This window comes from Budorcas taxicolor, chromosome X, assembly GCF_023091745.1.
Source record: "Budorcas taxicolor isolate Tak-1 chromosome X, Takin1.1, whole genome shotgun sequence".
Taxonomy (NCBI): Eukaryota; Metazoa; Chordata; class Mammalia; order Artiodactyla; family Bovidae; genus Budorcas; species Budorcas taxicolor.
In genome coordinates, this window is record NC_068935.1 from 73,474,738 (window position 1) to 73,618,916 (window position 144,179).

The 144,179-nt window shown below is 38.7% G+C and overlaps 1 protein-coding gene across 1 annotated transcript; it reads left to right on the forward strand.

Moving 5' to 3' along the window:
* The first annotated feature begins 45,001 nt into the window (after window positions 1-45,001).
* CYSLTR1 (cysteinyl leukotriene receptor 1) lies at window positions 45,002-112,415 on the forward strand. The gene is made up of 2 exons (XM_052663679.1): window positions 45,002-45,077; window positions 111,369-112,415. The coding sequence occupies exon 2, from the start codon at window positions 111,396-111,398 to the stop codon at window positions 112,413-112,415; it is 1,020 nt and encodes a 339-aa protein (XP_052519639.1). The 5' UTR covers window positions 45,002-45,077; window positions 111,369-111,395.
* The last annotated feature ends 31,764 nt before the right edge of the window (window positions 112,416-144,179 follow it).

Here is a 144,179-nt window from a genome sequence, read left to right on the forward strand (position 1 = left end):
TGTATGGGTGGCTTGTCAAGGTTTCCTGGTTAGGGAAGCTTGTGCCTGTGTTCTGGTGGGTGGAGCTGGATTTCTTCTCTCTGGAGTGCAATGAAATGTCCAGTAATGAGTTATGAGATGACAGTGGGTTTGGAGTGACTTTGGGCAGCCTGTATTTTGAAGCTCAGGAGTGTGTTCCTGTGTTGCTGGAGAATTTGTGTGGTATGTCTTGCTCTGGAACTTGTTGGCCCTTGGGTGGTGCTTGGTTTCAGTGTAAGTATAGAGGCATTTCATGAGCTTCTGTTGATTAATGTTTCCTGGAGTCAGGAGTTCTCTGGTGTTCTCAGGATTTGGACTTAAGCCTCCTGCTTTTGGTTTTCAGTCTTATTTTTACATTAGTTTCAAGAATTCTCCATCTCTACAGCACCGTTGATAAAACATCTAGGTTAAAGATGAAAAGTTTCTCCACACTGAGGGACACCCAGAGAGGTTCATAAAATTGCATGGAGAAGAGAAGAGGGAGGAGGGAGATAAAGGTGACCCAAATGAGATGAGGTGGAATCAAAAGAGGAGAGAGCAAGCTAGCCAGTAATCACTTCCTTATTTGTGCTCCATGGTCTGGACCGCTCAGAGATGTTCATGGAGTTATACAGAGAAGAGAAGAGGGAGGAAGGAGACAGAGGTGGCCAGGAGGATAAAGCGAGGAATCAAAAGGAGAGAGACAGATCCAGCCAGTAATCAGTTCCATAAGTGTTCTCCACCATCTGGAATGCACAAAGAGAGTCACAGACTTGGGTAGAGAAGAGAAGGGGGAGGGAGGAGATAGAGGCGACCTGGTGGAGAAAAAGGAGAGTTCAAAGGGGGAGAGAGCAGTCAACCCAGTAATCTCGCTCCCAAATAAAAATGGATACTAAACATTGGGTTCTTAAAGGTACAAAATTGATAACAAATACCAAAAAGCAATGATTAAAAATCAAGAGTAGAGGTTGGATTTTCAAAAATAAAATATTAAAGAAAAAAAGTCAGAAAAATTATAATGTGTATATATATATATGAAGCTTGATTTTAAAAATAGGGTCTCTCTTTTTTTTGCAAAGTAATTGTAGGTTATAAAAATGAAAATTAAAGGAGTAATAGAGGACATAAAAATTTTAAAAATTAAAGAATGATAGTAAAAAAAATATCTAGGACTTTCTTTGGTGTTGTTTTGGGCAGTGTGGGTCAGTTCATTTTCAGATAGTTCCTTGATCTGGCTTATATTTCTCAAGATCTATAGGCCCCTTCCTATGTAGTCGGTACTAACTACAGGGTTTTAATCTATTGCACCTATCGCTTCCAAGGCAGTTCCCTCTGTTTTAGCTTCTTCTATTTGCTGGTCTCTTCAGTGTCTAATTTCTGCCCTGACACGAGGGGGCGGTGGTGGACACATTTTTAGGCTCACTTGTTCAGTCGTTCTGTGGGGAGGGAGTTCAGTTCAGTTCGGTCACCCAGTCGTGACCGACTCTTTGCGACCCCATGAATCGCAGCACACCAGGCCTTCATGTCCATCACCAACTCCTGGAGTTCACTCAGACTCACGTCCATTGAGTTAGTGATGCCATCCAGCCATCTCATCCTCTGTCATCCCCTTCTCCTCCTGCTCCCAATCCCTCCCAGCATCAGAGTCTTTTCCAATGAGTCAACCCTTCGTAAGAGGTGGCCAGAGTACTGGAGTTTCAGCTTTAGCATCATTCCTTCCAAAGAAATCCCAGGGCTGATCTCTTTCAGAATGAACTGGTTGGATTTCCTTGCAGTCCAAGGGACTCTCAAGAGTCTTCTCCAGCACCACAGTTCAAAAGCATCAATTCTTCGGTGCTCAGCCTTCTTCACAGTCCAACTCTCACATCCATACATGACTACTGGAAAAACCATAGCCTTGACTAGACGGACCTTAGTTGGCAAAGTAATGTCTCTGCTTTTGAATATGCTATCTAGGTTGGTCATAAATTTTCTTCCAAGGAGTAAGGGTTTTTTAATTTCATGGCTGCAATCACCATCTGCAGTGATTTTGGAGCCCAAAAAATTAAGTCTTACACTGTTTCCACTGTTTCCCCATCTATTTCCCATGAAGTGATGGGACAGGATGCCATGATCTTCATTTTCTGAATGTTGAGCTTCAAGCCAACTTTTTCACTCTCCTCTTTCATCTTCATCAAGAGGCTTTTTAGTTCCTCTTCACTTTCTGCCATAAGGGTGTTGTCATCTGCATATCTGAGGTTATTGATATTTCTCCCAGCAATCTTGATTCCAGCTTGTGCTTCTTCCAGCCCAGAGTTTCTCATGATGTACTCTGCATAGAAGTTAAATAAGCAGGGTGACAATATACAGCCTTGACGTACTCCTTTTCCTATTTGGAACCAGTCTGTTGTTCCATGTCCAGTTCTAACTGGTCCTTCCTGACTGCATACAGATTTCTCAAGAGGCAGGTCAGGTGGTCTGGTATTCCCATCTCTTTCAGAATTTTCCATAGTTTATTGTGATCCACACAGGCAAAGGCTTTGGCATAGTCAATAAAGCAGAAATAGATTTTTTCTGGAACTCTCTTGCTCTTTCCATGATCCACCAGATGTTGGCAATTTGATCTCTGGTTCCTCTGCCTTTTCTAAAACCAGCTTGAACATCAGGAAGTTCATGGTTCACATATTGCTGAGGCCTGGCTTGGAGAATTTTAACCATTACTTTACTAGCATGTGAGATGAGTGCAATTGTGTGGTAGTTTGAGCATTCTTTCGCATTGCTTTTCTTTGGGATTAGAATGAAAACTGACCTTTTCCAGTCCTGTGGCCACTGGTGAGTTTTCCAAATTTGCTGGCATATTGAGTGCAGCACTTTTACAGCATCATCTTTCAGGAATTGAAATAGCTCCACTGGAATTCCATCACCTCCACTAGCTTTGTTCATAGTGATGCTTTTAAGGTCCACTTGACTTCACATTCCAGGATGTCTGGCTCTCGATGAGTGATCACACCATCGTGATTATCTGGGTCATGAAGATGTTTTTGTACAGTTCTTCTGTGTATTCTTGCCACGCCTTCTTAATATCTTTTGCTTCTGTTAGGTCCAGACCATTTCTGTCCTTTATCGAGCCCATCTTTGCATGAAATGTTCCCTTGGTATCTCTAATTTTCTGGAAGAGATCTCTAGTCTTTCCCATTCTGTTGTTTGCCTCTATTTCTTTGCATTGATCACTGAAGTAGGCTTTCTTATCTATTCTTGTTATTCTTTGGAACTCTGCATTCAGATGCTTATATCTTTCCTTTTCTCCTATGCTTTTCACCTCTCTTCTTTTCACAGCTATTTGTAAGGCCTCTCTAGACAGCTATTTTGCTTTCTTGCATTTCTTTTCCATGGGGATGGTCTTGATCCCTGTCTCCTGTACAGTGTCACGAACCTCATTCCATAGTTCATCAGGCACTCTATCTATCACATCTAGGCCCTTAAATCTATTTCTCACTTCCACTGTATAAGGGATTTGATTTAGGTCATACCTGAATGGTCCAGCGGTTTTCCCTACTTTCTTCAATTTAAGTCTGAATTTGGCGATAAGGAGTTCATGCTCTGAGCCACAGTCAGCTCCTGGTCTTGTTTTTGTTGACTGTATAGAGCTTCTCCATCTTTGGCTGCAAAGAATATAATCAATCTGATTTCAGTGTTGACCATCTGGTGATGTCCATGTGTAGAGACTTCTCTTGTGTTGTTGGAAGAGGGTGTTTGCTATGACCAGTGCATTTTCTTGGCAAAACTCTATTAGTCTTTGCCCTGCTTCATTCCACATTCCAAGGCCAAATTTGCCTGTTACTCCAGGTGTTTCTTGACTTCCTACTTTTGCTTTCCAGTCCCCTATAATGAAAAAGACATCTTTTTGGGTGTTAGTTCTAAAAGGTCTTGTAGGTCTTCATAGAACCGTTCAACTTCAGCTTCTTCAGTGTTACTGGTTGGGGCATAGACTTGGATAACTGTGATATTGAATGGTTTGCCTTGGAGACGAACAGAGATCATTCTGTCGTTTTTGAGAGTGCATCCAAGTACTGCATTTTGTTGACCATAATGGCTACTCCATTTCTTCTGAGGGATTCCTGCCCGCAGTAGTAGATATGATGGTGGGGAGGGAGGGATACTGCAAACAAATAACACTGGCATGTGCTCACAGTGTCTCAGACACACTGGCTTTGCCCCTGCTCATGGCACGTGTACTTTCCCTGTCCACACTGCTTAGGCTCTAGGTTGCTCCGCCGGAAACTGTCTGAGGCTGGCCCTGTGTTTTATGCACTTCCCAGGTCTAAGCAGCTCACGTTCAGGTACTCAGGTAGTCCTCAGAGGTGCAGACTAGGTTGGGCCTGCATTTTATCCCCTTCCCAGGTCTGAACAGCTCAGGTGATCAGGTGTTTGGTGAGCATGGTCATTGCAACTTATCACCTCCCCCATCCCTGCCGCTCAGTTTTCTGAGTGTACAACCGGCGCACCTTCTCAGGCAGATGTTGACCATCCAGAATCCCAAGAAGTTTTAGTTAGCAACAAAGCCTGCTTCCAGTTTGGTAGATAATGCCTCTCTGGGACTGTGATTGCCCCCTTCCAGCTCCGGCTGCCTGTCACTGGATGGGGGTGGTCTGCAGCCAACTAGCTCTGCTCAATTCTTTGTTCTGTGAGCGGGCCTGGCGGTGTCCTAGGTTAGGGCTTTTTGTGTGGTAGCTATCCCACAGTCTGGTTTGCTAGCCCTAATTAATTCCCTCAGATTGCCCTTGGGGCGTTCAGCCCTGGTCCTTACTCTAAGCAATGCAGCCCGCACCTCCCTGCCCAACCCCCGCTTCCCAGTGCGGATGCAGGCATCTGCACTGCTTCTCCCCTGGGGGAGTTACTGTTGGGCACGTAATCTGTGGGGTTTATTTATTTAGTTTTCCTCCTGGTTATGTTGTCATCTGTGGTTCCAAGGCTTGCCACAGACTCGGCAGTGCGACTGTTTCCTGGTGTTTGGAAACCTCTCTTTTTAAGACTCCCTTCCCAGGACGGAGCTCAGTCCCTACCTCTTTTGTCTCTCTTTTTATCTTTTATATTTTTTCCTACCACCTTTTGAAGACAATGGGCTGCTTTTCTGGGTGCCTGTTGTCCTCTGCCAGCATTCAGAAGTTGTTTTGTGGAATTTACTCAGTGTTTAAATGTTCTTTTGATGAATTTGTGGGGGATAAAGTGGTCTCCATGTCCTATTCCTCTGCCATCTTAGGACTGCCTCCTAAAATTATGATATCTTATTTTAAACTGATACCAACTGAACTTTGATAGCATACCTAAATCTTACTTTTACTTCTCCTTCCCCTCACTTTTTAGGTTATTGATGTTACAGTTTGCACATTTCTTTTACTGTGTACCCAATAACAAATAATTGTGGCTACAGTTGTGTTTAATAAATTTGTTCTTTGATTTTTAAAATAGAATTTTTAGTGAATTACACATCACCATTACCATATTGTAGAATCTAACTTTGATTATATATCTATCATTACCAGTGAGTTTTAAGCAACTTCTATTTTTGCTGTTCACTAATATCCTTTTATTTCAACTCAAAAAACTCCCTATATTTCTTGTTATAAGACAGATATAAGACAGGGCACGAACACCCTTAGCTTCTGTTTGTTTAAGAAATTTTTTATCCCTGCTTCATTTCTGAAGAATAGCTTTGCCAAGTATAGAATTCTTAGTTGACAGGGATTTTTTTTTCTTTAAACACTTTGAATACTTTATCCCACTCTCTCCTGAAAAGTTTTTATTAAGAAATACATCTCTAGTATTTTGGGAGTTCCACTGAATGTAACTTCTCTGTTTTCTCTTACTGCTTTCAAAATTCTCTTTTTCTCTGATTTTCTTTAATAAATTATACTATGAAGTTGTGTAGTCTTATGCAAGTTCAACTTATTTGGGGTCCTTTGGGCCTCAAGGATCTGGATCTCCTCTTCTTTCCCCAGGTTTGGGAAATTTTCATACATTACTGGTTTAAATATACTTTCTATCCCTTTCTCTTTCTGTCCTCCTTCTGGACTACCCATAAAAAAAGGTATTTCTTTTGATTGTGTTCCATAAGTCCTATAGGTTGTCTTTTTTTCTCTAGGCTGTCTTCATTCTTTTTCTTTTTTCATTTTGTTCCTCTGACTGGATGATTTCAAATGTCCTGTGTTCTAGGTAACTGATTGTTCTGCATAAGTGTCTACTGTTGAAGCTCTCTGTTGAATTACTTAGCTAAGTCATTTTGTTTTTTAGCTCTAGGATTTTTTAATCTCTATTTCTTTGTTAAAATTCTTGGTTTGTTCCTGCATTGTTTTCTTAATTTTATTTGTTTATCTGTGTGTTCTTGTAGTTCACTAAACATCTTTAAGGGGACTATTCTGATTACTTTGTCTGATAGTTCAAAGATCTTCATGTCTTTAGGGTCAGTTTTTGGAACTTTGTTTCCTTTGGTGGTGCCATGTTAACCTGATGTTTTATGAACTTTGATTCCTTATATTGGTATCTGCACATATGAGTAAATGTTATTCTTTTCCAGACTTTCCAGGTTTGCTTTGGCAGAAACAGCTCTTCACCAGTCATCTCAATTTGGGCTCCTGCATGCATCTGCTTGTAACATCTTTGGGTAGGAGGGGCTTGATATCAGGGTCTGCTTTGGGATGAGACCACTGCCTGAGCTCTGAAGTTAGGGAGAGGCCATTGGCTTAGAACAGTTAGATAGGACTGTTGGCTTGGTTCTGTGCCTAAGTGAAGCTGTAGTTTGGTTCCATAGTTGTCTGTGTTTTCTGATCAGGCTTCTTAGGTGATTGTGGCTGGGTACTATACTCAGCAGTAGATGAGGTTATGAATTATTTGCCCTGCCCAAGTAGAGCAGGTGGGCTAGCTCCTAGCAAGATCCCAGAAGTTCCAGGGTGCAGCCCCAGGAGCTACACTCAGCATTGGGTGGGCTATGAATTTTTGCACTGCCTGGGCAGAACTGGCTCCCTCCCCCCCACACACACACAATACTCTGCTTGTGATCTTGACTCAAGCCTATCTATACCCTAAGTTCCTTGACTGAACAGAGTCACTGGCTTTGCTCTGTGGACAGTTTGCTCTATCTGCTATATTCTCCATCCTGAGCATGTTGCAGCTTCCAGATGTCCCAGGCAGGCTTTCTGGGGGCGGGGGGGGGGGGGGGGTGGGGGTGCGGCTTGGAGCTACACTCAGCAATGGGCAGGGCTATGGCTCAGCTGTCCTGCTGGATGAGTGGGGAGGTAGACTAATCTACAGGACTAGCAAGGCTCTTCATTTCAGGACTAAAATCAAGCAGAACTATGGCTTTCAAACTTTCCTGACCAGAACTGTGCCACTGCCATGGCTCTGCAGATAAACAAAACCACTGGTTGGGACTCTTACTTGAGAGCTGAAAGCAGGAATTCAATAATGCTAGGATCCCAGTGCTGGTTGTTGCAAGCTCCTATCCCTTTCATCACAATCATATTTCCAGTGGGCAAACCTTGTAGATTTTCCCACAATCTCCATGAGGCAAAACTGGTGTGGAGACTCCCAAGAAGCTACACACAGTGCTGGGAGAGATCTTTGTCCACCCTGGACTCTCTTTCCACTGGAGGAGCTATGGACTCAAAGCAGACTGGTATGGTGCTGTGCTGATCTTGGGGAGAACAAGGCTGTCAATGTGTAGCTGTTCTTCCTACTCCTCTAATGTATTCTGTCTTGGTCTCTGTGATACAGAAAAATGATTCACCCTCACCCCCATATTATAGGATTTTCTCAGTAGTGTCTTATCAATAAATAGTTGTTAGTTGTTTTTCTTGTGAAGGGAAGTAAAGCTGGGAACAATCTATATTTATATCTTGGTGACATCATTCTCCAGTAAAAATCTAGCTAGAGAAAGTTTTCAATGTACCTTGCATATTCCCCCTAAACCCAAAGAAAAGTGGGGAGTTTGTTTCCCCTTATTTCAAACTACGTTAGGGAGGCTTCAGTGGAATAATTTGGAAAATTTATATGTATCCCATTGAATGGGGGGGGGTGCCCAAAGATAGGCATCTGTCCCTTGCCTAGGAAACATAAAGATAGGAATTTGTGGAGTCTTGAGTTTCATCCTTTAGATAGCAGAAATGCTTCACAGAATGGCTTAAACTTATAGAATTTAGCAGATAAAGGTTCATCCTTGTTTCCTGAAGACCAAAACTGATATCAGGGAATGGATTTGGACTTGAGTTTTCTTTAACTCAAAGAAAGGTCTGCTTAGAATAGCAAGGTTACCAGAGTAGAGAAAAAAACTGCTAGCAACCATAGGACTAAAAGCAACATTATAAGTGGCCAAACAAAGGAAGAACTGTATGTATCAAGAGACCAGTAGATGAGACAGACAATGATGAATAACTGCTCAAGAATATTCAAAATTTGAAATCTGCTCCATCACAAGCATAACATAATATCTACAACTGTATCAGTCAAGTAAGGCCCTCTTCTCTTTATCTCTTCCCTCTACTTCATACACACACTCCACCACAAACTGCAACCCTGAAGAAGGTAGATGCAGCTTAGAGAGTATAACAGAAGGAATAGAAGCACAGAAAACAGTAGTACAGGAAAATTAAGAGGCTGGCTGTGCCTCTCCAAGTACCATTTGGAATAGATCCATATTGGAGACAGGGAGAAGCTTTAAATTTTGTGAGAGTTTAGAGCTGAGTGGTTATTGTACTAAATTTAACATTTAGGGACTGAATAACAATAAAGATGTAAGAGTATATCACATCCATCTAAGATTTCATCAAGGAGCAAAAGCTATTCCACAGAAAGGGTTTAATGAATAGTGAAAATGAATAAAATTGCTTTCTCCTTAATGCATATTTAACACAGCTCTTTAATTATACTGATTATACCATTATTTTTATAATAATTTTTATTATTAAGTAAAACAAAACTAGAAAGCTATATACCAAATTGTTAATCACAATTATTTTTGTATGATAATTCTACAAGTGATTTTTGTGTTCTTCTTTTCACTTGGTGGTACATGTAAATTTTTCTATATTATTTCTTATGTAACAAAAAAACAATGTTATTTTAAAGTCATTAAAAATGTTATAGAATAACTTTTTATGCCTTATAGTATCTATTTTATCTTTTGTTGCCTTTTTTGTCTCCAGCTTTCTTTTAAGTCTTTTTAGACTCCTAATTTATCTCCAGACTATGTTCATAACCATTTTGTTCTCAAAGATCTAAAAGTTATTTAGAAGTTTAAATTTTACACATTTACCTAAGTATATGTATTTTATAATCATAAATAGTTATAAAACTATTTAACTGTTGTGAATGATTCAAGAAAACAACTCATAGTTACATAAAATTTTGGACAATCTCACTGTTATAATGTGACCAAAAGAAACTTTCTTCTGCATCTAAGCTGGTTCATAAAACAGAATTGAGCCATTCTTTATCCTTCTTATAAGCCTTTTTTCAGGCATATTTTTCTGGGCAAATGACCTTTGATTAAGTGTTAAACTATATTGTCTAGAGTATTCTATACTCACTATATATTAAACATTTTGGTAGCTTTGTTCACTTAAGCTACACATTGAGAATCTGCTCTGTGCCAAACACTGAATGGGGCAATGAGGATACAAAAATGAAGCCGTAGCTCTTGCCCTGAAGTTCACAACTACTGAGGAAGAAAGACAAAAATATTAGCAATTTAAAACCCATGTGATAAATGTTGTAACAAATAATGCAAAGATTTATTTGCCATGTCATGTGATTTTACTACATTTTAGTTGGAAAGGTAGATGTGTGGATATAAATTGTAGATGAACACAGATATGGCAACCAAAATGGAGAGGAGGCATTGAGAACCATTAAGGAGGTGAGCTCTTTCCAGATGAGCTAATTATTGAATATAAGCCCACCAGAACAATCCCACAGACTGATATAGGCAAGGAACCACTGGCCTAATGAAAGGATACTATCTTTGGAGTCAACCTCCCCAGAGTTAAAATCAACTGTTCTCAAGCCAGATAGTGTAGCAATCATCAAAAATCATAAGTGGGTAAACACTAAACATTGAGAAGATTAGAAGAGAAATGGGACACAGTATGTAGCCGAGATGAGTGTAATTGGATTCCACTGGCATAAAAAACCAAAAGTGATTTCAGACTCTCAAAAATAAATACTCTACTCTACATTTATCTCATTAGTGAGCAACACTTATAAGTGCTAAAACTGTCTCATCATTTTTCTACGAAAGTAGCAGGGTTGTCTTCAGCCTTTTCGTGGGACTGCTAGCTCAGGAGATGTATAATATGTGAAAGTGCTGGTACTCAGGTCACCCTCTTGAGCCTATGTTCATGATTGTTAAAGAAATAAGATTTTTTTTCATTTATAGGTGGTCTAATAATGTTATCCTTTTACTGTACATCTAGTATGCATTAGAGTATGGCTTTTCTCAGAATATTCAACAGTTGGGTTGTATAGTAATAACACTGGTAGAATTTTAAATATTCCAGTGGTGTGTGTTAAGTAGCTTCAGTCATGTATGACTCTTTGCGACCCCATAGCCCTCCAAGACACCTCTGCCCATGGGATTCTCCAGGCAAGAATACTTGAATGGGTTGTCGTGCCCGCCTCCAAGATCTTCCTGACCCAGGGATAGAACCCATATCTCTTACATCTTCTGCATTGGCGGGTGGGTTCTTTACCATTAGCAGCATCACCTGGAAAGTGGAAGAATCCTACTTCATGCCTGACAGATATGTCGCTGAAACCTGTAATGGGAAATTCAATTCAGTAATCTTAAGGCAGCCAACTCCACTACTGGACATTTGTTGTTCTTTCTCAGTCACTCAATCATGTCTGACTCTTTGCAACCATGGACTGAAGCAGCTCAGGCTTCCCTGTCCTTCACTGTCTCCCAGAGTTTGCTCAAACTCATGTCCATTGAGTCAGTGATGCCATCTAATCATTTCATCCTCTGTTTCCCCATTCTCCCCATTCTCCCCATGCCCTCAGTCATTCCCAGCATCAAGGTATTTTCCAAAGACTCGACCGTCTGCATTAGGTGGCCAAAGTATTGGAGCTTTGGCTTCAACATCAGTCCTTCCAATAAATATTCAGGGTTGATTTCCTTTAGGATTGACTGGTTTGATGTCCTTCCTGTCCAAGGAACTCTCAAGATTCATCTCCAGCAAGAAAGTTTGAAAACATCAATTCTTCAGTACTCATCTTTCTTTATGGTCCAACTATCATATCCATATATGACTACTGGAAAAAACACAGCTTTGGCTATATGGGCCTTTGTCGGCAAAGTGATGTCTCTGCATTTTAATATGCTGTCTAGGTTTGTGATAGCTTTTCTTCCATGGAACAAGTATCTTTTAATTTCATGGTTGTGGTGACCATCTGTAGTGCTTTGGGAGCCAAAGAAAATAAAGTCTGTTACCATATCCACTTTATCCCCATCTATTTGCCATGAAGTGATGGCACCAGATGACATAAGCTTCATTTTATGAATGTTGAGTTTTAAGCCAGCTTTTTCACTCCTGCCTTTCACCTTCATCAAGAAGCACTTTTATATATACAGGTGGCTAACAAACACATGAAAAAACTCTCAACATTGTTCATTATTAGAAAAATGCAAATCAAAACTACAGTATGATACCACCTCACAACAGTCAGAATGGTCATCATTAAAATGTCTACAAACAATAAATGCTGGAGAGGATGCGGAGAAAAGGAGAACCCTCTTGCATTACTGGTGAGAATGTAAATTTATACACCTACTATGGAAAATAGTATTCTTTTAAAAAATAATGGGAATAAAACCACCATATGACACAGCAATCTCACTCTTAGGCATACACCCTAGGGAAACCAAAACTGAAAAAAAACTCATGTACCCCAATGTTAATGTTAATAGCTCTGATAGACAGAGTGCCTGAAAAACTATGGGCAGAGGTGACATTGTAGAGGAGGTGGTGATCAAAATCATCCCAAGAAAAAGAAATGCAAAAAGGCAAAATGGCTGCCTAAGGAGGCCTTACAAATAGCTGAGAAAAGAAGAGAAACAAAAGGCAAAGGAGAAAAGGAAAGAAATGCCTGTATGAATGCAGAGTTCCAGAGAAGAGTAAGGAAAGATAAGAAAGGCTTCCTAAGTGAACAATGTGAAGAGATAGATAAAAACAGTAGAATAGGAAAGACTAGAGATCTCTTCGAGAAAATTAGAGATACCAAGGGAACATTTCATGCAAAAATGGGCACAATAAAGGACAGGACTGGGATGTACCTAACAAAAGCAGAAGATATTAAGAAGAAGTGGCAAGAATACACAGAACTATACAAAAAAGATCTTAACGACCCAGATAATCACGATGGTGTGATCATTCACCTAGAGCCAGACATCCTGGAGTGTGAAGTCAAGTGGGCCTGAGGAAGCATAACTACAAACAAAGCTATTGGAAGTGATGGTATTGCAGCTGAGCTATTTCAAATCCTAAAAGATGATGCTGTAAAAGTGCTGCACTCAATATGCCAGCAAATTTGGAAAACTCAGCAGTGGCCACAGGACTGGAAAAGATCAGTTTTCATTCCAGTCTCAAAGAAGAGCAATGCCAAAGAATGTTCAAACTACTGCACAATTGCACTCATTTCACATGCTAGCAAAGTAATGCTCAAAATTCTCTAAGCCAGGCTTCAACAGTATGTGAACCAAGAACCTCCAGGTGTACAGGCTGTATTTAGAAAAGGCAGAGGAAACAGATCAAATTGCCAGCATCCTTTGGATCATAGAAAAAGCAAGAGAACGACAGAAAAATATCTACTTCTGCTTCATTGACTGTGCTAAAACCTTTGATTGTATGGATCACAATAAACTGTGGAAAATTCTTCAAAAGATGGGAATATCAGACTACCTTATCTGCCTCCTGAGAAATCTGTATGCATATCAAAAAGCAATAGTTAAAACCAGACTGGAACATTGGACTGGTTCAAAATTGGGAGAAGAGTACATCAAGGCTGTATATTGTCACCCTGCTTATTTAACTTATATGCAGAGTACATCATGAGAAATGCCGGGCTGGATGAACCACAAGCTGGCATCAAGATTGCTGGGAAAAATATCAATAACCTCAGATATGCAGATGACACCACCCTTATGGCAGAAAGTGAAGAGGAACTAAAAAGCCTCTTGATGAAAGTGAAAGAGGAGAGTGAAAAAGCTGGCTTAAAACTCAACATTCAAAAAGCAAGGATCACGGCATCCAGTCCCATCACCTCATGACAAATAGATGGGGAAACAATGGAAATAGTGGTGGACTTTATTTTTGTGGGCTCCAAAATCACTGCAGATGGCGACTGTAGCCATGAAATAAAAAGACCCTTGCTCCTTGAAAGAAAAGCTATGACCAACCTAGACAGCATATTAAAAAGCAGAGACATTGTGGACAAAGGTCTGTCTAGTCAAACCTATGGTTTTTCCAGGAGCCATGTATGGATGTGAGAGTTTGACCATAGGGAATGCTGATGCTTTTGAACTGTGGTGTTGGAGAAGACTCTTGAACGTCCCTTGGACTGCAAAGAAATCAAATCAGTCAATCCTAAAGGAAATCAGTCCTGAATATTCATTGGAAGGACTGGCTGCTGAAGCTGAAACTCCAATACTTTGGCTACCTGATATGAAAAGCTGACTTACTTAGAAAAGACCCTAATGCTGGAAAAGATTGAAGGCGGGAGGATTAGGACATGACAGAGGATGAGATGGTTGGATGGTATCACTGACTCAATGGACATGAATTTGAGTAATCAAATTCATCTCTAGGAGATGGTGAAGGAGAGGGACGCCTGGTGTCCTGCAGTTCATGGGGTGCAAACTGTTGGACACGACTGAGTGACTGAACAACAACAACCTCAATGTTCATTGCAGCACTATTTACAATAGCTAGAACACGGAAGCAACCTAGATGTCCATTGACAGATGAATGGATAAAGAAGCTGTGGTACATATATCAATGGAATATTACTCAAACATTAAAATGAATACATTTGAGTCAATTCTAATGAGATGGACAAACTCGGAGCCTGTTTTACAGAGTGAAGTCATGGCAAAACCAATACAGTATTGCAAAGTAAAATAAAGTAAAAATAAAAATTTTAAAAAAAGTCATAAAGAGAAATACAAATATCATATACTAACACATATATATGGAAACTAGAAAGAAGGTACCAATGAATTTATTTGCAGGGCAACAATGGAGAAACAGACATAAAGAACAGACCTATGGTCATCAGGGGAGAGGAGAAGAGAGAGGGTAAAGATGCATGTAGAGAGTGACAAGAAATTTACAATATCATATGTAAAATAGATAGCCAATGGGAATTTTGTGTATGACTAAGGGAACTCAAACAAGGGCTCTGTGACAATCTAGAAGGGTGGGACGGGGAGGTAGATGGGAAGGAGGTTCGGGAGGTAAGGAACATGGGTGTACCTATGAATGATTCGTGTTGATGTCTGACAGAAAACAACAAAATTATGTAAAGCAATTGTCCTTCAATTAAAAAATAAATTTTAAAAAAAGAAGCTCTTTTGTTCCTTTTTGCTTTCTGCCATTAGGGTGGTGTCATCAGCATATCTGACGTTATTGATATTTCTCCCGGCAATCTTGATTCCAGCTTGTCCTTCATCCAGCCTCACATTTTGCATGATGTACTCTGCATGTAAGTTAAATAATCAGGGTGACAATATACAGTCTTGTATTCCTTTCCCAATTTGGAACCAGTCCATTGTTTCATGTCCAGTTCTAACTGTGAAGTTCTAACTGTTGCTTCTTGACTTGCATACAGTTTTTGTAGGAGGCAGGCAAGGTGTTCTGGTATTCTCATCTCTTTAAAAAATTCCCAGTTTGTTGTGATCCACATAGTCAGAGGCTTTAGTGTATTTAATGAAGCAGAAGTAATGTTTTTCTGGAATTCCCTTGTTTTTTCTATGATCCAACGGATGTTGGCAATTTCATCTCTGTTTCCTCTGCCTTTTCCAAATCCAGCCTGTACATCTGGAATTTATCAGTTCATGTACTATTGAAGTTTAGCTTGAAGGATTTTGAGAGCTACCATGCTATCATGTGAAGTGAGCACAATTTTCCAGTAGCTTGAACATTCTTTGGCATTGCCCTCCTTTGAGATTAGAATAAAAACTGAGATTTTCCAGTCCTGTGGCCACTGCTGAGTTTTCCAAATTTGCTGGCATGTTGAGTGCAGCACTTTCACAGCATCATCTTTTTAAGATTTGAAAGAGCTCAGCTAGAATTCCATCATCTCCATTAGCTTTATTCATAGTAATGCTTCCTCAGTTCCATTTAACTTCACACTCCAGGATGTCTGGCTCTAGGTGATTTATCACACTGTCATGGTTATCTGGGTCATTAATACCTATTTTGTACAGTTCTTCTGTGTATTCTTGCCACGTCTTCTTAATATCTTCTGCTTCTGTTATGTCCAAACCATTTTTCCCTTTATTGTGCCCATCTTCACATAGGATATGATTTGTTTATGATAGAATTTACAAGGAATCTGGTGGGTGGGGAAAACTCTAGAACTAGTAAGTGAGTTCTGCATGCTAAAGGATATAGGGTCAACACACACAAGTCAACTGAATTTTCCTGTACTAAAAATTAACTTATGAAAATCACATTTTAAAACACAATCTCATTTATAATAATTTTAAACAAAATTATATACCTAGCTGTGAATCTAAAATCACTTGCACAAGATCTATATGCTAAAAGTTACAAAATACTGATTAAGTGGATAAATAGGATCTAAATAAATGGAGGTACATGTCATGTTCATGGACTGGAAGTCTCAACATAGCAAAAAATGTCAGTTCTCGCAAGATTAACCTACAAGTTTAGTGAAATCCCAATCAAAATCCCAGAAAGATTTTTTTGCAGATAAACATGTATTATTCTGTATAATCATAAAGGATTTGATTTAGGTCAGACCAGAAATTGAAAGATGCTTACTCCTTGGAAGAAAAGTTATGACCAACCTAGATAGCATATTCAAAAGCAGAGACATTACTTTGCCAACAAAGGTCCATCTAGTCAATGCCACGGTTTTTCCAGTGGTCATGTATGCTTGTGAGAGTTGGACTGTGAAGAAGGCTGAGCACCGAAGAATTGATGCTTTTGAACTGTGGTGTTGGAGAAGACTCTTGAGGGTCCCTTGGACTGCAAGGAGATCCAACCAGTCCATTCTGAAGGAGATCAGCCCTGGGATTTCTTTGGAGGGAATGATGCTGAAGCTGAAACGCCACCTCATGTGAAGAGCTGACTCATTGGAAAAGATTCTGATGCTGGGAGGTATTGGGGACAGGAGGAGAAGGGGACGACAGGATGAGATGGCTGGATGACATCACTGACTCGATGGATGTGAGTCTGAGTGAACTCCGGGAGTTGGTGATGGACAAGGAGGCCTGGTGTGCTGCAATTCATGGGGTCGCAAAGAGTTGGACACGACTGAGCAACTGAATTGACTGAACTGACTAAATGGTCTAGTGGTTTTCCCCACTTTCTTCAATTTAAGTCTGAATTTAGCAATAAGGATTTCGTGATCTGAGCCACAGTTAGCTCCCAGTTTTGTTTTTGCTGACTGTATAGAGCTTCTCCATTTTTCTGCAGAGAATATAATCAATCTGATTTCAATGATGACCATTTGGTGATGTCCTTGTGTAGAGTCTTCTTGTGTGTTGTTGGAAGACCGTGTTTCCTATGATCAGTGTGTTCTCTTAGCAAAACTTTGTTAGCCTTTGCCTTGCTTCATTTTGTACTCCCCGGCCAAATTTACCTGCTACTCCAGGTATCTTTTGACTTCCTACTTTTGCATCCCATTCCCCTATAAGTAAAAGGACATCTTTTGGGGGAGTTAGTTCTAGAAGGTCTTATAGGTCTTCAGAGAACGTTCAACTTCAGCTTCTTCAGCATTACTGGTCGGGGCATAGACTTGGATTACTGTGATATTGAATGGTTTCCCTTGGAAATGAACAGAGATCATTCTGATGCTTTTGAGATTGCGGCCAAGTACCACATTTCAGACTCTTTTGTTGACTGTGATGGCTACTCCATCCTTTTTAAGGGATTCTTGCCCGCATTGGCAGATATAATGGTCATCTGAGTTAAATTCACCCATTCCAGTCCACTTTAGTTTGCTGATTCCTGGAATGCTGATGTTTACTCTCGCCATCTCCTGTTTGACCATTTCCAATTTGCCTTAAAAGCAGAGACATGACTTTGCCAACAAAGGTCCATCTAGTCAAGGCTATGGTTATTCCAGTGGTCAGGTATGGATGCGAGAGTTGGACTGTGAAGAAAGCTGAGCACCGAAGAACTGATGCTTTTGAACTGTGGTGTTGGAGAAGACTCTTGAGAGTCCTTTGGACTCCAAGTAGAGCCAACCAGTCCATTCTAAAGGAGATCAGTCCTGGGTGTTCTTTGAAAGGAATGATGCTAAAGCTGAAACTCCAATACTTTGGCTACCTGATGTGAAGAACTGACTCATTGAAAAGACCCTGATGCTGGGAAAAATTGAAGGCAGGAAGAGAAGGGGATGACAAAGGATGAGACAGTTGCATGGCATCACTGACTCGAAGGACAAGAGTTTGAGCAAGATCTGGGAGTTGGTGATGGACAGGGAAACCTGGTGTGCTGCAGTCCATGAGGTCACAAAGAGTTGGACACGACTGAGTGGCTGAACTTAACTGACATATATATGTTTACACTACACTTGATAAAGGGTTGAGAGAGAACAACAAAAAAAGAGACAGAGAAATTGGAAAACATAAAATACATGAAATAGGAGCACTGAATACGAAACAGAAAAAGTGAAACAAACTATATAAAAGATCATCATATAGTCCAGTTCTTTTTAAAAGAGGCTGCTTTTTTTTTTTTTTTCACTTTACAAAATTGTATTGGTTTTGCCATACATCAACATGAATCCACCACGGGTGTACATGTGTTCCCTATCCTGAACCCCCCTCCCACCTCCCTCCCCATACCACCCCTCTGGGTCATCAGTGCACCAGCCCCAGCATCCTGTATCCTGCATTGAACGTAGACTGGCGATTCATTTCTTATATGATATTATACATGCTTCAATGCCATTCTCCCAAAACATCCCACCCTCTCCCTCTCCCACAGAGTCCAAAATACTGTTCTATACATCTGTGTCTCTTTTTCTGTCTCGCATACAGGGTTATTGTTACCATATTTCTAAATTCCATACATATGCGTTAGTATGCTGTATTGGTGTTTTTCTTTCTGGCTTACTTCACTCTGTATAATCGGCTCCAGTTTCATCCACCTCATTAGAACTGATACAACTGCCTTATGACCCAGCAATCCCACTGCTGGGCATATACTCTGAGGAAACCAGAATTGAAAGAGACACGTGTACCCCAATGTTCATCGCAGCACTGTTTATAATAGCCAGGACATGGAAGCAACCTAGATGTCCATCAGCAGATGAATGGATAAGAAAGCTGTGGTACATATACACAATGGAGTATTACTCAGCCATTAAAAAGAAAACATTTGAATCAGTTCTAATGAAGTGGCTGCTTTTTAAACGTGGCTGCTGTTATTACAATAACACCTGGAACTCTGGAGAAAAAAACAATCCTGGACATTTGTATATTTAAAAAAAAATTCCAAGACAACTCTAATGTGCATCTGGATTTTTAAAAGTGATTACAGGATTACAAGATGGCGAAGGAGTAGATAGACATGGAGTACATCTCTCTTCACAGATATGTCAGGAATACACCTCAAGACACAGAAGATCTTGCAAAACACCATCTGAGAGCAAGCAGGGATACCTGATCACTGGAAAAAATATATATATAGAACCATGAAAAACTCACTAGGGCAAAGAAAGGAGGGAAAAAAGAAGAGAATAAATAGGATTGGATCTGCACCTAGGGGTGAGAGAACTGAAGCAGGGGTCAAATCCCCACATCAGGGCAACTGTTTGGGACAGAGGTGAAGCATTTGAGGCTGTTGGAGAGTGAAGCAGCTGGTCTGTGACAGTCTGAATGGAATGAAAATGACACAAACAATCCTTGCCACAGCCATATCTACCCCAGACAGGGACTCAAGTCCCCTAGAAAAGACAGGGGTTGGAAGCTGGAGAGTAGGGATTGAAGAGCAGTCCCAGGGTGAGGTCTTCTGTTGATTGCCAGAAGACAGCCTGAGGGGACATGAGGGAGCTGAGCACAGTGGGAAATGCTTGTGAAGGAAAGGTAGGCATACATAGAAACAGGATGATACTGCTGAGTCAGACATAGGGGGTGGAACCATCTCTATAGCCTCTCTCTCCCCACATATCAGCATGGAACAGCTGAAATACCCCAGAGAGGGTGGCCCTTTAAGCCCCTGAAGCACTTAGTAACAGAAAAGGATCCCAACCCGGGGGCTCTGTAAGTGCCTAAATGGGGCAAGAAACAGAGAAGGACCAACCAAAGAGGTCCTCTGATCACCAGCTACCAGAGGCTAGGAAAAGAATCTAATAGGAGCATAACTCCTGAGGCTGAAGCAGTTGGTGTCCCTGCACACTTGACACCCCGAGGGTTCCCACGATTCAAGGAGCTATGCCATCTCCATGCTCAGTCCTCACTGGGGCAGAGCTGCCAGAAGCTAGAAAAAACCCTAATGGTGCCATACTTCCTGTCACAATAGCCGCTGGCACCCTTGCAAATCTGGCATTACCAGGATCCCTGTGATCAAAGCTCCTGTGCCACCCCCACACTTGATCCCCCTGGGACAGAGCAGCCAGCGGCTAGAAAAAAACCTAAGAGCACCACATTTCCTGCCGTCTCTAGCCACCGCTCCCCTGAGTACCTAGTACTGCCAGGGTCCCAGTGATGCAAGCAGCTGCAACACCTCCACACACAGTCCTCCCTGGGGCAGATTCAAGTCTTCCAGGGCAGCCTCAGGAGCAAACTCCTGTGGAAGACTCACATGCAGAGGTGAAGATAAAACCACAATTGGAACCCAGGGGCAGTGTGGCTAAGGAATAGAACCCAAAACCTTCCCACCAGTGGTAAAGGCTGAAGATTAAATCCACATGATCAACTAGGCAGACTTTGTGTCTATGGAATATACAGAAAGACAATGAGCGTTCCTTCGAAAACAAAATGCTGGCAGATGTGGTCACTGGAGGCAAGAACACACAGGAGTAGGACCAGATTAGACTCTGAGCTGCTCCCACAAAGGTCCAGAGACCAGCCCAGTATTGGAGGGCATCCTAGGAAGGCAAGGTGAACTGTAACTCACAATGAAGGAAAGGATGCTGACAGATGAGATCCAAGAAAGATATTTATTATTATTCTGATATTTTATCTTATTCAGTAGTTACTTATGGATTTTTCTTTTTTCCCCCTCTGTTGCTGTAGTTGTTGATTTTACTAGTACTGTTAGGTTTGTTTACATGTTGAGAATTTTTTTAATTACACTTTTTATTTTCTTTAAATACTTCTGCCCCTATGTTGGCCTTTTGCAATTTTGAGGAATTTTTCCCTTTTTTTTCCTGTTTTTTAATTTTAAAAAATTAATATAAATTTATTTATTTTAATTGGAGGCTAATTACTTTACAATATTGTGTTGGTTTTGCCATACATCAACATGAATCTGCCACAGATGTACACGTGATCCTATCCTGAACCCTCCTCCTACCTCCCTCCCCATACCATCCCTCTGGGTCATCACAGTGCACCAGCCCAGAGCATCCTTTATCATGCCTCAAACCTGGACTGGTGATTCGTTTCATATATGATATTGTACATATTTCAATGCCATTCTCCCAAATCATCCCACCCTCGCCCTCTCCCACAGAGTCCAAAAGACTGTTCTATACGTCTGTGTCTCTTTTGCTGTCTTGCATACAGGGCAAAAATAATTATTATTATTTTATACATATATTCTTTTGTTTGCTTTCTTATTCTTTTCCTGTTGTAGTTATTATTAAATATATATAAATCTTCTTTATCTACCCCTATTCAACTTTGCTTTTCTATTCTTTCTTTTCTTCCTTTTCTCTCTTTCTTTCACAGTGTTTATAGGTCTGTTTTTCTTTCATTGCTTTATTCCCAAGTTGGCACATTGCTTTGGTTTTATTTTCCTGTGTATAATTTAGTTAGTTTCGTTTTTAACTGGTTGATATCATTTTTGCTTTCCTGTGCTTGCCAGGTCAATCTCTTTTATTTTCTTTTCTTTTGGACTGGTTTTGTTTTGTTTATGTGTGTGTGTATATTACATTATTTTTGTTAGTATTTGCCTGGTTTTGTATTTGCCATTTGTCTGTGGTTTACTTTTGTTTCTAGCTTTAGTGTGTTTGTTTTAATCCCCTTTAATGCCATAACAAACCAGCTGTGCGATCTCAACTCCTTGGCCAGAGATACGGCCCGGAGCCTATGGAGTAGGAGCACTGACAAGAATCTAGACTGCCAGAAAACTCCTAACCCCAGGGAGTTTTAATTAGTGAGAACTCTCACAAAGGCCTCCACCTGTGTACAAGACCCAGCATCACCCAACTGCTGGCAGGACCCAGTGCAGGACGCCTCACTCAAACAACAAAGAAGACAAAAACACAAACCTAATCATCAGCAAGCAGGTGATGCCTCATATAGCCCTGGTCATCAGAGAACAATTCACACCCTACAGAAGCCTATATAAACTACTAGACCAACCTTACCCACCAAGGGCAGCAACCAAAAGGAAGAAGGAATTCAACCTCAAAATCTGAGAAAAGGAGATCTCAAACACAATAATTTTTTTTTAATAAAAAGGCAGAGAAATATTGCACAAATGAAGGAACAAACTAGGAACACACAAGACCAAACAAAGAAGAGATGGGCAAACTACCTGGAAAAAGAATTCAAAATAATGATAGTAAAGATGTTCCAAAACCTCAAAAATAGAATAAAGAAAATGTAAGAAGCCATCAACACAATCAACATAATTATGAAATACCTAAAAGAAATGAATAAACAGAGATGAATAACACAATTACAGATTTAAAATATTATAGAAGGAAGCAATAATAGATTAACTGAAGCAGAAGAATAGATAAGTGAGCTGGAAGATAGAATGGTGGAAATAGCTGTTAGGCAGCAGAATAAAGGAAAAATAATGAAAAGAATTGAGGATAGTCTAAGACACTTGGACAATATAAATGCAACAACATTTGAGTTATAGGGGTCACAGGGGAAGAAGAGAAAAAGAAAGTCACTGAGAAAATTTTTGAAGAGATTATAGTTGAAAACTCCCTCAGCATGGTAAATGAAATAGTTGATCAAGTCCAAGAAGCATAAAGAGTCCCATACGATAAACCCAAGGGGAAGCACATCAAGACACATACTAATCAAGCTAACAGAGATTAAACACAAAGAAAGAACATTAAAAGCAGAAAGGGAAAAGCAATAAGTAACATACAAGGGAAAATCCAGACAATTAACAGCTGATACTTCAGCAGAAACGCTGCAGTTCAGAAAGGAATGTAAGGGTATATTTAAAGTACTGAAAGAAAAATATCTACAACCAAGATTACTCTATCTGGCAAGTATCTCATTCAAAATTGATGGAAATCAATTTTGAAATCAAAAGCTTTACAGACAAGCAAAAGTTAAAAGAATTTAGCACCACCAAACCAGCTTTACAGAAAATATTAAAGGGACTTATATAGGCAATAAACACAACAGAAAGGAAAGATCTACAGAAACAAACCCAAAATAATTGAGAAATGCCAATAGGAACATACATATCAATTACTTTAAATGTAAATGGGTTAGATGATTCAACCAAAAGACACAGACTGGCTGAATACATACAAAAACAAGACCCATGGATATGATGTCTACTTCAGACCTAGAAACACATACAGACAGAAAGTAAAAAGATGGGGAAAAGATATTCCATGCAAATGGAAACCAAAAGAAAGCTGGAGTGGCAATTCTCATTTCAGAAAAAATAGACTTTAAAATAAAATCTATAACAAGAGATAAAGAAAGACACTACATAATGAACAAGGGATCAGTCAAAGAAAAAGACATAATAATTTTAATATTTATGCACCCTGCATGAGAGCACCTCAGTATACAAGGCAAATACTAACAGACATAGGGGAAATTGACAGCAACATAATAGTAGGGGACTTTAACACCCCATTCAAACTAATGGACAGTACATCAAAACAGGAAATAAATAAGGAAACACAAAGCTTAAATAAAACATTAGACCAAATAGATCTAATTGATATCTATAGAACTTTCCACCCAAATGCAGAATACACTTTCTTCTCAAGTGCACATGGAACATTCTCCAGGACAGGCCACATCTTGGGTCACAAATAAAATCTCAGTAAATTCAAAAAAAAATCATATCAAGCATCTTTTCTAACCACAATGTTAAGAGACTAGATATCAATTACAGGGGGGAAAAAACTGTAAGAAACACAAACACATGGAGATTAAACAATGCATTTTAAAATAACAAACAGGTTACTGAAAAATCAAAATAGAAATTAAAAAATTCCTAGAAACCAGTGACAATGAAAGCATGACAACAAAAACCTCTGGGATGCAGCAAAGATAGTTCTAAGAGGGAAGTTTATAGCAATACAATCCTACCTCAAGAAACAAGAAAAACATCAAATAGACAATTTAACTTTACACCTAAACCAACTGGAAAAAAAAAGAACAAAAAAACCCAAAGTTAGTAGAAGGGAAGAAATCATAAAGATTGGAACAGAAATAAATGAAAAAGAAACAAAGGAAACAATTCTAAAGATTAACAAAACTATAAACTGGTTTTTGAGAAGATAAACAAAATTGACAAAACATTAACCATACTCATGAAAAAAATGGGAGAAAAATCAACAAAATTAGAAATGAAAAAAGAGAGGTTACAGAAGACATGCAGAAATACAAAGAATAATTAGAAATTATTGTGAGCAACTATATGCCAATAAAACAGAGAACCTGGAAGAAAAGGACAGACTTGCATAAAATTTCACTCTTCCATGACTGAACCAGTAAAAAATAGAAATTATGAACAAGTTGATTAAAAGCACCTAAATCAAAACTGTGATGAAAAATCTCCCTAAAATCAAAAGCCCAGGCCAGGTGGCTTCAAAGGTGAGTTCTATCAAACATTTAGAAAAGAGCTATTTCCAATCCTTCTAAAATTCTTCCAAAAAGTTGCAGAGGAAGGAACACTTCCAAACTCATTCTACAAGGATAACATCACCCTAATATCAAAACCAAAGACAACAAACAAAAAAGAAAATTACAGGCCAATATCACTGATTAACATAGATGCAAAAATCCTCAATAAAATTCTAGCAAACAGAATACAATACATTTTAATAGTTGTACACCATGACCAAGTCAGGTTTATCCCAGGGATGCAAGGATTCTTCAATATATGCAAATCAATTAATGTGATATACCATATTACAAAATGAAAGATAAAAACCATAAGGTAATCTCAATAGATTCAGAAAAAGCTTTTGAAAAAATGCAGCATGCATTTATGATGAAACCTCTTCAAACAATGGGCATAGAAGAAAGCTAACTTAAAATAATAAAAGCCATATAGGATAAACCCACAGCAAACATTATTCTCAATGGTGAAATACTGAAAGCATTCCCTCTAAGATCAGGAAAAAAAGCAAGGGTGCCCACTCCCACCACTATTATTCAACATAGTTTTGGAAGTCTTAGCTATAGCAATCAGAGAAGAAAAAGAAATAAAAGGAATCCAAATTGGTAAAGAAGTAATACTCTCACTGTGTGCAGACAAGATGATACTATACATAGAAAATCTAAAGATACCATCAAAAATTATTAGAGCTAATCAATAAATATAGCAAAGTGACAGGATACAAAATCAATCCACAGAAATCACTTGGATCCCTATACCTAATACTGAAATATCAGAAATATAAATTGGGGGATCAATCCCATTTACCATTGCAACAAAAAGAATAAAATACCTAGGAATAAACCTACCTAAGGAGACAAAAGAGCTGTATACAGAAAGCTATAAGACACTAATGAAAGAAATAAAAAATGACATAAACACATGGAGAGATATTCCATGTTCCTGGGCTGGAAGAATCAATACTGTGAAAATGACTATCCTACCAAAAATGATCTACAGATTCAATGCAATCCCTATCAAATAACAAATGGCATTTTTCATAGAACTAGAACCAAAAAAAAAAAATCACGATTCATATGGAAACAGTAAAGATCCTGAATAACCAAAGCAATTTTGAGAAAGAATGGAGCTGGAGGAATCAACCTTTCTGACTTCAGACTATGCTACAAAGCTATAATCATCAAGATGGTGTGGTACTGGCACAAAAACAGAAATATAGGTCAAGGGAACAAGATAGAAAGCCCAGAGATAAACCCACACTCCTATGGATACCTTATTATTGATAAAGGAGGCAAGAATACACAATGGGGCAAACATAGCCTCTTCTATAAGTGGTCCTGAGGAAAGGGACAGCTATATGTAAAAGAATGAAATTAGAATATTTCCTAACACCATACACAAAGATAAATTCAAAATGGATTAAAAATCTAATGTAAGATCCAAAACTATAAAATGCGTAAAGGAAAACACAGGTAGAACACTCTATGACTTAAATCACAGCAAGATCCTCTAATATCCACCTCCTACACTTCATGGCAAATAGATGGGGAAACAGTGGCTGACTTTATTTTGGGGGGCTCCCAAATCACAGCAGATGGTGACTGCAGCCATGAAATTAAAAGCTTACTCCTTGGAAGGAAAGTTATGACCAACATAGACAGCATATTCAAAAGCAGAGACATTACTTTGCCAACAAAGGTCCGTCTAGTCAAGGCTATGGTTTTTCCGGTGGTCATGTATGGATGTGAGAGTTGGACTATAAAGAAAGCTGAGCTCAGAAGAATTGATGCTTTTGAACTGTGGTGCTGAAGAAGACTCTTTAGAGTCCCTTGGACTGCAAGGAGATCCAACCAGTCCATCCTAAGGGAAATTATTCCTGGGTGTTCATTGGAAGGACTGATGTTGAAGCTGAAACTCCAGTATTTTGGCCACCTCATGCGAAGAGCTGACTCATTTGAAAAGACCCTGATGTTGGGAAAGATTGAAGGCAGGAGGAGAAGGGGATGACAGAGGATGAGATGGTTAGATGGCATCACCAACTCAATGAACATGAGTTTGTGTGACCTCTGGGAGTTGGTGATGGACAGGGAGGCCTGGTGTGCTGTGATTCATGGGGTTGCAAACAGTCGGACACGACTGAGCAACTGAACTGAACCGAACTGAGAGTAATGGAAATAAAAACAAAAATAAACAAGTGGGACCTAATTAAACTTAAAAGCTTTTGCACAGCAAAGGAAACTATATTCAAGATGAAAAGACAACCCTCAGAATGGGAAAAAATAACAGCAAATGAAACAACTGACAAAGGATGAATTTCAAAAATATAGAAGCAGCTCACACAAGTCAATACCAGAAAATTTGTCCAAAGAAGACATACAGATGGCTAATAAACACATAAAAAGTTGCTCAACATCACTCATTATTAGAGAAATGCAAATTAAAACTACAATGATTCTGATTGCAAATTAAAACTCACACAGATAAGAATGACCATCATTTAAAAGTCTACAAACAATAAATGCTGGACACTGTATGACAAGAGGGAACATTCTTGCACTGATGGTGGGAATGCAATTTGACACAGTCACTGTGGAGAACAGTATGGAGGCTCCTTAAAAAGCTAGGAATAAAACCACCATACGACACAACAATCACACTCAAAGATATATACCTTGAGGAAACCAAAACTGAAAAAGACATACGTATCCCAATGTTCATTGCAGCTCTGTTTACAATATCTAGGTCATGGAAGCCACCTAAATGTCCATCGACAGATGAATGGATAAAGAAGCTGTGGTATGTATATACAATGCAATATTACTCAGTCATAAAAAGGAAAGAAGTTGAGTCTGGCCTAATGAATTGGATGAACATAAAGCCTATTATATAGAGTGAAGTAAGTCATAAAGAGAAAAACAATTATTATATAGTAATTCATATATATGGAAACTAGAAAGATGGTACTGACGAACCTATTTGCAGAGCAACAGTGGAGGCACAGACATTGAGAACAGACTTCTGGACACAGCTGGGGTGGGGGGAGGAAGTAGAGGGTGATGTATGGAGAGAGTAACATGGAAACATACATTACTATATGTAAAATAGATAGCCAATGGGAATTTGCTGTGTGATTCAGAGAATTCAAATTGGGGCTCATTAACATCCTAGTGGGGTGGAATGGGGTGAGAGGTGGGATGGATGTTCAAGTGGTAAACATAGGTAAACGTATGTTCATGTTGATGTTTGGTAGAAACCAACACAATACAGTAAAGCAATTATCCTTCACTTAAACATAAATAAATCTTAAAAATGATGACAGGTTTTTGTATTAAATGGTAGTTTTAGTGATATAGAGCTCTATTGTTTTCTGTTGACCTATCATGATACAATGGTATTAAAATGAATACTAGTTGCATAATCATAACAGTAAAACATGTTTATCATTTTTTGCAATTAATAGCCAAACCAAAAGAAAAAGAAAAGAAAATTACAGCTGCAAGTCATAATGGAAATGAGATTAACTTAACAGTATAAAATAATTACATACAATTTGGGAGGTTAAGTAGAATGATGTGGTAAGTGAAAGTAGATACATGCACATCTTTTCATCCACACAGCCATTCTATGTCTTGTGGTTGGTGCATTTAATCCATTTCCATTTTAGATCAGAAACAGTAATTCAGGAAACCATCCCATTTACCATATCAACAAAATGAATAAAATGCCCAGGAATAAGTCTACCTAAGAAGATGACTGACAAACACATGAAAAAATACTCAACATCATTCATTGTTAGAGAAATTCAAATCAAAAATACACTGGAGGCTGGGATAGAGGCTCAAGAGGAAGGGGGATATATATAAAATTATGGCTGATTCACATTGTTGTACTGCAGAAGCCAACAAAACATTGTAAAGCAATTTTCCACCAATTAAAAAGTAAATAAAAAAACTACAATGAGGTATTACCTCTCACAAATCAGAATGGCCATCATCAAAAAATCTACAAACAATAAATGCTGGAGAGGATGTGAAGAAAAAGGAACCCTCCTGCACTGTTGGTAGGAATGTAAATTGATACAGCCACCGTGGAGAACAGAATGGAGATTCCTTGAAAAACTAGGAATAAAACTACAATATGACCCGGCAATCCCACTACTGAGCATATTCCCTGAGAAAAACCACAATTCAAAAAGACACATGTACTCCAATATTCATTGCAGTGTTATTTACAATAGCCAGGACAAGGAAGCAACCTAGATGTCCATCGACAGATGAATGGACAACGAAGATGTGATGCATATATACAATTCAATATTATTCAGCCATAAAAAGGATCAAATTTGAGTCAGTTGTAATGAGGTGGATGAACCTAGAGCCTGTTATATAGAGCAAAGTAGGTCAGAAAGAGAAAAACAAATATTGTATGCTGCTGCTGCTGCTGCTGCTGCTGCTGCTGCTGCTGCTGCTGCTGCTGCTGCTGCTGCTGCTAGGTCACATCAGTCGTGTCCGACTCTGTGTGATGCCATAGACGGCAGCCCACCAGGCTCCCCCGTCCCTGGGATTCTCCAGGCAAGAACACTGGGGTGGGTTGCCATTACCTTCTCCAATGCATGAAAGTGAAAAGTGAAAGTGAAGTCGCTCAGTCGTGTCCAACTCTTACCGACCCCATGGACTGTAGCCTACCAGGTCCTCCATCCATGGCATTCTTTAGGCAAGAGTACTGGAGTGGGGTGCCATTGCCTTCTCTGCAAATGTTGTATATTAACACATAACTATGGAATCTAGAAAAATAGTACTGATGAACATATTTGCGGGAAAGTAATGGAGATGCAGATGTAGAGAACAAACGTGGATGCAGCAGAGGAAGGAGAGGGTAGGACAATTGAGAAAGTACCATTGACATATATACACTATTACAAAATAGATAGCTAGTGGAAAGCTGTTATATAACATAGGAATCTCAGCCTGGGGCTCTGTGAAGACCTAGAAGGGTGGAGTGGGAAGGTGGAAGGAGGCTCAAGAGGGAGAGAATGTATATATATATATATATATATATATATATATATATATATATATATATACACATATATATATATATGACTGATTCACCTTTTGTACAGCAGAAACCAATACAACACTATAATGAATTATCTTTCAATTAAAAAATAAACGTTAAAAATCATGTATAGATGTGAGTTGGACCATAAAGAAGGCTGAACACTGAAGAATTGATGCTTTCAAAATGTGATGTTGGAGCAAACTCTTGAGAATCCCTTGGACAGCAAGGAGATCAAACCAGTCAATCCTAAAGGAAATCAACCCTGAATGTTCATCAGAAGGACTGATGCAAAGCTGAAGTTCCAATTATTTGGCCACCTGATGCGAAGAGCTGACTCACTGGAAAAGACCCTGATGCTGAGAAAGATTAAGGGCAGGAGGAGAAGGGGACAACGGAGAATGAGATTGTTGGATGGCATCACCAAGTCAATGGACATGAGTTTGGGCAAATTCTGGGAGATGGTGAAGGACAGGGAAGCCTGGTATGCTACAGTCAATGGGGTCACAAAGAGTTGGACACAACTTAGCGACTAAACAACAACTGCTACCTGGATTTCTGGAATACCAAAGTACTGACAATGTCACTCAGGAAAGACAACCTGATCTCTTGGATGCATTTCTCTCCCCATGGAGAGGAAAAATGGCACAGTTACCCACTTTAAGTCACACTGAAGCCTGGGATATAAACCTTTATTACAGAGCTATTTTGAGCTTCCTAGGTGGCTCAGTGTGTAAAGAATCCAACTGCAATGCAGGAGATAGGCGAGTTCGAGCCCTGGGTTCAGAATATACCCTGGAGGAGGCCGTGGCAATCCACTCCAGTATTCTTGCTTGAAGAATCCCAAGGACAGAGGAGCCTGGACATCTACAGTTCATAAGATTGCAAAGAGTGGGATGTGACTAACTCATGCACAGAGGTATTTTAGTCCTTTATGAGTTTTTGCTATTTTAGCATTTACCTAAGGATAAATATTTTAAAATAAAGAAATAATCATCTTACTATTTTGTCCATTAAAAATGTACATGTGTAAATTAAGAATTCAGAACTTAAAAAGAAGCATGTTGGCAACAAATCAACACATGTATACAAGCAATTTCTTCAGTATTTCCAGATCTCATTGAACTTTATTTTGTCTGTTCCTAGTGAAAATATGTCCCAGGTATATTATTCAACTACTGTAATGTTTGCATTCCTATAACAGGCAGGAAGTTTCATTTGATAAACATTTCCATGTAGGGATAATTATAATCCATATCTGTTTGTTATCAAAGAATGAAAAGTAAGAAAAATTACTCTAATGAGCACAGAAGACATTGTTAGTAAGTAATATGACAATTTCAGCAAGGTACTAATGTTTATCAAATGTTCATTGAGTACATAACAAAACATATCCTTAATTAGTTGAGACTGGAGTTAGTAAGGTTTATATATTTCTTGGTTTGAAATTCTGTACTTTTAAAAAAGCATTTTCTGTTATTAACAAAATAAATCCTAATAAGTCAAAAAAAATCTACCTAAGAAACAAAAGACCTATATTCAAAAACTATAAGATGCTTATGAAAGTAATCAAAGATGACACAAACAGATGAAAAGATATACCATGTAGTTGAGTTGGAAGACTCAATATTGCCAAATGAATATACTATACTACTTGAAAAAATGATTTACATATTCAATGCAGTCCCTATCAAATCACCAATAACATTTTTCAATTTGTATAGAAACACAAAAGACCCCAAATAACCAAAGCAATCCTGAGAGAGAAAAATGAAGCTGGAGGAATCAGGCTCCCCGACTTTAAACTATATTACAAAGCTACAATAATCAAAACAATATGTTACTGGCACAACAAACAGAAATATAGATAAATTGAATAGGACAAAACCCTAGAGATAAACCCATGCACCTATGGTCAATTAATATATGACAAATAAGCCAAGAATATATTATACAATGGAAAAAAGACAGTTACTTCAATAAGTGGTGCTGGGAAAATTGGACAGCTACGTGTAAAAGAATATAATTAAAACATTCTCTAACACCATGCACCAAAATAAACTCAAAATGTATTTTAAGGACCTAAATGTAAAACTGAATACTCTAAAACTTCTAAAGGAAAACATAAGCAGGACACTTTTTAATATAAATGGCAGCAATATCTTTTTGGATCTGTCTCCTAAAACAATGGAAATAAAACAAAAATAAACAAATGGAACCTAATTAGACTTAAAATATTTTGCACAGCAAAGGAAACCATAAATAAAACAAAAAGACAGCCTTCAGATGAAAGAAAATATTTGTGGATCAAGCCACCAACAAGGGATTAAAATCCAAAATATACAAACAGTTCAAGTACATATATATATAAAACAATACAATTGAAGAACAGGCATAAGATCTAAATAAGACATACAGATAATGAACAGACACTTGAAAAGATGTTCAACATTGCTAATTATTAATGAAATGCAAATCAATACTACAATGTGGTATCATTTCACCCCAGTCAGAATGACCATCATCAAAAAGTCCATTAAATAATAAATGCTGGAGAGGATGTAGAGAAAAAGGAACCTTCCTACACTGTTGGTGGGAATGTAAATTGATAAAGCCACTATGGAGAACAGTGTGGAGGTTCCTTAGAAAACTAAAAATAGAATTATCATATAATACTGCAATCCCACTTCTTGGTATATATTTGGAGAAAGCTTCAATTCAAATAGATGTATGCCATCTGTATCTCTTCTTTGGAGAAATGTCTGTTTAGTTCTTTGGCCCACTTTTTCATTGCATCATTTATTTTTCTGGAATTGAGCTGCACGACCTGCTTGTATATTTTTGAAATTAGTTCTTTGTCAGTTGCGTCAGTTGCTTCAGTTGCTATTATTTTCTCCCATTCTGAAGGCTGTCTTCTCACCTTGCTTATAGTTTCCTTTGTTGTGCAAAAGCTTTTAATTTTAATTAGGTCCCATTTGTTTAGTTTGCTTTTATTTCCAATATTCTGGGAGGTGGTCATAGAGGATCCTGCTGTGATTTATGTCCAAGAGTGTTTTGCCTATGTTCTCCTCTAGGAGTTTTATAGTTTCTGGTCTTAAGTTTAGATCTTTAATCCATTTCGAGTTTATTTTTGTGTGTGGTGTTAGAAAGGGATCTAGTTTCATTCTTTTCCAAGTGGTTGACCAGTTTTCCCAGCACCACTTGTTAAAGAGATTGTCTTTTCTCCATTGTATATTCTTGCCTCCTTTGTCAAAGATAAGGTGTCCATAGGTGTGTGGATTTATCTCTGGGCTTTCTATTTTGCTCCATTTATCTACATTTCTGTCTTTGTGCCAGTACCATATTGTCTTCATGACTGTGGCTTTGTAGTAGAGGCTGAAGTCAGGCAGGTTGATTCCTCCAGTTCTATTCTTCTTTCTCAAGATTGCTTTGGCTATTCGAGGTTTTTGGATTTCCGTACAAATTGTGAAATTATCTGTTCTAGCTCTGTAAAAAATACCGTTGGTAGTTTGATAGGGATTGTATTGAATCTATAGATTGCTTTGGGGAGTATACTCGTTTTCACTATATTGATTCTTTTGATCTATGAACATGGTATATTTCTCCATCTATTAGTGTCCTCTTTGATTTCTTTCACCAGAGTTTTATAGTTTTCTATATATAGGTCTTTAGGTTCTTTAGGTATATATATTCCTAAGTATTTTATTATTTTCGTTGCAATGGAGAATGGAATTGTTTCCTTAATTTCTCTTTCTAGTTTCTCATTATTAGTGTATAGAATTGCAAGGGATTTCTGTGTGTTGTTTTTTATATCCTGCCACTTTATTATATTCATTGATTAGCTCTAGTAATTTTCTGGTGGAGTCTCTAGGGTTTTCTATGTAGAGGATCATGTCATCTGCAAACAGTGAGACTTTTACTTCTTCTTTTTCAATTTGGATTCCTTTTATTTCTTTTTCTGCTGTGATTGCTGTGGCCAAAACTTCCAAAACTATGTTGAATTGTAGTGGTGAAAGTGGGCACCTTTGTCTTGTTCCTGACTTTAGGGGAAATGCTTTCAATTTTTCACCATTGAGGATAATGTTTGTTGTGGGTTTGTCATATCTAGCTTTTATTATGTTGAGGTATGTTCCTTCTATTCCTGCTTTCTGGAGGGTTTTTTATCATAAATGGATGTTGAACTTTGTCAAAGGCTTTCTCTGCATCTATTGAGATGATCATATGGCTTTTATTTTTCAATTTGCTGATGTGGTGTATTACATTGATTGATTTATGGATATTGAGGAATCCTTGCATCCCTGGGATAAAGCCCACTCAGTCATGGTGTATGATCTTTTTAATGTGTTGTTGGATTTTGATTGCTAAAATTTTGTTAACGATTTTTTCATCTATGTTCATCAGTGATATTGGCCTGTAGTTTTCCTTTTTTGTGGCATCTTTGTCAGGTTTTGGTATTATGGTGATGGTGGCCTCATAAAATGAGTTTGGAAGTTTACCTTCCTCTGAAATTTTCTGGAAGATTTTGAGTAGGATAGGTGTTAGCTCCCCTCTAAATTTTTGGTAGAATTCAGCTGTGAAGCCGTCTGAACCTGGGCTTTTGTTTGCTGGAAGGTTTCTGATTACAGTTTCAATTTCTGTGCTTGTGATAGGTCTGTTAAGATTTTCTATTTCTTCCTGGTTCAGTTTTGGAAAGTTGTACTTTTCTAAGAATTTGTGCATTTTTTCCAAGTTGTCCATTTTATTGGCATGTAATTGCTGATAGTAGTCTTTTATGATCCTTTGTATTTCTGTGTAGTCTGTTGTGATCTCTCCAATTTCATTTCTAATTTTGTTGATTTGATTTTTCTCCCTTTGTTTCTTCTTTTTTTTTTTAATGGTCTGACGAGTCTGGCTAATGGTTTGTCAATTTTATTTATCTTTTCAAAGAACCAGCTTTTGGCTTTGTTGATTTTTGCTATGGTCTCGTGTTTATTTTGCATTTATTTCTGCCTTAAATTTTAAGATTTCTTTCCTTCTACTAACCCTGGGGTTCTTCATTTCTTCCTTTTCTAGTTGCTTTAGGTGTAGAGTTAGATTATTTATCTGACTTTTTTATTGTAAAACAAATAAATAAATTTAAAAAAAATAAAAGAAAACAAACTTATGGTTACCAAAGGAGAAAAAAGAGTGAGGGATAGATTGGGAATTTAGGATTAACTGATACAGATTACTATGTATAAAATAGATAACCAACAAGAATCTACTGTATAGCACAGGGAACTACACTCAATATTTTGTAATAAATCATAATGGAGAAGAATATGAGTGTGTGTGTGTGTGTGTGTGTGTATAATTGTATCACTCTGCTGTACACCAGCAACTAACATAAAATTGTAAATCCACTGTACTGCAATAAAGTTGTTTTGAATTTTTTATTTTAAAAAAAGAATTTCTTTAGAAATAATGACTATGGAATTGGTATAGGGATAGAAACATAAATTAATGGAACAGAATAGATAATCTAGAAATAGACTGATATAAATATTCCCAACTATATTTGACAAAGATGGAAAAGCAATTCAGTGGAGGAAGGCCTCTTCAACAATGGTGCTAGAACAATTGGACATCAATATATTAAAAAGTTAATCTCCACCAAAGTCTCACCCTTTGTACAAAACTTAACTCTGAATGGATTACAGACTTAAATGTAAAACATACCTATGGCTGATTCGTGTTAATGCTTGGCTGAAACCAATACAATACTATAAAGCAATTATCCTTTAATCAAAAATAGATAATTTTTTTAAAAACTGTAAAATTTTCAGAAAAACTAATAGGAAATTATCTTTAGAATCTTGGGCAGAGCAAAGAGTTTTAACATCAAAAGCATGATCCATAAAGAGAAAAACAGACAAATTTAACCTCATTAAATTAAGAACTTTTGCTTTACAAAAAGAAAAAAACCTATTAAGAGGTTGAAAATGCAAGCTATAGATTCAGACAAAATTCTTTCAGAAGACATATCTGACAGTGGAATAGTGTAAAGAATATATTAAGGAGTCTCCAAAAGCAAAAAAAAAAAAAAAAAATTAAACATAATTAGAAAATGAGCAAAAGGCATGAACAGACACTTCACTGAAGAATATAGACAAATGGTAAATATATTTTAAGATATTCAATTTATTAGTTCTTAGAGAAATGCAGATTTAAATAATGAAATATCTTTATGCACTATTAGAATGGATTTTTTTTAAGTGACACCAATGCTGTGAGGTTGCAAGAAACATCATTCATGCATTGGTTTTGGAAAATAAAATTGTTCAGCCACTCTGGAAAGCAATTTGTCACTTTCTTACTAAGCTAAACATGCAACTGCCATTCAGTCAAACAATTGGACTCTTAGGCATTTTCCCCAGAAGTAAAAATTTTTGTACTCACAGAAGCCCATGCAGAAGTATTCATAGAAGCTTTGTTCATAAGAACAAATAACTGGACACAACCAAAATGTCCTCCAATAAGCATACAATTAAACAAACTGTGGCATATGCATATCATGGAATACTACATAGCAATAAAAAATGATCAACCTATTGATACACCGAAAAACTTAAGATGAAGTTCCAGAGAACTATGTTGAGTGCTAAAAAGCCAATCCTACATAAAAGGGTAACATGAATCTTTGCTGTGATGGAAATTTTCTGTATTTGATTATATCAGTGTCAGTCTCCTGATTGTGATATTGTGCTATAGTTGTTTTTTTGTTTGTTTGTTTGTTTTTTTAAGAAGCTACCATTGGGGGAAATGGGGCAAAAAGTGCACAACATCTCTCTGTTATTTCTTAGAACTGCATGTGAATATCCAGTAATCACAGCATAATATTTTAATTTAAAAAATTTAGCACCATGTTCCGCACCAACTTGTTCTGCATGACTGGCAAGTGAATAGGCTTTCTTTCCAGGCCATCACCATTTGTGACAGGTCTGGGTGCCAGACCCTGTCTTGGTACACAGTGGGAGCATGTTGAGTGACATGAGGGGCAGGAGGATAGACTATCTGATGCCAGTCTAAGCTCTGTAGCACTGCCATGTCATTCCTCCTGAGTAGGATTCTGACTCAGAAGCATTTAACTATAATTCCACAAATAGTAGCTTCACCCCCATTGGCTCCTCAGCCAATTAACATAAACAGTTTTTTAAGTTGTTTTTTCCTTTTCTTTAATTTCTTTTGTGAGTGTGTGTTTCTACCTCATCTTTTTTACAAACCCTGTTGAGGGCTGACTTTTTAAAATCACAACAAAGAAACTGCTCTGTAAATGATCTATAAGCAGATTGCCTGTGAAGAGAGAGAATATGTTTAATATTATAGAAATAAATTCATAATATATTGCTAAGTAAAAATCACAAGTTGATAAGCAATATGTATAGTGTAGGCTGCACTCGCCTTCTGTGATGGCCCACACTCTGTCTGTGGAGTGTGCTTCTCTCTGAATCTGAATAAATTAACTTCTTACCTATCACTTTGTCTCTCACTGAATTCCTTCTGTGATGAGACATCTAGAACCTGAACTTCATTAGGTCCTGAAATCAGATAACATGGGTTTTAGCTGGGTTTGAGTCCCAGCCATGTGGGTTCAAGTCCCAAGCAGAGTTTTGGCTGGGTTTGAGTCCCAAGCAAGGTTTTGGCTGGGTTTGAGTCCCAGGTAATTTGGAACCAGTCTGTTGTTCCATGTCTGGTTCTAACTGTTGCTTCTTGACCTGCATACAGATTTCTCAGGAGGCAGGTAAGATGGTCTGGTATTCCCATCTCCTGAAGAATTTTCCACAGTTTATTGTGATCTGCACAGTCAAAGGCTTTGGCGTAATCAATAAAGCAGGAGTAGGTGTTTCTCTGGAGAAGGCAATGGCAACCCACTCCAGTACTCTTGCCTGGAAAATCCCATGGACAGAGGAGTCTGGTAGGCTGCAGTCCATGGGGTCGCTGAGTTGGACATGACTGAGCTACTTCACTTTCACTTTTCACTTTCATGCATTGGAGAAGGAAATAGCAACTCACTCCAGTGTTCTTGCCTGGAGAATCCCAGGGACGGCGGAGCCTGGTGGGCTGCCGTCTATGGGGTCGCACAGAGTTGGACACGACTGACACGACTTAGCAGCAGCAGTATGTATAGTGTAATCCTATTTTGATGAATATATCTATATATAGATAGATAAATAAAAAGCAAAAAAAAGCTATACACATAAATATTAAGAGTGAGTTACTTTAAGATGATGGGATCATGTATGATTTTTTAATTGATTTTATTTCTGCTTAGTGATATTTATACTTTTATATAACTAAAATAAAATGAATTCATTTCAGAAAAAAAGAACAATTTAAATTTATTTACACTGAAATGTTAGAGATTTCGCAGATCTACTTTCCTTCAAGAAGTTGGAACTCAGTCAGCATAAGAAGATATCTGGACCACACAAGAGATAAAATAGAGAAAAGAGAGCTCCAGGAAGGGCTGACTCCTAATTTATTCCCTAATTTATTTATTCCCTAATTTTCCTCAGGGCTGACCCAGCTAGACTGAGAAGTTTAGAGTTAATTTCATGTGTTTCACATGGTAGATAAGCTATGCCCTCAAGAAGACACACAGCATGTAAGAGAGATTTCAAGATTTCTAGCTTCTTTTCTTCTTTGTTTAAAATGTTCATCTGACTGGTTCTCTTGACTATGTATTAAGTACAACATGACTTTCTGAAACTCTTAAAGTCTTAAAGGAGGCAACAGTTGTGCAACGTGGGGGTGCTTATTTATATATAATACTATCAGCACTTCCTCCTTAAAACAGGAAGGAAAAGAAGGACTGACAGTTGTAAACCCAAAATTAGTGAAATGAGGAGGCCTCTTTTTCTCAGGAACAAAAAGACAGACCATTACACTTACCATTTTGAGTGCTCCTGATCATTGCTTGTTTGTTCATTTGTTTAAATGATATTGGACTCAAGACAGCCTGGATATGGAATAGTCAAGAGATTCAAGAATATGTCTCATTTAGAAATCAAGTGGACATTAGAACTATTTCAGTGGAGGGAGGGTACCAATAATATTTTAATGCAGAAAAGAAAGTTCAACATTACCTAACAAGTGCATTTCACAAGCAATACTAAGTTAATAACAAAAAATAATCTCAGAATTTTATAATGCATTCCAATTTTCAAAGTGCTTTAACAGACTTCATTTTATCAACAGTGAGAAACTGAAAAACTATAGCTCTGACTCTATCTTAAGAGATGTGATAAAAGCTATTGGTTTGAGTGCCTGAACACCAGATAAACCTTTACTCTTCATCCTAAAAGTGTATTTTCCTGCTGTAAGGAAAGTGTTCAACCAACCAGTAACTTCACATATGTCCCCTTCCCACAACTTTGTCCACTATTTTTCTCTATGTGTAAGAAATAAATTAAATGCAACTCTAAAATGCCAAGGGCAATCTATAAACTGACAAGTAAAATTGAGGTTGATCCATAAAAGTATGTTCCAAATTAAAAATCATGAAATTAAACTAAACACTTTGTTCCATAGCCATATATACTCCACTTTAAGGATTCAACTTAGCCCTGTGACACAGGAAAAAAATCTATTTTGTTATTTTTTAGCCAAGGTCAAAACCTCAACAAGCTAATCTAAGCACCAACTATCCAGTGGTGAGAGGCCTCTGGATAGAACAGGAAAGAACATATTTAATAGGAGACAAATCAATGTCAAGTAAAGAACTTCTGATCATTTGAAAGCAAAAGTAAAAAGAAAAATCATCTAAAATGCAAATTGGAAAGTCTGTGAAAATGTTATTTAAAAAAAAAAAAACAAGATTCTATTTTAAATTCTGATTTTTGCCCAATATTGCCTGAGAATTCACTTATACAAACCACCAAACCAGCAAAGCTAAGATATGGAAAAGTTTTTAATGCTCCAAACCAGAAACCATTCTTTGAAACAGTGTTACATTCCTGGCTGGTAACTTTTTAAATAACTCTGAGTCAGTAAAACCATAATGTTAACAAAAATAAATCTATATGTATTAGAAGCATAATTTGTGCCAGGCACTATTGCACTTAAGTCCCATAATAACTGCATAAGGTAGTGTAATTATTGGCCCCATATTACAGACCAGGAGTCTAAGGATCCAAAAGTTTGGATAACTTGCCTAAGATCACAATTAGTAAATGGTGGAACCAAAATTCAGCCCAGATCTGTCCACCTCCAGAGTTTATATTATTAAACCCTAGTGCATACAACCTCTCAGAATGTAGTTTCTTCCACTACCTTCTACTCCCTCAGGAAGGGGGTACTGAAAGGAAAAATGAAAAAAGAAAGTAATTGAAAATGTGCTTTATTTGCTTCAAAATGTTTGTCCAAGTCTAGTCTTGCTTATATTTTTTGAAAGGGAAGTTATCTTGGTAAGAGAGGTGAAGCTAGTTAAGAGCTAGACCCCAAAATCAAATATTTGAGTCAATTTCCCTTCTTGGCTTAGACAGCTGTTTGGTCCCTGTGAGATAAAGGAAACACGCCAAACACAGCTTCTGAGTACATCCCCGGGGGATTTTCCCCAATACTAGGAAATAATTAAGAGGTTGTTTATATAGCTATTTACAGTTCACAAGCATTTTCACATGTGTTAGCTCATTCTGATTCCCAGTAAAGTGACAGAGTGGTGGTTATTAACCCTTTACCATTATTAATTACAAATGGGAAAAACTGAAGCTCAGAAAATTCAAGTGACTTGCTCCCTCTCAGGTCACACCAAAAGTGATGAAGCCCCAATAAACCCAGGCCATGGAATTCCATTTTCAAGTTAAACTAATGTTTTCCCTTCAGTGGCTAAAGCAGTTTTACAAATAGCACTTTATTAGCCCATACACACAGTAAACACATACAAATACTCCTGAGAAATGAAGCAATTTAGCAGCAGCAGCAGCAGCTCCAGATATAAAAATAAGCCTTTGCCCTTTCATGGCTCTCCTTTTCTGTGACTTTTAAATGCTGTGAAATAATCAGAGCTGATATTATCATCACTTTTCTAATAAGAACACTTAGACTCCCCATTTATAGTGGGTGACCTCTCATATAAAAGCCAGTTCTTGAGCAACTTCTTAATTTAGAGACATCGAATAGACGATATTCACTCAAATATACTTAAAGGTGTTTCAGGCTAGGCTAGCAAGTTTGGTGTAGCAGGAGCTTTGAGAATCTACAGACTTCTTGCTGCTGCTGCTGCTAAGTCGCGTCAGTCTGTCTGACCCCATAGATGGCAGCCCACCAGGCTCCCCCGTCCCTGGGATTCTCCAGGCAAGAACACTGGAGTGGGTTGCCATTTCCTTCTCCAATGCATGAAAGTGAAAAGTGAAAGTGAAGTCGCTCAGTCGTGTCTGACTCTTAGCGACCCCATGGACTGCAGCCTACCAGACTCCTCTGTCCATGGGATTTCCCAGGTAAGAGTACTGGAGTGGGGTGCCATTGCCTTCTCCAGCGGACTTCTTAGACACTCCTAAAATAATTCTTAGTACACCAGTCTCTACACTGATGCTGAAGTTGAAACTCAGGTATTTTAGTCATCTTATGTGAACAGCTGACTCATTAGAAAAGTCCCTGATGCTGGGACAGATTGCGGGCAGAAAAAAAAGAGGGCGTCAGAGAATGACATGGTTGCATGGCATCACCAAAGCAATGGACATGAAATTGAGCAAACTTCAGGAGATGATGAGGGACAGGGAAGCCTGGCTTGCTACACTCCATGGGGTCACAAAGAGTTGGACACCACTGGGCAACTGAACAACAACAAACAACAACAACACTAGTCTCTAGTTACAGCAACGCTTTCACCAGGAATTTACAGTACAATGATTACTCAGAAAGTTTTCTTTCATTTTCTTAGAAAAAACTAAACTTGACCCACTTTTCAGTAGTTGCACAATCCGTTCAATTAACAGAAGGCCTAGTTCTCACTAAAAGTCTTTGTCTAATTCTTCCATTACTGATCTTCTTTAGAAGTAAAGTCTGAGGTAGGGGCAAATCCAACCAGCCCCAGTTCCTAGGTTTGCAGGTTATATACCAGGTTCCCTGATCACATGCACACAGCAGACTGTCTCTCACATCAGTTGCCAAAATGACTCACCAATACAGCCCATTTTCCTACTCACACCCATCTACAGCTGGACTCAGGGGCAAATACTAAGTAGGAAAAAATAAACTTGGAGTTTATCATCATTACTACAACTTTCATTTGTATAACTTTTGTTTTCCTTTTCATAGCACCTTTCTATATAGTCTCTTTTTTGGTCCTGTCAGGGAGAAAGGCAGGAACTCTACAAATCCATGCAAATGACCTTTCTCATCCATGCTAACCAGATGGCATCCTCCTCAAACTTGAAAGCCCATACATGAAGTTACACACACTAGTGTGCCTCAACTATGCCCGTAGACCCACGCTGAAATATAAATAAATACAAAGGAAGTGGAAATAAATCTACTTACTCTTGATTAGGCATCTAGAAACTTGGCTTCTTTCCCAACTTTGGCACTTACTTATATGACCTTGTACTGATGATATGCTTTACTCCAAACTAAGTATTAATTTTAAAATCTATTCTAAATCTGTGTAGTTCAAAGCAGTAGCCACTGTCTATATGTTGGCTATTGAGCATCTGAAATGTGGCTAGTGTAATTGAAGGACAGAATTTTCTATTTAACTTAATATAATTTAATGTATTTACAGTTAAGTTTAAATAAGCACATAGGGGCTTCCCTAGTGGCTCAGATGGTAGAGCGTCTGTCTGCAATGCAGGAGACCTGGGTTCAATCCCTGGGTCGGGAAGATCCCCTGGAGAAGGAAATGGCAGCCCACTTCAGTATTCTTGCCTGGAAAATCCCATGGACTGCAGAGCCTGGTAGGTTACCGTCCATGGGGTCGCAAAGAGTCGGACACGACTGAACGACTTCACTTTCACTGTCACAAGCACATAGTACTAGTGACTATGGCATTGGGCAGCACAGAATAATGTAGGGATTTGGGGCTTAAATAATCTGTACCAGCTCTCCTTAAGTGGTCTATACCATTCTGTCCTACAGGGCTTATTCAAACTTATTCAAAATTTTCATTTATTGTGTTGTGGCCTCACCAGAAATGACAACTCAAAATTGATTTATATCATGAGGTAAGCCCTGGGGCAGAAATAGGGAGAGTGATGAGAGTCATATTTCCACAACTAGATTGATACTTTTCATTGTCTCTGATTTTCTCTAAGCTGGAACTAAAGCATGAATCATTGTATCCAAGGTTCTTTGAGTGAATGTATATGTGTGTATAGAACTGGGCTGTAAGTATAGTAACACTCTTTATCTACCTTTTCAAAGTGTTGTGAGTATTAATTGTGGAACAGTTTCAGTTCTGAAAGAAAATAAGTGATATTTCTTTATTTTGTGGTAAAATAAACATCTTTAGAAAATCTCTTTCTCTTATGGCCTCAGTTACCTTATCTATAATATGAGAGAGTTGAACTAGATTTATTTAACAAACCAAACAAGGCAATCAGCTAACATCTAGGAACACAATGATTAACCAGATGTGTCATACCCTCAGGAACTCAATTTTTGAAGAAGTCTAAACAAAATGATTTTTCAAGCCCTTTTCAGCTCTATGAGTAAGCTATGAATCCTGCAGCACAAAGTTAATATATGAATGCTGTCTTACTGAAAATCTTATAACCTTCTCCCCAAGTTTTACCCCATTAAGACAGAGTCCCCATCCAACTGCACATTATTCACCTTCTTCCTCACCATTCCCTTCTTGGTCCTCTCCACCTCAATAAAAAATTAAGAACTGGAAGAGTCTGGGGAAAATGAGAAAGAATAGAGAGATGACAGCAAAGAGATATCGGTGTGATACTTCATCATTTCCTAAAATAATAGAAAATGTAAGGACAAGTATGTAATGAAGACAGAGAGGATGGAAAAGAAACGATAGAGAGATGAGGAAAGGAGATTAAGAATCTGCTGTCAATTATAACAAACATGGCATAAATTGATATAGCTAAACAAGGCAAAAATACAATTGGGGATCAGTGGAGCACTGCTTTTTCCATCCCAGAGGCAGAGAAACAGCTAAGGACAGACAACTGGGGGAGTACACAGAGGCACAAACAGGGCATCCCATCTCTGCCACAGTTATTGTGATGTCCTCTTGAAAGATTTTGCCTCTTTCTTTTTCCTTCCTTACCTGGTATGTACTACGCTTCCATCATAGTTGAAAATGGCTGTAACAGTCCATATCGGAGGCAAAGTGGTAACTTATCCTCTGTCTCTCTTACAGACTTTCCCCTAGATCTCTGGCGATCCAAACTCAGTTGAAGAAATTCTATTTCTAATATCATTTCAGTTAGTAAAACTTTCCAGGAAAGGATTAGAGTCTTATCTTGAATACAAATGTTATCTCCTTCTTTAATTTGGTTGAATGACTTTTCACCCCAACTAATACCACAACCAAGAATAGTATGAAAGGAGATTAATATTTAAGAAACCTTAGAGCCCTGACCCCAGGTTGGCTATGAGATAATTCTGGTACCTACAGATGCAAAGTTCAGGCCTTTGTTCCTACAGCAGGTAGCAGGCCAGAGGGCTGTTACTAGTTTCCTGATTTACTGAGTACACAAATTCATTATTAGTTATAGGGCTATGTTTACAAAGTGTTAATATGAACATATTTATGCCATCCCCAGATGAAATATCTTAATATAACTCAATACAATTGAAGTAACCAACTCACATTAGGGTATTATTATCCATTTGGTTCATAACATCAAGGTGCTGCCCCGAGTTCCAGTCAACACATAACAGACTGCTATATCCCTTTATCCAGAAACAGACAGAGCATCCCAAAGCTCCAATATCCCAGAGCCTAGCCAAAGACAAATTCCTAGCCAAAGACAAATTCCTTCTAAATTCCTAAAACAGGCCCGCAGACAGAAAAGCCAGTCATTCCAGACCACTCTTAGTCTAAGAGAAAGAAAAAAAAATCATTTTTAATTCAAGAGAAGTAATGTATTGCTGTGGGGATTTTGAGAAACCAAATTCAACCTAAGACATTTATTTTTCAGGGGATAAGTCACCAGAAAGGAGAAGGATTCTTAGACTGTAGATAGAGCCGTAATTGTCAGTGAGAAAGCGATGTGAAATTTATCTTGCCTAAGATCAGGTTTCACATGTTGACAGTTATATTAGCATATACTGGTATATATTTCTCCACCTACAAATAGTCTAACCACTCCCCCAAATCATAAATCAGAGAGAACTAAACTGGACAGATCTCAGAACAGTTGTGTGATTTCCTGAGGATTCCGTTGCTGGAGCTAGGGATAAAAGTTCATTTATACACACAACAACCTGCAAGTCCAGTTTCTGTTCTTCTCTCCTTCTGCCTTCCCCTTCCCCCACTTTGAACCAGAGTAGCCAAATCGAGGCGTGCTTTAAACAACTTGAGGACTGATTTGAAAGAGGAAGAAGAATTTGTATACATTGGCTAGCATATGTGCCCTGCCCTCCTCTCCTCTTGAAAACAGCAACAACTCATCATTTCAAAGAAGTTTGCCTAAAAGAGCAGGCACACTGTGAATGGTGTTTACTTTCAGGACTTCCAGGGTGTTCATATTTACTGTACAGCTGACCAACAATGATTAGCTTTCCAAGGGACGGATAGATTGGATTTACTGAAGACCTGGAGCTTGCTTCTGAGAGTGAATGAAAAAGACCCTAAATTGTCAACCTTGAAGTTAACAGGTAAGCAGTTTCAATGTTTTTTTCAGTGCTAGAACCAGGCATTCTGTGGATGGTAGATTTTAGCAAATTCCCAGGAGTTTGAGGATAAATAATTTGCCTTGTCTGCTTTAAATTGGGCTGCTAGTATGATTCTCTCTGCTTTATTTATTGGACGGAGATTCAATAATCTAATCGGTCAGTCAACAAGTATTGCTTAGCATTTCTGTTAGGCGTTCAATGCGGCAAAATACAGAGGGAACACTCCCTAAGCCTCCAGCACCTTGGCAATCAAGTGAAAAAAGTAAGGGATATTTTTTAATCTTTTATTAAGGGTTCAGTAGAGTTTCTCTAAACTGTAGTAGCAGTTTTATTTGACATACAAACAAAATATACAGTGACGGCTGAAGGTAAACCCAGTAGTGAAGACTGATTTGGTATCTTCACAAGGTAGTTTCATATTCATTATCCTACTTGAATCTATCAATATTCTGCAATTTAAACAGGTAAGTGTTATTATTTCTGTTTTGCAAAAAAAATAAATTCAAAGGGGTTAAGAAATTTTCTGGAAACTTGCCACACAACTAGAATTCACAAGTTCTGACTAGAAACTGAAAATAGAAAGCTCTCACAATTATAAATGAATATAAGGAAATTAGATGATTTAGTACCTTGGACATATCTGACTTATACCAGGTTTAAACAGGCCTACCACTTCATATATTTTAATCAAAATCTTTGGCCAGGAGCATCCTTCTACTTAGAAGCAAAGAGTTGTTTTCAAAAGTAAACAAATGGGTTGGTGGATTCCATCTATAGCTAAAAAACAAAAACAAAAAATAACTTGAATTCAGTGGTTCTGCCTTCCAATCCTCTGATTATTTTGAAATCTAGAAAAAGGATTTTTCAGGCTATTATTTTTAAAAAATGTAACTAAAGAGTTGAGATTGCAGTGCATTTCAAATATGTTGGTGAAATTTGTTTCAAGGTAATTTTAAATTTATAATCTCTACTACAACAAGATCAAGTTTATGGTATCTATTTAAATTATTCAGAAAACTTTCTGTTGTTGTTTTATTATTAATTGTTCAATCAGAACTAAAAGCAGTCTGTGTTTACACTGTAAGTAAACAACCTAAAGTACTATATTTACATCTATCCCCTTAATAAAAACTGTTTCCCAGGTCCCCATGATATTTAAATGATTATACTAGTGAGTCCCTTCCTGCAAATGAAATAAATCAGCCCATGAACCCAAATAGAATGGTGAAGTGAAGAGAAGTGAGTCATCTCCAACTCTTTGTGATCCCATGGACTATAGAGTTCATGGAGTTCTCTAGGCCAGAATACTAGAGTGGGTAGCCTTTCCCTTTTCCAGGGGATCTTTCCAACCCAGGGATCAAACCCAGGTCTCGCACATTGGTAAAGAAACCCAGGCAGATTCTTTACCAGCTGAGCCACAAGGGAAGCAATAGAATGGTAGGTTAAAGGAAGTTTGCAGGTTGAGTCCAGTGCGAAGTCAGCATTTAGGTGAATTTCCCATACATCAACATGAATCAGCCACAGATATATATGTGTCCCCCACATCCTGAACCCTTCTCCCACATCCTTCCCCACCCTATCCCTCTGGGTTGTCCCAGAGCACCGGCTTTGGGTGCCCTGCTTCATGCATCGAATTTGCACTGGTCATCTATTTTACATGTGGCAGTGTACATGTTTCAGTGCTATTCTCTCAAACCATCCCACCTTCACCTTCTGCCACTGAGTCCAAAAGTCTCTTCTTTACATCTGTGTCCCCTTTGCTGCCCTGCATGTAGGATCGTTGGTGCCGTCTTCCTAAATTCCATATATCTCCCCACCAACATGGTAATTCCCCGAGAGGCAGGAACTACGTCTAACTTTACTTTGTGGTACATGTTATATTGAGCTCGATTGAAGATTGTTTAACTGAATTACAAGAGATTTGAGCTATTTTAATAAGAACATAAAAGTAACAAAATAGATTAGAATAGCAGTCCATGCAGAGCTATTTAATAGAACGATAGGTTAAAGAAAGTTTGCAGGTTGAGTCCAGTGCAAATTCAGCATTTAGGTGTCTTTCTAGCCCAGAATTATCAGTTTCACTTTCTACTATCTTTTCTTTCCTATCTTTAGTCAAGCTTTTTATTTTTTAGGAACTATTTATCTGGGATAAAAGCAAAAATCTCCCATAGTCCTGAAAATTATAAATTTTCCTTTGCAGTACTACTTATTAACAATAAGAGATTAAAGGAACAGCATTGATCCTTAAGATATGTATCAAACCTTGTGGATTTGATGCCATGAAGCGTATCTATCATAATCTCCCAAGTAACACAGATAGCTCTGCATGGACTGCTATTCTGATCTATTTTGTTACTTTTATGTTCTTATTAAAATAGCTCAAATCTCTTGTAATTCAGTTAAACAATCTTCAATCGAGCTCAATATAACATGTACCACAAAGTAAAGTTAGACGTAGTTCCTGCCTCTCGGGGAATTACCATGTTGGTGGGGAGATATATGGAATTTAGGAAGACGGCACCAACGATCCTACATGCAGGGCAGCAAAGGAGACACAGATGTAAAGAAAGAGACTTTTGGACTCAGTGGCAGAAGGTGAAGGTGGGATGGTTTGAGAGAATAGCACTGAAACATGTACACTGCCACATGTAAAATAGATGACCAGTGCAAATTCAATGCATGAAGCAGGGCACCCAAAGCCGGTGCTCTGGGACAACCCAGAGGGATAGGGTGGGGAAGGAGGTGGGAGAACGGTTCAGGATGTGGGGGACACATATATACCTGTGGCTGATTCATGTTGATGTATGGCAAAAATCATCACAATATTATAAAGTAGTTATCCTCCAATTAAAATAAATTAATTAATCTTTTTATAAAGAATGACAAAACATAAAAATATGAGATGGTAAACCAGTGTTATGTTTTTAATGGCAAAGGCATTTAGAAAAAAAAATGGGCTGGGATGAATGGAGAAGGTGTCACAGCAAAGATAAAATGAGATAGGTCTAAAAAAATATCTAGAATATGGAACCATGCTGAACAAACTTTCTCTGCACATAGTAAGTGGTAAATATACATTGTTTAAATTAAATTCTAGTCACAGAAATAATGTGAGAAGCATACTGTGTCATGACTGAGTTTGACACCTACAAGGTACACTGAGGAGCCTGATTTGGGATTGTGTTGAGGTAACACAAAATAAATCTGGATAGAAATTTAAGGCCAACTTATTAGACATTGAATTCCAGGCACTTTTTAATGTGAAATCATATTAGCAAACTTTGAATAAGTGAAGATATGATAAAAATATTTTTAGTAGACAAATCTGTCAGATTTTCACATGCCTGAGTACATTTATAGAAAACTGGAGATGAAGAAACCACTTAAAAAGAGTAGCAGTTCTCACCAAGAGTGTAATAAGGTTCCCTTTTCTCCACACCCTCTTTTGATGGCAGCCATTCTGACTGGTGTGAGATGGTACCTCATTGTGGTTTTGATTTCCTCTTCTCTGATAGAGTGATGTTGAGCATCTTTTCATGTGTTTGTTAGCCATCTGTATGTCTTCTTTGGAGAAATGTCTGTTTAGTTCTTTGGCCCACTTTTTGATTGGGTGGTTTATTTTTTTGGTATTGAGCTGCATAAATTGCTTGTATATTTTGGAGATTAATTCTTTGTCAGTTGTATCATTTGCTATTATTTTCTCCCATTCTGAGGACTGCCTTTTCACCTTGCTTATAGTTTCCTTCATAGAGACTCCTTAAAAAACCTGGAAATAGAACTGCCATACGACCCAGAAATACCACTGCTGTGCATATGCACTGAGGAAACCAGAACTGAAAGAGACACATGTACCCCAATGTTCATAGCAGCACTGTTTACAATAGCCAGGACATGGAAGCAACCTAGATGTCCATCAGCAGGTGAATGGATAAGGAAGTTCTGGTACATATACATAATGGAATATTACTCAGCTATAAAAAAAAATGTATTTGAGTCAGTACTAAAGAGGTGGATGAAACTTGAGCCTATTATACTGAGTGAAGTAAGTCAGAAAGAGAAACACCAATACTGCATATTAATGCATATATATGGAATTTAGAAAGACAATAACGACGACCTTATATGCAAGACAGAAAAAGAGACACGGACATAAAAGACAAACTTTTTGGATTCTGTGGGAGAAGGTGAGAGTGGGATGATTTGAGAGAATAGCATTGAAACATGTATATTACCATAAGTAAGCAGATGACTGGTGCAAGTTCACTTCATGAAGCAGGGCACTCAAAGCTGTGCTCTAGGACAACCCAAAAGGATGGATTAGAGAGGGATATGGGAGGGGGGATTCAGGATGGTGGGACACATGTGCACCTATGGCTGATTCATGTCAACGTATGGCAAAACCACCACAATATTGTAAAGTAATTAGCCTCCAATTAAAATAAATTAATTAATTTTTTTTAAAAGAGAGAAAAGAATAGCAGTTAACGAGGCTCTTCCACTGCCATTTGGTGGTAGTGGAAATGGAATGAAGAGTAACTTAAGAGTAATCGATGAAAGTTGGTGAGTGACTAGATATAGGCAGCATAGGAAAGAAATGTCAGAGCTGTCTCTGAAATTTTGAAACTATGGGATCTGAGCACTGATGTTACTACTGTTTATATAAATACGTAATTTGAGGGTGAAGTGTTTTGACCAACTGGGTTTGAGGAGATGGCAAAAATTCAAAGCAATGTCCAATGAATAGTTGGAAATAATGTCCCCGAACATGAAAGTAGGGTAAGAGGTGGAGGCAAAAATTAAGTCTGGGGAGTGTAACAGCCAAAATCGTAAAAATTACTCAGCTTAGAAGAGTCAAATATAAGACATGACCAAAGACTGAAATTCATGCAATACTTACACTTTCAGTCAAGAGGAAGAAGACAGTCTTGAAAAATAAGAACCATGGAAATATAATTCCTCTCAAAGGGCTCAGTGGTCAAGTATCTGCCTACAATGAGGGAGACCTGGGTTCGATACCTGGCTTAAGAAGATCCCCTGGAGATGGGAAAGGTTATCCACTCCAGTATTCTGGCCTAGCAAATTCATTGGACTGTATAATTCATGGGGTTGCAAAGAGTCAGACACAACTGAGCAAATTTCACTTCACTTCAAAGGATTTTTTAAAAGTCTTGAGGAAAAGTATCAGATAATTTATTCTTTTAAATGTCCCCTGACCACCAGTAACTAGCACAGTACCTCATATACACTGTGAGTACTTATTAAATACAAAGTTATTTTAACATAGGCTAGCATGATTCTTTTCTTCAAACTGTATTCCAGTTTGAACTTTGTCATAAATGGTGCCACCTAACAGTGGCTGCTCTAAACTACCTCGCTGAATGAATTTAAATGGGAATGAAATTGAGCCAGGATAACTGAGAGTTCATCCTAGCCTTGGCTTCTAATAAGTTGTCTATTCTCTAACAAGTTCCTGAACATCAGTATTTCTTAATATCTTCATGTATTGAATGTGGTAATGAACAAATGGAGATATTTTTTCAGATCCTTTAAAATGGTAAATATGAAAGCAACTTGAAAACACAAACCACTTTCTGAAAGAGTTTTAAGTCTACTCCAGGGGAATAAAATACATAACAAAATTGAATGCCTGTTGAGGCAGCAAGCCCAGTTACTTTCAGCTCCCAACATTACATTGTAGACAAGGGCATCATTCTATGCATCAGCAATCTCTCCAACTCTAAGGACCTGTCAATAGGATCCAATCCTTTCATTACCACTAACTCTACAATACTTGTACAAGCCTCAACGTGAATTCTGAAAAGATTAAAAGATTTTAACTTTTTATTATGTATTGTGGTATAGCTGATTAACAATGTTGTGATAGTTTCAGGTGAACAGTGAAGGGAATCAGCCATACATATACTTGTATCCATTCTCCCCCAAACTCCCCTCCCATCCAGGTTGCCACATAACATTCTGCAAAGTTCCATGTGCTGTATACAGTAGGTCCCTGTTGGTTATCCATTTTAAATATAGCAGTGTGTACATGCCCATCCCAAACTCCTTAATTATCCCTTCCCTCCATCTTTTACCTCAGCAAACATAAGCTTCTACTTAAAGTTTGTGAGTCTGCTTCGGTTTTGTAAATAAGTTCATGTGTATCATTTATTTTTAGATTCCACATATAAGGGATATCATATAATATTTCTCCTTCTCTCTCTGACTTACTTCACTCAGTATAACACTCTCTAGGTCCATTCATGTTGCTGCAAATGGCATTATTTCATTATTTTCAATGGCTGAGTAATATTCCATTGTATATATGAACCACATCTTCTTTATCTCTGTCAATGTAATTTTAGGTTGTTTCCATGTCTTGTTTAGAGTTGCAATGAACATTGAAATTCATGTATCCGTTCAGACCATGTTTTTCTCTGGATATATGCCCATGAGTGAGATTGCAGGGTCATATGGTAGATCTCATATGAGACAAGATGACAGTGTAGAAGGGTGTGTGTTCATCTTCTCCTGTGAGAACTCCAAAATTGCAACTTGCTGCTGAACAATCATCAAAAGGAGAATGTTGGATCCCACCAAAAAAAAGATACCCCATGTCCAAAGGCAAAGGAGAAGCCCCAACAAGACTGTAGGAGGGGCGAAATCATGTTTTCAATCAAATTGCAAACCTGCCAGAGACACTTGGAGGGTCAAACAAAACCTTGTGCACACCAGGACCCAGAGGCCCCAGAGAGACGGAACCAAGTCTGCCTTTGACTGTTTGAGTGTCTCCTGTCGGGGCATGGGTCAACAGTGGCCTGCCACAGAGACAGAGGCTCTGGCTGCAGCAGACCCAGAACATGCTGCATGTAGCATAAGCCCTCTTAGAGGAGGTCATGATTAGCCCCATCATAGAGCCACGGAGCAGACAATCCACAAACTGCAGAATAATTATACCAGAGAAATTATCACACCACACTGTTAAGAAAGTTCTAGGACCCATAACAGATTTCCCAACCTAGGGATCCAGCAAAAGGACTGAGAACCCCCAGGGAATTTGACTTTGCAGGCCAGTGGGATTTGATTAGAGAACTTCCACAGAAATGGGGAAACAGACACTTCGAAGGCACAAACAGAACCTTGTGTGCACCAGGACCCAGGAGAAAGTAGCAATGTCCCCACAAGAAACTGAACCAGACTTGCTGTGAGTGTCCAGGAATCTCCAGTGGAACCATGGGTTGACAGTGGCCTTCTGTAGAGTCAGGGGCACTGAATACAACAGTGTGGGCATAAGTCCTTTTAAAGGAGGTCTCCATTACTGCCATTATCCCTACCATAGTTTGGCCTCAGGCCAAACAACAGTGAGGGAACACAGCCCTGCCCATCAACAGAAAGTTGGATTAAAGATTTACTGAGCATGCTCCTGCCCATCAGAACAAGACCCAGATTCCCCCACAGCCATTCTCTCTCATCAGGAAACTTCCATAAGCATCTATTCTTATCCATCAGAGGGCAGACAGAATGAAAACAGAAAACTAAACAAACTGACCACATGGATCACAGCCTTGTATCTCAATAAAACTATGAGCTATGCCAGGGCTACCCAAGATGGGTGGGTCATGCTGGAAAATTTGGACAAAATGTGATCCACTGGAGAAGGGAATGGCAAACCACTTCAGTATTGTTGCCTTGACAACCCCATAAACAGTATGAAACTGCAAAAAGATAGGGCACTGAAAGATGAACTCCCCAGGTCTGTAGATGCTCAATATGCTACAGGAGAAGAGTGGATAAATAACTCCAGAAAGAATGACAAGGCAGAACCAAAGTGAAGACAATGCCCAGTTGTGGATATGACTGGTGACAGAAGTAAAGTCCAACGCTGTAAAGAACAATATTGCATAGGAACCTGGAATGTTAGGTCCATGAATCAAGGTAAATTGGAAGTGGTCAAACAGGAGACAGCAAGAGTGAACATCGAGTGAACATTTTAGGAACCAGTGAACTAAAATGGACCAGAATGGGCCAATTTAATTCAGATGACCATTATATCTACTACTGTGGGCAAGAATCCCTTAGAAGAGATGAAGTAGCCATCACAGTCAACATGAGAGTCTGAAATGCAGTACTTGGGTGCAATCTCAAAAATGACAGAATGATCCCTGTTCATTTGCAAGGCAAACCACTCAATATCACAGTAATCCAAGTCTATGCCCCCACCACTAATGCCAAAGAAGTTGAAATTGAACAGTTCTGTGATGACCTACAAGGTCTTGTAGAACTAACACCAAAAAAAGATATCATTTTCATCATAGGGGACTGGAATGCAAAAGCAGGAAGTCAGGAGATACCTGGAGTAACACGCAAGATTGACTTTGTAGTACAAAGTGAAGCAGAGCAAAGGCGAACAGAGTTTTGTCAAGAGAACACACTGGTCATACCAAACATGCTCTTCCAACAACACAAGACAATTCTACACATGGACATCACCAGATAGTCAATACCAAAATCAGATTGATGATATTATTTGTAGTCAAAGATGGAGAAGCTATAAACAGTCAGAGAAAACAAGACTGGGAGCTGACTATGGTTCAGATCATGAACCGTTATTGCCAAATTCAGACTTAAATTGAAGAAAGTAGAGAAAACCACTGGACCATTCAGGTATGGCCTAAATCTAATTCCTTACGATTATACAGTGGAAGAGACAAATAGATTCAAAGGATGAGATCTGATAGACAGTGCTTGAAGAACTATGGATGGAGGTTTGTGACATTGTACAAGAAGTGGTGACCAATACCATACCCAAGAAAAATAAATGCAAACAGGCAAAATGGTTGTCTGAGGAGTCCTTACAAATAGCTGAGAAAAGAAGAGAAGCAAAAGGCAAGGAGAAAAGGAAAGATATTCCCTTCTGAATGCAGAGTTCCAAAGAACAGCAAGGAGAGACAAGATAGCTTTCCTAAGTGATTAATGCAAAGATATAGGAGAAAACAATAAAATGGGAAAGACTAGAAATCTTTTCAAGAAAACTAGAGATACCAAGGGAACATTTCATGCAAAGATGGGCAAAATAAAGGACAGAAACAGGATGAACCTAACAGAAGAAGATATTAAGAAGAGGTGGCAAGAATACACAGAAGAACTATTCATAACAGATCATCATGACCCAGATAACCATGATGGTGTAGTTAGACTAGAGCCAGAAATCCTGGAATGCGAAGTCAAGTGAGCCTTAGGAAGCATCACTACAAACAAATCTAGTGGAGGTGATGGAATTACAGTTGAGCTATTTCAAATCCTAAAAGATTATGCTGTGAAAGTGTTGCACTCAATATGCCTGCAAGTTTGGAAAACTCAGCAGTGGCCACAGGACTGGAAAAGATCAGTTTTCATTCCAATCCCAAAGAAGGACAATACCAAAGAATGTTCAAACTACTGCACAATTGCACTTATCTCACACTCTAGTAAAGTAATCCTCAAAATTCTCCAAGTGAGGCTTCAACAGTACATAAACCAAGAACTTCCAGATGTTCAGGCTGATTTAGAAAAGCCAGAGGAACCAGAGATCAAATTGCCAACATCCACTGGTTCATCGAAAAAGCAAGAGAGCTTCAGAAAAAAAATCTAATTCTATTTTATTGACTACGCCAAACCCTTTCACTGTGTGGATCAAAACAAACTGTGGAAAATTCTTAAAGAGATGAGAATATCAGACCACCTTACCTGCCTCCTGAGAAATCTGTATGCAGGTCAAGAAGCAACAGTTAGAACTGGACATGGAACAGACTGGTTCCAAATTAGGAAAGGAGTACATCAAGGCTGTATATTGTCACCCTGCTTATTTAACTTATATGCAGAGTACATCATGAGAAACGCTGGGCTGGAAGAAGCACAAGCTGGAATCAAGATTGCCAGGAGAAATATCGATAACCTTCAATATGCAGATGACACCACCCTTATGGCAGAAAGCAAAGAGGAACTAAAGAGTCTCTTGATGAAAGTGAAAGAAAAGAGTGAAGAAGCTGGCTTAAAATTCAACATTCAAAAAACTAAGATCATGGCAGCAGTCCCACCACTTCATGGCAACTAGATGGGGAAGCAATGAAACAGTGACAGACTTTATTTTCATGGTCTCCAAAATCACTGCAGATGGTGACTGCAGCCATGAAATTAAAAGACACTTGCTCCTTGGAAAAAAAGCTATGACCAACCTAGACAGCATATTAAAAAGCAGAGACATTAATTTGCTGACAAGTTCCATTTAGTCAAAATATTGGTTTTTCCACTACTCATGTATGAATGTGAGTTTGACCATAAAGTAAGCTGAGCACCAAATAATTGATGCTTTTGAACTGTGGTGTTGGGGAAGACTTTTGAGAGTCCCTTGGAACTGAAAGATCAAACCAGTCAATCCTGAAGTAAATCAGTCCTGATGAAAGGACTGATGCTGAAGCTGAAGCTCCAATACTTTGGCCACCTGATGTGAAGAACTGACTCCTTGGAAAAGACCCTGCGGCTGGGAAAAATTGAAGACGGGGGACGAGATGTCAGAGGATGAGATGGTTGAATGGCATCACCGACTCGACGGAGATGAGTTTGAGCAAGCTCTGTGAGTTAGTATGGCCAGGGAAGCCTGGTAGGACTACAATCTATGGGGTCATAAAGAGTCGGACAGGACTGAGCGACTGAACTGAACTGATGGCAGATCTATTTTTAGCTTTATAAGGATTTGCCATACTGTTTTCCATAGTGGCTGTACCAACTTACATTCCCACCAACAGTGCAGGAGGGTTCCTTTCTCTCCACACCCTCTGCAGCTTTTATTGTTTGTGGATTTTTTGATGATAGCCATTCTGGTTGGTGTCAACCAACGTTCACTGTAGTTCTGAATTGCATTTCTCTAAAAACTAGCAATGCCAAACATCTTTTCTTGTGTTTTTTGATCACCTGTATGTATTCTTTGGGGAAATGTCTATTTAGGTCTTCTGCCCCACTCCAATACTCTTGCCTGGGAAATCCCATAGATGGAGGAGCCTGGTAGCCTGCAGTCCATGGGGTCACGAAGAGTCAGAAACGACTGAGCAACTTCACATTCATTTTCACTTTCATGCATTGGAGAAGGAAATGGCAACCCATTCCAATGTTCTTGCCTGGAGAATCCCAGGGACAGGGGAGCCTGGTGCACTGCCATCTATTGGGTCGCACAGAGTTGGACACGACTGAAGCAACTTAGCAGCAGCAGCAGCAGCAGCCCAATTTTTTATTGGATTGTTTGTTTTGATGCTTATAGGCATCACGAGCTATTTGTAGATTTTGGAGACTAATCCTTTATCAGCCACATCATTTGCAAATATTTACTTCCATCTATGGGCTGTCTTTTCAATTTATTTGTTGTTTCCATACTGTGCTAAAGCTTTGACATTTAAGTAGATATCATCTGTTTATTTCTGTTTTTACATCCATTATTCTAGGAGGTGGATTGAACAAGATACCACTACAATTTATGTCAGAGAGTGTTCTGCCTACGTTTTCCTCTAAGAATTTTTTATTGCCTGGTCTCACATCTCACATTTAGGTCTTTAATCCATTTTGAGCTTATTTTTGTGTATTGAGTCAAAGAACTATCCAACTTCACTATATATATATATATATATATATATATATATATATATATATATATATATATATAGCTGTCCAGTTTTCCCAGCACCATTTGTTAAAGAGACTATCTTTCCAAAATTTTGTAGTCTTGCCTTCTCTGTCATAGATTAATTGGCCATAAGTGTGTGGGCGTATTTATGGGTTTTCTGTCCTGATTCATTGATCTATATTTCTATTTTTGCACCAGTACCATACTGTTCTGATGCAGAAGTAATTGTGATTTTGGATAGTGAATTTTAAATCATTATAACTAGGCTCAAACACATCTTTAGTAATCAATTACAATCAACACATTTTTGATAACAAGAAATGTTTGTTTATCCCTGTAGTATAAAAATCTGTGCTTCAGGAATTGACAAACTCTTGGAAAGCATTTTCTGTCTCCTGCTAGTTCTGAAGGTGTATTCCATGAAAAAAAGTTGTCAAAATGGTTGAAGAAGTGGTAGTGGTTTGGCAAGAGGTCAGGTGAATATGGTCGATGAGGCAAAACTTTGTAGCCCAATTCATTCAACTTTTGAAGAGTTGGTTGTGCAACATGTAGTTGAGCATTGTCATGGAGAAGAATCGGGCCCTTTCTGTTAACCAATGCCAACTGAAGACACTGCAGTTTTTGCTGTATCTTACCAATTTGCTGAGCATACTTCTCAGGTGTAATGGTTTTTCTGGGATTCAGAAAGCTGTAGTGGGTCAGACTGGCAGCATACCACCAAACAGTGACCATGACCTTTTTTGGTGCAAGTTTGACTTTGGAAGGGGCTTCCCTGGTGGCTCAGATGATAAAGAATATGCCTGCAATGCAGGATACCTGGATTCTATCCCTGGGTTGGGAAGATCCCCTGGAGAAGGAAATGGCTACCTACTCCAGTATTCTTCCCTGGGGAATTCCATGGATAGAGGAGCCTAGCAACTAACACTTTCACTACTTTTCGCTTAGCTTTGGGAAGTGCTTTGGAGCTTCTTCTCGATCCAACCACTGAGCTGGTTGTCGCCAATTGTATAAAATCCACTTTTCATCACATGTCACAATTTGATCAAGAAATGGCTCCTCGTTGCATAAGAGAAGACGAAACTTAATAATGAAGATTTTTTTTTTAATTTTCAGTCAGTTCATGAGGCATCCACTTATTGAGCTTTTTCACGTTTCCAATTTGCTTCAAATGCCAAGTAACCATAGAATGGTCAATGTTGAATTCTTCAGCAACATAGTGTATAGTTGTAAGAGGATCAGCTTCAGTGACTGCTTTCAGTTGGTCATTGTCAACTTCCAATAGCCGTCCACTAAGCTTCTCATCTTCAAGGATCTCATCTTCTTTGCAAAGCTTCTTTAACAACCACTGCACTATATGCTCATTAGCAGTTCCTGGGCCAAATGCGTTGTTGATGTTCCGAGCTGTTTCCACTGCTTACGACCCATTTTGAACCGGAATAAGAGAATCACTCAAATTTGATTATTGTCTAACTTCATTTCCATAGTCTAAAATAAAGATAAAATAAGCAGCAGGTAATGTCATTAGCAAAAAAAAAAAAAAAAAAGTAAATTTAGAAGTGCACATTAAAATGATGTATAACATAGCCACATTTATTTAAGAATGTATTTCAATATCAAACAGCAAACTTCAACAATACAAAAACCGCAATTACTTTTTCACCAACCTATATAGTGTAGTCTAAAGTCAAGGAGCCTGATTTCTCCAGTTCTGTTTTTCCTTCTCAAAATTGCTCCAGCTAATGATGATCTTTTGTGTCTCCATGCAATTTTAGATTTTTTGTTCTAGTTCTGTGATAAATTCCATTGGTATTTTGATAGGGATTGCATTGAATCTGTAGATTGCCTTGGGTAGTGTAGTCATTTTGACAGTATTGATTCTTCCAATCCACAAACATCGTATATCTTCCCATCGGTTTATATCTTCTTCAATTTCTTTCATTAGCATCTTACAGTTTTAAGAGTACAGGTCTTTTGTATCTTTAGTTATGTTTATTCCCAGATATCTTATTGTTTTTAATGTGATGGTAAATGGAATTGTTTCTTGAATTTCTTTTTCTGATCTTTCATTGTTAGTGCATAGAGATGCAATAGATTTCTGTGTATTAATTTTGTAACCTGCAGCTTAATCAAGTTCATTGATGAGTTCTAGTAATTTTCTGGTAGCATCTTTAGGATCTTTCATCTAAAGTATCATGTTATCTGCAAACAGTGACAGTTTTATTTCTTCTTTTCCAATATGGATTCCCTTTACTTTTTTTTTCTTCTCTGATTGTTATAACCTATGACTTCCAAAACTATGTTAAACAAAAGTGGCAAGAGTGGACATCCTTGTCTTGTCCCTGATCTTAGAGGGAATGTTTTCAGATTTTCATCATTGAGTATGATGCTAGCTGCAAGTTTATCTTATATGGCCTTTATTATTTTGAGGTGTTTTCCCTATATGCCCACTTTCTTGAGAGTTTTGTTTTGTTTGTTTGTTTTATCATAAACAGGTGCTGAATTTTGTCAAAAGCTTTTTCTGCATCTGCATAAAAATCTGCATAAAAATCATCATATGATTTTTATTCTTCAGTTTGTTGATGTGGTGTATCACATTGATTGATGTATAGATATTGAAAAATCCTTCCATCCCTAGGATGAATCCCACTTGATCATTGTGTATGATCTTTTTAATGTATTGTTGGATATGGATTGCTAAGTATTTTGTTGAGGATTTTTGCATCTCTATGTTCATCAGTGATATTGGACTGTAATTTTCTTCATTTGTGATATCTTTGTCTGGTTTTGGTATCAGGGTGATGGTAGCCTCATAAAATGAGTTAAGAAGTTTTGTTTTTTTTTTTCCTCTGCAATTTTTGGAACAGATTCAACAGGATAGATGTTAACTCTTCTCTAAATGTTTCATAAAATTTGCCTATGACACTGTCAGGTCTCAGACTTTCATTTGTTGGGAGGTTTTCAATCACACTTTCAATTTCAGTGCTTATGGTTTATCTGTTAATATTTTCTATTTCTTCTTGGTTCAGTCTTGTACCTTTCTAAGAATTTGTCCACTTTTCCAGATTGTCCTTTTTTTGGTCTACAGTTGCTCATAGTATTGGTAATATGATCTTGGTATTTCTGTAGTGTCAGTTGCAACTTCTTTTTCATTTCTGATTTTATTGATTTGAGTCCTCTCCCTTTTTCTCTTGATGAGTCTAGCTAAAGGTTTATGTATTTTGTTTATCTTTTCAAAGAACCAGCTTTCAGTTTCATTTATCTTTGCAGTTTTTTTCTTTGCCTCTATTTCATTTGTTTCTGCTCGGATCTTTATGACTTCTCTCCTGATAACTTTAGGTTTTGTTCTTTTTTCTCTAGTCTTTTAGGTATAAGGTTAGGTTGTTTGTTTGAGTTTTTCTTTTTTGTTACTTGAGGAAAGATTGTAGTGCTATAAACTTCCCTCTCAGAACTGCTTTTGCTGCATCCCATAGGTTTTGGATTTGCGCTTTCATTTTCATTTGTCAGTGGGGTTTTTTTTTTTTTTAACTTCCTCTTTGATTTCTTCAGTGATCCATTGGTTGTTTAGTAGCTTAGTGTTTAGCCACCACATTTGTGTTTTTATGGGGTTTTTTTCTTGTAGTTTATTTCTAAACTCATAGCATTGTGATCAGAGAAGATGCTTGATATGATTTCAATTTTATTAAATTTATCAAGGCTAGTTTTGTGGCCCAGCATGTGGTCAATCCTAGATAATGTTTTGCGGGCACTTGAAAGGAGTGTGTAGTCTGCTGCTTTTGGATGGAATGCTCTATAAATATCAGTTAAGTCCAAGCCATCTGAAGTGTCATTTAAGGCCAATGTTTCCTTATTAATTTTCTGTTGAAAGGATTGAAATATTTAAGAGTAGTATTTAAGAAGTATTTCTGTGAAAATGCTATTTACCTTTTCCCTACATATTACTTCCATTAAGTCCATTGATTCCTAGGATCAAATGCTGAGAATCAAAATAATTTTTTACACTGATTTCTGAATGTAACAAAATATTCTACTACTCTGTTATCAAGCCATTTGTCCAAACACAGACTTAGTTATAATATAAATGATGTTCCAGAAAATATAAGTAGGTATAGTGCATGTATCTCTCCCTAAAATACAAAGACCTAAAGTCATTTTTATCCCTCATACCAATGATATTTATGTTTCAGGCTACATGGTTACCAAGCATGGTATGATTTGTGAGCCAGTGAGAAACAGCTTCCCCTGTTCAATCAGGTGTGAGAAAATTCCTGGAAGTTAAATTCCTATTAATCAATCCTATAAAAGAGATTCTTGAATCAGATTGTCAATTTGTTTATTTGTATTAAGAAATACAACTGTCAATAAGTCTGGTATACTCATAGCTGGTAATGGCAAATCTTCATTCTTATAGAAAAAGCAACAAAGGAAGCCAATTAACCTGATTAGATAAATCCAGACATCTTAGGTCAATTAATTCGTGTTACAATACTGGTGCTAAAACACGGTCAACTGACAATTACTTTTGCCTTTGACTGAGAATTCTTCATGGGTTGGTAGGGAAGACCACCGTTTAAACATAAGTTGTGCACCACAAAACTCTTCTATCCCACTTCTTCTTTCCAGCCCATCTTTTCTTTGTGCCCTGCAAGCTTTTCTTCTTTATTTAGGGGGTAGTACATATGAGACAGGAGCTTCCTAGGTGGTAAAGAACCCACCTGTCAATGCAGGTTAGATGTAACAGATGCAGGTTTGATCCCTGGATAGGGAAGACCCCCTGGAGGGGGGAATGGCTACCCATTCCAATATTCTTGCCTGGAGTATACCATAGACAGAGGAGTCCAGCAGGCTGCAGTCCATGGGGTCGCACAGAGTCAGATACGACTGAAGCAACTTAGCACGCACATGCACACATTTGAGAGAAAGGAGAAATAAAAATCTTTACATGTTTGGAAAATATAGGTTAAGGAGGGGCGCTGGTAGAAATAGGGGAAATGAGGCAAAAAGAAGAGTAAACATAAACCCTTTAGCACTTAAATACAGAGTTGGTTTTCCTTTTGAAGAATAAAATGCCATTATCTTATTTAGAGTGTTTGTGGAATCATATCCCAGACATTTGAGCTCCTACTTAAGTGTCATTAATGAAAGAGGAAAGGGGACTGAGATCTAGACTTAGAGTCCTCTGGCACATCAGGCTTTCACTTACTTTTCATCAATCTCTTTCCTCTAAAAAGGAATGGAAAATCCAGTTTGGAATCACATTTTGAGATGACTGACATATAAAAGTTGTCAAGATTTCTCATCTATTTCAGATTAATAGCCTTTATTTTTACATAGGGCTGTCTGTGTTCTCATGGGTTCTACATGATAAGTGGAATTAAGTTAGCAGTAACAATACTCAAACACCTCTGACACATCTTGTTTACTTATTCCAAAGTTTCTAAGAAGTTCAGACCTTACAAGATATTAAAAGCTTCTTTTCATTCTGAATTGGTTTACCCAGTTCAGGTAAACATTTGGTTTATGATATTGAATTCTTGTTTGTGACAAAGTCCTTCCATAAAAAGCAATCTCTTAAAGAACAATTATCTTGCTTCCAAAATCCAGGCATCTAAAATACCAAGAAGTTAAAGGCAGGCCTTGGAGCCAGGTCTGAGGAATGACCTCAGAACTTAGGAGGATTTCAAATTGCTAGTAATTAGGTAGGGACTCATAAAGGTATCCCTGAAAGGTCAGCCCTCTAGTTAGTGCTTTACAAAAAGTTCAAAAGTATGTAAGCTGTCTGTAACATATTTTGACCATCTAGACTAAGAGTAGAACTATCTTCCCACTGTCCTCTCTCACACACACTCGTGCACTCCTCAAGATTTCTATTGCCATTTTGTGACTCATATTTCCTCTGAGGTCCGCTCTTAAGCATTGCTTCATTCTGATTATACAAGATAAAATATTTGTATCATGGTACTATGCTTCCCTGGTGGCTCAGTTGGTAAAGCATCTGCCTGCAATGCAGGAGACCTGGGTTCGATCCCCTGGAGAAAGAAATGGCAACCCGCTCCAGTACTCTTGCCTGGAAATTTTCATGGACAGAGGAGCCTGGTAGGCTACAGTCCATGGGGTTGCAAAGAGTTGGACACGACTGAGTGACTTCACTATGCAAGAGGACACATAGTGACATTAACTTTGAATGCCATAGTGTGACTTCCATTTGGGCTTGACAGTGTCCTGTGTTTGGAACCCAACTGTTTGACAATAGAGTGACCTGATTTGATAAGTGTGATGATCTCTTCTTAAGAATGAATTAACTACTGGAGAAGAGAGGTCATAGAACTGTCAGCAATGTAGTATCAATTCCTCCTGTAATTTTTAATACTAGTGAGAATGCTACTAAGCATATCCCTGAAATGTCAAGGAAAATACTACTTATTGTAACAATAAGGTGACAGTAATGATGGGGGAGAGGTCTTTCTACTTTCCTCCTCAAGATCTTTTACTATCATGGAGGAAAGCCACTAGGATCATTAGTACAATCTTGGTCATTTATAGATTAAAACTCCATGGGGGGTGTGTAGCTTTGGTCCAGTTAAGCAATAACCAGTCATTTAATAAACATTTTTCTATGTGCAAAATGTTGTAGTAGGTTAGGCTTTGGGTTCATAGAGCTTAGGGGAAAAAAAGGCTGGACTTTCTCCTGCTCTTGGGGAGTTCACAATCTACCTAGGGAGACAAGTTTCCCACACACTAAAAGATACAATACAAAGCAATAGAATACTGGTTGTCATAGTATTGGTACAGACAATAAACACAATGCAAGTTCAAAAAGGAGAAACTTGAGTGTAGGATGCAACAGTCAAAGTAGGTGTCAGGAAGTGAAACCTGAACTAAGTCTCATGTGAGTAGGAAAGAAAATCATCAAAATTTACATTCTTATAGTGTTTTACAGTTTACAAAACACTCAAATTTGTTGATCCTATTATTCATTCATGTATTATTTCAACAAACACCTTCTATATCAAAAGATGAATAAAACATTGTCCTGATAATTAACTTGTTGGAGGGAATCCCTGCACAATGTAGACATATATCAGATCATCACATTGTACACTTTAAATATGTAATTTTATTTGTCAAATATACCTCAATAAAGTTGAAGGGGAAGCATTGTCCTTCACCTTCCTGAGTTCAGCTTTAAAATGATGAATAGCACAACTAAATTTTTTCATTTGTCAATAATAGGATACATGGAGAATAGGGAAAACAGTATTGGGTAGCTGGCCAAATAAAAGCATGGACCATTGAGCTGTACCTTCATGCAAACTAAGTTTCCTGCATTTTTTCACTACTCAGCAGAAGTCGAGGAAGTATCTGTCTTAGAAGCCGAGCCCTGAGTCCCCCCACTTCCCCTTCTGCTTTCGCCTCATCAACCCACCCCTGCTGGCAGTCTTCCAACATATGCAGACAATCCGGTGCATGCTAACTTTTACTAGAAAGGTAAAGAAAGTCTTGGGGAGGCAGTCGACTAAATAGAATCATAAGACTACATCCAAATGCTGATTTAATCTTTCAGTCTCTCTTGTTGACTGAATTATGTGTTACCCAGAACTTATGGTCAGACACAGCTTTGGATCTTTGGATTCTCAACAATCTCTGTCCTCAGCCACTTTGAACTCTCCTACAGCCCCATCACACCACTTTAGCTGTGTGTGTTTTTTTTTTTTTAAACTCTGCCTTCTATTTCTTCCCAAATGTGTGGATACAACTGTGCTACCACTTTTCCTTTCTCCTCTACTGATTCATACACGTGTGCATGGATGTGGGATGGGGAGAGGGAGGGTGGATGAGTCGTGATACCCTACACTCTGATTTTCCAAGTTTCTTTTTAAAAAACTGTATCATTCTAGAAGAGTACACATTTTACTTCCACTTTACACCATTATCTAGATTCCTGCACAATAGCACCACACTAAAAACATGCTCCCCCCAGGACACTCACCCTGGAGAGTCAAATTACTAAAAATCTCCTGAACCACACAGTTACTCTTCAAAAGCTGCTCAACTAGGAGAGGAAGAAAGAAAAAATGGATAAAACAGACTCATGGCCATTAAGCGGCTTACTGTCTAAGTGGGTATGACAGACACGTAAGCAAAAAGAGTAATTAAATCACTGTAATAAATGAAATAATAAAGCCATGAGCAAAGGAGCATTTGTAGAGAATGACCACTTATTTTGCTCCTTAACTATAAGTAGAAATTTGCCAAGTTCAGCTCTTTGACTATGTAAAGGGTAAAAGCCGCATAGTTCAAGTATCCTCAAGTAGCCCAGACATAATGCTATCAGGATTCTGAACTACATTGGTGGAAGAAAGAGGGTCAGAGGATACTGCAGAGTAAGAATTAACAGAACTCATAATTTACATATGAGGGTTGGTTGGGGTCAAATATGACTACCAGATTCTGCGCTTGAGTGACTGAAAGACTATTAGGTCAACGGGACAAAAACAGAAAAGTTAGTTGTAGAATTTGACTTGGGAAGGAAGATGATATTTGTCTTTAAACATGTCAAAACTGAAGAAAACGTATGAAGTCCAAGAAGAATAACATAATAGGTAGACTAAAATGAGAGACTAAAGTTCAGGTTTGTGGCTGAGACGGAAATTTGAATCATCTATTAATATATAAGTGATCTTTTAGAGCCACGTAAATTGGTAGATTCTCCAAAGGAAAGAGAGAAGCACAGAACAAAGAACCAAAATTTGTGTTTCACAGATCTTGGCTACACCGATAGCCACAATTGGCTATCTGAAAACTCTGTCACTGTTGAAGTGAGACAGAAAGAAAGAGTGGCTATTGGGGCAGCACTGTGGTAGCAAAACTAGGCTGGTGGTTGCAATGCCTGGGTTCTACTCCCAGCCTTGTCCCTAGCTATGTGCTGTTGAGCAAGTCATCAGTCCACTGAAACAGGATATCTCATTGTTACTATACCAGTTCTCCTTGTTGTTGTTTAGTCACTAAGTCTGACTGTTTGTAACCCCGTGGACTGTAGCCCACCAGGTTCCTCTGTCCATAGAATTTACCAGGCAAGAATACTGGAGTGGGTTGCTATTTCCTACTGTAGGGGATCTTCCCCACCCAGGCATCAAACCCGCATCTCGAACCCACGTCTCCTGCATTAGCAGGTGGATTCCTTACCACTGAGCCACCAAGGAAGCCCTATGCTGCTGCTGCTACTGCCGCTGCTAAGTCACTTCAGTCGTGTCTGACTCTGTGCGACCCCATAGACAGTAGCCCGCCAGGCCCCACCGTCCCTGGGATTCTCCAGGCAAGAACACTGGAGTGGGTTGCCATTTCCTCCTCCAATGCATGAAAGTGAAAAGTGAAAGTGAAGTCGCTCAGTCGTGTCCGACTCTTAGCGACCCCATGGACTGCAGCCTACCAGGCTCCTCCATCCATGGGATTTTCCAGGCAAGAGTACTGGAGTAGATTGCCATTGCCTTTTCCGAGGAAGCCCTATACCAGTCCTTAAATCTCAGTTAAATCTTTGCACCCCTTGGTCCCTCCCTTTTTTCCTAATCTGTTAAATTTCTTCATTGTTTCACTTTTAACTACTCTTTTTGTAGCACTTTCAACTTTCTTATCCCATTGTCCTTCCACAGCACTTGCTCTATGATCCCAACTTTATATCAATTTAAGCATTTGCATGTTTTTTCTCTTACACCCAGGTTTTTCAACACTCCTAAAACAAATGGCACAATTTTGCAGCCGGGTCCACTAAAAATTCATACTCTCCAACCTCAACTGGGCCTTCAATTTCTTCTTGGTCATATTTCCCTCCCAATCCCCAGAATGACCATTCAAACCTTCACCAATTTTCAGAAGACCTGAACCCAAGTTTAGCCCTCTTTTTCTCAACAGACAGCATTGTTTCTTATTTCACCAAGAAAGTTAAGCCTCTCCGGGATAAGCAATCTCTGTCTTTGTTTTTCCACTTCCACTTTCCCTTGCTGTTGCTATTTTAGTTGCTAGGCTGTGTTCAACTCTTTGTAACCCCATAGACTGTAACCCACCAGGCTCCTCTGTCCATGGAATTCTCCAGGCAAGAGCACTGGAGTGGGTCCACCTCCAGGGGATCTTCCAACCCAGGGGTTGAACCCGCATCTCCTGCTTGGCAAATGGATTCTTTACCACTGAGCCACCTGAGACTCCCTCCACTTTCCATTACCTGTTAGTACTTTTTTCTTCCTCTGCACATTCTAGTAATTTTCCATTCCCTAAAGGATAAACTTTAATTCTCTAAAACAGTATACTAGACCATTGTGATCTAGTTTCTGCATTTTTTTGCCAACCTATTTTCTTATGTTTAAACTCAAGTGCAAACATACACAGATACACACATCTAAATAGGCACATCTGCACACATATACAACCTTCATCTTATATTTCATCCCTATCATACTGCTAGCTATTCCCTAAACATGCCATGCTATTTCACATCTCCAAATCTTTGCTCATTCTACCTTCTGTGCTGTACTGTGCTTAGTCACTCAATTGTGTCCAACTTTTTGTGACCCCATGGACTGTAGCCCTCCAGGGTCCTCTGTCCATGGGGATTCTCCAGGTAAGAATACTGGTCTGGGTTGCCATACCCTCCTCCAGGGGATCTTCCCAACTTATGGATCAAACCCAGGTCTCCCTCACTGCAGGTGAATTCTTTACCATCTGAGCCACCAGGGAAGCCCAAGAATACTGAAATGGGTAGCCTTTCCCTTCTCTGGGGGATATTCCTGACTCAGGAATTGAACCAGAGTCTCCTGAATTGCAGGCAGATCTTTACCAGCTGAGCTACCAGGGAAACCCATTCTACCTTCTACCCCTGCCTAGAATAGTCTTCTCCACCTATCATACCCTTCTATCCTTTGTAAAGCCTTTACTAACATGCAAACCCTTTGTGTTCTTTATATACTTCTATTGCAGCAATTGTAATTGTGCAGTAAATGAATTTGTTAACATATCTATGTCTTATTCTAGTACACTGTAAGCCTTCATGGGCAGGCAGGGTCTGTGTCTTATTTTCCAAAGTATCTAACACAGAATTGACACATAGTAAGTAGCTAATACATCCTTTTTAATATAATAAACATATCACAGTAGTACAGAAGATTAGGAAAATTTCTATAGAGGGAGTGATTTAAGAGATGGTCTTAAAAGTGGTCAGAATTGTATCAAATAACAATGAAGGAAAAGAACATTTCAGATGGCAAAATCGCCTGAGCAAAGAGACTAAGTAATGGATGGAGCTATTCATAAGACCACAGTTATATTATATATATAGTACACCATGTAAAATGACTCTATAAAGTTAAGGTAGAATACTATTGTAGTCTTGAATGGTGCTTCAAGCTTAATAAGTCATCAGAGAACTCTGAAAGGGATGTGAAATGATTATAATTGTGTTTTAAGATGAATAATTTGTTATAAGTGACAAAGACTGACTAAACATAAGAGAAATAAGAAAATTAAAGGAAAGTTGTAATTTCTAGCATTCAATAAACAGTTCTCCCATATTATAACCAAAGAGAGAGCAGAGTAATGGATCAATCCTGGGCTTTTGTGCAGTCCCCTCCACAACAGTTTGTTAAATTGTCATGATTTATACCAGTATATGGGGCTTCCCTGGTGGCTCAGATGGTAAAGAATCTGCCTGGAATGCAGGAGAGCCGGGTTCAATCCCTGGGTCAGGAAGATCCCCTGGGGGAGGGAATGGCTACCGACTCCAGTGTTCTTGCCTGAAGAATTCCACGGACAGAGGAGCCTGGGGGGCTACAGTCCATGGGGTCATGAAGAGTCAGACACGACTTAGCGATTAACACTCTCACTTTCATACCAATACACAAGTTTATCTTATGTCATTGTTTAGTAACAGGCCTTGAGGAATTTGAAACTTAATAGTGTGGTGTAATGAAAATAGCCTTGGACTGTGAGCCGGGCATACTGGCTCTGCCACTAATTCTGTGAGTTACTTTCAATAATCATTTTATCTTTCTGGGTCATTAAGGGAGTGGGATGGATTAGATGTTTTCTAAGTGCTCTTCTGTATCTAATATTCCATCAAAATAGGTCATTCAACAAATAGAGACTATATAGCCACTTCTGGAAGTTTCCTTCAGGAGTAGTTTTGTTTAAGAATTGTTTTCAGTATTCTGATACATACTTCCTTTTTATTTATCTGACACATACTTCCTTGTTTACAGTGACCTGATTCAGCTAACAGTTATATGGGAACATAGCCTTCATCCCTTCTCATAGAACTTCCTCTGTGATCGTGTCTAGTCTTTAATCTTTATGAAAGCCTGACCACCAGGACACTACTAGGTTATTCTTTGTTCTGCCATTTCTTGCTGTAGAGTGCTAAGGCGTGCACTGGTAGAATTTTTCAAATAATTGAATATATCTTAAAGAAGTAAATTTGACATTAGGCTAGCAGATTTATAGTAACAGAAAGAACTCTGAGAAGTAATTTAGTACAATCTAGTGGGATAAAATTTATGCTTTCTCCTGTTAAGCAACCAGGAAATTCTAAGGAGAAAGAAGACATGATCAAGGTGGTGGTCACCCACAATTACCTCTTCACTGCTGATTAATGAACAAGTTGAAGCTTGCTTTTCACACTTATACCTAGTTCATTCTCTTTTTTAAATCTTGCTTTCTTTTCTTTTTTCTTTTTCTTTCTTCCCTCCCCCTCCTTCCTTATTTTCTTTCTTTCTAGCTTTACTTGCAAGAATACAGTACATTTCCTAACTGGTATTTAACAAACTACAGAAACTTACAGAGTGTTCACCTTAGTTACATTTCCCAACCCATTTAATTTTTCAGAGTTACTAACAATTTTACCCCCACCTACTAGTTGGAAACATCTGCACAAAATAATGATGCTTTCTTTAACGCCATTATGTGCCTTTAAGAGCTTCTTTCAACACTATAAAATCCTTACTTCATCTGAAAACTTTCATCTGAACTCCCGGATTTTGCTATAATTTATCCAGGAGACCTCATCTGGACTCATAGCAAAGATTTCTGACAATGCCATTCTGTTGGAGCACTTATATGCAGACTACAGTGATTCACTCCCACCTTACCAGAAAAAAATATGTTTTACATGAAATGAACATCCACCTGAAGAACTTTAACCAATCTTCATCATGTTTCTATATAAGAGTCTATACTTCCATAGCTGTCACTCTTTTCAGATTTATCTAACCTAGCTTTGAACCACATTTTTCTCCCTAGAAAATCCCCCTAGACATTTTTTCTTTGGTAAGCAGAATTCAAAGATAGATCTCAAGATTCTTATCCATTGGTGTACAAACTTGATAATCTCCTCCTCTTTAATGTATGTAGGACCTGTGAGTAGGATATTTTATTCCTGTGTTAGAGTAGAATCCACTGGTCTTCAGTTAACCAAACTGGAGATTATCCTGGGTTGGACTACTTAATTAGGGCCTTATATCAGGTGAGAAGTTGGGAAGTTAGAGAAAGAAGTCAGAACAATTTAAAGAGATTTCTTTTCCGATGGCCTGGAAGAAAATAAACATCCATGTTGTGAGAGAAGTGGGTCAAGAGCCTAAGAATGCCCTTCAAGAACTGAGAGTGGTTCCTGGCCAATAAGAAAGACAGTGAGAAAACAGGACCTCAACAACAAGGAATAAATTCTGCCAATAACCAGTAATCTTGGAAGAGAACCCCTAGCCTCAGATGAGATCTCAATTATGGCTGACAACTTGATTGCAGCCCTATGAGACCGTAAGCAGAGGACCCAGCTAAATTGTATCTGAGCTGCTGATCCACAGAAACTATAAGGAAATAAGTGGATGTTGTTTCAAGTTTGTGATAATTTGTTAAACCAACAATAGAAAAGAATATATATACTTTTATTCATTCTTTTTCTCCTTTTACTGATGATGACTACCAAAGTGAAGATCAAGAAGTCTGATTAAAACCTTTATTTTGGTTCTAAACTCAACACTGTATTGAAAATATTTTCTCCAAGGTCTGCAAGGCTTCCTAAGTACCAAATGCAATCGCTATTTTATGAACTTCATTCTCTTTGGTCTTCTGGAAATATTTTTAATAAATGACCATATTATTTCTTAAAATTGCCCTTTGACTTGTTTTATTCTTTGGCTCTCTCCCCTCCTTTACTATCTTCACTTTACAGTTGAGAAAACTGATTATCAGTGAGGTTAAGTAACTTGCTGAAGTCCAAACAGTAAGTGGAGAAACCATGATTCAAACTCAGATCTATCCTGGCTCAAAAGCTTCTATGTTTTCCCCGTTATATCCACATTGACCTTGTCTCAGTAGAAAATTAAGCTGAGTTTTTCTCCTTTTTTAAAAAGGTATGTTTTTGCATAATGAAAAATCTTTATTGATAAAACAGAGAACTTGCTATAAGTAAAATATGACATAGAATAAAACCAAAATTAATCTCAAAGTGAAATACAGGGGTGATGGGTCCATCAGGGAGGGCAGAGTTATTTGGCTTCATCCATCACCAAGTACTTCTACTCCATAAAAAGGGATTTTTAAATTTTCTCTGTAACCACTCAGTATCTCTGAATTCAGGGAGCCCAACTCCTCCCGTGCCATTTCTCTTTCTCAAGATCCCTTTCCTATTCAAGGTCCTTTGTGTCTTCAGACAAATTTTAAGATTTTGTTCTAGTTCTCTGTAAAGTGTGATTGGTAATTTGACAGAGAGTGCATTTCTGTAGATTGCTTTGAGTACTATAGCAATTTTCACCATATTGATTCTTCCATTCTAAGAACATGGTATATCTATCCATCTGTTTGTAAAGTCATCTTTTATTTCTTTCATCAGTACCGTATAGTTTTCTAGTACAGGTATTTGGTTCCTTAAGTAGGTTGATTCCTAGGTATTTTATTCTTTTGGTTGCAATGGTAAATGGGAGAGTTTGCTTAATTTCCCTTTCTGATATTTTGTTGTTAGTATAGAGAAATTCAAGGGATTTATGTGTATTAATTTTGTATCCAGAATTTTATCAAATTCACTGATTAGCTCTAGTAGTTTACTGGTGGCCTCTCTAGTATTTTCTATGTATAATATCTGGAGAAGGTAATGACACCCCACTCCAGTACTCTCACCTGGAAACTCCCATGGACGGAGGAGCCTGGTAGGCTGCAGTCCATGGGGTTGCTGAGAGTTGGACACGACTCAGTGACCTCACTTTCACTTTCCACTTTCATGCATTGGAGAAAGAAATGGCAACCCACTCCAGTGTTCTTGCCTGGAGAATCCCAGGGACGGCGGAGCCTGGTGGGCTGCCGTCTATGGGGTTGCACAGAGTCAGACACGACTGAAGCGACTTAGCAGCAGCAGCATGTATAATATCATGTAACGTGCAAACAGTGACAGTTTTACTTCTTTTCCAATTTGGATTCCTTTTTTTCTTTTTCTTCTCTCATTGTCATGCCTAGGACTTCCAAAACTATGTAGAATAAAAGTGGCAAGAGTGGACATCCATGTCTTGTTCCTGATCGTAGAGGAAATGCTTTAAGTTTTTCACCATTGAGAATGACGCTTGCTGTCTTATGTTGAAGTATGTTCCCTCTATGCCCACTTGCTGAAGTTTTATCATAAATCATTGATGAATTTTGTCAAAAATTATTTTCTTACATCTATTGAGAAGGTCATATTTTCCTTTATATATTTTATTGAAGAAACTGAGCTATGAGGAGATCTCCAAAGTATAGTTGGATTACAATATTTCAGGTGCACTACAAGGTGATTCACTTATACATATACACATATATTATCTTTCAGATTATTTTCCATCATAGGTTATTGCAAGATATCGACTATAATTCCCTATGCTATACAGAAAACGTTTGTTGGCTATTGCCTATCTATTTTTAAATTAATTAATTATTTTAACTAGAGGATGATTACAATATTGTCATGGTTTTTTCCATATATCAACATGAATCTGCCATAGGTATACATGTGTCACCCCCATCCTGAATCCCCCTCCTACTCTGTTCCCCACCCTATCCTTCTATGTTGTCCCAGAGCGCTGGCTTTGGATGCCCTGCTTCATGCATCAAACTCACATTGGTCATCTATTTTACATATGGTAATGTATATGTTTCATGAAAAAACTAGCATTCTGTTTATATTAAGTCAAATACATGAAATCAAAATGTCATAAATTATTTAGTTAGGCAAAAATTCATGTTTCTAAAATATGTGTATTATTGCTGCTGTTCAGTCATCAAGTTGTGTCTGACTCTTTGTGACTCCATGCTTTTGGAGTTCTCATAGCAAATATACTGGGGTAACGGTTTGCCATTCCCTCCTCCAGTGGATCACATCTTGTCAGAACTCTCCACTATGACCTGTACATCTTGGATATCCCTGCATGGCATGGCTCATAGCTTCATTGAGTTATGCAAGCCCCTTTACCACAACAAGGCAGTGATCTATGAAGAGGGATCACATATATTATACACACTATATATGGTGTGCATGTCTGGTTGGTTGACTATGTCTTTTCCCATGTTAGGGAATTTTTCAGCTACTATCTCTTCAAATATTTTCTCAAGTCCTTTCTCTCAATCTTTTACTTCTGAGACCCCTATAATGCAAATATTGGTGTGTTTAATATTGTCCCAGAGGACTCTTAGGCTATATTCATCTTTTTTCATCCTTTTTTCTATATTCTGTTCTGAAGCAGTGTTTTCCACCATTCTTTCCCCCAGGTCACTTGTCTATTCTGCCTCAGTTATTCTGCTACTGATTCCTTCTAGTGTATTGTTTGTTTGTTTTTTCTATTTTTTCTTTAGTTCTTCTAGGCCTTTAGTAAACATTTCTTGCATCTTCTCCATTGCTTCCCAAGATTCTGGATCATTTTCACTATCATTATTCTGAATTATTTTGGTGGGAGGTTGTCTATCTCCACTTCCTTTAGTTGTTTCTGGGTTTTATCTTGTCCCTTCATCTGGGACATAACTCTCTGCTTTTTCATCCTGATTAACTTTCTGTAATGTGGTTTTTGTTCTAGCCAGACTGTGGGTTGATAGTTCTTCTTGCTTCTATCTGCCCTCCAGTGAATGAGGCTAAGAGGCTTGTATAAGCTTCCTGATGAGAGGGACTGATGGTGGGGAAAACTGGGTCTTTCTCTGGTAGGCAGGGTCTTGTTCAGTAAAGCTTTAGTCCAATTAGCTGTTGATAGGTGGGATTGTGCTCCCTCCCTGTTAGTTGTTTGGCCTGAGGTGGCCCAGCCATGGGGTCTACAGGCTCTATGGCAGGGTTAATGGCAACCTCCAAGAGAACTTACACTAAGGGGCATCTTCTAGGACTGCTACTCCCAGTGCCCCATCCCTGTGACGAGCCCCTGCTGACTCATGCTTCCACAGGTGACACTCCAACATTAGTAGTTAGGTCTGGCTCAGTCTCCTGTGGGGTCACTGCTCCTTTCCCCTGGATCTTGGTATGCACAAGATTTTGTTTTAGCCCTCAAAGTGTGGAGTCTTTGTTTCCCCCAGTCCTGTGGAAGTCCTGTAAGTAAATCCTGCTGGCCTTCAACGTCAGATTCCCTGGGAACTCCCAGTCCTTTTGTCAGATTCCCAGGCTGGGAAGCCTGATGTAAGACGCAGAACCTTCACAAAAGTGAGAGAACTTACTGGTATTATTGTTCTCCGCTTTATGTGTCACCCACCTAGCAGGTATAGGATTTGATTTTCTTATGATTGTGCCCTTCCTACTGTCTTGCTGTGGCTTCCTCTTTGTTTTTGGATGTGGAGCATCTTTTTTTTTTTTTTTTTTTTTTTTTTTGGTGGATTCTAGCATCCTCTTTGGAGAAGGCAATGGCACCCCACTCCAGTACTCTTGCCTGGAAAATCCCATGGATAGAGGAGCCTGGTAGGCTGCAGTCCATGGGGTCGCCAAGAGTCAGACACGACTGAGTGACTTCACTTTCATTTTTCACTTTCATGCATTGGAGAAGGAAATGGCAACCCACTCCAGTGTTCTTGCCTGGAGAATCCCAGGGACGGGGGAGCCTGGTGGGCTGCTGTCTATGGGGTCGCACAGAGTCGGACACGACTGAAGTGACTTAGCAGCAGTAGCAGCAGCATCCTCTTTTTGACGGTTGTTCAACAACTAGTTGTGATTTTCATGCTCTTAAAGGAGGAGATAAGCACATGCTCTTCTGCTTCACCATCTTGAACCAGAAGGCCATGTTATTTTCATTCTTCAACTTGTTGATGTGGTGTATCACATTGATTGATTCACAAATCCTCAAGTTCCTTTTGATCATGGTGCATGATCCTTTTAAAATATCTTTGTATTTGATTTGCTTGTATTTTGTTAAGGAGGTTTGCTTCTATGTTCATCAGTGATATTGGCCTGAAATTTTCTCTTTTTTGTGGTATCTTTACTGGTTTTGGTATCAGGGTGATGATCATCTCATAGAATGAGCTTGGGAGTATTCTTTTCTCTGCAATTTTTTGAAAGAGTTTCAGAAGGATAGGCGTTAACTCTAAAAATTAGGTAAAATTCACCTGTGGAGTCATCTGGTCCTGGAAGTTTATTTGTTGGGAGATCTTTAACCACATTTTCAATTTTAGGCCTTGTGGTTGATCTATTTATAATGTCTATTTCTTCCTAGTTCATTCTTTGGAGATTGTCACTTCCTAAGAATTTATCCCTTTCTTCCAGGTTGTCCATTTTATTGGCATATAGTTGCTTATAGTAGTCTCTTGTGATCTACTGTATTTTTGTGGCATTTTATGTTGTAACATCCTTTTTCATTTCTAATTTTATTGATTTGAGCCTTATCCTTTTTTACTTTTTGAGGCTAGATAATGGTTTATCAATTTTGTATTTCTTTTCAAAGAACGACCTTTTAGTTTCATTGATCTTTTCTATCGTGTACTTCATTTCTGTCTCATTTATTTCTGCTCTGATATTTATGATTTCTTTTCCTCTATTAACTTTTAGTTTGTTTGTTCTTCTGTCTTTTTATAGGTGTAAGATTGAGTTGTTTATGAGATATTTTCCTTGTTTCCTATGGAAGGTTGTATTGCTATAAACTTTCCTCTTAGAAGTACTTTTGCTGCATCCCATAGGTTTTGGAACACCATGTCTTAGTTTTCATTTTCTGTGTTTTTTATCTCCTGTTTGATTTATTCAGTGATCTATTCATTTTTTTTTAACCTATTGTTTAGCCTCTAAGTGTTTTTTACAGTTCTTTTCCTGAAGTTTATTTCTACTCTCATAGCATTATTGTCAGAAAAGATCCTTGATATGATTTCAATTTTCTTGCATTTTCCAAGGCTCACCTTGTGGCCCAGCATGTGAATCCTGGAGAATGTTCCAAGTGAACTTGGGAAGACTGTATTCTGTTGCTTTCAGAAGGAATGCTCTATAAATATCAGTTAAGTCTATCTGGTCTAATGTGTCATTTAAGGCCTGTTTTTTATTGATCTTCTGTCTGGATGATACGTCCATTGACATAAGTGGAGTATTACAGTCACCCAGTATTATTGAGTCACGGTATATTTCTCCTTTCATGGCTGTTAATATTTGCCTTATATATTTGGGTAATGTTATATTGAGTTCATACATATTTACAATTGTTATATATTCCTCTTGGATCAATCTCCTTAATCGTTATATAGTGTCCTTCCTTCTCTCTTGTAACAGTCTTTATCTTAAAGTTTATTTTCTTTGATATGACTATTGCTACTTCAGTGCTCTTTTGATATCCATTTGATTGAAATACCCTTTTTCATCTCCTCACTTTCAGTCTGTATGTGCCCCTAGATCTGAAGTGGATCTACATTAGACAGGATATATGTGAGTCTTATTTTTTTGATTCATTCAGCCAGTATATGTCTTTTGGTTGGAGCAGTTAATCCATTGACATTTAAGGAAATTCTCGATATGCATGTTCCTATTGCCATTTTGTTAATTCTTTTGGATTTTTTTTGGTAGGTCTTTTTTCTTCCCTTCTTCTTTTGTTATCTTGTGATTTGAAGACTAACATTTTTTTTATGTCACCACATTTTTATTAATTTATTTTAATTGGAAGATAATTCCTTTGCAATATTGTGATGTCTTTGTCATACATCAACATGAATCGGCCATAGGGATACATGTGTCCCCTCATCCTGAACCGACCTCCACTCTCCCTCCCCACTCTATCCCTTTGGGTTGTCCCAGATTATAGGCTTTGGGTGCCCTACTTCATGCATGGAACTTGTACTGAGCATCATTTTACATGTGGTAATATACGTTTCTTTTTTTTTTTTTTTTCACTTTACAATATTGTAATTGTCTTGCCATACATCAACATGAATCCACCATGGGTGTACACGTGTTCCCCATACTGAACCCCCCTCCCACTTTGCTCCCCATACCATCTCTCTTGGTCATCCCAGTGCACCAGCCCCGAGCATCCTGTATCATGCGTCAAATCTGGACTGGCGATTGATTTCACATATGATATTATACATCTTTCAATGCCATTCTCCTAAATCATCCCATCCTAGCCCTCTCCCACAGAGTCCAAAAGACTGTTCTATAAATCTGTATCTCTTTTGCTGTCTCGCATACAGGGTGATTGTTACCATCTTTCTAAATTCCATATATATGCATTACTATACTGTTTTAGAAAGCATCACTATGAACAAAGCTACTGGAGGTGATGGAATTCCAGTTGAGCTATTTCAAATCCTGAAAGAAGATGCTGTGAAAAGGCTGCACTCAATATACCAGCAAATTTGGAAAACTCAGCAATGGCCACAGGACTGGAAAAGGTCAGTTTTCATTCCAATCTCGGAGAAAGGCACTGCCAAAGAATGCTCAAACTACTGCACAATTGCATTCATCTCACACGCTAGTAAAGGAATGCTTAAAATTCTCCAAGCCAGGCTTCAGCAATACATGAACCGTGAACTTCCTGATGTTCAAGCTGGTTTTAGAAAAGGCAGAGGAACCAGAGATCAAATTGCCAACATCTGCTGGATCATGGAAAAAGCAAGGGAGTTCCAGAAAAACATCTATTTCTGCTTTATTGACTATGCCAAAGCCTTTGACTGTGTGGATCACAAGAACCTGTGGGAAATTTGGAAAGAGATGGGAATATCAGACTACCTGACCTGCCTCTTGAGAAACCTAAACACAGGTCAGGAAGCAACAGTTACAACTGGACATAGAACAACAGACTGGTTCCAAATAGGAAAAGGAGTATGTCAAGGCTGTATATTGTCACCTGCTTCTTTAACTTATATGCAGAGTACATCACGAGAAACTCTGGGCTAGAAGAAGCACAAGCTGGAATCAAGATTGCCAGGAGAAATACCAATAGCCTCACATATGCAGATAACATCACCCTTATGGCAGAAAGTGAAGAGGAACTTAAAAGCCCCTTGATGAAAGTGAAAGAGGAGAGCGAAAAAGTTGGCTGAAAGCTCAACATTCAGAAAACTATGATCATGGCATCCGGTCCCATCACTTCATGGGAAATAGATAGGGAAACAGTAGAAACAGTGTCAAACTTTATATTTTTAGGCTCCAAAATCACTGCAGATGGTGACTGCAGCCATGAAATTAAAAGACACTTACTCCTTGGAAGGAAAGTTATGACCAACCTAGATAGCATATTCAAAAGCAGAGACATTACTTTGCCAACAAAGGTCCATCTAGTCAAGGTTATGAATTTTCCACTAGTCATGTATGGATGTGAGAGTTGGACTGTGAAGAAGGCTGAGTGCCAAAGAATTGATACTTTTGAACTGTGGAGTTGGAGAAGACTTTTGAGAGTCCCTTGGGCTGCAAGGAGATCCAACCAGTCCATTCTAAAGGAGATCAGTCCTGGCTGTTCTTTGGAAGGAATGATGCTAAAACTGAAACTCCAATACTTTGGCCACCTCATGCGAAGAGTTGACTCATTGGAAAAGACTCTGATGCTGGGAGGGATTGGGGACAGGAGGAGAAGGGGATGACAGAAAATGAGATGGCTGGATGGCATTACCAACTCGATGGACGTGAGTTTAAGTGAACGCCGGGAGTTGGTGATGGACAGGAAGGCCTGGCAGGCTGCAATTCATGGGGACACAACTGAGCGTCTGAGCTGAATTGAACTGAACTGATTCTGTATTGGTGTTTCTTTCTGGCTTATTTCATTCTGTATAATAGACTCCAGTTACATCCACCTCATTAGAACCGATTCAAATGTATTCTTTTTAATGGCTGAGTGTATATGTACCACAGTTTCTTATCCATCTGTCTGCTGATGGACATCTAGGTTGCTTCCATGTCCTGGCTATTTTAAATAGTGCTGCAATGAACATTGGGGTACGTGTGTCTCTTTCAATTCTGGTTTCCTTGGTGTGTATGCCCAGCAGTGGGATTGCTGGGTCATAAGGCAGTTCTATTTCCAGTTTTTTAAGGAATCTCCACACTGTTCTCCATAGTGGCTGTACTAGTTTGCATTCCCACCAACAGTGTAAGAGGGTTCCCTTTTCTCCACACCCTCTCCAGCATTTATTGCTTGTAGACTTTTGGATCGCAGCCATTCTGACTGGTGTGAAATGGTACCTCATTGTGGTTTTGATTTGCATTTCTCTGATAATGAGTGATGTTGAGCATCTTTTCATGTGTTTGTTAATCGCCTATATCTCTTCTTTGGAGAAATGTCTATTTAGTTCGTTGGCCCATTTTTTGATTGGGTCATTTAGTTTTCTGGAGTTGATCTGTAGGAGTTGCTTATATATTTGGGGGATTAATTCTTTGTCAGTTGCTTCATTTGCTATTATTTTCTCTCATTCTGAAGGCTGTCTTTTCTCCTTGCTTATTGTTTCCTTTCTTGTGCAGAAACTTTTAATTTTAATTATGTTCCATTTGCTTATTTTTGCTTTTATTTCCAATATTCTGTGAGGTGGGTCATAGAGGATCCTGCTGTGATATATGTCCAAGAGTGTTTTGCCTATGTTCTCCTCTAAGAGTTTTATAGTTTCTGATCTTAAGATTAGATCTTTAATCCTTTTTGAGTTTATTTTTGTGTATGGTGTTAGAAAGTGTTCTAGTTTCATTCTTTTACAAGTGGTTGACTGCCGGGAGCCATCATGGGGAATCCTGCCCATGGCAAAGGTCATGAGGAAGGGGGCCTGACAAAACACAAAGGTGGGATCAGGCCACAGGGGTCCCCTTGAATTTTCTCGAGCATCTACCCCCCAAAACCAGAGTCTGCCTTGCTTTACTGTGTTATGCTTTCCACCTACTCTTCTGACATTAACAGGGGACTGTCCCCCCACCACCTTTTTCTGGAAAAAGTTAATTTAGAGCTTTTAGATAATAAGTCTCCTGGGCATAATAAAAGTGTTTCAATCCAAAAACCACTCTGATGGATTTCTAGCCTGCCTGCCTGACTCTTACAGCTGCACATGTGATTGTTTGCAGCCTCCCGACCGCGAGAGGCACAGGAAGCTTAAAATATCCTAGGAATGTAGGGGCTTCCGAGGAGTCAAAATCATTAGAATAGGACTGATTAAGGGTTTCATTTGTTGAGCCAATACTTGCTGCCAAGTTTTCATATCTTTTATTTGTAGATATAGTTGGTATATAGAAAAAACAGGTAGTAGCCCTGGTATTAGCAACATTATATCTTTGAGTTAAGTACTTTCTTTTTATAACCCACTGCACCTTTGTTCTACAGGAATGTAACTTTATTTAGTACTTTGAGGGTGATGCAGATTAAAGAAAAAACACTTCAAGGGAAAAAGAGTTTTCTGGTTGATAGACGTTTAGGAAAAGAGCCATAAAAATGTTAACAGGCCCCCTGGCCATAAGATGATGTAAAACCACCTAAGACCTTTTGTATATGAGAAGGTATGCAAAAAGAAAGCCTGGTCTCAATAACGGTCAGGACTGCTGCCCCTGCATAACTCTCCATATTCCATTATTTCTTTATTCTTTATGTAAGTTGCTTTTGAAAATAAAGTTGTGGGTCTGGCACCAATGCTTGGCTCCCCCATGTCATTCTTTTCTCCCTTTTCAGGCTGAATTCCCATCTGGAGCGCAGAGGCTCACCAAGCCTACTAATTTTGCCTGGGCTTCTAAGATCTGAACGGGGGAGGCACTTTGTGTCTCCACTCCTTCGGGAGACCGGGAAGATGCCTGTGGCCTACGTAGGTGGTGCAAACTCCTTGTCTCGGAGTTTTATTGGTTCTCCACGCAAACCAAGTTATTCAGCCTCTTTTCTCCACTAATTTTCCTACTACACTATTCTTTCCTAATCTCTCTTTATATCTCCAATAAATAAGTCTCTCCTCGCTGACTCCATCTCCGCTTCGAATTCCCTGGATCCACCAGGGCTGGACCCCAGCAGTTGACCAGTTTTCATGGCACCACTTGTTAAAAAGATTGTCTTTTCTCCATTGTATATTCTTGCCTCCTTTGTCAAAGATAAGGTGTCCATAGGTGCATGAGTTTGTCTCTGGGCTTTCTATTTTGTTCCATTCATTTATATTTCTATCTTTGTGCCAGTACCATACTCTCTTGATGACTGTGGCTATGTAGTAGAGCCTGAAGTCAGGCAGATTGATTCCTCCAGTTCCATTCTTCTTTCTCAAGATTGCTTTGGCTATTCGAGATTTTTGTATTTCCATACAAATTGTGAAATTATTTGTTCTAATTCTCTGAAAAGTACCGTTAGTACCTTGATAGGGATTGCATTGAATCTATTGATTGCTTTGGGTAGTATACTCATTTTCACTATGTTGATTATTCCAATCCATGAACATGGTATATTTCTCCATCTATTAGTGTCCTCTTTGATTTCTTTCACCAGAGTTTTATAGTTTTCTATATATAGGTCTTTTGTTTCTTTAGGTAGATATATTCCTAAGTGTTTTATTCTTTTCTTTGCAATGAAGAATGGAATTGTTCCCTTAATTTCTCTTTCTACTTTCTCAGTATTAGTGTATAGGAATGCAAGAGATTTCTGTGTGTTGATTTTATATCCTGCCACTTTACTATATTCATTGATTAGCTCTAATAATTTTCTGGTGGAGTCTGTCGGCTTTTCTATGTAGAGGATCATGTCATCTGCAAACAGTGAGAGCTTTACTTTTTCTTTTCCAATTTGAATTGCTTTTATTTCTTTTTCTGCTCTGATTGCTGTGGCCAAAACTTCCAACACTACGTTGAATAGTAATGGTGAAAGTGGGCATCCTTGTCTTGTTCCTGACTTTAGGGGAAATGCTTTCAACTGTTCACCACTGAGTATCATGGTTGCTGTGGGTTTGTCATATATAGCTTTTATTATGTTGAGCTATGTTCCTTCTATTCCTGATTTCTGGAGGGTGTTTTTCATAAATGGATGTTGAATTTTGTCAAAGGCTTTCTCTGCATCTATTGAGATAATCATATGGCTTTTATTTTTCAATTTGTTAATATGGTGAATTACACTGATTGATTTGCAGATACTGAAGAATCCTTGGATTCCTGGGATAAAGCCCACTTGGTCATGATGTATGATCTTTTTAATGTGTTGTTGGATTCTGTTTCCTAGAATTTTGTTAAGGATTTTTGCATCTATGTTCTTCAGTGATATTGGCCTGTAGTTTTCTTTTTTTGTGACATCTTTGTCAGGTTTTGGTATTAGGGTGATGGTGGCCTCATAGAATGAGTCTGGAAGTTTACCTTCCTCTGCAATTTTCTGGAAGAGTTTGAGTAGGATAGGTGTTAGCTCTTCTCTAAATTTTTGGTAGAATTCAGCTGTGAAGCCGTCTGGTCCTGGGCTTTTGTTTGCTGGAAGATTTCTGATTACAGCTTCAATTTCTGTGCTTGTGATGGGTCCGTGAAGATTTTCTATTTCTTCCTGGCTCAGTTTTGGAAAGTTGTACTTTTCGAAGAATTTGTCTGCTTCCTCCACGTTGTCCATTTTATTGGCATATAGTTGCTGATAGTAGTCTCTTATAATCCTTTGTATTTCTGTGTTGTCTGTTGTGATCTCTCTATTTTCATTTCCAATTTTATTGATTTGATTTTCCTTCCTTTGTTTCTTAATGAGTCTGGCTGTTTTCTCAATTTTATTTATCCTTTCAAAGAACCAGCTTTTGGCTTTGTTGATTTTTGCTTTGGTGATTTTTGCTATGGTCTCTTTTGTTTATTTTGCATTTCTTTCTGCCTGAATTTTTTAAGAGTTCTGTCCTTCTATTAACCCTGGGGTTCTTCATTTTTTCCTTTTCTAGTTGCTTTAGGTGTTGAGTTAGGTTATTTATTTGACTATTTTCTTGTTTCTTGAAGTATGCCTGTATTGCTATGAACCTTCCCCCTTTGCACTGCTTTTACAATGTCCCACAGGTTTGGGGTTGTTGTGTTTTCATTTTCATTCGCTTCTATGCATATTTTGATTTTTTTTTATTTCTTCTATGATTTGTTAGTTATTAAGCAGCATGTTGCTCAGCCTCCATATGTCGGAATTTTTAATAGTTTTTCTCCTGTAATTGAGATCTAATCTTACTGCATTGTGGTCAGAAAAGATACTTGCAATGATTTCAATCTTTTTGAATTTACCAAGGCTAGATTTATGGCCCAGGATGTGATCTATCCTGGAGATGGTTCCGTGTGCACTTGAGAAAAAGGTGAAATTCACTCTTATGTGGTGAAATGTCCTACAGATAGCAATTAGGTCTAACTGGTCTATTGTATCATTTAAAGTTTGTGTTTCCTTGTTATTTCTCTGTTTAGTTTATCTATCCATAGGTGTGAGTGGGGAATTAAAGTCTCTGACTATTATTGTGTTATTGTTAATTTCCCCTTTCATACTTGTTAGCATTTGTCTTACATATTGCGGTGCTCCTATGTTGGGTGCACATATATTTATAATTGTTATATCTTCTTCTTGGATTGATCCTTTGATCATTATGTAGTGTCCTTCCTGTCTCTTTTCACAGCCTTTGTTTTAAAGTCTATTTTATCTGATATGAGTATTACTATTCCTGATTTCTTTTGGTCTGTATTTGTGTGGAATAACTTTTTTCAGCCCTTTACTTTCAGTCTGTATGTGTTCCTTGTTTTGAGGTGGGTCTCTTGTAGACAACATGTATAGGGGTCTTGTTTTTGTATCCATTCAGCCAGTCTTTGTCTTTTGGTTGGGGCATTCAACCCATTTACGTTTAAGGTAATTATTGATATGTACGATCCCCTTGCCATTTACTTTATTGTTTTGGGTTCAAGTTTACACACCCTTTTTGTCTTTCCTGTCTAGAGAAGATCCTTTAGCATTTGTTGGAGAGCTGGTTTGGTGGTGCTGAATTCTCTCAGCTTTTGCTTGTCTCTAAAGCTTTTGATTTCTCCTTCATATTTGAATGAGATCCTTGCTGGGTACAGTAATCTGGGCTGTAGGTTATTTTCTTTCATCACTTTAAGTATGTCCTGCCATTGCCTCCTGGCCTGAAGAGTTTCTATGGAAAGATCAGCTGTTATCCTTATGGGAATCCCCTTGTGTGTTATTTGTTGTTCTTCCCTTGCTGCTTTTAATATTTGTTCTTTGTGTTTGGTGTTCATTAACTTAATTACTATGTGTCTTGGGTTGTTTTTCCTTGGTTTTATCCTGTTTGGGACTCTCTGGGTTTCTTGGACTTGGGTGATTATTTCCTTCCCCATTTTAGGGAAGCTATCAACTATTATCTCCTCAAGTATTTTCTCATGGCCTTCTTTGTGTCTTCTTCTTCTGGGACTCCTATGATTTCAGTGTTGGGGCATTCAACATTGTCCTGGAGGTATCTGAGATTGTCCTCGTTTCTTTTAATTCCTTTTACTTTCTTCCTCTCTGGTTCATTTATTTCTACCATTCTATCTTCTACCTCACTAATCCTATCTTCTGCCTTCTTTATTCTACTGTTGGTTCCCTCCAGAGTGTTTTTGATCTCATTTATTGCATTATTCATTATATATTGACTCTTTTTTTATTTCTTCTAGGTCCTTGTTAAACCTTTCTTCTCAATCCTTGTCTCCAGGCTATGTATCTGTGATTCCATTTTGTTTTCAAGATTTTGGATCATTTTCACTATCTTTATTCGGAATTCTTTATCAAGTAGATTCCCTATCTCTTCCTCTTTTGTTTGGTTTTGCGGGCATTTATCCTGTTCCTTTACCTGCTGGGTATTCCTCTGTCTCTTCATCTTGTTTATATTGGTGTGTTTGGGGTGGCCTTTCTGTATTCTGGCAGTTTGTGGAGTTCTCTTTACTGTGGAGTTTCCTCACTGTGGGTGGGGTTGTACAGGTGGCTTGTCAAGGTTTCTAGGTTAGGGAAGCTTGTGTGGGTGTTCTGGTGGGTGGGGCTGGATTTCTTCCCTGTGGAGAGCAATGAAGTGTCCAGTAATGAGTTATGAGATGTCAGTGGGTTTGGAGTGACTTTGGGCAGCCTGTATATTGAAGCTCAGGGCTATGGTCCTGTGTTCCTGGAGAATTTGTGTGGTATGTCTTGCTCTAGAACTTGTTGGCCCTTGGGTGGTGCTTGGTTTTAGTGTAGGTATGGAGGTGTTTGATGAGCTCATGTCTGTTAATGTTCCCTGGAGTCCGGAGTTCTGTGGTGTTCTCTGGATTTGGACTTAAGCCTCCTGCTTCTGGTTTTTAGTCTTATTTTTACAGTAGCCTCAAGACTTCTCCGTCTTTACAGCACCAATGATAAAACATCTAGGTTAATGATGAAAAGTTTCTCCACAGTGAAGGACACCCAGAGAGGTACACAGAGTTACATGGAGAAGAGAAGAGGGAAGATGGAGATAGAGGTGACCAGGATGAGGTGAGGTGATATGGGGAAGGAGGAGGGAGGGGGATTCAGGATGGAGAAGACGTGTATACCTGTGGCGGATTCATGTTGATGTATGGCAAAACCAATACAATATTGTAAAGTAATTAACCTCCAATTAAAATAAATAAATTTATATTAAAAAAAAGAGGAGAGAGCAAGCTAGCTAGTAATCACTTCCCTATGTGCTCTCCACAGTTTGGACTGCTCAGAGATGTTCACAGAGTTATACAGAGAAGAGAAGAGGGAGGAAGTGGACAGGTGGCCAGGAAGATAAAAGTGGGGAATCAAAAGGAGAGAGACAGATCCAGTCAGTAATCAGTTCCCTAAGTGTTCTCCACAGTCTGGAACACACAAAGAGATTCACAGAATTGGGTAGAGAAGAGGAGGGTGAGGAAGGAGATAGAGGTGAGCTGGTGGAGAGAGAGGAGTGCCCAAAGTGGGAGAGAGTAATCAGGCCAGTGATCTCGCTCCCAAGTAAAAATGAGTAATGAAGATTGAGTTCTTAAAGGTACAAAATTTATACAAATACGAAAAAGCAATGATTAAAAATCTAGAGTAGAGGTTAGATTTTCAAAAATACAATATTAAAGAAAAAAAAACAAAGTCATAAGAATTATAAAATATATATATATATATGAAGTTTGCTTTAAAAAATAGGGTCTCTTTTTGTGCAAAGTAATAGTAGGTTATAAAAATGAAAATTAAAGGAGTAATAGAGGACTTAAAAATTAAAAAATTAAAGAATGATAGTAAAAATAGCAAAAATATATCTAGGAATTTCTCTGGTGTTGTTGTGGGCAGTGTGGGGTCAGTTCATTTTCAGATAGTTTCTTGATCTGGCTTATATTTCTCAAGATCTATAGGCCCCTTCCTCCGTAGTCGGTACTAACTACAGGGTTTTAATCTATTGCACCTGTCACTTCCAAGTAAGTGCCCTCTGTTTTAGCTTCTTCTGTTTGCTGGTCTCTTCAGTGTCTAATTTCTGCCCTGACACAAGGGGGCGGTGGTGGACACTTTTTTAGGCTCACTTGTTCAGTCTTCTGTGGGGAGGGAGGGACACTGCAAGGGAAAAACACTGGTGCATGCTTGCAGTGTCTTGGCCACATAGGGTTTGCCCCCTGCTCACAGCGTGTGTGCTTTCCCTGTTTACACTGCTTAGGCTCTAGGTTGCTCTGCCACGAACTGTCTGAGGCCAGTGCTAGGTTGTATGCACTTCCCAACTATAAGCCGCTCAGGTTCAGGTACTTGGGTAGTCGTCAGTGGCACAGACTCAGTTGGGCCTGCGTTTTGTGCCCTTCCCAGGTCCAAGCAGCTCAGGTGACCAGGTGTTTGGCGAGCACAGTTGCTGTGACTTATCACCTCCCCTGTCCCTGCCGCTTGGTTTTCTGGGTGTACAACCGGCGCATCTTCTCAGGCAGATGTTGACCGTCTAGAATCCCAAGAAGTCTTGGTTAGCAATGAAGCCTGCTTGCAGTTTGGTAGATAATGCCTCTCTGGGGCTGCAATTGCCCCTTTGTGGCTCTGGCTGCCCTCGCCTGCATGTTACCAGGCAGGGGGATGGGCCAGGCTAGCTCTGCCCAGTCATTTGTTCTGTGAGCGGTCCTGAAGGTGTCTTAGGTTAGGGCTTTTTGTGTGGTAGCTATCCCACAGTCTGGTTAGCTATCCAAGGTAGTCCTCTCAGATTTCCCTTAGGACATTCAGGCCTGGTCCTACTCTAAGCAATGCAGCCCTTGCCTCCCTTCCCAACCCCCAGTTGCTAGGGGCGGATGCAGGCATCTGTGCTGCTTCTCTGCTGAGGGATTTACCATTGGGCACATAATCTGTGCGTTTTAATTATTTATTTTTCCTCCTGGTTTTGTTACTCTCTGTGGTTCCATGGTTCGCCACAGACTTGGCAGTGAGAGTGTTTCCTGGTGTTTGGAAACTTCTCTCTTTTTAAAAACTCCTTTTCTGGTATGGAGCTCCGTCCCTACCTCTGTTGTCTCTCTTTTTATCTTTTATATATTTTCCTACCTCCTTTTGAAGACAATGGGCTGCTTTTTTGGGTGCCTGTGTCCTCTCCTGGCATTCAGAAGTTGTTTTATGGAATTTACTCAGAGTTCAAATGTTCTTTTTATGAATTTGTAGGGGAGAAAGTGGTCTCCCCATCCTATTCCTCCACCATCTTAGGATCTCCTCCTGTTGGTCCCTTAAAAAAAAATCATCTCATATGAGATGCTCACCCAGCTTGATCATATGGCTTTAGAGTTCCAGGACCAACAGTTCATCTGTCCATATGTTAGCTGAGAGCCAGAATCTACTCTTCAGAATTTTTCAGATTTCTGTTAAAATGACAAATTTATCAGACCGTGTCATCTAGTTAGATGGTAGGAGTCTGGGAGGTTTTTGCTAAAACTCATGGGGAAAGAGAAAAAGAGAGGAAGGCAATAGAAATCTGAGATCTGATGACACTGAAGTTAAAATTAAATATAGGGAAAACAGCACAGATGTGGGAAGCTGGGGGTGAAGAGAGAAAGGATGTGACTCTTTGCAATTTTGCTCCAGTTCCAGCTAACATTTATACAATCTGACATCACGTCTTGGTCTTTTTCTACTCAATTCCTTTTCTTTACTACTGCTGCTTCTTCTATCCTGACTCTCATTAACTCAGATGTAGATGACTTACAATAATCTCCTACCTTTCACATGTACCTTGTATTTCAACCATGCTGAACTGTTTGTAATTCCTGGAGATGTCTTTCATGCGTCCTTAATTTCTGGCTCGTTCTTTTCAACTTCATCTTACACACCACTGCCAGACCAGTCATTTTTTAAATTTAAATACAGTTGAGTTACAATGTTATTCTAATTTCAGATGTATAACACAGTGATTGTTATATATATATACATATACATATATACATATGTATATATGTGAATATAATATATATTTATTTTCAGATTCTTTCCCATTATAGTTATTATAGACAGAGAGTATAATTCCCTGTACTATACAATAGGTCCTTATTGTTTATCTATTTGTATATAGTAGTGGATATCTGTTAATCACAAACTCCTAATTTATTCCTCTCCTCCTTTCCTATTTGATAACCATAAGTTTGTTTTCTACATCTGTGAGTCTATTTCTGTTTTGTAAATAAGTTCACCGTATCATTTTTTAAAGATCTCACATATAAGTGATAACATATGATATTTGTCTTTCTCTGTCTGACTTCACTTAGTATGATAATCTCTATGTCCATCCATGTTGCTGAAAATGGAATTATTTCAATATTTTTGTGAATGAGTAATATTCCATTGTGTGTCTATGTGTGTGTGTACATGCATACCCCAGATTTTCTTTATCCATCATCTGTTGATGGGCATTTAGGCTGCTTCTGTGCCTCTTGGTAATTGTAAATGGTGCTGCTATGACATTGGGGTGCATATACGTTTTTGAAATTAGTGTTTTTTTTTTTGTATGTATGCTGAGGATTGGGATTTCTGGGTCATACATATGGTAACTCTATTTTTAGTTTTTTAAGGAACTTTTATACTGTTCTCCATAGTGGCTGTATCAATTTAAATTCCCCTCAACAGTGTAGGAGTGTTCCCTTTTCTCTACATCCTCTCCAGCATTTACTGTTTGTAGATTTTTTGATGATGGCCATTCTGACTGGGGCAAGGTTTTACCTCCTTGTAGTTTTGATTTTCATTTCTGTAATAATGAATGATGTTGAGTATCTTTTCATGTGCCTGTTGGTGATCTGTATTGAACTAGTCATTTTAGACCTTGTTGTTTGATTTCTCAAGAGTCTGTAAGTAACTATAATCAAGACCCCACCCTAAATTCCAGGCAATTCCATCCACAATCTAGCACTAGCCTCCTATCCAGCAAAACTTCTCTTTCACAGAGAAAGGTAATAATGGCAGAGGCCAAAGAAACAATCTGGAGAAAGAATAAAGCCACCAGTAAGTACTAAGGAGAGCTTAGGGCTCTTAGAAAGGGAGCCTTAAAACAACCTGTGGCATATTTTTGGATATGCAGTTACATCAAGCTAAGATATGCTGTAGAATTAAAATGACAGCTTAATTATTGAAACAGTGACTCTTGGGAAAATTAGGTTCAAGGAAAAGGTTATCTTGATATGCCAGTTTAAAATTCTGATCTTGACAGAAATAGCAATTTTGTATACTATAGTGAATCACCAAAATAGGTCAATAACTTGCTAAAGTTTAGCTTCTTTTTAGGTTATCCAGTCATCATTTACAAGTATTCATCGTTTCCACCCAATCTTTTCCCTGTTGGGCCCACCTTCAGCTGTACTCCACTTGGATAATCTCTTGAGAAATGAAACATTTATTTTGACTTTGTTATTTATCCTATCTGAACAAATCACAAACATTTTTATAAGTAATATCTTGGAGGTAGTCAGGTATACTTAATATTTCTAACAATTCTAATCAAAGGAGATGCCAGGGCCAACTTTGATCAGCTGGGTGAGAAGTGAGAGTTTGTTTACTTTATGGCATTTGGAACTAAAATCATCTTAGGAGATGAACTTAATTCTGGAATTTGTTTCCCAGAAGAGTGTGAGAACATTTTTGAAGATATACAAAGAAGAGCATCTATGTTAATCTAAATTTGGGGACTTCACATTACTGATAGCATTTTGTTAGAGTAAACAAATTGCAAATCATTTTAATTGTGAAGAACTCACTTATTTGGGTTGTTAAGGATCCAAGGAATCAAAATAGTCTGCATTAGGGGATAGATATGCTTTCTATAAGGACTAAAGAGATAGGTGGAAATGTATAATGAGTCTATTTTGTTTTCCAAAACATAGGAAGTTAGGACTTGCCAGCAAGATGACAGAGTAGGGTGGGAGCTCGCCCTTTCTCATAAAAACACCAAAACGACAACTAACTGCTGAACAACCATTGACAAAAAACTGTTGGTACCTGACAAAAAAGATTTCCTATATCCAAGACAAACAAGAAGCCACAATAAGACAGTAGGAGAGGTGTGATCATGATAAAATAAAACCCCACGCCTGCTAGGTGGGTGACTCACAAACTGGAAAATAATGATACCACAGAAGTTCTCCCATAGGAGTGAAAGTCCTGATCTCCATGTCAGGCTTCACAGACTTGGGGCCTGTCAATGGGAGGAGAAGCCCCCAGAGATTCTGATTTTGAAGGCCAGCAGCCACCTCATGTGAAGAGTTGACTCATTGGAAAAGACTTTGATGCTGGGAGGGATTGGGGGCAGGAGAAGGGGACGACAGAGGATGAGATGGCTGGATGGCATCACTGACTCGATGAATGCGAGTCTGAGTGAACTCCGGGAGTTGGTGATGGACAGGGAGGCCTGGTGTGCTGCGATTCATGGGGTCACAAAGAGTTGGACATGACTGAGCGACTGAACTGAACTGAACTGAAGGGTTTGATTGCAGGAATTCCACAGGACCAGAGAAACAGAAACTCCATTCTTGGAGGGCACCCACAAGGTCTAGTGTGCACCAAGACTCAGGGAAAAAATCAGTGATCTCATAAAAGACTGGGAAAGACCTACCTGCTAGTACTGGAGGGTCTTCTTTGGAGGTAGGGAGTGGCTGTGACTCACTGCAGGGAAAATGACACTGGCAGCAGCAGCTCTGGTGAGCACTCATTGTCATGAGCCCTCCTGGAGGCCTCCATTCTCCCACAAGAACTAGCCCTACCCAATAGCCAGTAGGCTTTAGTGCTAGGATGTTTCAGGCCAAACAACCAATAGAACAGGAACACAGCCCCACCCATCAGCAGACAGGCCACTTAAAGTCTTCCTGAGCACAACTCTGCTCAACAAAGGGACAAGACCCAGCTTCACTCATCACTGGGCAGAAGCCAGGTCCTCCCACAGGAAGCCTACACAAGCCTCTTACCAGCTTCATCCAGCAGAGGACAGACAGAAGAAGCAAGAAGAAATACAACCCTGCATCCTGCAGAAAAGAAACTGCTATCACAGAAAGTTAGACGAGATGGCAGAGAAGTATGTTCTAGAGAGAAGATCAAGAATAAACCTCAGGAAAAAAAACTAAATGAAGTGAAGATAGGCAATCTACTGGAAAAGGAATTCAGAGTAATGGTAGTGAAGATGATCCAAGTTCTCAAAAAAATGATAGAGGCACAGACTGAGAAGATACAAGAAATGTTTAACAAAGACTTGCAAGAACTAAGGGCTTCCCTGGTGGCTCAGACAATAAAAAAATCAACCTGCAAATGTGGGAGACCCAGGTTCAACCTCTGGATCGGGAACATACCCTGGAGAAGGGAATGTCTACCCACTCCAGTATTCTTGCCTGGGTAACTCAGTGGACATAGGAGCCTGGCAGGCTACAGTCTATGGGGTCACAGAGAGTCAGACACGACTGAGCAACTAACACTTTCACTTTTCCAGAAGTGCTAAAGAACAAATAAACAGAAATGAATAGTATAATACCTGAAATGAAAAATATACTAGAAGGAATCAATAGCAGAATTGCTGAAGCATAAGAATAGAGAAGTGAATTGGAAGATAGACTGGTGGAAATCACTGCCATGGAATAGAATAAAGAAAAAAGAAGGAAAAGATATGAGGAAAGAATGAGAGATCTCTGGTACAATGTCAAATGCACCAACATTTATATTATAGAGGTCCCAGAGGAGAATATATAGAGAAAAGACCTGAGGAAATAGTGAAAGAAATAATAGTTGAAAACTTCCATAACATGGCAAAGAAAACAATTTCCTAAGTCTAGGAAATGCAGAGTCCCAGACAGGATAAACCCAAGGAGAAACACTATGAAAGACCTAGTGATTGAATTGATAAAAATTAAAGACAAAGAAACAATTTTAGAAAGAACAAGGGAAAAGCAACAAATAACATACAAAGGAACTACCATAAAATTATCAGCTCATTTCTTATCAGGAGGCAGTGCAAAATATATTTAAAATGATGACAGGAAAGAACCTATAACCAGGAATGCTTCACCCAGTAAAGCTCTCCTTCAGATGTAATGGAGAAATAAAAATGTTATGCACAAGCAAAAGCTAATCACTAGACCAGCTTTGCAATGAATGCTAAAGGAATTTCTCTAAGCAACAAAGAAAGTGAAGTCACTCAGTCGTGTCCAACTCTTTGTGACCCCGTGGACTGTAGCCTACCAGGCTCCTCCATCCATGAGATTCTCCAGGCAAGAATACTGGAGCAGGTTGTCATTTCCTTCTCCAGGGGATCTTCCCGATCCAGGGATCGAACCAGGGTCTCCCACATTGCAGGCAGACGCTTTAACCTCTAAGCCACCAGGGAAGCCCAAGCAACAAAGAAAAGGCCATTATTAGAAACAAGAATATAACAAATTGAAGAGCTCACAGAGAAAGGTAAGCATATAGTAAGATTAAGAAATCATACGCACACAAATATGATATGAAAACCAGCAACCATGAGAAGAGGAGAATACAAATGCAGGAAATAAGAATTCCATTTGAAATTAAAACATCAGTAACTTAAAATAGTTTTGCTTATGTATAGACTGCTATATAAAATTATCATGGTAATCATAAACCAAAAATCTACAATTGATACACAAACAAAAGAGAAAAAGGAATGCAAATACTACACTAAAAGTCTTCAGAGGTGGTCCTAAGAGGGTGGAGGAATAGGATGGGGAGACCACTTTCTTCCCCACAAATTCAACAAGAGAGCATTTGAATGCTGAGTAAATTCCACAAAACAACTTCTGAATGCTGGCAGAGGTCATCAGGCACCCAGAAAAGCAGCCCATTGTCTTTGAAAGGAGGTAGGAAAAATATAAAAGACAAAAAGAGAGACAAAATAGGTAGGGACAGAGCTCTGTCCTGGGAAGGGAGTATTAAAAAAGAGAGAAGTTTCCAAACACCAGGAAACAATCTCACTGCCGAGTCTGTGGCGAGCCTTGGAACCACAGAGGGCAACAAAACCGGGAGGAAAAATAAATAAATAATTAAACCCCACAGATTACATGCCCAATGGTAACTCCCCCAGTGGAGAAGAAGCACAGACACCTCCATCCGCCACTAGCAAGCGGGGGTTGGGCAGGGAGGAGTGGGCTGCATTGCTTAGAGTAAGGACCGAGCCTGAATGCCCCAAGGGCAATCTGAGGGAACTAACTTGGGATAGCAAACCAGACTGTGGGATAGCTACCACACGAAAAGCCCTAACCTAAGACACCTTCAGGACCCCTCACAGAACAAAGGACTGAGCAGAGCTAGCTGAGTGCAGACTACCCCACTCCCCCCAACACCCTCCTCCCCCGTGACAGGCAGGCGAGGGTAGCCAGAGCCAGAAGGGGGCAATTGCAGCCCCATAGAAGCATTATCTATCAAATTGCAAGCAGACTTCATTGCTAACCAAGACTTATTGGAATTCGGGACTGTCAAAATCCGCCTGAGAAGGTGCGCCAGTTGTACACCCAGAAAACCAAGTGGCAGGGACAGGGGAGGTGATAAGTCGCAGCAACTGTGCTCGCCAAACACCTGGTCACCTGAGCTGCTTGGACCTGGGAAGGGCACAAAACACAGGCCCAAGCGACTCTGCACCACTGAGAACTACCCGAATACCTGAACCTGAGCGGCTTAGAGCTGGGAAGCGCATACAACCTAGGGCTGGCCTCAGACAGTTCGTGGCAGAGCAACCTAGAGCCTAAGCAGTGTAGACAAGGAAAGCACACACGCCATGTTGGGGGGCAAACCCTGTGTGGTGAGACACTGCGAGCACATGCCAGTGTTATTTGCAGCATCCCTCCCTCCCCACAGCACGACTGAACAAGTGAGCCTAAAAAAGTGTCCACCACACCCCCCTTGAGTCAGGGCGGAAATTAGACACTGAAGAGACCAGCAAACAGCAGAAGCTAAACCAGACAGAACCTCCGTGAAAATGACAGGAGCAATAGATAAAAAACCCTGTAGTTAGTACCAATTACATAGAAAGGGCCTATAGATCTTGAGAAATATAAGCCGGATCAAAGAACTATCTGAAAATGAACTGACCCCACACTGCCCACAACACCACCAGAGAAAGTCATAGATATATTTTTACTATATTCACTATCATTCTTTAATTAAAAAAGATTTTTCCCTTATTTTTAAGTCTTCTATTACTCCTTTAATTTTCATTTTCATAACCTACAAATTTTTTTTTGCAAAAAAAGAGAGACCTTAATTTTTAAAGCAAACTTCATATATATATATATATATATATATATATATATATATATATATATATATTATAATTTTTGTGACTTTGTTTTTTCTTTAATATTGTAGTTTTGAAAATCCAATCTCTACTCTAGATATTTTAATCTTTGTTTTTTGTTTTGTTTCAGTTCAATCTCTCACTTGTGTCTGACTGTTTGCGACCCCATGAATCACAGCATGCCAGGCCTCCCAGTCCATTGCTTCTTGGTATTTGTTATCAATTTTGTACCTTTAAGAACCCAATCTTCAGTACCCATTTTTGACTGGGAGCAAGATTACTGGCTTGACTGCCCTCTCCCACTTTGGATTCTCCTTATTTCTCCACCAGGTCGCCTCTATCTCCTTCATCCCCCTTCTCTTCTCTACCCAACTCTGTGAATCTCTTTGTGTGTTCCAGACGGTGGAGAGCACTTAGGAAACTGATTACTGGCTGGATCTGTCTGTCTCCTTTTGATTCTCCCCTTTATCCTCCTGGCCACCTCTGTCTCCTTCCTCCCTCTTCTCTTCTCTATGTAACTCCATGAACCTCTCTGGGTGTTCCTCACTCTGGAGAAACTTTTCATCTTTAACCTAGATGTTTTGTCAACAGTGCTATATAGATGGAGAAATCTTGAGGCTACTGTAAAAATAAGACTAAAAACCAGAAGCAGGAGGCTTAAGTCCAAATCCAGAGAACACCACAGAACTCCAGACTCCAGGGAACATTAACAGACATGAGCTCATCAAACACCTCCATACCTACACTAAAACCAAGCACCACCCAAGGGCCAACAAGTTCTAGAGCAAGACATACCACACAAATTCTCCAGGAACACAGGACCATAGCCCTGAGCTTCAATATACAGGCTGCCCAAAGTCACTCCAAACCCACTGACATCTCATAACTCATTACTGGACACTTCATTGCTCTCCACAGGGAAGAAATCCAGCCCCACCCACCAGAACACCCACACAAGCTTCCCTAACCTAGAAACCTTGACAAGCCACCTGTACAACCCCACCCACAGTGAGGAAACTCCACAGTAAAGAGAACTCCACAAACTGCCAGAATACAGAAAGGCCACCCCAAACACACCAATATAAACAAGATGAAGAGACAGAGGAATACCCAGCAGGTAAAGGAACAGGATAAATGCCCGCAAAACCAAACAAAAGAGGAAGAGATAGGGAATCTACTTGATAAAGAATTCCGAATAAAGATAGTGAAAATGATCCAAAATCTTGAAAACAAAATGGAATCACAGATACATAGCCTGGAGACAAGGATTGAGAAGAAAGGTTTAACAAGGACCTAGAAGAAATAAAAAAAGAGTCAATATATAATGAATAATGCAATAAATGAGATCAAAAACACTCTGGAGGGAACCAACAGTAGAATAAAGAAGGCAGAAGATAGGATTAGTGAGGTAGAAGATAGAATGGTAGAAATAAATGAACCAGAGAGGAAGAAAGTAAAAGGAATTAAAAGAAACGAGGACAATCTCAGATACCTCCAGGACAATGTTGAATGCCCCAACACTGAAATCATAGGAGTCCCAGAAGAAGAAGACACAAAGAAGGCCATGAGAAAATACTTGAGGAGATAATAGTTGATAGCTTCCCTAAAATGGGGAAGGAAATAATCACCCAAGTCCAAGAAACCCAGAGAGTCCCAAACAGGATAAAACCAAGGAAAAACAACCCAAGACACATAGTAATTAAGTTAATGAACACCAAACACAAAGAACAAATATTAAAAGCAGCAAGGGAAGAACAACAAATAACACACAAGGGGATTCCCATAAGGATAACAGCTGATCTTTCCATAGAAACTCTTCAGGCCAGGAGGCAATGGCAGGACATACTTAAAGTGATGAAAGAAAATAACCTACAGCCCAGATTACTGTACCCAGCAAGGATCTCATTCAAATATGAAGGAGAAATCAAAAGCTTTAGAGACAAGCAAAAGCTGAGAGAATTCAGCACCACCAAACCAGCTCTCCAACAAATGCTAAAGGATCTTCTCTAGACAGGAAAGACAAAAAGGGTGTGTAAACTTGAACCCAAAACAATAAAGTAAATGGCAAGGGGATCGTACATATCAATAATTACCTTAAACGTAAATGGGTTGAATGCCCCAACCAAAGGGCAAAGACTGGCTAAATGGATACAAAAACAAGATCCCTATATATGCTGTCTACAAGAGACCCACCTCAAAACAAGGAACACATACAGACTGAAAGTGAAGGGCTGGAAAAAGATATTCCATAAAAATACAGACCAAAAGAAAGCAGGAGTAGCAATACTCATATTCAATAAAATAGACTTTAAAACAAAGGCTGTGAAAAGAGACAAAGATGGACACTACATAATGATCAAAGGATCAATCCAAGAAGAAGATATAACAATTATAAATATATGTGCACCCAACATAGGAGCACCACAATATGGAAGAAAAATGCTAACAAGTATGAAAGGGGAAATTAACAATAACACAATAATAGTCAGAGACTTTAATACCTCACTCACACCTATGGATAGATCAACTACACAGAAAATTAACAAAGAACCACAAATTTTAAATGATACAATAGACCAGTTAGACCTAATTGATATCTACAGGCCATTTGACCCCAAAACAATGAATCTCACCTTTTTCTCAAATGCTCACAGAACCTTCTCCAGGATAGATCACATCCTGGGCCATAAATCTAGCCTTGATTAATTCAAAACAATTGATATCATTCCAAACATCTTTTCTGACCACAATGCATCAAGATTAGATCTCAATTACAGGAGAAAAACTATTTAACATTCCAACATATGGAGGCTGAACAACATGCTTCTGAATAACCAACAAATCACAGAAGAAATCAAAAAAGAAATCAAAATATGCATAGAAAAGAATGAAAATGAAAACGCAATAACCCAAAACCTGTGGGACACTATAAAACCAAGTGATAAGGGGAAACTTCATGGCAAAAAAGGCATACCTCAAGAAACAAGAAAAAAGTCAAAGAAATAACCTAACTCTACACCTAAAGCAACTAGAAAAGGAATAAATGGATAACCTCAGGATTAGTAGAAGGAAAGAAATCTTTAAAATTAGGGCAGAAATTAATGCAAAATAAACCAAAGAGACCATAGCAAAAATCAACAAAGCCAAAAGCTGGTTCTTTGAAAGGATAAATAAAATTGACAAACCATTAGCCAGACTCATCAAGAAACAAAGGGAGAAAAATCAAATCAAGAAAATTAGAAATGAAAATGGAGAGATCACAACAGACAACACAGAAATACAAAGGATCATAAGAGACTACTATCAGCAATTATATGCCAATAAAATGGACAACATGGAAGAAGCAGACAAATTCTTCAAAAAGTACAACTTTCCAAAACTGAACCAGGAAGAAATAGAAAATCTTCACAGACCCATCACAAGCACAGAATTGAAACTGTAATCAGAAATCTTCCAGCAAACAAAAACCCAGGTCCAGACGGCTTCACAGCTGAATTCTACCAAAAATTTAGAGAAGAGCTAACACCTATTCTACTCAAACTCATCCAGAAAATTTCAGAGGAAGGTAAACTTCCAGACTCATTCTATGAGGCCTCCATCACCCTAATACCAAAACCTGACAAAGATGTCACAAAAGAAGAAAACTACAGGCCAATATCATTGATGAACATAGATGAAAAAATCCTTAAGAAAATTCTAGGAAACAGAATCCAACAACATATTAAAAAGATCTCACACCATGACCAAGTCGGCTTTATCCCAGGGATGCAAGGATTCTTCAATATCCACAAATCAATCAATGTAATTCACCACATTAACAAATTGAAAAATAAAAGCCATATGATAATCTCAATAGATGCAGAAAAAGCCTTTGACAGAATTCAACATTCATTTATGATGAAAACTCTCCAGAAATCAGGAATAGAAGGAACATAGCTCAACATAATAAAAGCTATATATGACAAACCCACAGCAACCATGATACTCAGTGGTGAAAAGTTGAAAGCATTACCCCTAAAGTCAGGAACAAGACAAGGGTGCCCACTTTCACCATCACTATTCAACATAGTTTTGGAAGGTATGGCCACAGCAATCAGAGCAGAAAAAAAAAAAGGGGGGGGGGGGGAATCCAAAATGGAAAAGAAGAAGTAAAACTCTCCCTGCTTGCAGATGACATGATCCTCTACATAGAAAACCCTAAAGACTCCACCAGAAAATTACTAGCGAGTGGCAGGATATAAAATCAACACACAGAAATCCCTTGCATTCCTATACACTAATAATGAGAAACTAGAAAGAGAAATTTGAAACAGCTCAACTGGAATTCCATCACCTCCACGAACTTCGTTCATAGTGATGCTTTCTAAGGCCCACTTGACTTCACATTCCAAGATGTCTGACTCTAGATGAGTGATCACATCATTATGATTATCTTGGTCGTGAAGATCTTTTTTGCACAGTTCTTCCGTGTATTCTTGCCACCTCTTCTTAATATCTTCTGCTTCTGTTAGGTCCAGACCATTTCTGTCCTTCATCGAGCCCATCTTTGCATGAAATGTTCCCTTGGTAGCTCTACTTTTCTTCAAGAGATCTCTAGTCTTTCCCATTCTGTTCTTTCCCTCTATTTCTTTGCATTGATCGCTGAAGAAGGCTTTCTTGTCTCTTCTTGCTCTTCTTTGGAACTCTGCATTCAGATGCTTATATCTTTCCTTTTCTCCTTTGCTTTTCACCTCTCTTCTTTTCACAGCTATTTGTAATGCCTCCCCAGACAGCCATTTTGCTTTTTTGCATTTCTTTTCCATGGGGATGGTCTTGATCCCTGTCTCCTGTACAATGTCACGAACCTCATTCCATAGGTCATCACGCACTCTATCTATCAGATCTAGGCCCTTAAATCTATTTCTCACTTCCACTTTATAATCATAAAGGATTTGTTTACGTCATACCTGAATGGTCTAGTGGTTTTCCCTACTTTCTTCAATTTGAGTCTGAATTTGGTAATAAGGAGTTCGTGATTTGAGCCACAGTCATCTCCTGGTCTTGCGCTTAAATTTGGAAAACTCAACAGTGGCCACAGGACTGGAAAAGGTCAGTTTTCATTCCAATTCCAAAGAAAGGCAATGCAAAAGAATGCTCAAACTACCGCACAATTGCACGCATCCCATATGCTAGTAAAGTAACGCTCAAAATTCTCCAAGCCAGGCTTCAGCAATACGTGAACCATGAACTCCCTGATGTTCAAGCTGGTTTTAGAAAAGGCAGAGGAACCAGAGATCAAATTGCCAACATCCGATGGAACATCGAAAAAGCAAGAGAGTTCCAGAAAAAACATCTATTTCTGCTTTAATGACCATGCCAAGGCCTTTGACTCTGTGGATCACAATAAACTGTGGAAAATTCTGAAAGAGATGGGAATACCAGACCACCTGACTGCCTCTTGAGAAATCTGTATGCAGGTCAGGAAGCAACCGTTAGAACTGGACATGGAACAACAGACTGGTTCCAAATAGGAAAAGGAGTATGTCAAGGCTGTATATTGTCACCCTGTTTATTTAACTTCTGTGCAGAGTACATCATGAGAAATGCTGGACTGGAAGAAACACAAGCTGCAATCAAGATTGCCGGGAGAAATATCAATAACCTCAGATATGCAGATGACACCACCCTTATGGCAGAAAGTGAAGAGGAGCTAAAAAGCCTCTTGATGAAAGTGAAAGAGGAGAGTGAAAAAGTTGCTTAAAGCTCAACATTCAGAAAATGAAGATCATGGCATTCGCTCCCATCACTTCTTGGGAAGTAGATGGGGAAACAGTAGAAACAGTGTCAGACTTAATTTTCTGGGGCTCCAAAATCACTGCAGATGGTGATTGCAGCCATGAAATTAAAAGACGCTTACTCCTTGGAAGAAATGTTATGACCAATCTAGATAGTATATTCAAAAGCAGAGACATTACTTTGCTAAGGTCCGTCTAGTCAAGGCTATGGTTTTTCCAGTGGTCATGTATGGATGTGAGAGTTGGACTGTGAAGAAGGCTGAGAGCCGAAGAATTGATGCTTTTGAACTGTGGTGTTGGAGAAGACTCTTGAGGGTCCCTTGGGCTGCAAGGAGATCCAACCAGTCCATTCTGAAGGAGATCAGCCCTGGGATTTCTTTGGAAGGAATGATGCTAAAGCTGAAGCTCCAGTACTTTGGACACCTCATGCAAAGAGTTGACTCATTGGAAAAGACTCTGATGCTGGGAGAGATTAGGGGCAGGAGGAGAAGGGGACGACAGAGGATGAGATGGCTGGATGGCATCACTGACTCGATGGACATGAGTCTGAGTGAACTCTGGGAATTGGTGATGGACAGGGAGGCCTGGCGTGCTGCAATTCATGGGGTCGCAAAGAGTCGGACATGACTGAGCGACTGAACTGAACTGAAGTGAACTGATTGAAAACTATAAAACACTGGTGAAAGAAATCAAAGAGGACACAAATAGATGGAGAAATAAACCATGTTCATGGATCAGAAGAATCAATATAGTGAAAATGAGTATACTACCCTAAAAATCTACAGATTCAATGCAATCCCTATCAAGCTATCAGCGGTATTTTTCACAGAGCTAGAACAAATAATTTCACAATTTGTATGGAAATACAAAAAACCTCGAATAGCCAAAGCAGTCTTGAGAAAGAAGAATAGAACTGGAGGAGTAAACCTGCCTGACTTCAGGCTATACTACAAAGCCACACTCATCAAGACAGTATGGTACTGGCACAAAGACAGAAATATAGATCAATGGAAAAAATAGAAAGCCCAGAAATAAATCCACACACCTATGGACACCTTATCTTCAACAAAGAAGGCAAGAATATACAATGGTGAAAAGACAATCGCTTTAACAAGTGGTGCTGGGAAAACTGGTCAACCATTTGTAAAAGAATGAAACTAGAACACTTTCTAACACCATACACAAAAATAAACTCAAAATGGATTAAAGATCTAAACATCAGACCAGAAACTATAAAACTCCTAGAGGAGAACATAGGCAAAACACTCTTGGACATAAATCACAGCAGGATCCTCTAGACCCACCTTCCAGAATACTGGAAATAAAACCAAAAATAAACAAATGGGATCTAATTAAACTTAAAAGCTTCTGCACAACAAAGGAAACTATAAGCAAGGTGAAAAGACAGCTTTCAGAATGGGAGAAAATAATAGCAAATGAAGCAACTGACAAAGGATTAATCTCAAAAATATACAAGCAACTCATGCAGCTCAATTCCAGAAAAATAATCGACCCAATCATAAAATGGACCAAAGAACTAAATAGACATTTCTCCAAAGAAGACCTACAGATGGCTAACAAACATGAAAAGATGCTCAACATCACTCATTATCAGAGAAATGCAAATCAAGACCACAATGAGGTACCACTTCACACCAGTCAGAATGGCTGTGATCCAAAAATCTATAAGCAGTAAATGCTGAAGAGGGTGTGGAGAAAAGGGAACCCTCTTACACTGTTGGTGGGAATGCAAACTAGTACAGCCACTATGGAGAACAGTGTGGAGATTCCTTAAAAAAACTGGAAATATAATTGCCTTATGACCCAGCAATCCCACTGCTGGGCATACACACTGAGGAAACCAGAATTGAAAGAGACACATGGACCCCAATGTTCATCACAGCACTGTTTATAATAGCCAGGACATGGAAGCAACCTAGATGTCCATCAGCAGATGAATGGATAAGAAAGCTGTGGTACATATGCACAATGGAGTATTACTCAGCCATTAAAAAGAATACATTTGAATCAGTTCTAATGAGGTGGATGAAACTGGAGCCTACTATACAGAGTGAAGTAAGCCAGAAAGAAAAACACCAATACAGTATACTAACACATATATATGGAATTTAGAAGGATGGTAATGATAACCCTCTATGCGAGACAGCAAAAGAGACACAGATGTATAGAACAGACTTTTGGACTCTGTGGGAGAGGGTAAGGGTGGGATGATTTGGGAGAATGGCATTGAAACATGTATAATATCATATGAAATGAATCGCCAGTCCTGGTTTGATGCATGATACAGGATGCTTGGGGCTGGTGCACTGGGATGACCCAGAGGGATGGTATGGGGAGGGAAGTTGGGGGGGGGGGGGGGGGTTCAGGATGGGGAACACATGTCCACCTGTGGAGGATTTATGTTGGTGTATGGCAAAACCAATACAATATTGTAAAGTAATTAGCCTCCAATTAAAATTAATAAATTTATATTTTAAAAAATAAATAAAATAAAAGGGACCAACAAAGAAGACTTAAGCAGCTTCTCCCTTGCAGGTTATGAAGAATAGTGACCATACTGCCAGAATCAGATATGTTGTTATTTGTTATAAAACAAAGGGGGTAAGGCCAAGGGGAGGGGGGGAAAGACCTTTGAGCCCTAGAAAGTCCAATAAGTTTACACTGCAAAATTAGCACCTAGTTTAGAAACCACTGTCAAAGTTAAAACTGTTGTGCTACCTTTAGAAGGCCTGAAGAAACCTGTATCCTGAGCACAGCTGATACATTCAAAGAGGAATAAAGTGATACTTTCTCTCAGATGTTCACCTAAGAGAAACTCTAGGAACATCTAGAAGTCTTAAATCAAGTTCACAAACAACTTTTGTCTGGTTCCTCTTTATTGAAACTGTAAATCTCTTAACTTATTTGCTCTTTTTTTCTAAGATGAAAAATAAAGAATACTTGGGTTTTGCTCCTTAAGTCTGGTGGGACTGCCCAGTAGGAAGAATAGTGAAGTTTAAATTGAATAACCACAGAGATGAGTATGACATGAAGCGATTAGTGAAAATTATCAAGGAAAGTACAAACAAAATAATGTAGGACTTCAAATGAAAGAAATATTAAACTGGATCAGGAATGACTTTTTGTTTGAATATAAGCGAAAAAGAGGCACAGTTACTATTTTCATTTAATAGAAGATACTAGCCTGGGGACTACCTGAAGATGCTACGGATCACTAGCTCTACCTGGGCCACACTTAGAAGGCACAACAGTATATAAGTCATCCTCATTCATAGATAGTTCTTTTGCAGCAAAAATGAAGGGTATCATATATGAATTGGAACCTTATATTCTCAGGTTATCTTTGGGAACTCCTACTTACTTGTTCACTGAAGCTTGACCAGGTTACAGGTCAATGGAGGTTAAGGGCTGATGCAAAGAGAGTAGATAGATGATGATGATAATGAAGATAGATAGATAGACCGATAGATAGATAGATATACATGGACTAGACGAGCCAAATAAAAATTTGAGTACCTCCTGAAATAAATAATTGAACCCAAAAGTTATATATCCACACATTTACTTTATTGCCTCATCTTCCCTCACTCAATCACCCAGACAAGAATGGTAGAATCCAATTATGGCAGAAGCTGATGTCAGAAACAAGAGTTCTCAAGTAAACAAAAAAGAAAAGAGGGGCAAAAAGTAAGAGTATTGAATGCCTACCATATGCAAACTCAGAATTTCTAAAGGAAATTTCTAAAGGAACCATGGAAGACACTTCAAAATCCCAAACTTGGGGAAACATTACATTGTTGCCCAGGCAATGTGACTTTTACTCACTTGTGCATGTACAGAGAGAAAGCTAAATTGTAGTTGTACAGCTACCATAAATTTGGACAATTAGTGCATTAGCCTGGTAAAACTACACTTCTCATAGATGGGTCTTAGAAATTCATAAACTTTCTCTTTCCACACTGGGGAGAAATATAAACTTTGTCTAAACACAAAACTGTGACAGAGCCAAAGTTAACTTTCACCTAGAGAAAATGACTGGAATCATATAATTCCTGGCTTAGAAAGGTTATTTTTATTAAATATTCAGTCAATATATCTTTATTGATTAAAAAGCCCCAGGATAAGCTAAATCCCCAAAGAAGTTTTAATGCCTGAGTAACAAAATATAAAGGCCAACTCTGTTTGAGTAATTTCCCACCTGCAATGCTTACTTCCTCCAGACTGCTAGTAGAAGCTTACTTATGTCAACTCCTTGCCTGGGGATGAACGGAAAATTCTGAGAGAGAGAAGAAATTGGATAATATTTGAAAAATGATTATCTGAATATGTGGTGGACTCAAACATCAATATCATAGCTGTGGGTTCAGATTCCTACTTTTTAAGCTGTTTCATATTTTTGCATTTTCTTTATTTTCATTTTGATTTTCCTTTTTTTTGGTAGAGTTCCTTTGAAAAGTTCCAACCTATTTTAAACTTGCTAAGGTCCATCTAGTCAAAGCTGTGATTTTTCCAGTAGTCACGTATGAATGTGAGAGTTGGACTATAAAGAAAGCTGAGAGCCAAAGAATTGATACTTTTGAACTGTGACTCTTGAGAGTCCTTCGAACTGTAAGGAGATCCAACCAGTAAATTCTAAAGGAAATCAGTCTTGAATATTCATTGGAAGGACTGATGCTGTAGCCACTACTTTGGCCACCTGATGCAAAGAACTGACTCACTGGGAAAGACCCTGACGCTGGGAAAGATCGAAGGCGGGAGGAGAAGGAGATGACAGAGAATGAGATAGCTGGATGGCATCACCAACGTGATGGACATGAGTTTCAGTAGGCTCCAGGAGTTGGTGATGGACAGGGAGGCCTGGCATGCTGCAGTTCATGGGGTCGCAAAGAGTTGGACACGACTGAGCAACTGAACTGAACTGAAGGATAAATTGAAGAAACATGTTTATTTTGTTGACACTTAGACCACAAATAAAAGAAAAATGGCCAGCCTCTGGGGTCCTTGCATATAGGGATGAAAGTTGCCATAGGGCAACACAAATTTAGGAAACAAGTATTCAGAGAGCTACTGTTTTAAGAAAGCCCTTCTTTGTTCATTTCTTGGAAATTTTTTATAGTTTCTTAGATTTTCTGATAGTTTAGTTGAAGATACATACACTCATGAAAAGCTAACTATACAAACTATAAAACAGTTGATATCCAAAGGTATATAATATATGCCAAATTGATGATTAAGTCCATAACTATTATTATGAAATTTTAGGGAAAAGAGCCCAAAGTCTTCTAAATCATCATTCGTCCCAGGAAAACTGTCCCTAAGCCATCACAGGCAGATATACTTGATATTTTTCAAGTCCTAATTCCTCTTCCTTTACTAGATCCTTGGATATGAAGTTCCAAGTTATTTCTCCTTTGAACTTTATAAAGAGCTATTTAGAAGAGAAAATAAGGAAAATATCATGGCTTCATAGAAGAGAATTTTTATAATACTGTGTTCATCTCTAGATACAAAAACTATTAATAGAGCAGCAGACATGTGTAATCAGCCCTGGTCTTTATTTTAAATTTTCCCCTGAGGATGTAAAAATGAGTGGAGTGGAAACAAGGATACATGGAATCCAGTAACTAGCTCTAAATCTGTCAGTAAAGCTATGATGTCCCATCACACACCCTGGATCTGTGCTTAAGGCTGCTAAGCTCCCATGACCCTCTGGACTGCTTCTAAAGTCATTAACTTCCTTTTCAATCTTATGATTTCAGCTTAGGCTTCATCTGATATTATATCATAAGTGCTGACCACTAACCAAGAATATTTGTGACGGGTACAGCAGTGCCAGAAAGAGGTATGGCTCTATTTTCTAAATAAATCTTGTTTTTCAACTCACTAGTTATCTTAACAAAGTAACTTCCTTCATCATCTGCACTAAATATTAATTTCATTTATGTTTATTGCCTGTATATGTTTGCATACGTGCTCAGTCATGTCTGACTCTGCAACCCCATGAACTGTAGCCTACCAGGCTCCTCTGTCCATGGATTTTCCAGGCAAGAATACTAGAGTGGGTTACCATTTCCTCCTCTAGGAGATCATCCCAACCCAGGGATCAAACCTGCATCTCTGGTATTGGCAGGCAGATTCTTTACCACTGAGCACTTGGGAAGTCCCTATTGTTTGTATATATGAATCAACTAATAGCCAATTCATTTTGTGCTAGGATAGCTCTTACCATACTGTACTATAACTTCTTCATACTTCTGAGCTATCACTCCTCTCCCCCACCATTCTATGAGCTGTTCAAAGGCAGAGATGCGTCCTTAAGCATCTCTGTTTCCATATAGTGTGGATATCATTATTAGGAGATGACAGTAAATTCTATAAAAATGAATCAAATGCTGTTTAAGATAAGTAAAACTATCATCTGCAAAATGAGTAGCTTGAACTAAATGATCTCTAAACTTCTAGTATTCATTACTTGTTTGAAAGTTTTAGAATTTTCTTTTTTTGACCTAATACAAGTCAATGGCTTGACTTAGTTATAAATAAGCAGTCAAAGCTAAATATCAAAAGTACAAGGAAAGCTTTTTTAGTAACGACCAATAAATTTATTAATGGTACTAAAGAAACCTATTTCTTATTTAATTAATTTATCCATTTTATTTGGCATCTTTCATTCAAACACCTGAGAATTTCAAAATTATTTATAGCATTTAACAGACAAGTAAAACAAACGATTAATCTCTGTCAAGATATAAGTGTTTTAATATTATAATTAACCTTATGATTTAGTGCCTTTCTTAGTACTTTAGGAAGCAACTTAACAGATCCACTTTAGGTTCTGAGGTTGGGAAAGTTTTAAAAAATAGTGGAGTGAAAAGATAACTTTCATTGGTTTAGAATTATAAACAATACTTTCAAATGATAAACTTGCTCTGTCGTTTATTTACTCATTCACTCTATTAATATTTATGAGCATTTATGAGCAAAGTACATATGTGTTGGCCCTGGGTGAGCCCTTTATATATCAATCAGAAAGTCTATGAGGGAAGATAACAAACACATACACACCACTGATCTGAAAGACAGATTTAAAGTTCCCTAGAAGGGGAAAGATAGAAATTACCTTGGAAGGAGGCTAAGGGAAGACTTTGTCAAGAAAGTGTCAAGAAGAGCTGAAAGATGTGTAGCTTTTGCACACACATAGATGGAGAAAATGTCATTTCATGAAGAAGAAATACCATGAAAAAAGACAGATAGGTGGGAAAACATATAGCTCATGTCCCTGATATAGTAAAGTAGTTGTTTATTGAAATACAGGGTGTACAAAAAGGGAGAAGTGAGAGAGAGGCTAGGAAACTTCAGTTGCAACCAGACTCTGTGTGTGTGTGTGTGTGTGTGTGTGTGCACTAAGTCACTTCAGTCATATCTGACTCTGCGACCCTATGGACTGTAGCCTGCCAGGCTCCTCTGTCTATCAGATTCTACAGGCAAGAATACTGGAGTGGACTGCCATGCCCTCCTCCAGGGGCTCTTCCAAGAGGCTTAAATATCAGGCCAGGAAGTCTGGATTTTATTTTGAAGACACTGAAGGACCACTGAAGAGTTTTAGAGAAGTAATGTGAGATAATTGGAAGCTATAATGTATAGAGAATTATTTTGGGAAGAGTTTGTAGCAGAATATAGTGAGTGTTGGTGGTGGTAGAAAGGACAGATGGTAATTATTTGATACCTTTCAAATGTGGTTATTTTTTTAAAAAGGCATTTCTCCAAAGAAGACATACAGATGGCTAACACACACATGAAAAGATGCTCAACATCACTCATTATCAGAGAAATGCAAATCAAGACCACAATGAGGTACCACTTCACACCAGTCAGAATGGCTGTGATCCAAAAGTCTACAAGCAATAAATGCTGGAGAGGGTGTGGAGAAAAGGGAACCCTCTTACACTGTTGGTGGGAATGCAAACTAGTACAGCCACTATGGAGAACAGTGTGGAGATTCCTTAAAAAAAACAAAATAGAACTGGCTTATGACCCAGCAATCCCACTGCTGGGCATACACACCGAGGAAACCAGAATTGAAAGAGACACATGTACCCCAATGTTCATCACAGCACTGTTTATAATAGCCAGGACATGGAAGCAACCTAGATGTCCATCAGCAGATGAATGGATAAGAAAGCTGTGGTACATATACACAATGGAGTATTACTCAGCCATTAAAAAGAATACATTTGAATCAGTTCTAATGAGGTGGATGAAACTGGAGCCTACTATACAGAGTGAAGTAAGCCAGAAAGAAAACACCAATACAGTATACTAACACATATATATGGAATTTAGAAGGATGGTAATGATAACCCTCTATGCGAGACAGCAAAAGAGACACAGATGTATAGAACAGACTTTTGGACTCTGTGGGAGAGGGAGAGTGTGGGATGATTTGGGAGAATGGCATTGAAACATGTATACTATCACATAAGAAACGAATCGCCAGTCTATGTTCGATGCAGGATACAGGATGCTTGGGGCTGGTGCACTGGGATGACCCAGAGAGATGATGTGGGGAGAGAGGTGGGAGGGGGTTCAGGATTGGGAACTCATGTACACCCATGGCGGATTCATGTCAATGTATGGCAAAACCAATACAGTACTGTAAAGTAAAATAAAAATAAATAAATAATGAAAAAAAAATTTAAATAAATAAAAAATAAAAGGCTATATCAAAAATCTCAACAGCACCACCTAGTGCCTCACAGGCTAACACTGCCTGATTTGGAGAAAACCCAATACAGGGCTAGCTAGAATAAGTTTACAGAGATTCTTTCTTCCACAATTGCACCTGAATTCAGAAAAGTGATGGTGAAAGAGGCAGGTTAAGTGGAAAGCAAACTGAGAAATAATGCAAAGGTTGAGAATAATGAACTAATTTTTCTCTGTGATCTTAGTTATATACCCTCAAAATGATTCACCTTCAAATTTTTTACTGTATATCAACATTGCTTAGTGGAAAATAATGACTTTTTTGGCCACACTGCAAAGCTTGTGGGGTCTCAGTTCTCCATCCAGGGATTGGACCCAGGCCACCTCAGTGAAAGCCTGTAATACTAACCACTAGGCCACCAGGGAACTCCCAGCAATGACATTTTTAATGAAAGGAAAAAATAGAATGACAAATGAATAGATGACATACCCTCACAGCAAATATAATTGTTAGCAGTAGTAAACCTGGAAAGTTATATCCCATCTACAACCACAACCATAGCTCCCTGTATATGTATCCTTGACACAGAGACTAATTCAGTCTCTTTCATTGCCAGCAGTTCTTGCATGCTGAAGCAATCTTCCCACTTTACAAACCCTAACCCCTCTCTTACCAGGGAGAAAGAGCTGTGTAACAGGCCAACAAATCGTATTTCAACCAAAGATTATCTACCATATTATAAATTGATGAGTTGTTCCCATCTCCTTAAAGAATAAAAGAGAAGAATGTGGAGGAACATAGGAAATCACTACTTCTGCACTATCTCATCCCTATATCTTTCTGATTAGAGCTTATTTATTGCCCTGATAAAGCTGGGCAGATAAAGCTGCCCTGATAAAGATAGTCCAGACCAAGCAACAATCTCTTGCTATAAGAGACATGACCATGTGTTGTTGAACAGTAAGACTTTGAATGTGATTCTGGGAATAGAACAAGCATGAGCAAGTACAACAATTTCCTCACCCAGAAAGGGAAAGGGAAATCACTCAGTCGTGTCCAACTCTGCGACCCCATGGACTGTAACCCACCAGGCTCCTCCATCCATGGGATTTTCCAGGCGAGAGTACTGGAGTAGGTTGCCGTTTCCTTCTCCAGGGGATCTTCCCCACCTTGGAATCGAACCAGTGTCTCCTGCATCATAGGCAGACACTTTACCGTCTGAGCCACCAAGGAAGTATATGCTGCAGTTCTCCTCAGAGCCTTAACTTAGGTGCAGATTTTGGAAATGTATTTCACCCTTTTTCCTCATTAAAATAACTAGATGGCTTTTAAAGTTTCCCCAGCCTTGGTGTTCTGTGGTTCTAAATAGAGTCCACCATGTTCTAGATTAAGATTCTCCTCCAAGGAGTGAGTTCCACTGATAACAAATTTAATTGTTTTCCTTAGGTACAAGCATCACCCAGCAGCTGTTACCTAGGAAGACTTCTTTGTGGGGGAACTAAGCATTTTCCTCCAGATTTTATTCTCAGAAAGAATCTAGAGCTCTTCTAATAGAGAAAGAGATGATAGATAGATAGATAGATAGATAGACAGATAGATAGATAGATAGATAGAAGCCAATACAGTATTGTAAAGTAAAAAATAAATAAATAATAAAAATAAATTAAAGAAAAAAAAGAAGATAGATACTCATGAAACTACTATCTTTAAAACTTTTCTCTAAAAAACAAACCCATTTAAAAGGAAGATTTATAGGATAGTACTGGAGTAATAAGGCCTAAAATAAGGCATAGCTCTTTTAGCTAGGTCTTAAAGATTAAGAAGTCCATCAGGCAAACATGGATAGGAAATGGGGGAAAAGAGTTCTCTGGGTGCGTATAGGACCCAAACCCTTCTCCTGGGGGCAAAGTCTAGAAGAATATCTTTTTATTCACCCACCACTCTTGCTTCCTGCTGTTTTCAAAAAATATATACATAGCAACACTATAAAATGAAACATTAGTACGCCCTATAATTTATGGAAGAGCAAAAATTGACAAGATTTTTTATATACATTGCAGGCACCGAGAAGACTCTCCTAGAGAAACATGGATGGAGTTGGAAATCTGACAGTATCTTCCTTCAGTAGTAATGCATGCAATGACACTATTGATGATTTCCGAAATCAAGTGTATTCCACCTTGTACTCTATGATCTCCGTTGTGGGCTTCTTTGGCAATGGCTTTGTGCTCTATATCCTCATAAAAACATATCATGAGAAGTCAGCCTACCAAGTATACATGATTAATTTAGCAGTAGCTGATCTACTGTGTGTGTGCACACTACCTCTCCGTGTGGTCTATTATGTTCACAAAGGCATTTGGCTCTTTGGTGACTTTTTGTGTCGCCTCAGCACCTATGCCTTGTATGTCAACCTCTATTGTAGCATCTTCTTTATGACAGCCATGAGCTTTTTCCGGTGCATTGCAATTGTTTTCCCAGTCCAAAATATTAATTTGGTTACACAGAAAAAAGCCAGGTTTGTGTGTGTTGGTATTTGGATTTTTGTGATTTTGACTAGTTCTCCATTTTTACTGTCCAAATCTTACAAAGATGAGAAAAATAATACCAAGTGCTTTGAGCCTCCACAGGACAATCAAGCTAAATATTATGTCTTGGTCTTGCATTATGTGTCATTACTTTTTGGATTTATCATTCCTTTCATTATTATAATTGTATGTTACACAATGATCATTTTGACCTTACTAAAAAATTCAATGAAGAAAAATCTATCAAGTCGTAAAAAAGCTATAGGAATGATCATAGTTGTGACAGCTGCCTTTTTGATCAGCTTCATGCCGTATCATATTCAACGTACCATTCACCTTCATTTTTTACACAATGAAACAAAACCCTGTGATTCTGTCCTTAGAATGCAAAAGTCAGTGGTCATAACCTTGTCTCTGGCTGCATCAAATTGTTGCTTTGACCCTCTACTATATTTCTTTTCAGGGGGGAACTTTAGGAGAAGGCTGTCTACATTCAGAAAGCATTCTTTGTCCAGCATGACTTATGTACCCAAGAAGACCTCCTTGCCAGAAAAAGGAGAAGAAATATATAAAGAATAGTTTAAGCCTATTTTTGATGATTCCCAAATCACTATTTTCTCAAATCATTCACAATAAAAATAAGAACTTCCATTAATAATTTGCACTTATTTGACTTAATGTGTACCTATAAATCCATCTCATTTATGAATTCACATAATTAGAGGTCCTAAAGACATTTTTAGTGTTAAAATTCAGTTCAAGTCTATGAACTAAATTATAAATGGTTTTCTGAGCTTTCACTTAAAGATGGACAAAATTTGTATCTTGGCACTGTAAAAAATAGGTCTGAGATTAAAGTTTTCCCTCTCAAATAAAAGCTTTACCAAGGGTAAGAAATAGCTTTTTAAGATATAAATTTAGCTAATAGTTCTCAGTGATCCTAACATATTTCTTTGCATGCATGGCAACAGATGAGAACTGGAGTGAGCCAGGAGCTACATAAAATGTACTATCACCCTCTTTCTTTGTAGCACTGATTGGCTAGGAAAGTATGACCATTTCTTTCCCTCAAGAAAATGATTATGTGTTAGAACAGCCTAGTCTTCAGCCAAATGGCCCTAAAGTCTCCATTCAATGTACAATCTGGAAACTGAGGAAGGTAAACCTAATCAAAAGCTAGTTTGTCTCCAATTTTCTTCTGCTTCTGCCTTAGGCTCCCAAAAGAGAATAGTAGGGTTTTTGTTGCTCATTGACATTCTTTTAGGGTACTCTCTCCCTAAACAAGATGCAATCCTTCCTTAATAAAGCAGATGAGTGGCACTACCATATAATAACAGAAATAATTTAGAATTTATCTAAAGAAGAGGAAAGGGAATCTACTTTTCTACACACTTATTATTGGAACCACAATGAACTGCAATGAGTCTCTGAATAAAAATTTAAATGTTGATATTGCAAATTTTAAGAAGTACTTAGTTATGCATATTGCATAAACTATATGTAAGAAATTTTGATGTATGCATTTATGAGTGTAAGTTTGTTATAAGCTTTGTTATATTTTGTGCTTTTTACTTTTATTAGCATGTTGACAGGAATACCAAAGATATACTTACAGTGGTTTTTATGTTATAGTGGAAGCTTTCTTCTTAAAATAGCAACAGTTTGATTATGGCTGAAATATAATATTCATGAGCAAGTTTTTGTCAAAGTGTAGTCTGTTCCTTAATTCTGTGTTTCAAAAAGTGCATTATCTCAGAAGAAATGATAATGTTGAAAAAAAGAAAAGCTAGGATACAAGTTCTATCTGAATCTGCCACATGCATGTAATTTCTACTTCACTTCTAATGTTGCAATCCCTTCGAAAACCTGAAAGATTTATGCATGCATAACTCTCTTCAGTCATGTCCAACTCTTTACAACCCTATGGACTATATCTGTCCATGGAATTCTCCAGGCAAGAATACTGGAGTGGATTGCAATGCCCCCCTCCAGGGGATCTTCCCGACCCATGAATCGAACCTGCATCTCATATGTCTCCTGCATTGGCAGGCAGGCTCTTTACCACTAGCACCATGTGGGAAGCCCATAGGATCTCAAAGATATAGTAATAACTGATGCCCATTTATTTTTAACACACCTGAGGTTTGTACAAGTAAAAGTACCTGCACTTTTACCCTATTTTTTTTTTTGCTTGACAAAGATCAAATGGAATATGTGTCATAAAATCAGTCCTTATTTCTCATTTACTAAGCTTTTTGTTATTCAATGAGTATATTATAGTAGAACAACACTACATTGAAAGCCAGAAGACCTGGATGCTAATCTGATCTCTATCACTTACTAGCAGTGAAATTTGAAGCAAGTAACATAAACTCTGATTCTCAGCTTCCTCACTTGAAAAATGGGAATAATAATACTTGTCCTGCCTTTCTTACAAGGCACATTTGAAACTCAAATGTAATCATAGTATACAAACATATTTTGACACACATATGTTAAAATTTTACCTTAAAACATACAGTGTGGTACAATTTATCACACTAAATATAAGGTATTTAGAAATGATTTTGTTACTTAAGCATACCGAATCATATTTACTATTGGGTTAGCCAAAAAGTTCAGGTTTCCTGCAACCACATATGCGAAATCCAAATGAACTTTTTGGCCAACCCAATACAGAGATTCTCAATTCTGAAAGAATTAGAACAAAATATGGCTATAGTTAAAATGTATTACACATAAAATAATCTTGTTTATTTTTTCCTACCTCCACTTTTTTGCTTGTGTTCTCATTTCCAACCACAGTGCAACTTCCTCCCACTCAGAAACATACCATGCTTCAATCACCTACAAACTCACCATGGATTTATTCTTCTCTAATGCTGTACGTATTATAACCTGCACCACACTGTTTTGCACTCAATTTTTTTTGCTAGTTTTTCCAAATATATTAGTATTTTCTCCCAAAGTGAAATAATTGCTTTGTGTAATTATCAGTTACTTGAAAATTATGCCTTTAAATCATGGTGCCTAATATTTAATGAGCATTTGCTCTGTTTTAATTACTTTATCTGTATCAGTTCATTTAATGTTTACAACTGCCCTGTGAGGTGGGTACCATTATTATCCTTGTTTTACTGATTTAAAAACAGAGGCACAAAGAGGTTAAGTAATTTATCTAATGTCAGATAGCTGGTAAGCATCAGAATCAGAGTTCAAATCTAGCCTGGTGCCCTGTGATGACCTAGAGGGGTGCCCCTAGACCTACTGGGATGGGAGGATGGGAGGAAGGCTCAAGAGGGAAGGTATGTATATATATGGTTGATTCCTGATTCTGTATAGCAGAAACCAACACAATATTGTAAAGCAATTATTCTCCAATTTAAAAAATTAATTCCTGTCTCACAAAATAATTAAATAAACAAATAAAGGCCTTCTGAGATAATTAAATATATTTCTCAATATTTACCTCCTATTAACACTTTAGTGATTCCAACCACTCAGAAGATTGAAAGTTGAGATTAGATCTCAGAGCAATGTAAATTTGTAGACCCTTTCCAGTAGCAACATTACATTGGAGGTGGAAAAAAAAACTCACTTTTTCTATTCTACTTTATGTGCACAAGCTAGGTTAGATTGTATTTCCTTAACTCTAAAATAGCACAATATTTCTGAGAGGCCAAATCCAGAACATTTTCTTTGACCCATCCTGGATCTCTGTTATCCTAGATAAAACAGAAGACAAATTCTAACTCCTCATTCATTTGTTCATTGCTTCATTTTTCTTTGAACTGTATAGAATCCCTTTATATAATTCCCTCTGTAATAATTCTACAAAAATCACAAGAATATATTTCTATTCTAAATTACAAAAACATAGCTTAAATTATATCAAAGTTTTATAGAACATCTGCTCAATTGACATTTAAATTTGTATCCTCAAGCACCTGAGCTTTACAGTTTCTCTTGATAGCTAGTCATTTGATTTAAGAAACCTTTCCTATGTCACAAGAACTCATACCTGGTGGCTCAGAGGTTAAAGCGTCTGCCTGGAATGTGGGAGACCTGGGTTCGATCCCTGGGTCGGGAAGATCCCCTGGAGAAGGAAATGGCAACCCACTCCAGTACTCTTGCCTGGAGAATCCCATGGAGGGAGGAGCCTGGTAGGCTACAGTCCATGGGGTCACAAAGAGTCAGACACGACTGAGCGACTTCACTTCAAATAAACCTTATAGGAAATTACCTTTTTGGCAAAGAAAGTTATATTATTCAAAGGGAAAAATAAAAGTTTCTATGACCAAAAATAAAAGTTTTTACTGCAGTCTAAGTAGACAAAAATGACCATTTTCATTCTTCCTAAGCACTCATAACTACTTTATTTTGGTGTGGTGGTTTTCCATGACCTTGCTAACTTAAAAGATTAATGGTCACTTGAAGACACAGAGACACATGAAAATTAAAATTTTAAAAATAATATCTACCTGCTTATAAAAATAAGGTTCTTCTTTCCATACCTTTAGCAAAGAGTAATTCAAATTACTACCTTTTATTAGTCACCTTTAAAAAAAATAATCAAACAACTGACAAAAAAAAAAACAAGAAAGTTTATTCCCTTTCACTCTTCCACGTGGTTTTCATTTTTACTAGATAATGAATACCATAAGATTTGGTTCTTTTATCCATCCATAAGAAAAAATTAATTGCTTAAAATAATACCATAACAACTTTTCGTGTATACCATTTTTATTTCAGTTCAGTTCAGTTCAGTTCAGTGGCTCAGTCATGTCCGACTCTTTGCGACCCCATGAATCACAGCATGCCAGGCCTCCCTGTCCATCACCAACTCCCAGAGTTCACTCAGACTCACATCCATCGAGTCAGTGATGCCATCCAGCCATCTCATTCTCTGTCGTCCCCTTCTCCTCCTGCCCCCAATACCTCCCAGCATCAGAGACTTTCCCAATGAGTCAACTCTTCGCATGAGGTGGCCAAAGTACTGGAGTTTCAGCTTTAGCATCATTCCTTCCAAAGAAATCGCAGGAAAGCATAATTAGTAAATATAATATATTTAAATCTAATTATAAGAGCATTCCAAAGCATATCCCATAGCTCTGTGGGACTTAATTTCTGTCTCTATTCCCACTATGCCACAATAAGTACTCACATAACTAAGATCTTGACAATCTAAGCTTTCTTCCTCTGGCTTAGAAGGATCCTATCAACAATATATATTCAAATTTTGTCAGAATATTGGAAGAAGCCTGAAACTCTTTGATTCAACAAAATTAGAAACTAGCTTATCAACAGAAAAAAATGGGCTTTCCTCAGGGGTGAAATAATTCGGGACATCTAAAGTGGGTATTCATATCATTAGAAAACCTCAAGAAGCAACTTGGAATGCTTGAGAAAAGCACCTGGAGGTGATACTGGGACAGCATGTACCCAGGAACGCTAAAGGGAGGCTTCAGATGTATGACAGGAGATTCTGGATAGCTCGTGCAGTCTCCTACTTAGTCAGCTGTATTCTTCATCAATCCATCTTAAGGTATCCATATGTTTCCTGGCTTACTCATCAAATAAAAAGGTATTGACTGGCCAATAAGAATATCCATCTGTTTGCCTATTCTAGTTACACTGTAAAGTATTCAATTGACTTTCTAGCAAAAATTCTTTTCTGGTGAGTTTTGGCAATATGAGCCAGTTTTCCTGGGGTCTTATCTCCATACCCTCTCCTCTCAGCCTTACCTCAGCTTTGAACAAAATAAGTTGAACAATGATGGATGTTTCTAGATCTAAAATTTTGGAAGTCCCAACTCTGGAAAAGGGAAAAACTATAACCACATAGTCTTGCTTATCAAGCTATTCCTCAATGCTACAAGTGGCACTTTGGAAGCAGAAACCTATTATAATCACCTTGACTGTGTCTACAAATAAATTTTTCAATATTTGAACTTACAGCCTTAAAATCTGTGATTCTCTGTATTCATTTGTCTCTCAAATTTTGGGCATAGCAGCTTGCCCTGTGACCTCTATTCTCTGAGGGATCTAAGAAGCATTGTTGATTTTTAGTTTGTTCAGTTTTTTTCTTTTCAATTGTGGTGATGGGCTTGTCAACTTTCAAGTTCTTTACACCAGAAAAGCAAACTCTCGGAGTCAGTGAAGTGCAGGGAAGCCTGGCATGTTGCAGCAGCAGCTGAGCAACGAGAGACTTCAGGGACAATGTCCAATACAGCAACATCCTAGGGGTCTGAGAAAGAGAAGAGAGAGAGAAAGTACCTGAGAAAATGTTGGAATAGATAATTAGATGAAGACTTCCTTAACATGGGAAAGTAGACAGTCACCCAAGTCCAGAAAGTGCAGAGAGTCCCAGGCAGGATAAACCCAAGGAGGAACATGCCAAGACACATAGTAATCAAAATGACATAAGTTAAAGACAAAGAAACAGTATATGTAACAGCAAAGGAAAAGAGACAAAAAAAAAAGCCCATAAGTTTATCAGATCTCTCAGCAGAAACTCTGCAGGTCAGAGGAGAGTGGCATGACATATTTAGAGCAATGAAAGAGAAGAACCTAAAACCAAGAATATTCTACCCAGCAAGACTCTCTTTCAGATTCACTGGAGAAATCAATAGTTTTACAGAAAAAAAAAAAAAAAAAAGAGCTCAGAGAATTACCACCAATAGACTAGCTTTGCAACAAATGCTAAAGGAACTTTTCTAGACAGGAAAGAAAAGACCAAAACTAGAAACAAGAAAATTTCTATTGGAAAAGCTCATCAGTAAAGACAAACTCACAGTAAAGGTAGAAAATCACCTGCACACATTTATAATATCAAAAACAGCAATTATGAGGAGAGTACAAACGCAGGATATTGGAAATGCATTTAAAATGAAAAACCAGCAACTTGAAATAATCTTGTTTATGTATAAACTGTTATATTAAATCTTCATGGTAACTGCAACCCAAAAATCTATAATAGATACAGACACAAAAAGGGAAACCAAACACAACACTAAAGTTCGTAATCAAATCACAAGAGAAAAGAACAAAAGAGACCCAGAAAACAAATTCAACACAAGTTTTAAAAATGACAATAAGAACATACATATCAATAATTACCTTAAATGTAAGTGGATTAAATGTTCAAACCAAAAGACAGACTGGCTGAATAGATTTTTTAAAACTCCAGATCTGTGGACACATACAAACTGAAAGTGAGGGGGATGAAAAAAGGTAATCCATGCAAATAGATCAATATTCAAGAAATCTGGAAAACATAGCAGTGGCCACAGGACTGGAAAAGGTCAGTTTTTATTTCAATCCTAAATAAGGACAATGTAGAGAATATTCAAACTACCACACAATTGCACTCGTTTCACATGCTAGCAAGGTAATTCTCAAAATCCTTCAAGCTAAGCTTCAATAGTACATGAAACTTGAGCTTCCAGATGTACAGGCTGGATTTAGAAAAAGCAGAGGAAACAGAGATCAAATTGCCAATATCTGCTGGATCATAGAAAAAGCAAGAGAATTCCAGAAAAACATTTGCTTCTGCTTCATTTACTATGCTAAATTCTTTGATTGTGTGAATTATAACAAACTATGGAAAATTCTTAAACAGATGAGAATACCAGACCCCCTTACCTGCCTCCTGTGAAACCTGTATGCAGGTCAAGAAGCAACAATTAGAACCGGGCATGAAACAATGGACTGCTTCCAAATTGGGAAAGGAGTACGTCAAGGCTGTATATTGTCACCCTGTTTATTTAAATTATATGCAGATTACATCATGCGAAATACTGGGCTGGATGAAGCACAAGCTGGAGTCAAGATTGCGGCAGAATATCAATAACCTCAGAAATGCCGATGACACCACTCGTATGGCAGAAAGCAAAGAGGAACTAAAGAGCCTCTTGATGAAGGGTGAAAGAAGAGAGTGAAAAAGCTGGCTTAAAACTCAACATTCAACAAATGAAGATCATGGCATTCAGTCCCATCACTTCATGACAAACAGAGAGAGAAAATATGGAAACAGTAGCAGACTTTGTTTTCTTGGACTCCAAAATCACTGCAGATGGTGACTGCAGCCATGAAATTAAAAGATGCTTGCTCCTTTGAAGAGAAGCGCTGACAAACCTAGACAGCATATTAAAAAGCAGAGACATTTCTTCGCCTACAAATGTCTGTATAGTCAAAGCTATGGTTTTTCCATTAGTCACGTATGGATGTGAGAGCTGGACAATAAAGAAGGTTGAGCACCAAAGAATGGATGCTTTCCAACTGTGGTGTTGGAGAAGACTCTTGAGAGTCCCTTGGACTGCAAGAAGATCCAACCAGTCAATCCTAAAGGAAATCAGTCCTGAATATTCATTGGAAGGACTGATGCTCCAATTCTTTGGCCACCAGATACTAAAAGCCAACTCATTGGAAAAGATCATGATACTGGGAAAGATTGAAGGCAGAAGACAAAGGAGACAACAGAGGATGAGATAGTTGGATGGCATCACTGACTCAATGGATGTGAGTTTGAGCAAACTGTGGGAGATGGTGAAGGATAGGGAAGCCTGGTGTGCTGCAGTCCATGAGATTGCAAAGAGTCAGACATGACTGAGCAACTAGACAAAAACATGCAAATAGAAATCAAAAGAAAACTGGAATAGCAGTACTCATATCAGGAAAAAAACAGACTTTATGCTAAAGAGTGTTACAAGAGACAAGGAAGGAAACGATAATGGTCAATGGATCAATTCAAGAAGAAGATATAACAATTATAAATATATACACACCCAACATAGGAGCACCAAAATATTTAAGACAAATACTAACAGCTGTAAACAGAAAACTTGACAGTAACAGAGTAATAGTGGGGGACTTCATCACCTCAACTTCATCAGTGGAAAGAGCATGCAGAAAGAATATCAGTAAGAAAACACAAGCTTTAAATGACACATTAGACCAGATAGCCTTAATCAATATTTATACAGCATTCTATCCAAAAGCAGCAAAATACACATTCTTCTCAAGTGCACGTGGAATATCCTCCAGGATTGATCACATACTGGGCCTCAAGGCAACCCTAGGTAAACTTAAGAAAATTAAACATATGAAGCATCTCTTCTCACCACAATGCTGTGAGATTAGAAATCAACCAGAAGGAAAAACAAAAAAAACAAGGAAGCTAAGCAATATGCTACTAAGCAACCAGTGTATTACTGAAGACGCCAAAGAGGAAATTAAAAAATACTTACAGACAAATGAAAATGAAAGCATGACAATCCAAAATCAATGGGACACAGCAAAAGTAGTTCTAAAGGGGAAGTTTAAGTAATATAGCCCAGCTTTCCTGATGGCTCAGTGCTAAAGAATCTGTCTGCAATGCAGGAGACACAAGAGATGCTGGTTTGATCCCTTGGTGGAAGATGCCCTGGAGGATGGCATGTCAACCCAATTGCAAATTGACAACCCAGTCTGCAGTGTTCTTGCCTGAAGAATCCCATAGGCAGAGGAGCCCGGCAGGGTACAGTCCATAGTGTCATAAAGAGTCAGACATGACTGAAGTGACTGAGTACGTACATATCAATATAATCTTACCTCAGGAAACAAGAAAAAACCCAAATAAACAACCTAACCTTACACCTATAGAGCAACTAGAGAAAGAACAAACAAAACCTAAAGTTAGTTCAGTTCAGTTCAGTTGCTCAGTCATGTCTGACTCTTTGCAACCCCAATGGACTGCAGCACTCCAGGCCTCCCTGTCCTTCATCATCTCCCTGAGTTTGCTCAAACTCATGTCCATTGAGTCAGTGATGCCATCCAGCCATATCAACCTCTGTCATCCCCTTCTCCTCCTGCCTTCAATCTTTCCCATTATCAGGGTCTTTTTCAACAAGTCAGTTCTTCACATCAGGTGGCCAAAGTATTGGAATTTCAGCTTCAGCATCAGTCCTTCCAATGAGTATTCAGGACTGATTTCCTTTAGGATTGACTGGTTGGATCTCTTTGCAGTCCAAGGGACTCTCAAGAGTCTTCTCCAACACCACAGTTTGAAGGCATCTGTTCTTCGGGGCTCAGCCTTTTTTATTGTCCAGCTCTCACATCCATACGTGACTACTGGAAAAACCATAGCTTTGACTACACTAATCTTGGTAGGCAAAGTAATGTCTCTGCTTTTTAATATGTTGCCTAGGTTTGTCATTGCTTTTTCTTTCAAGGGGGGAGTGTCTTTCCATTTCATGGCTGCAATCACCATCCACAGTGATTTTGGAGCCCAAGAAAATAAAGTCTGTCACTGTTTCTGTTGTTTCCCCATCTATTTGCCATGAAGGACTGTACATAATAATAAAGTAGATAATCCTAGAAGAAGATATAACATTCATAAACATATATTCACCTAACAAGGAAGCTGATAAATATATAAGCAAATATTTAAAGACATAAAGGAAGAAATTGACAATAAACATAATATTTAGAGACTTTAATATCTCACTTACATCAAGGGAGAGATTATTCAGACAGAAAATCAATAAGGAAACAGTGACCTTAAATGACACATTAGACCAGATGGACTTAACAGATATCTATAGAATGTTTCATATAAAAACAGTAGAATATATTCTTTTCAAATGAACATAGAAATTCTCCAGGATAAATCACATGACAGCTAGGAAAATAAAAACACATAGAGACTAAACAACATGATACTAAAAAACAATAGATCAGTGAAGAAATAAAAAAAGGAGATCAAAAATACTTGAGACAAATGAAAATAGAAACACAACTATCCAAAATCTATGAGATGAAGCAAAAGCTATTCTAAGTAGAAAGTTTATAGCAATATTGGCCTACATTAAAAATAAGAAAAAGAAAAATCTCAAATAAGCAACCTAACTTTACAACTAAGGGAATTTAAAAAAAAAAAAGGACAACCAAGGACTAGTTAGAAGAAGAAAAAATAATAAAAATCAGAATAGAAATAAATATAATGGAGACTAAAACAAACAATAGAAAAGATCAATGAAACCAACAGATGGTTTTGAAAACTTAAAATTGATAAACATTTATCCAGATTCGTCAAAAAATAAAACAGTGAGTGTGTTCTTTTTTTCTTCTAACTTTAGGCCTTGGTTGTCCTTTTCTTCCTAATTCCTTAGTTGTAAAGTTAGGTTGTTTATTTGAGATTTTTCGTTAGAAATAAAAGACAGAGGACCCAAATAAAATTGGAAGTGAAAAAGGAAAAATTACACTTGATTATCACAGAAATACAGATAATACTAAGATAATTCTATGGAACAATCTGAAAGAGGTGGATAAATTCTTAAAAATAGACAATATTCCAGGACTTAATCAGAAAGAAAAAATCTGTACAAAATGATTACTAATAATGAAATTGAATCAATAATCCAAAAACTCCCCACAAATAAAAGATGGATTCACAGGGGAATTCTACCAAACTTTAAAGAAAAATTAATACCAACACGGACCTACTGTATAGTGCACGGAACTCTGCTCAATGTTATATAGCAGCCTGGATGGGATAGGAGTTTGGGGGAGAATGGATACTTGTATATATATGGCTGAGTCCCTTCACTGTTCACCTGAAGCTGTCACAACATTGTTAATCAGCTATACCTAATACAAAATTAAAAAAAAAATTTAACTAAAGGAAAAAGCAGTATACAGTGGTTAAAATTTTTAAAAAATAAAAAAAGCTAATACCTATGCTTCTCAAACTGATTCAAAACACTGAAAAAGGGGAACACTTCCAAACTTATTCCATGAGGGCAGCATTACACTGATACCAAAACTACACAAAAAGACTAAAAAAAAAAAAAATTGCAGTCCAATACCACTGATAAATATATATACAAAAATTCTCAAAAAATATTAACAACCTAAATTCAACAATACATTTAAAAGATCATATATCATGACCAAATGAGATTTACTCCAGGGATGCAAGGATGGTTCAACATCTTCAAATTAATCAGTGTGATACACCACATTTATAAAACAAAGAATAAAAATCACAAGATCATCACAATCAAGGCAGAAAAAGCATTTGACAAAATTCATTATCCATTCAACATCCAGAACAGTGAGCCCCAAAATAAACCCATGCACATATGGTCAATTAATTTACAACAAAAATGACAAGAATATATATTGAGGAAAAGACAGTGTCTTTATAAGTGATGTTGGGGGAATTGGACACCTTCGTGTAAAAGAATAAAGCCGGACCATTTTCTCACACCATGTACCAAAAAAAAATAAATCTCAAAGTGTATTAAACTTAAATGTAAGACCTGAAACCATGGAAGCCCTAAAAGAAAATAGCAGTACACTCTTTGGGATTGGTCTTAGCAATATTTTTTTGTTCTGCATCCTCAGGAAAGGGCAATAAAAGCAAAAATAAACAGATGGGACCATATCATACTAAAAAGCTTTGGCACAGAAAAACAAATCATCAAAATGAAAATGCAACCAACTGAAAGAGAAACGATTGTTGTAAATGATTAGTCTGATAAAGGGTTATATCCAAAATATACAAAGAACTCATACAACTCAATGTCAAAAAAAAAACAATTCAATTAAAAAATGATCAGAGGAAATGTCCATCGACAGAGGAATGAAATGTGATATATACAATGGATTATTGTTGTTGTTCAGTCACTTAAACGTGTCCAACTCTTTGCGACACCATGGACTGCAAGTATGCTAGGTTTCCTGTTGTTCACCATTTCACAGAGTTGCCTCAAATTCATGTCCATTGAGTTGGTCATGCCATCCAGCTATCTGGTCCTCTGTCGTCCCCTTCTCCTTCTGCCTTCATCTTTCCCAGCATCAGGGTCTTTCCCAATGAGTTAATCTTTCATATCAGGTGGCCAAAGTATTGGAGCTTCAGCTTCAGCATCAGTACTTCCAATGAATATTCAGGACTGATTTCCTTTAGGATTGACTGGTTTGATCTCTTTGCTGTCCAAGCAACTCTCAAAAGTCTTCTACAACACCACAGTTTCAAAGCACCAATTCTTTGGCACTCAGCCGTCTTTACGGTCCAATTCTCACATTCATATATGACTACTGGAAAAAACATAGCTTTGACAATATGGACTTTTGTAGGCAAAGAAATGTCTCTGCTTTTTAATCCACTGTCTAGGTTTGCCATACCTTTTCTTCCAAGGAGCAAGTGCCTTAATTTCGTGACTGCAGTCATGGTCCACAGTGATTCTGGAGCCCAAGAAAATAAAGTCTGTCCGTGTTTCCAATTTTTCTCCGTCTACTTGCCTTGAAGTGATGGGACTGGATGGCATGATCTTCGTTTTTTGAATGCTGAGTCTTAAGCCAGCTTTTTCACTCTAGTCTTTAACGTTCCTCTTCACTTTCTACTATATGGGTGGTGTCATCTGCATATCGGTGGTTATTGATATTTCTCCCAACAGTCTTGATCCCAGCTTGTGCTTCACCCATACTGGCATTTTGCATGATGTACTCTGCAATAAGCAGCTTTGATGTATTCCTTTCCCAATTTTGAGCCAGGTTGTTGTTTCATGTCCAGTTCTAACTGTTGCTTCTTGACCTGCATACAGGTTTCACAGGAGGCAGGTAAGGTGATCTGGTATTCCTATCTCTTTAAAAATTCTCCACAGTTTGTTGATATCCACAGAGTCAAAGATTTTAGAGTAAACAATGAAGCAGAAGTAGATGTTTTTTCTGGAATTTTCTTGATTTTTCTATGATCCAGTGGATGTTGCCATTCTGATCTCTGATTCCTCTGCCTTGTCTAAATCCAGTTTGTACATCTGGAAGTTCTAAGTTCACATAATGTTGAAGCCTAATTTGACAAATTTTGAATATTACCTTGCCACCATGTGAAATGAGTGCAATTGTGTTGTAGTTTGAACATTCTTTGGTATTGCATTTCTTTGGGACTGGAATGAAAACTGACCTTTTCCAGTCTTGTGGCCACTGCTGGGTTTTCAAATTTGCTGCCATATTGGGTGCAACACTTTCACAGCATCATCTTTTAGGATTTGAAATAGCTGAGCTGCAATTCCATCACCTCCACTAGCTTTGTAGTGCTGTTTCCTAAAGCCCACTTGACTTCACACTCTAGAATGTCTGGCTCTAGGTAAGTGATCACACCATCGTGGTTATCCAGGTCATTAAGATCTTTTTTGTATAGTTCTCCCGTATATTCTTACCACCTCTTAATATCTTCTGCTTCTGTTAGGTCCGTACTATTTCTGTCCTTTATTGTGCCCATCTTTGCATGAAGTATTCCCTTGGTATCACTAATTTTGTTGAAGAGATCTCTAGGTTTTCCCATTCTTTTGTGTTCCTCTATTTGCACTGATCGCTGAGGAAGGCTTTCTTTTCTCTCCTTGCTATTCTTTGGAACTCTGCATTCAAATGGGTATATCTTTCCTTTTCTCCTTTGCTTTTCACTTCTCTTCCTTTCTCAGACAACCATTTTGCCTTTTTGCATTTCTTTTCTTGGGGAAGGTCTTGATCACCGTCTCCTGTACAATGTTAAGAACCTCCATCCATAGTTCTTCAAGCACTCTATCAGATCTAATCCCTTGAATCTATTTGTCACTTCCACTGTATAATCATAGTGAAAGTGAAGTCGCTCAGTCGTGTCCAACTCTTAGCGACCTCATGGACTGCAGCCTACCAGGCTCCTCCGTCCATGGGATTTTCCAGGCAATAGTACTGGAGTGGGTTGCCATTTAAGTTATACCTGACTCTGCATAGAAGTTAAATAAGCAGGGTGACAATATACAGCCTTGATGTACTCCTTTTCCTATTTGGAACCAGTGTGTTGTTCCATGTCCGGTTCTCACTGTTGCTTCCTGACCTGCATACAGATTTCTCAAGAGGCAGGTCAGGTGGTCTGGCATTCCTATCTCTTTCAGAATTTTCTACAGGTTATTGTGATCCACACAGTCAAAGGCTTTGGCATAGTCAATAAAGCAGAAATAGATGGTTTTCTGGAACTCTTTTGCTTTTTTGATGTTCCAGCAGAGTTTGGCAATTTGATCTCTGGTTCCTCTGCCTTTTCTAAAACCAGCTTTGCCATTCAGGTATGACCTAAATCAAATCCCTTATGACTACAGTGGAAGTGAGAAATAGATTTAAGCGACTAGATCTAATAGACAGAGTGCCTGATGAACTATGGGCGAAGGATCATGACATTGTACAGAAGACAGGAATCAAGACCACCCCCAAGAAAAAGAAATGCAAAAAATCGAAATGGCTGTCTGAGGAGGCCTTACAAATAGCTGTGAAAAGAAGGGAAGTGAAAAGCAAAGAAGAAAAGGAAAGATACACCCATTTAAATGCAGTGTTCCGAAGAATAGCAAGGAGAGATAAGAAAGCCTTCCTCAGCAATCAATGTAAAGAAATAGAGGAAAAGAACAGAATGGGAAAGACTAGAAATCTCTTCAAGAAAATGAGAGATACCAAGGGAACATTTTAGGCAAAGATGAGCTCAATAAAGGAGAGAAATGGTAAGGACCTGACAGAAGCAGAAGATATAAAGAAGTGACCAGAATAAACAGAAGAAGTGTACAAGAAAGATCTTCATGGCCTAGATAATCACAATGGGTGATCACTCACCTAGAGCCAGACATCCCGGAATGTGAAATCAAGTGGGCCTTAGGAAGCATCACTATGAACAAAGCTAGTGGAGGTGATGAAATTCCAGTTGAGCAATTGCAAATCCTGAAAGATGATGTTGTGAAAATGCTGCACTCAATATGCCAGCAAATTTGGAAAACTCAGCAGTGGCCACAGGACTGGAAAAGGTCAGTTTTCATTCTAATCCCAAAGAAAGACAATGCCAAAGAAGGCTCAAACTACCACACAACTGCACTCGTCTCACACACTAGTAAAATAATGCTTAAAATTCTCCAAGCCAGGCTTCAGCAATGCATGAACCATGAACTTCCAGACGTTCAAGCTGGTTTTAGAAAAGGCAGAGGAACCAGAGATCAAATTGCCAGCATCTGCTGGATCATGGAAAAAGCAAGAGAGTTCCAGAAAAACATCTATTTCTGCTTTATTGACTATGCCAAAGCCGTTGGCTGTGTGAATCACAACAAACTGTGGAAAATCTGAAAGAAATGGGAATACCAGACCACGTTACCCACCTCTCGAGAAATCTATATGCAGGTCAGGAAGCAACAGTTAGAACTGGACATGGGACAACAGACTGATTCCAAAGAGGAAAAGAAGTACATCAAGGCTGTATATTGTCACCCTGCTTACTTAACGTATATGCAGTGTACAGCATGAGAAATACTGGGCTGGAGGAAGCACAAGCTGGAATCAAGATTGTGGGGAGAAATATCAATAACCTAAGATATGCAGATGACACCACCCTTATGGCAGAAAGTGAAGACGAACTAAAGAGCCTCTTGAAGAAAGTGAAAGAGGAGACTGAAAAAGTTCGCTTAAGTTCAGTATTCAGAAAGCTAAGATCATGGCATCCAGTCCCATCACTTCATGGCAAATAGATGGGGAAACAGTGGAAACAGTGGATGACTTTATTTTGGGATCTCTAAAATCACTGCAGATGGTGACTGCAGCCATGAAATTAAAAGTAGCTTACTCCTTGGAAGGAAAGTTATGACCAACCTAGATAGTGTATTCAAAAACAGAGACATTACTTTGCCAACAAAGGTCTGTCTAGTCAAGGCTATGGTTTTTCCAGTAATCACGTATGGATGTGAGAGTTGGACTGTGAAGAAAGCTGAATGCCAAAGATTTGATGCTTTTGAACTGTGGTGTTGGAGAAGACTCTTGAGCGTCCCTTGGACTGCAAGGAGATCCAACCAGTCCATCCTAAAGGAGATCATCCTGGGTGTTCATTGGAAGGACTGATGTTGAAGCCGAAACTCCAATACTTTGGCCACCTGATGTGAAGAGCTGACTCATTGGAAAAGATCCTGATACTGGGAAAGATTGAGGGCAGGAGGAGAAGGGGATGCAGAGGATGAGATGGTTAGATGGCATCACCACTCAATGAACGTAGGTTTGGGTGGACTCCGGAGTTGTTGATGGACAGCGAGGCCTGGCGTGCTGCAGTTCATGGGGTCGCAAAGAGTCGGACACGACTGAACTGAACTGAACTTGCACTGTTGGTGGGGATGTAAATTGATACAGCCACTATGGAAGATGGTATGGAAATTCCTTAAAATAACTGAGAATAAAACCACCTTATGACCCAGCAATCCCACTCCTAGGCATATACCCTGAGGAAACCAAAATTGAAAGAGACACATGTATCCCATTGATCATTGCAGCCCTGTTTACAATAGCTAGAACATGAAAGCAACCTAAACGTGCATCGACAGATGAATGGATAAAGAAGTTGTGGTACATGTGCACAATGGAATGTTGCTGCTGCTGCTGCTGCTAAATCGCTTCAGTCGTGTCTGACTCTGTGTGACCCCATAGATGGCAGCTCACTATGCTCTTCTTTCCCTGGGATTCTCCAGACAAGAATACTGGAGTGGGTTGCCATTTCCTTCTCCAATGCATGAAAGTGAAAAGTGAAAATGAAGTCACTCAGTCGTGCCCGACTCTTAGCGACCCCATGGGCTGCAGCCTACCAGGCTCCTCCGTCCATGGGATTTTCCAGGCAAGAGTACTGGAGTAGGTTTCCATTGCCTTCTCCGAATGGAATGTTACTCGGACATAAAAAGGAATGCATTTGAGTCAGTTCTGATGAGGTGGATGAACCTAGAATCTATTATACAGAGTAAAGCAAATCAGAAAGAGAAAGATAAATATCGTATTCTAATGCATATATACAGAATCTAGAAAAATGGCACTGAAGAGTTTATTTACAGGACAGCAATGGAGAAACAGACATAGAGAATAGACTTATGGACATGGGAGATGGGAGGAGAGGTGATATATATGAAAAGAGTAACACAGAAACTCACAATACCATATGTAAAATAGATAGCCAATGGGAATTTGCTCTGTGGCTCAGGAAACTAAAACAAGAGCTCTGTATCAATCTAGAGGGATGGGATGGGGTGGGAGATGGGAGGGAGTTTCAGAAGGGAGGGAATATATATATATACCTATGGCTGATTCATGTTGAGGTTTGACAGAAAAATAACACAATTTTGTAAAGCAATTATCCTTCAATAAAAAATAAAATAAAAATAAATAAGGGACTACCATATGATCCAGCAATCCCACTCCTGGGCATATAACCAGCTGCTGGTGCTGCTGCTGCTAATTCGCTTCAGTCGTGTCCGACTCTGTGCAACCCCATAGACCCCACCAGGCTGCCCCGTCCCTGGGATTCTCCAGGCAAGAACACTGGAGTGGGTTCCCATTTCCTTCTCCAATGCACTAAAGTGAAAAGTGAAAGAGAAGTCAGTCAGTCGTGTTTGACTCTTAGCGACCCCATGGACTGCAGCCCACCAGGCTCCTCCGTCCATGGGATTTTCCCGGCAAGAGTACTGGAGTGGGGTGCCATTGCCTTCTCCGGGGCATATAACCAGAGAAAACCATAATTCAAAAAGATACATGCACCCCAATGTTCACTGCAAAACTATTTACAATAGCCAAGACAAGGGGGAGGTCCTAAGATGGGAGAGGAATACTCCAGGGAGAACACTTTCTCCCCCATAAACTCATTGAAAGATCATTCGAACTCTTAAAAAATTCCACAGAACAACTTCTGAATGCTGGCAGAGGACACCCATTGTCTTCGAAAGACAGCCCATTGTCTTCAAAAGGTGAGACAAAATATAAAAGATAAAACGGGAGACAAAAGAGTTAGGGGCAGAGACCCATCCTGGGGAGGCAGTCATGAAACAGGAGAAGTTTCTAAACACCAGGAAACCCTCTCACCCGCAGGTCTTTGGGGAGTTTTGGAATATCAGAGGGCAACATAAGCGGGAGGAAAAAATAAATAAGTAACACCCACAGATTACACACCTAAGAGCAACTCCCAGCAGAGAAGTAGCCCAGACACTCACGTTCACCACCATCAAGTGGGGGCTGAACAGGGAGGTGCGGGCTGCATTGCTTAGGGTAAGGACTGGGCCTGAATGCCCTGAGGGCAATCTGAGGGAGCTAATGTGAGATAGCAACCCAAACTGTGGGATAGCCAGAGAGAGAGAGAAAAGGAAAGAGAGAGAGAGAGACAGAACTTTCCCGTGAAAAGCTCTAACCTAAGGCGCTGCCAGCCCACTCACAGAACGAAGGACTGAGCGAATACCAGAGGAGAGGAAGCCAGCTGCCAACTCCCTGCCTGAGGTAGAGAGGCAGGCAGGCAAAAGCCAGAGCTGGAAGGTGAGGGGCAATCTTGACAACAGAGATGGCATCCTCCACCAAACCATCCTCCACCATGAGCAGGCTCCCAGTTGCTAATGAAGTCTTCCTGGGATCCTAGATGGTTGACATCCACCAGAAGGGTCACAGCCAGAGACCAGCTCCTCAGAGAGGCACACGGCACATGTGAGACAGTGCTCCCACTGCACGCCCAGGAAACCAAGCAGCTGGGACTGGGGAGTGGATAAGACACACGACCTACCTGGGGTGAGTGCGCTTGCCAGGCACCTGGTCACCTGAGTTGCTTGGACCTGGGAAGGGCACAAAATGCAGACCCAACGGAGTATGTGCCTTTGTGGACTACCCGAGACCCTGAACTTGAATGGTTTAGACCTGGGAAGTGCACACAACCCAGGGCCCACCTTAGACAGTTTCCCTGCAGAGCAACCTGGAGCCTAAACAGAGTAGACCGGGAAAGCACACACGCTGTGAGCAGGGGCAAACCCAGTGTGGCCCAGACACTGAGAGCACTCCCCATATGTGCCAGTGATATTTGTCTGAAATGTTTCTCTCTCCCCACAGCACAACTGAACAAGTGAGCCTAAATAAGTGACCACCTTGGCCCCCTTGTGTCAGGGCAGAAACTAGACACTGAAGAGACTTGCAAACAGAAGAAGCCAAAATAAACAGAGGGAACCACTTTGGAAGTGACAGGTGCAACAGAATAAACCCTGTAGTTAGCATCGACTACATTGGAAGGGGCCTATACACCTCGAGAAGAACTATAAGCTGGATCAAGGAACTATCTGAAATTGAACTGACCCCACACTGCCCTCAACAACTCCAGAGAAATTCCTAGATATATTTTCCTATTATCATTTCTCTAATTTTTTTATTTTTAAGTCATTTATTGCCCCCTTTAATTTTCATTTTTATAACCTACATTGCAAAAAATCCTATTTTCAAAGCAAATTTCATATATATTTCTTATAATTTTTGTGATTTTTGTTTGTTTTTTTAATATTATATTTTTGATAGTCTAACCTCTACTGCAGATTTTCAATCTTTGCCTTTTGATATTCGTTACCAATTTTGTACCTATATGCCAGGAGCCACCACAGGAGATCCCACCCATGACAAGGTCATGTGGAAGAGAACTGTTAAGCAAGGCTTTAGAACTCAATGGGCTCCCTAGGCTTTTTCAAGCATCTACCCCCAAAACCAAAATCTGTCTGTTTTACTATTTCATGACTTTTACCAACTCCTCTGACATTAACAGGGGGCTATTCCTGACCACCTTTCTCTGGAAAAAATCAACTTAGGGCTATAGCTAATAAGTCTTCTGGACATGAGAAGAATATTTCCAATCAAAACCCCTCTGTTAGCATTTTAGCTTGCTTGGTAGATATATCCAGACTCTTGCAGCTATGCATATGATTATTTACATCCTTCCAACTGTGAGAGGCATGGAAAGCTTAAAACATAGAGCCTTTTAAAGAGTTAAAAGTTATTAGAGTAGTGTTAATGTAGGATTTCATTATTTGACCAATGCTTGTTGCTAAGTTCCCATATTTCTTATCCACTGTGTACCTGGGAGTGCATTAGTTAACATAGTTAAAAAGTAAGAAAAACAAGTGTAGCCTTGAAATTAACCACATCAGACTTTTGAGCTAATTGGTTCTTTCTTGTAACTCACTGCACCTTTACTCCGTGAGAAATGTAACTTGTTTAATACTTTTTGAGGCTGACATAGATTAGAAATATAAGAAAAAACATTTCAAGAAAAAATGTTTTTTGGTTGAGAAGCCTTTATCAAAAGAGGGTCATAAAATGTTCACAGGCCTCCAAGGCCAGAAGATAATGTACACAATATTGTTTATGGAAAAGGTTTGCAAAAAAAAATCCTGGTTTCAATAAAGACAAAACAGATGTAATGTTTGGGCTGACTCTGTATGACTTTGCATCTTTCATTTCCCTCTATGTACAAGTAAAAGTATAAAAGACCCTTTTAAAAATAAAAACGATGGGCCTCACTTGAAAAAGCTTGGTCACCCCGTGTTTTTCTTTTTTCTCTTTTTTTCTCTCTTACTTTCTTTTTTCAGGCTGATCCCTTGGAACATAGAGGCTCCCTGCGTTCACTTATCTGCCCAGGTTTCTAAGACCTGAACGGGAAGACGTTCTGCGTCTTCACTCCCTCAGGAGACCGGGAAGGCACCTGTGGCCTCCGTGAACAGGGCAAACTTCTTGTCTCAAAGTTTTATTGGCTTTCTATGTAAACCAAGGAATATCAGCCTCTTTCTCTCCTCTATTTTCTTATCTACAATATTCTTTCCTTATCTCTCTCTCTAAATCATCCGCCGACACCGTTTTTCCTTCAGGTTCCCCTGGATCCTGTGGGGGCTGGACGCCGGCACCTATAAGAATCCAATCTTCAATACCCATTTTTACTTAAGAGTGTGATTAATGGCTTGATTGTCCCCCACCCTTTTTGACTCTCCGTTTTCTCCCCCAGGTCACCTCTATCTCCTCAATCCCCCTTCTCTTCTCTACCCAGCTCTGTGAATCTCTTTTGGTATTCCAGGCTGTGAAGAACACTTAGGCAACTGATTATTGGCTGGATCTGTCTCTCTCCTTTTGACTTCCCTCTTCTCCTCCTGGTCACCTCTATCTCCTTCCTCCCTCTTCTGTTCTTTATGAAACTCTGTGAACTCTATGTGTGTTCCACGCTGTGGAGAGCCAATAGGTAATTGATTACTGGCTAGATTGTTCTCTCCCCCTTTTGATTTCCCCTCTTCTCTTCCTGGTCACCTCTATCTCCCTCCTACCTCTTCTCTTCTCCATGTAACTCTGTGAACCTCTCTGGGTGTCCCTCACTATGGAAAACCTTTACACCTTTAACCTAGATGTTTTATCATCAGTGCTGTATGGATGGAGAAGTCTTGAGGCTACTGTAAGAAAAAGACTGAAGACCAGAGAACTAACTACAGGGAACATTAATTGACAAGAGCTCATCCAAAGGCCTCCATACCTACACTGAAACCAACCTCCAGCCAAGAGCCAACAAGTTCCAGAGCAAGACATACCACGCTAATTCTCCCACAACACAGGAACGTAGCCCTCAGCATTAATATACAGGCTGTCCAAAGTCACACTGAATCCACAGATGCCTCAAAACTCACTACTGGACACTTCATTGCACTCCAGAGAGAAGAGATCCAGCTCCACCAACCAGAACACCGACTCAAGCCTCCCTAACCAGGAAACCTTGACAAGCCACTCATTCAACCCCATCTACAAGGAGGAACCTCCAAAATAAAGAGGAACCACAAATTTCCAGCATACAGAAAGGCCACCCCAAACACAGCAATCTAAACAAGATTAAAGACAGAGAAGTACTCAGCAGGTAAAGGAACATGATAAATGCCCACCAAACCAAACAAAAGAGGACATAGGGAGTCTATCTGAAAAACAATTCAGAATACTGATAATAAAAATGATCCAAAATCTTGAAAACAAAATGCAGTTACAGATAAACAGTCTGGAGACAAGGACTGAGAAGATGCAAGAAAGGTTTAACCAGGACCTACAAGAAATAAAAAAGAGTCAATCAATAATGAATAATGCAATAACTGAGATCAAAAACATTCTGCAGGGAAACAACAGTAGAATAACTGAGGCAGAAGATAGGATAAGTGAAGTGGAAGATAGAATGGTGGAAACAAACGAAGCAGAGAGGAAAAACGAAAAAAAAAAAAATTAAAAGAAATGAGGACATATTCAGAGACCTCTCAAACAATGTGAAACGCCCCAACTTTCGAATCTTAAGAGTCCCAGAATAAGAAGACAAAGTGAAACGCCATGAGAAAATACTTGAGGATATAATAGTTGAAAACTTCCCTAATACGGGGGAGGAAATATGCACCCAAGTCCAAGAAACCCAGAGAGTCCCAAACAGGATAAACCCAAGGCAAAACACCCCAAGACACATATTAATAAAATTAACAAAGATCAAACACAAAAAACAAATATTAAAAGCAGCAAGGGAAAAACAAGAAATAGCACAAAGAAGATTCCCATAAGGATAACAGCTGATCTTTCCATAGAAACTCTTCAGGCCAGAAGGGAATGGCAGGACATACTTAAAGTGATGAAAGAGAAAAACCTACAACCCAGATTACTGTACCCAACAAGGATCTCATTCAAATATAAAGGAGAAATCAAAAGATTTACAGACAAGAAAAAGCTCAAAGAATTCAGGACCACCGAACCAGCTCTCCAACAAATGCTAAAGGATCTTCTCTAGACAGGAAACACAAAAAGAGTATATAAAGTCAAACCCAAAACAATAAAGTAAATGGCAATGGGATCATCAGTTCAGTTCAGTTGCTCAGTCATGTCCGACTGTTTGCGACCCCATGAATTGCAGCACGCCAGGCCTCCCTGTCCATCACCAACTCCCAGAGTTCACTCAAACTCATGTCCATCGAGTCGGTGATGCCATCCAGCCATCTCATCCTCTGTCGTCCCCTTCTCCTCCTGCCCCCAATCCCTCCCAGCAACAGAGTCTTTTCCAATGAGTCAACTCTTCGCATGAGGTGGCCAAAGTACCAGAGTTTCAGCTTTAGCATCGTTCCTTCCAAAGGACACCCAGGACTGATCTCCTTTAGAATGGACTGGTTGGATCTTGTTGCAGTCCAAGGGACTCTCAAGAGTCTTCTCCAACACCACAGTTCAAAAGCATCAATTCTTCTGTGTTCAGCTTTCTTCACAGTCCAACTCTCACATCCATACATGACTACTGGAAAAACCATAGCCTTGACTAGATGGACCTTTGTTGGCAAAGTAATGTCTCTGCTTTTGAATATGCTATCTAGGTTGGTCATAACTTTCCTTCCAAGGAGTAAGTGTCTTTTAATTTCATGGCTGCAATCACCATCTGCAGTGATTTTGGAGCCCAGAAAAATAAACCTTTTACACTGTTGGTGGGAATGTAAACTAGTACAGCCACTATGGAGAACAGTATGGAGATTCCTTTAAAAACTGGAAATAGAACTGCCATAAGACCCAGCAATTCCACTGCTGGGCATACACACTGAGGAAACCAGAAATGAAAGAGACACATGCACCCCAATGTTCATCGCAGCACTGTTTATAATAGCCAGGACATGGAAGCAACCTAAATGTCCATCGGCAGATGAATGGATAAGAAAGCTGTGGTACATATATACAATAGAGTATTACTCAGCCATTAAAAAGAATACATCTGAAACAGTTCTAATGAAGTGGATGAAACTGGAGCCGATTATACAGAGTGAAGTAAGCCAGAAAGAAAAACACAAATACAGTATACTAACACATATATATGGAATTTAGAAAGATGGTAATGATAACCCTGTATGCAAGACAGCAAAAGAGAAACGATGTATAGAACAGTCTTTTGGACACTGTGGAAGAGGGCAAGGGCAGGATGATATGGGAGAATGATATTGAAACATGTAAATTACCACATGTGAAGCAAATCGCCAGTCCAGGTTCAATGCATGATACAGGGTACTTGGGGCTGGTGCACTGGGATGTCCCAGAGGTATGGGATGGGGAGGGAGGTGTGAGGGGGTTTCAGGATGGGGAATACATGTACATCCATGGCGGATTCATGTCAATGTATGGCAAAACCAATACAATATTGTAAAGTAAAAAAAAAAAAAAAGAAAAGACTATTTCCCCAAAATGTATTATGAGTTCAACAAAAAGTAAAAAGCCACAACATCCAAAGAGAAACCATAGGCCTTTTTGAGAACTAAACATAATTTTTAAACTATGATAATTGTAGTAATAACTTTTCTTGAGTCCTTAATTTAAAAAAAAAAAAACCTTTTTACATAAGTATTTCTTTATGAATATACTTTTGGATTAGAAATGCCATAGTACTTCAGCTGATGACCATGCATTCTTGTAATCCATGATTTGTGGTGATACCAAGACACTTGATAAAGTATATAGTTACCTCCTCTGACATCCTCCTCAGAAGAGTGGATATTAGGCCTTAGTTTTCATTAATTACCCAGTATTAATTGATCATCTTGAAATTTTCTATAGTTCCTTCTCAAATCTATTTCTAGACTATATATTCACATTCTCTATCACAAATTGTATATATTATCTTGACTAACAGAGCTATTTGCGGATATTTCCTGTAGGTTTCTTTCTGCCTTTAAACCATTTATTTGGCCATCATGTGGGCAAAAGGAGGATCTTGATTCTGGTATTCCAGTATTTCTTTACAGATGCCAATTTGTCCTAGACTTAGCCTCTCATTTCCTCTTTTTATGAAATAATGTGCTTTACTTTCAAAGATTAATAGAGTAATTTCAGAAAAAATTTAAAATAGAGAAAAGTTACCTTTAAAAATACAAGTCACTTTGTAATCCCACCCAATCAGAGACAGCCACAGGTAAAATCCTAGTATATGTCCATCAAGTGTATTATTTATGCATATATGTAATCTTCTTCTTCAGTCACTATGTCGTGTCCAAATCTTTGCAAGCCGTGGACTGAAATACACCAGGCTCCCTTCCTTCACTCTCTCTCGGAGTTTCATACTATCTAACCATCTCATCCTTTTATGCATATATTTATATATGTACATAAACTATTAGTCATCGTTGGATGCATGCTATATATAATTTTATATTCAGCCACAGGACTGGAAAAGGTCAGTTTTCATTCCAATTCCAAAGAAAGACAATGCCAAAGAATGCTCAAACTACCACACAATTGCACTCATCTCACATGCTAGTAAAGTAATGTTAAAAATTCTCCAAGCCAGGCTTCAGCAATACGTGAACCGTGAACTCCCTGATGTTCAAGCTGGTTTTAGAAAAGGCAGAGGAACCAGAGATCAAATTGCCAACATCTGCTGGAACATCGAAAAAGCAAGAGAGTTCCAGAAAAACATCTATTTCTGCTTTATTGACTATGCCAAAGCCTTTGACTGTGGATCACAATAAACTGTGGAAGATTCTGAAAGAGATGGGAATACCAGACCACCTGACCTGCCTCTTGAGAAATCTGTATGCAGGTCAGGAAGCAACAGTTAGAACTGGACATGGAACAACACACTGGTTCCAAATAGGAAAAGGAGTACATCAAGGCTGTAAATTGTCACCCTGCTTATTTAACTTCTATGCAGAGTACATCATGAGAAACGCTGGACTGGAAGAAACACAAGCTGGAATCAAGATTGCCAGGAGAAATATCAATCACCTCAGATATGCAGATGACACCACCCTTATGGCAGAAAGTGAAGAGGAACTAAAAAGCTCCTTGATGAAAGTGAAAGAGGAGAGTGAAAAAGTTGGCTTAAAGCTCAACATTCAGAAAATGAAGATCATGGCATCTGGTCCCATCACTTCATGGCAAATAGATGGGGAAACAGTGAAAACAGTGTCAGACTTTATTTTGGGGGGCTCCAAAATCACTGCAGATGGTGACTGCAGCCATGAAATTAAAAGACGCTTACTCCTTGGAAGAAAAGTTATGAGCAACCTAGATAGCATATTGAAAAGCAGAGATACTACTTTGCCAACTAAGGTCCATCTAGTCAAGGCTATGGTTTTTCCTGTGGACGTGTATGGATGTGAGAGTTGGACTGTGAAGAAGGCTGAGCACCGAAGAGTTGATGCTTTTGAACTGTGGTGTTGGAGAAGACTCTTGAGAGTCCCTTGGACTGCAAGGAGATCCAACCAGTCCATTCTGAAGGAGATCAGCCCTGGGATTTCTTTGGAAGGAATGATGCTGAAGCTGAAACTCCAGTACTTTGGCCACCTCATGCGAAGAGTTGACTCATTGGAAAAGACTCTGATGCTGGGAGGGATTGGGGGCAGGAGGAAAAGGGGATGACAGAGGATGGCATCACGGACTCGATGGACGTGAGTCTGAGTGAACTCTGGGAGTTGGTGATGGACAGGGAGGCCTGGTGTGCTGCGATTCATGGGGTCGCAAAGAGTCGGACACGACTGAGCGACTGAACTGAACTGAATATTTATCCAACAGTATATCTTGTGTATTTTTTCATGTATTCAGAATTTATTAAGTTCCACTGTTATTCATTACTCCTCATTCTTTGTCTTCTTATACTTAAGTTCTAAATTTTTAAATCAGTCTCTAAGTAGCTTGCTTTATTGAGATTTGGAATCATTTTTGTATTTCAAAAATACCAATGCAAAGTACTGACTCACTGGAAAAGACCCTAATGCTGGGAAAGATTGAAGGTGGGAGGGGAAGCGGATGACAGAGGATGAGATGATTGGATGGCATCACTGAGTCGATGGACATGAGTTTGAGTGAGCTCCAAGAGTTGGTGATGGACAGGGAAGCCTACTGTACTGCAGTCCATGGGGTCACAAAGAGTCAGACATGACTATGTGACTGAACTGAACTGAACAGCATGTTAATTTGATACCTTTATATATTGTAATATGATTGCTATTTTAGCAAAAAATAACATTTCTACTGTTATATAAATATCATTGATTTATAATGGTTGGAAAAATTAAGCTCCAGTTAACAAATGTGGTGATTATTATACAATATAATATTGTTGTCTATGTACACTATACTGTGCATTGTGTCTCTAGAACTTACTTACTAATCACTACAAATCTGTATCCTTAAAGAATATCAGTCCTTTCTCTCCATCTCCTATTCCCTGGTAATCACCATTTTACTCTGGCTTCATGAGTATGGCTTTTTAAAATTTCAGGTATAACTGATATCATATCATACTTGTCTTTCTTATCTCTGATTACATCTGACTTATCCCACTTAGCATAATGGTCTCAAGGTCCAAAACATCCATTCTTTATCATTGCATATACCAACTTGAAAAGCAAAAATATTTTTGATTTTGTGAATTTTTTACATTTTATTCTCCAATATTACCTCTTGTGTCCAGTTTTGGGAAAACATCTCAGTGATATTTATTCTTTCTAATTCTCATCCTAACTATGTACAGTATTTTTACTAGAATATATTTTTCTCAACCTAAGTATTTCATAGCTTCAGAATGAGAAGATGGCACAATAAATGATAAATTATTTATATATGACTTCTTTCTCTTAAGAGACAATTATCCTTCCTTCAAAATCTTAAAAATTTTTCAGTCAAACCATGATTATTCAAATGTTGTGAATAAGCAGTTCCAGAGTTAAGTAGTTTTGAAAATCTTTTATCTCATAATAGGTGATATATATGCATAGTGGCATAGTGTGTATATATCTGGCCTGTGTCTAGGTTATCTATGTGTCTATGTTATTGATCTTCCACATTCTCCCAGGACTGACCTAAATTCCAGCAGGGGTCATGGAGGGTACTTGAATAAGAGTAACTCCATTCCCTTGGAAGACTTTATTCAAAGGCAAGTAGTACTATTAAAACAGGAAGACAACTATTAATAGGCCACCAATTATATGAAAGGAAATTTTATAGTTAAGGACATTAATAATTGCTCTATTTAACAACAAAAAGGGTTGAAACTTTGGAGAACTCTCGTTTGTATCCTGTGGCTTAAGTATGTAAAAGATTATTTTGTTTAAAATTTCTATATATTATCTCTTGTTTTACATTTTTAGTCTGTATATTTATATACTTATTTTCTATTCAAATTCTATTTGTTTTTATTTATATTGTATGTGCTGTGCCGTTCTAAGTTGCTTCAGTCGTGTCTATCTCTGCGATCCTATGGACTGCAGCCTGTCAGGCTCCTCTGTCCATGGGATTCTCCAGGCAAGAATACTGGAGTGGATTGCTGTGTGCCCTCCTCCAGGGGGTCTTCCAGACCCAGGGATCAAATCCACATCTCTTACATCTACTGCCTTGGCCAACAGGTTCTTTATCACTGAGCCACCTGGGAAGTCACTATATTATAGATAGATAGATATAGATATGCATAGACACAGATATATTATATAGATAGATAGATATGCTTCATATATATCTGCTAACCTAATTAAACATTCAGAAGATAATGAAAGACCTTTGAAGTTAGCTAATATATATTTCCCAGCTCACTTCAAGTTTCAGCTGTCTGTAATAGTTTCAAACAGCATTGATCTCTCCCTTCCCTAGCTAATTCTGGAATTTATTGTCTGTTTCAAATATTTTAATGTTGTTTTATTATATTCAGTTAAGCATTTTGTTTTATATAAAACAAAAAATCACTCCCTTCTTTTTAATGTGCAGGCTTATTAATCTTTTTAATAAGATTAATCTTATTAACTAATCTTTAATAATCTTTTTAATGAGATTTAATTAAACCCTTTTGGATTTTCCCAAAAAAATAATAATAATAATGCTATAAATGATAGAGTCCAGGGCCAGCACTGGAAATTTATTTGAAATGCGCTTTATCTGTAATGACAAAAAATAAGAACATAGCATTTTTGTCATTTTAACTAAAACACAGTGACCAAAAACTACATTAAAATCCTTTCTTATTGAAAAGGGTCCTAAGATGGCAGAGGAATAGGACGGGGAGACCACTTTCTCCCCCACAAATTCATCAAAAGAACATTTAAAGGCTGAGTAAATTCCACAAAACAACTTCTGAATGCTAGCAGAGGACATCAGCCACCCAGAAAAGCAGCCCATTGTCTTCAAAAGGAGGTAGGAAAAGATATAAAAGACAAAAAATAAAAGAGACAAAAGAGGTAGGGATGGAGCTCTGTCCCGGGAAGGGAGTCTTAAAAAGAGAGAAATATCCAAACACCAGTAAACACTCTCACGGTGGTGAGTTGGAAGCACAGAGGGCAACATAACAGGGAGGAAAAATAAATAAATAATTAAAACCCACAGATTACGAACCCAATGGTAACTCCCCCAGCAGAGAAGCAGCGCAGACGCCTGCACCCGCCACTAGCAAGCGGGGGCTGGGCAGGGAGGTTCGGGCTGCATTGCTTAGAGTAGGATCAGCCTGAATGCCCCGAGGGCAATCTGAGCGAACTAACTTGGGCTAGCAAACCAGACTGCGTGATAGCTACCACGTGAAAAGCCCTAACCTAAGACACTGCCAGGGCTGCACACAGAACAAAGGTCTGAACAGAACTAGCCGGCTACAGACCATCCCCCTCCAGTGACAGGCAGCGAGAGCCAGAAGGGGGCAATCGCAGCCCCAAAGAGACGTTATCTACCAAACTGCAAGCAGGCTTCTTTGCTAACTAAGACTTCTTGGGGTTCTGGACATCCACCTGAGAAGGTGCGCCAGTTGTACACCCAGAAAACCGAGCAGCAGGGACAGGGGAGGCGATAAGTCACAGCAAAGGTGCTCGCCAAACACCTCATCACCCGAGCTGCTCAGACCTAGGAAGGGTACAAAACACAGGTCCAACCGAGTCTGCACCTCTGAGGACTAACCGAGTGCATGAACCTGAGCGGCTTAGACCTGGGAGGTGTATGCAGCCCAGGGCCAGCCTCAGACAGTTCCCAGCAGAGCAACCTAGAGCCTGAGTAGTGTGGGCAGGGAGGGCACAGGCGACATGAGCAGGAGCAGGCCCAGTGTGACTGAGACACTGCGAGCACATGCCAGTGTTATTGTTTTTAGCATCGCTCCCTCCCCACAGCGCGACTGAACAAGTGAGCCTAAAAAACGTCCACCACCGCCCCCACGTGTCAGGGAAGAAATCAGACACTGACGAGACCAGCAAACAGAAGAAGCTAAAAAAGAGGGAACCGCCTTGGAAGTGATAGATGCAATAGATTAAAACCCTGTAGTTAGTACCGACTACATAGGAAGGGGCCTATGGATCTTGAGAAATATAAGCCGGACCAAGGAACTATCTAAAAATGAACTGACCCCACACTGCCCAAAACAACACCAGAGAAAGTTCTAGATATATTTTTACTATTTTCATGATCATTTGTTTTTTTTAATTTTTTTGAAATTTTTAAGTCCTCTATTACTCCATTAATTTTCATTTTTATAACCTACTATTACTTTGCAAAAAAAGACCCTATTTTTTAAAGCAAACTTCATATATATATATATATTTATATATATATATATAATTTTTGAGACTTTGTTTTTTTTCTACTTTTCTTTAATATTGTATTTTTTTAAATCCAACCTCTACCCTAGATTTTTAATCTTTGCTTTTTGATATTTGTTATCAATTTTTTACATTTAAGAACCCAATATTCAGTACCCATTTTTACTTGGGACCGAGATTACTTGCTTGACTTGCTATCTCCCCCTTTGGACTGTCCTTTTTCTCCACCAGGTCGCCTCTGTCTCCTCCCTCCCCCTTCTCTTCTCTACCCAACTCTGTGAATCTCTGTGTGTTCCAGATGGTGGAGAACACTTAGGGAACTGATTACTGCCTGGATCTGTCTCTCTCCTTTTGATTCCCCCCTTTCATCCTCCTGGCCACCTTTGTCTCCTTCCTCTCTCTTCTCTTCTCTGTATAACTCTGTGAACATCTCTGAGGGGTCCAGACTGTGGAGCGCACATAAGGAAGTCATTACTGCCTAGCTTACTCTCTCCTCTTTGGATTCCACCTCATCTCATTCGAGTCACCTCTAACTCCCTCCTCCCTCTTCTCTTCTCCATGTAACTCTGTGAACCTCTCTGGGTGTCTCTCACTGTGGAGAAACTTTTCATCTTTAACCTAGATATTTTATCAATGCTGCTGCATCGAATGAGAAGCCTTGAGACTACAAAAAAAAAAAAGACTGAAAACCAGAAGCAGGAGGCTTAAGTTCAAATCCTGAGAACACCAGAGAACTGACTCCAGGGAACATTAATCAACAGGAGCTCATCAAACGCCTCCAACCTACAATGAAACCAAGCACCACCCAAGGGCCAACAAGTTCCAGAGCAAGACATACCATGTAAATTCTCCAGCAACACAGTAACACAGCCCTGAGCTTCAAAATACAGGCTGCCCAAAGTCACTCCAAACCCATTGACATGTCATAACTCATTACTGGACACTTCATTGCACTCCACAGAGAAGAAATCCAGCCCCACCCACCAGAACACCCACACAAGCT

Bases quoted from the DNA above. Each gene is read 5' to 3' on its own strand.
- CYSLTR1 (XM_052663679.1), top strand. From the start codon at position 111,396: ATGGATGGAGTTGGAAATCTGACAGTATCTTCCTTCAGTAGTAATGCA.